Source organism: Oncorhynchus mykiss, chromosome 16, assembly GCF_057628025.1.
Source record: "Oncorhynchus mykiss isolate SJ-2025 chromosome 16, ASM5762802v1, whole genome shotgun sequence".
NCBI classification, from domain to species: domain Eukaryota; kingdom Metazoa; phylum Chordata; class Actinopteri; order Salmoniformes; family Salmonidae; genus Oncorhynchus; species Oncorhynchus mykiss.
In genome coordinates this window covers 30488262-30632440 of record NC_143037.1, presented here as the reverse complement: position 1 = coordinate 30632440, position 144179 = coordinate 30488262, and the positions used below count along the sequence as shown (strand labels likewise).

General features: G+C 41.9%; 3 protein-coding genes across 3 annotated transcripts; 1 reads left to right on the top strand and 2 right to left on the bottom strand.

Annotated features, from left to right (window-relative positions):
• Window positions 1–19636: 19636 nt before the first annotated feature.
• On the bottom strand, window positions 19637–22214 carry LOC110491800 (putative vesicular acetylcholine transporter-A). Its single transcript, XM_021565565.3, has one exon. It carries the CDS (start codon window positions 21773–21775, stop codon window positions 20213–20215), a length of 1563 nt encoding a protein of 520 aa, XP_021421240.1. The 5' UTR covers window positions 21776–22214; the 3' UTR covers window positions 19637–20212.
• Window positions 22215–69808: 47594 nt separating this feature from the next.
• LOC110491799 (leucine-rich repeat, immunoglobulin-like domain and transmembrane domain-containing protein 1) lies at window positions 69809–87662 on the bottom strand. The gene is made up of 4 exons (XM_021565564.3): window positions 87024–87662; window positions 86071–86531; window positions 84347–84652; window positions 69809–73176 (listed from the first exon to the last, which is right to left on the bottom strand). The coding sequence occupies exons 1-4, from the start codon at window positions 87143–87145 to the stop codon at window positions 72113–72115; spliced, it is 1953 nt and encodes a 650-aa protein (XP_021421239.3). The 5' UTR covers window positions 87146–87662; the 3' UTR covers window positions 69809–72112.
• Window positions 87663–99540: 11878 nt separating this feature from the next.
• LOC110491798 (RPE-retinal G protein-coupled receptor) lies at window positions 99541–126588 on the top strand. Its single transcript, XM_021565563.3, has 7 exons — window positions 99541–99892; window positions 100229–100385; window positions 101775–101896; window positions 110633–110786; window positions 116784–116901; window positions 124648–124761; window positions 126424–126588. The coding sequence occupies exons 1-7, from the start codon at window positions 99814–99816 to the stop codon at window positions 126565–126567; spliced, it is 888 nt and encodes a 295-aa protein (XP_021421238.1). The 5' UTR covers window positions 99541–99813; the 3' UTR covers window positions 126568–126588.
• Window positions 126589–144179: the final 17591 nt, after the last annotated feature.

Here is a 144179-nt window from a genome sequence, read left to right as displayed (position 1 = left end):
AATAAAATATGGGAAAAATAAGCAATAATTTCCTTTGTTTTTATGCATCAGACCCTCCTAATTTTCACTAGGTCTGGTGAACATTGTTTTTGTGTTTAATAGGCTATTACACATTCTGTTAACATTTGACCCCAAAGTGATCTGTCTTGCAATACGTCGTCTATTCGTCTATGACATTTTAGATTTACATATGATACTTTTATGAAGTAGTTTTCACGTGGTGAACTTTTTCAAAGTAACTTTTAGTTAAGTAAACTATATATTTTTAAGGGTAGCTTTAGTGTAGTTTAACTTCTTCCAGTGTGAAGTAATTGGTAGCTTGGTAAACTATATTTTCAGAGTAGCTTCCCTAACGTTGTTGACAATGTTCTTGTGGTCAGAGATATGTGTTTAACTACATCCTGCATAGACACAGTAGACAGAGAGGAGAAAGAGAGTCCTGGAACCACACATACTGTACTTATGGAGTTTCTCAGCAGACTGTGCAAGGAGTCCGTGAATGTCCGAAGAGCATTTCCAGCACAGTCTGCATGGGGCAGTGAGTGAGCTAACTGCCCCATGCAGACTGCTCTGGAAATGCTAGTCGGGGCATGGACTCTAGAAGGTGTCAAAAGCATTCCACAGGGATGCTGGCCCATATTGACTCCATTGCTTCCCACAGTGGAATCAAGTTGGTTGGATGTCCTTTGGGTGGTTGACTGCTCTTGATACACACGGGAAACTGTTGGGAGTGAAAAATGCAGCAGTGTTGCAGTTCTTGAAACAAAACTGTGTGCCTGGGACCTACTACCATACCCCATTCAAAGACACTTCAATATTTTGTGTTTCCCATTTACCCTCTGAATGGCACAAAATCCATGTCTCAATTGTCTCAAGGCTTATAAATCCACCTTTAACCTGCCTTCACCCCTTCATCTACACTGAGTGAAGTGGATTAAACAAGTGACATCAATAAGGGATCATAGCTTTCACCTGGATTCACATGGTCATTCTATGTCGTGGAAAGATTAGGTGTTCCTAATGTTTTCTACACTCAGTGTAGTTTGATAAGTATGAAAGTAAAACCTTGGTTGTCTTTCTGATACATGTTCCCTAATACACGAATACCTGAAAACGGATGAAAATGATTCAATTCATGCATTGAGTTAAATTGCAATAAATCAGTTATAAATTATTATACTCCTATTAAATAATATAAAAAACTGATAAATTGGCATAGAGTGGGAAAAACACATGGCGCCAACTCCAGCCAAATGGGGCCAATAATGGCAGCCGATCCAAATGGTGGGATTATTTCAGGCAAAGTGAGGGCTGCCCTTAGGGCCACCTGACTTGGGGCCAATGTGGAGCTGATGATGAAATGCGCATCGGTCCAATGTGGGCAGTCTACTTGGGGCCATTATTTTTAGCTCACGGGACAGTATCCGATAACACTTTACATTAGATGGCCCATATGCTATTAATTGTTACGTGGAACATTTAAGGCAGTAACCATTAATAAATCAATAGATGATTTTAAGGTTTCTGAATAATGAAAGGCTGTCAAAACCTATATTCCAGCATTACTATTGACAGGTAGATGACGCTAAACCTTCTTGGAAGGATTTTCATTAAATTATTCAAAATTCTCAACAAAGTTTAATTGGAGTCATTTGGATTACAATAGGAATTGACAGGGCTCATGGCATTCCCAAAAGTCCTCATTGGCCTCTTTTCTCAGTCCTTGACCTTGCCTTGATCAATGATCTCTAACATGATTGGGTAGGGGAAAGCAAAGGTTCCACTATGTCCAGTCATGTTAGATCAGTGATATATTAAAGAAAGGAAGTTTGGCATTTAATGCAAAATATGACTAGAGACATTTGCATTGTCAGAAAAATAAGATCACTTGTCCTTCACCTCTACCTGCATGGGTTTGTTCTACCAGCATTTGCCCCCGCAGCATTAGCAGGGCATGGTTCGTGTCGATGAGCTCTGCTCCACTGGAGTTGTTCGACACACCAGACACAAGCACCACTCGGTCATGTCGAGAGAGTCCCTATTGGTTGAATCAAAAACCCAAACGGCACCACTGTCATACCTTCTGGTTTTCTGTTTGGGCGAGTATGTTTTGCGTAGCTCGTTGACCCAGGGAGGGTGGAGATTTCTCTCTGCCCACACGGTGCACCCGGTGAACTCGCCAATTGTTTATGCCCTGCTTCATAAAGGCTTCTTCTGGGCCACCCTATGTCTCCCCCTTGAGCCCTTGTAGGCAGTAAGAACCTATACAGATGTATGATCTTAATTTGAGCCAGTTTGATACAGCAGGGAAATAATCCTGCAGCAATAGGAAATGTGAATTATTATGAGGATTATAATTAATAGACATTTTTGTGAGAGAAAATAAAGTCAGACATTTTTAGGTGTAAATTACAAACTTCAGAATCCTTTTTAAAACCTCAAATACACTACAAGTTTAAAATGTCCTGGTATGGTTCTGATATGTCCTGATATGGTTCTCAATCAGAGGCAGGTGTTAGTCATTGTCTCTGATTGGGAACCATATTTAGGTAGCCTGTTTTGTGTTGGGTTTTGTGGGTGATTGTTCCTGTCTTTGTGTTTGTAGCACCAGATAAGACTGTTTCGTTTTTTTCACGTTTCTTGTTTTGTCGATTGTTGTATTTTCAAAAAGATGGACAGAACTAACCACGCTGCATTTTGGTCCGCCTCGCTTTCACCAGAAGAAAACCGTAACACAAACTAAGTACAGAATCAATCATTAGGATGTTTTTAACATATAGCTTCAATAAAGTTCCAACCGGAGTATTCCTTCTAGTCTTTGTGAGCTATGGAACGCAAGTGGGTACCATGAGGAAAAAGCGCAATCACAAAATGTCTGCTTGATGGACAGCTGATATATTCTGCTCTCATTCACTCCCACAACAACATAGAAGCCTCATTATAATTTATATTGATGGTTGACATCTAGTGGAACCCATAGGCAGTGCAACATTATTCATATCTCAAGGGGATTTCATTGGGGACTCTGGTGAATACATACAAAGCCCAGATATCTCACTTCCTGTTTTGATTTGTCCTCAGGATTTTGCTTGTCATATGAGTTCTGTTGTACTCACAGACATCATTCAAAAAGTTTTAGAAACTTTAGAGTGTTTTCTATACAACACTAATAATAATATACATATATTAGCAACTGAGACTGAGGAGTAGGCCGTTTACATTGGGAACCTTATTCATCCAAGCTACTCAATACTGCCCCCCAGCCATAAAAAGTGAAACAAATCAAAATATATTTGAGATTTGAGATTCTTCAAAGTAGGCACCCTTTGCCTTGGTGACAGCTTTGCACACTCTTGGCATTTTCTCAACCAACTTCATGAGAAATGCTTTTCCAACAGTCTTGAAGGAGTTCCCACATATGCTGAGCACTTGCTGGATGCTTTTCCTTCACTCTTCGGTCCAACTCATCCAAACCCTCTCAATTGGGATGAGGTCGGATGATTGTGGAGGCCAGGTCATCTGATGCAGCACTCCATCACTCTCCTTCTTGGTCAGATAGCCCTTACACAGCCTGGAGGTGTGTTGGGTAATTGTCCTGTTGAAAAACAAATGATAGCCCCACTAAGCGCAAACCTGATGGGATGTCGTATCACTGCATAATGCTGTGGTAGCCATGTTGGTTAATTGTGCCTTGAATTCCAAATAAATCACAGACAGGGCCACCACCCCCACACCATCACACCTCCTCTTCCATGCTTCACGGTGGGAACCACACATGCGGTGATCATCCGTTCACCTACTCTGCGTCTCACAAAGACGTCGGTTGGAACGAGAAATGTATCATTTGGACTCATCTGACCAAAGAACAGATGTCCACCAGTCTAATATCCATTGCTCATGTTTCTTGGCCCAACAAGTCTCTTCTTATTATTGGTGTCCTTTAGTTGTGGTTTCTTTGCAGCAATTCGACCATGAAGGCCTGATTCACACAGTCTCATCTGAACAGTTGATGTTGAGATGTTACTTGAACTCTGTGAAGCAAGTATTTGGGCTGCAATTTATGAGGCTGGTAACTCTAATGAACTTATCCTCTACAGCAGAGGTAACTCTGGGTCTTCCTTTCCTGTGGCGGTTCTCATGAAAGCCAGTTTCATCATAACTCTTGTTTTTTGCGACTGCATTTGAAGAAACTTTCTTAAAGTAATGATGGACTGTCGTTTGTCTTTACTTATTTGAACTGTTATTGCCATAATATGGCCTTGGTCTTTTACCAAATAGGGCTATCTTCTGTATACCACCCCTACCTTGTCACAACACAACTGATTGGCTCAAACACATTATGAAGAAAATATATTGGACAATTTCACTTTTGACAAGGCACAGCTATTAATTTAAATAAATTCCAGGTGACTACCTCATGAAGCTGGTTGAGAGAATGCCAAGAGTGTGCAAAGCTGTCATTCAAGGCAACGGTCGGCTACTTTGAAGAATCTCAAATACAAAATATGTTTTGATTTGTTTAACACTTTTTTGGTTAGTAACTGATTCCTTGTGTTATTTCATAGTTTTGATGTCTTCACTATTACTCTACAATGGAGAACACTTAAAAAAATTAAGAACATTTCTTACTCACATCGACCACAGAGAACGAGAGCTCACAGTCCACGTAAGCGGTGGTGGCCAGCGTTGGCGGCACAGTGTTTTCCTCGAAAGCAGCAAAGAAGGTGTTTAGCTTGTCTGGGAGCTAGGCATCTGTGTCCGTGACTTGACTTGTTTTCCCTTTCTAATACATAATTGTCTGTACTCCCTGCCGCATACATCTCATGTCTGATCCATTGAATTGTAACTCCACTTTGTCTCTGTACTAATGTTTTGCCTGTTTGAGTACCTTATGGCCATAGCTGGACTGTTTGTAATCATCCGTGTTCCCAGTCACCTTCCCATGGTTAAATGCATTGGTTCTGATAGATTAGTCAGACCAACCTTGAACTGTCCTTACCACGGGCACTTCCTGTTTAAGTGTCTGCTTATAGGAAGAGAGGAGCAGCATGGAGGTGAGATCTGATTTGCCGAAGGGAGGGCGGGGGAAGGCCTTGTCGCTGTCCCTGAAGGGGGAGTAGCAATGGTGAAAAATTATTGATGAATGAGTAGCGCAGGCGATGTGTTGGTAAAACTTTGGTAGTGTTTTCCTCATATTTGCTTTATTAAAGTCCCCAGCTACACTAAATGAGGCTTCAGGACATGCGGTTTTAAGTTTGCAAGTGAAGTGGTTCTCCAAATGAGAATGTTTTGGTGGGGTTCGCAAGTATGAAACTGAATGAGAAAAATACATATTTTTCATACATATTTTAATGGGCTACATATACATTAGCCTACCATTTGTATTTTATACATATACAGTGCTTTCAGAAAGTATTCATACTCCTTGATTTAGTACACATTTTGTGTTACAACCTGAATTCAAAATGAATTAAATATATTGTTTTTCTCACACACACAATACCCCATAATGACAAATTGAAAACATGTTTTTGGAAATGTTTGCTAATATATTGAAAATTAAAAACAGAAATATACAATTTACATACACTACCGTTCAAAAGTGTGGGGTCACATGGAAATGTCCTTGTTTTTTAAAGAAAAGCACATTTTTTGTACATTAAAACAATATCAAATTGATCCGAAATACAGTGTAGACACTGTTAATAATTTTTTATGGAATATCTACATAGGTGTACAGAGGTCCATCATCAGCAACCATCACTCCTGTGTTCCAATTGTTGTGTTAGCTAATCCAAGTTTATAATTTTAAAAGGCAGAGTTCCTCTGTCCAGTGTCTGTGTTCTTTTGCCCATCTTATAATCTTTTCTTTCTATTGGCCATTCGGAGATATGGCTTTTTCTTTGCAACTCTGCCTAGAAGGCCAGTATCCCGGAGTTGACTCTTCACTGTTGACGTTGAGAATGTTGTTTTGCGGGTACTATTAAATGAAGCTGCCTGTTGAGGACTTGTGAGGCGTCTGTTTTTCAAACTAGACACGCCAATGTACTTGTCCTCTTGCTCAGTTGTGCACCGGGGCCTCCCACTCCTATTTCTATTCTGGTTAGTGCCAGTTTGTGCTCTTCTGTGAAGGGAGTAGTACACAGCGTTGAACGAGATCTTCAGTTTCTTGGCAATTTCTCACATGGAATAGCCTTAATTTCTCAGAACAAAAATAGACTGACGAGTTTCAGAAGAGTTCTTTGTTTCTGGCCATTTTGAGCCTGTAATCGAACCCACAAATGCTGACGCTCCAGATACTCAACTAGCCTAAAGAGGGACAGTTTTATTGCTTCTTTAATTAATCAAGACAACAGTTTTCAGCTGTGCTAACAAAATTGCTAATGATCAATTAGCCTTTTACATTGATAATCTTGGATTAGCTAACACAACATGCCATTGGAACACAAGAGTGATGGTGCTGATAATGGGCCTCTGTACGCCTATTTAGATGTTCCATAAAAAATCTGCCGTTTCCAGCTACAATAGTCATTTACAACATTAACAATGTCTACACTGTATTTCTGATCAATTTGATGTTATTTTAAATTTCTTTCAAAAACAAGGACATTTCTAAATGACCTCAAACTTTTGAACTGTAGTGTATATTGCACTAAAAAATGTGCATTTATCATTGTTATTATTACACTCTTTTCATTTTGTCTCAACAGATGTCCCAGACGGTTTCATTCCCAACCCCGTCAGTAGCGGTTTAGCTGATGTGAAGAGGAGCCGGCTGCATGCCTCTGTGTCACAAATCGTGAACAGATTTGTCATATTTGGTGACATCATTGACATTGCAACTGGCATCAGAAGTACCTCCAGGGACCAACCTGGCTTGGCTTCTTCCTGTCCAACATGCAGGATGCACATGAAGAAGGGAGATGGGGAAAGGCTGTTGAGGTAATATACTGTAGCTCTGTTGTTCTACAAGGCCTATGGTCATAGCCAATATGCTTACAATACCCTTCTACTGACTTTGCAAGTCAATGCAACTCTTTCCCCACGGTTGGCATACAGTCTTACCTGGAACAGGTTCTGGAATGGGAAGGGAAATAATATCCCCTTTTACTTCCACCTAGTACACCTCAACAATTTCTTGAAGACCTTTCTGGGTCGAAACATGACTGAGTAAGCAGCTGACAGGATTAGCAAGTCCATTGGTGTCTTCAAAGACTTGATGGACACCACAGACGCTGAGTTAGAGGCATGAAGGTTGAGTGGGATTCATCATGCTGCTCACCAGACCGAGGACATTCTAGCCCAGGGGTACTCAAATACTAGTTGAGATGGTCCGAAATTTTCTATGTGGCAAATTTCTGGATGGATGGATGTAATTTATCGGCATAATAGCAAACCCCCACCTCGCAACCCATGTGACCCCAAACTGTTCAAATCAAATCAATCAAATCAAATTTTATTTGTCACATACACATGGTTAGCAGATGTTAATGCGAGCGTAGCGAAATGCTTGTGCTTCTAGTTCCGACAATGCAATAATAACCAACAAGTAATCTAACTAACAATTCCAAAACTACTGTCTTGTACACAGTGTAAGGGGATAAAGAATATGTACATAAGGATATATGAATGAGTGATGGTACAGAGCAGCATAGGCAAGATACAGTAGATGGTATCGAGTACAGTATGTACAAATGAGATGAGTATGTAAACAAAGTGGCATAGTTTAAAGTGGCTAGTGATACATGTATTACATAAGGATACAGTCGATGATATAGAGTACAGTATATACGTATGCATATGAGATGAATAATGTAGGGTAAGTAACATTATATAAGGTAGCATTGTTTAAAGTGGCTAGTGATATATTTACATCATTTCCCATCAATTCCCATTATTAAAGTGGCTGGAGTTGAGTCAGTGTCAGTGTGTTGGCAGCAGCCACTCAATGTTAGTGGTGGCTGTTTAACAGTCTGGTGGCCTTGAGATAGAAGCTGTTTTTCAGTCTCTCGGTCCCAGCTTTGATGCACCTGTACTGACCTCGCCTTCTGGATGATAGCGGGGTGAACAGGCAGTGGCTCGGGTGGTTGATGTCCTTGATGATCTTTATGGCCTTCCTGTGACATCGGTGGTGTAGGTGTCCTGGAGGGCAGGTAGTTTGCCCCCGGTGATGCGTTGTACAGACCTCACCACCCTCTGGAGAGCCTTACGGTTGAGGGCGGAGCAGTTGCCGTACCAGGCGGTGATACAGCCCGCCAGGATGCTCTCGATTGTGCATCTGTAGAAGTTTGTGAGTGCTTTTGGTGACAAGCCAAATTTCTTCAGCCTCCTGAGGTTGAAGAGGCACTGCTGCGCCTTCTTCACAATGCTGTCTGTGTGAGTGGACCAATTCAGTTTGTCTGTGATGTGTATGCCGAGGAACTTAAAACTTGCTACCCTCTCCACTACTGTTCCATCGATGTGGATAGGGGGGTGTTCCCTCTGCTGTTTCCTGAAGTCCACAATCATCTCCTTAGTTTTGTTGACGTTGAGTGTGAGGTTATTTTCCTGACACCACACTCCGAGGGCCCTCACCTCCTCCCTGTAGGCCGTCTCGTCGTTGTTGGTAATCAAGCCTACCACTGTTGTGTCGTCCGCAAACTTGATGATTGAGTTGGAGGCGTGCGTGGCCACGCAGTCGTGGGTGAACAGGGAGTACAGGAGAGGGCTCAGAACGCACCCTTGTGGGGCCCCAGTGTTGAGGATCAGCGGGGAGGAGATGTTGTTGCCTACCCTCACCACCTGGGGGCGGCCCGTCAGGAAGTCCAGTACCCAGTTGCACAGGGCGGGGTCGAGACCCAGGGTCTCGAGCTTGATGACGAGCTTGGAGGGTACTATGGTGTTGAATGCCGAGCTGTAGTCAATGAACAGCATTCTCACATAGGTATTCCTCTTGTCCAGATGGGTTAGGGCGGTGTGCAGTGTGGTTGAGATTGCATCGTCTGTGGACCTATTTGGGCGGTAAGCAAATTGGAGTGGGTCTAGGGTGTCAGGTAGGGTGGAGGTGATATGGTCCTTGACTAGTCTCTCAAAGCACTTCATGATGACGGAAGTGAGTGCTACGGGGCGGTAGTCGTTTAGCTCAGTTACCTTAGCTTTCTTGGGAACAGGAACAATGGTGGCCCTCTTGAAGCATGTGGGAACAGCAGACTGGTATAGGGATTGATTGAATATGTCCGTAAACACACCGGCCAGCTGGTCTGCGCATGCTCTGAGGGCGCGGCTGGGGATGCCGTCTGGGCCTGCAGCCTTGCGAGGGTTAACACGTTTAAATGTCTTACTCACCTCGGCTGCAGTGAAGGAGAGACCGCATGTTTTCTTTGCCGGCCGTGTCAGTGGCACTGTATTGTCCTCAAAGCGGGCAAAAAAGTTGTTTAGTCTGCCTGGGAGCAGGACATCCTGGTCCGTGACTGGGCTGGATTTCTTCCTGTAGTCCGTTATTGACTGTAGACCCTGCCACATGCCTCTTGTGTCTGAGCCGTTGAATTGAGATTCTACTTTGTCTCTGTACTGACGCTTAGCTTGTTTGATAGCCTTGCGGAGGGAATAGCTGCACTGTTTGTATTCGGTCATTTTACCAGACACCTTCCCCTGATTAAAAGCAGTGGTTCGCGCTTTCAGTTTCACGCGAATGCTGCCATCAATCCACGGTTTCTGGTTAGGGAATGTTTTAATCGTTGCTATGGGAACGACATCTTCAACGCACGTTCTAATGAACTCACACACCGAATCAGCGTATTCGTCAATGTTGTTGTCTGACGCAATACGAAACATGTCCCAGTCCACGTGGTGGAAGCAGTCTTGGAGTGTGGAGTCAGCTTGGTCGGACCAGCGTTGGACAGACCTCAGCGTGGGAGCCTCTTGTTTTAGTTTCTGTCTGTAGGCAGGGATCAACAAAATGGAGTCGTGGTCAGCTTTTCCGAAAGGGGGGCGGGGCAGGGCCTTATATGCGTCGCGGAAGTTAGAGTAACAATGATCCAAGGTCTTTCCACCCCTGGTTGCGCAATCGATATGCTGATAAAATTTAGGGAGTCTTGTTTTCAGATTAGCCTTGTTAAAATCCCCAGCTACAATGAATGCAGCCTCCGGATGAATGGTTTCCAGTTTGCAAAGAGTTAAATAAAGTTCGTTCAGAGCCATCGATGTGTCTGCTTGGGGGGGGATGTATACGGCTGTGATTATAATCGAAGAGAATTCTCTTGGTAGATAATGCGGTCTACATTTGATTGTGAGGAATTCTAAATCAGGTGAACAGAAGGATTTGAGTTCCTGTATGTTTCTTTCATCACACCATGTCACGTTAGTCATAAGGCATACGCCCCCGCCCCTCTTCTTACCAGAAAGTTGTTTGTTTCTGTCTGCGCGATGTGTGGAGAAACCCGTTGGCTGCACCGCTTCGGATAGAGTCTCTCCAGTGAGCCACGTTTCCGTGAAGCAAAGAACGTTACAGTCTCTGATGTCCCTCTGGAATGCTACCCTTGCTCGGATTTCATCAACCTTGTTGTCAAGAGACTGGACATTGGCAAGAAGAATGCTAGGGAGTGGTGCACGATGTGCCCGTCTCCGGAGTCTGACCAGAAGACCGCCTCGTTTCCCTCTTTTTCGGAGTTGTTTTTATTTTGGGTCGCTGCATGGAATCCACTCAGTTGTCCTGTTTGTAAGGCAGAACACAGGATCCGCGTCGCGAAAAACATATTCTTGGTAGTACTGATGGTGAGTTGATGCTGATCTTATATTCAGTAGTTCTTCTCGACTGTATGTAATGAAACCTAAGATGAGCTGGGGTACTAATGTAAGAAATAACACGTAAAAAAACAAAAAACTGCATAGTTTCCTAGGAACGCGAAGCGAGGCGGCCATCTCTGTCGACACCTCTCTTGTTGGCGGAGAGGAAATGTTGCAGTTTTAAATCTGATTTCCCGCAATTCTACACATTTTGCATGGGGCAGAGATTTTTTTTGCTGTTTTAAACCAAATTTCCTACAATTCTATGCATTCTTCCATTTCTTATGTTACCAGGGGTCGAAGCCCAGACAGTGTAAAAAAAAAAAAAAAAAAAACCTTGCTATTGACCCCGTTCTGGGTCCGCCAGTTGAGTATAGAGGTTCTATCCCCTGTGGAGGTCATCGGGGAGGCAGAGCTGTTCAAACCCAACCAGGCAAAGTTCACAGCATTCCCTGGTTTTAAAAGAAACCAAAAGTGAAGTACAGTGAGATGTGGGGATGGATGAGCTCCAAATTGATTTGAAACAACTTGTGTGTCAGGCTAGCTGGGGTTGTGTTTGGCTTAGTCTGACCATCAAACCCTGTCTGAGGTAGACAGTGATTGGGAGTTAAGGAGCAGGAGTAGACTAAATCTACTAATGTCACTGTAAATATTTTGTATTGATTTGTATTTGTATTTATTATGTTTTCTATTGAATTGTATTTATCAGTACAACTTGTATCTGTATAAATGTCCATGTACCATTGCTCTGTCTACTGTAACAAATCAAATCAAATCAAATTTTATTTGTCACATACACATGGTTAGCAGATGTTAATGCGAGTGTAGCGAAATGCTTGTGCTTCTAGTTCCGACAATGCAGTAATAACCAACAAGTAATCTAGCTAACAATTTCAAGACTACTACCTTATAGACACAAGTGTAAGGGGAGAAAGAATATGTATATAAAGATATATGAATGAGTGATGGTACAGAGCGGCATAGGCAAGATGCAGTAGATGGTATTGAGTGCAGTATATACATATGAGATGAGTATGTAAACAAAGTGGCATAGTTAAAGTGGCTAGTGATACATGTATTACATAAAGATGCAGTAGATGATATAGAGTACAGTATATACATATACATATGAGATGAATAATGTAGGGTATGTAAACATTATATTAGGTAGCATTGTTTAAAGTGGCTAGTGATATATTTTACATCATTTCCCATCAATTCCCATTATTAAAGTGGCTGGAGTTGAGTCAGTGTGTTGGCAGCAGCCACTCAATGTTAGTAGTGGCTGTTTAACAGTCTGATGGCCTTGAGATAGAAGCTGTTTTTCAGTCTCTCTGTCCCAGCTTTGATGCACCTGTACTGACCTCGCCTTCTGGATGATAACGGGGTGAACAGGCAGTGGCTCGGGTGGTTGTTGTCCTTGATGATCTTTATGGCCTTCCTGTGACATCGGGTGGTGTAGGTGTCCTGGAGGGCAGGTAGTTTGCCCCCGGTGATGTGTTGTGCAGACCTCACTACCCTCTGGAGAGCCTTACGGTTGTGGGCGGAGCAGTTGCCGTACCAGGCGGTGATACAGCCCGCCAGGATGCTCTCGATTGTGCATCTGTAGAAGTTTGTGAGTGCTTTTGGTGACAAGCCGAATTTCTTCAGCCTCCTGAGGTTGAAGAGGCGCTGCTGCGCCTTCTTCACGATGCTGTCTGTGTGGGTGGACCAATTCAGCTTGTCTGTGATGTGTACGCCGAGGAACTTAAAACTTACTACCCTCTCCACTACTGTTCCATCGATGTGGATAGGGGGGTGTTCCCTCTGCTCTTTCCTGAAGTCCACAATCATCTCCTTAGTTTTGTTGACGTTGAGTGTGAGGTTATTTTCCTGACACCACACTGAGGGCCCTGACCTCCTCCCTGTAGGCCGTCTCGTCGTTGTTGGTAATCAAGCCTACCACTGTTGTGTCGTCCGCAAACTTGATGATTGAGTTGGAGGCGTGCGTGGCCACGCAGTCGTGGGTGAACAGGGAGTACAGGAGAGGGCTGAGAATGCAGTATCAGCGGGGTGGAAATGTTGTTGCCTACCCTCACCACCTGGGGGCGGCCCGTCAGGAAGTCCAGTACCCAGTTGCACAGGGCGGGCTTGGAGGGCACTATGGTGTTAAATGTCGAGCTGTAGTCGATGAACAGCATTCTCACATAGGTATTCCTCTTGTCCAGATGGGTTAGGGCAGTGTGCAGTGTGGTTGAGATTGCATCGTCTGTGGACCTATTTGGGCGGTAAGCAAATTGGAGTGGGTCTAGGGTGTCAGGTAGGGTGGAGGTGATATGGTCCTTGACTAGTCTCTCAAAGCACTTCATGATGACGGAAGTGAGTGCTACGGGGCGGTAGTCATTTAGCTCAGTTACCTTAGCTTTCTTGGGAACAGGAACAATGGTGGCCCTCTTGAAGCATGTGAGAACAACAGACTGGGATAGGGATTGATTGAATATGTCCGTAAACACACCAGCCAGCTGGTCTGCGCATGCTCTGAGGACGCGGCTGGGGATGCCGTCTGGGCCTGCAGCCCTGTGAGGGTTAACACGTTAAAATGTTTTACTCACGTCGGCTGCAGTGAAGGAGAGTCCTCAGGTTTTGGTTGCGGGTCGTGTCAGTGGCACTGTATTGTCCTCAAAGCGGGAAACAAGTTATTTAGTCTGCCTGGGAGCTAGACATCCTGTTCCGTGACGGGGCTGGTTTTCTTTTTGTAATCCGTGATTGACTGTAGACCCTGCCACATACCTCTTGTGTCTGAGCCGTTGAATTGTGACTCTACTTTGTCTCTATACTGACGCTTAGCTTGTTTGATTGCCTTGCGGAGGGAATAGCTACACTGTTTGTATTCGGTCATGTTTCCGGTCAACTTGCCCTGGTTAAAAGCACTGGTTCGTGCTTTCAGTTTCACGCGAATGCTGCCATCAATCCACGGTACCTGGTTCAGCAGTGTATGAGCAAAGTTTCAGACGGATATCTTGAAGTATGAGCAAACTACATGACATTTAGTGTGAAGTCACCCAGGTACATTTGGGCAAATCGTGAAGGAGACATTTACATTCACCTTACATTTTTCTGAAATAATATCGTCAAATCTGTATACTTGGACTTTGATTTAGCTTTTTCAGTATTAGTAGCCATATTACAAGTTCAACATTTGCAAAACACCCAGCTTTCATAACTTCATAACTCTCCATATTCTTATAATTTCTGTCCAAAAGGAAAAGGCTTGACATCGCACAAGGTTAGCAGCAACATTTTGCGACAGATACTGGGTTGCCGCATACTCCCATAAAGCCTAGTTCATTGGCTATCTAGCTAGCTTTTTTTGACCCCGATTGGTACTTATTTGACAACGTCAAATCAAGTGAAAGCCGCCTGCGTCATCGGCGTGCCATGAAATACAAAATCGATCGTGCATGTTACATGGACCTTTTTAGGATATGAAAAATGATTTTATCTAACAAAACGACACTTCATGTTATCTCTGGGGCCCTTTGGATGATAAATCAGAGAAAGATTTCATAATGTAAGAATGTAAGTACACATTTCGCAAGAGGACAAGCACATTAGAGTGTCTAGTTTGAGAAATAGGTGCCTCATAAGTTCTCAACTGGCAGCTTCATTAAATAGTACTCACAAAACATCAGTCTTAACTTCAACAGGTAAGAGGCAACTCCGGGATGCTGGCCTTCTAGGCACAGTTCCTCTGTCCAGTGTCTGTGTTCTTTTGCCCATCTTTATATTTTATTTTTATTGACCAGTCTGAGACATGGCTTTTTCTTTGCAACTCTGCCCAGAAGGCCAGCATCCCGGACTTGCCTCTTCACTGTTGACGGTGAGACTGGTGTTTTGGTACTATTTAATAAAGCTGCCAGTTGAGGAATTGTGAGGGGTCTGTTTCTCAAACTAGACACTAATGTACTTGTCCTCTTGCTCAGTTGTGCACTGGGGCCTCCCACTCCTCTTTCTATTCTGGTTTGAACCAGTTTGTGCTGTTCTGTGAAGGGAGTAGTACACAGCATTGTACGAGATCTTCAGTTTCTTGGCAATTCCTAGCATGGAATAGCCTTCATTTCTCAGAACAAGAATAGACTGATGAGTTTCAGAAGAAAATTATTTGTTTCTGGCCATGTTGAGCCTGTAATCAAACCCACAAATGCTGATGCTGCAGTTACTCAACTTGTCTAAAGAATGACAGTTTTATTGCTTCTTTAATCAGAACAACAGTTTTCAGCTGTGCTAACATAATTACAAAAGGGTTTTCTAATGATCAATTAGCCTTTTAAAATGCTAAACTTGGATTAGCTAACACAATGTGTCATTGAAACACAGGAGTGATAGTTGCTGATAATGGCCTATGTAAATATTTCATGAAAAACTGCCGTTTCCAGCTACAATAGTCATTTATAACATTAACGATGTCTACACTGTATTTCTGATCAATTTTATGTTATTTTAATGGACCAAAAAAATGGCCTTTCTTTAATTAATATTTTGATACATTTGCCTAGATTTTAACTTTTGAGATATGTCCCTAATAGGCTACAGACCATGATTGATTGAGGTTCATGGAACATTTACGAATGTCTAAGTGTGAAAACTTTGTTCCATCATTATCTTCCTTTATGTTTTGACACCACTGCCATATTGTACTAGATCCTGCTCAAAATAGAAGCCATCTGATATTTCAGATGCCAAAAATGCTTTTTTACACATTGACATGGAGTTTTGAAGGGGATTACACTCATATTTTAAAAGAGTTGCATATATTTACATTGCTGTCCAAGAGGTCCTTCGATGGGTCTCGTTCCAGAACTGGCATTCTGGAACTTTGGAAGTCCAGTCAAGCATGTAAAATTGGACATGGCTCTCTGCATGTGTGAATGAAATTGACAAGACAATGTCAGACTATGGCTCCCTTATTTGTTGATTCCTTTTAACAATATCAAAATAAACTGACAATCAAATGAGATGGTAAAAGTATATTGTTTTTTTTTTGGGGGGGGGGGGGTGTAGCTCAGCTTTAATATTGCAGATAGATTGTGCCTTCCATCAATATAATTGTCTGCATCATTTCCAATCACCCATGTTTTTGGGAAAATAAATTCCCCTAACATCTCTCCCCTCACTGGAGTAAACTAATAGACAACAACACTTATGCTTCTACTTCCAGCTTATACATAGTACAGTGCCTTGCGAAAGTATTCGGCCCCCTTGAACTTTGCGACCTTTTGCCACATTTCAGGCTTCAAACATAAAGATATAAAACTGTATTTTTTTGCGAAGAATCAACAACAAGTGGGACACAATCATGAAGTGGAACAACATTTATTGGATATTTCTAACTTTTTTAACAAATCAAAAACTGAAAAATTGGGCGTGCAAAATTATTCAGCCCCCTTAAGTTAATACTTTGTAGCGCCACCTTTTGCTGCGATTACAGCTGTAAGTCGCTTGGGGTATGTCTCTATCAGTTTTGCACATCGAGAGACTGAAATGTTTTCCCATTCCTCCTTGCAAAACAGCTCGAGCTCAGTGAGGTTGGATGGAGAGCATTTGTGAACATCAGTTTTCAGTTCTTTCCACAGATTCTCGATTGGATTCAGGTCTGGACTTTGACTTGGCCATTCTAACACCTGGATATGTTTATTTTTGAACCATTCCATTGTAGATTTTGCTTTATGTTTTGGATCATTGTCTTGTTGGAAGACAAATCTCCGTCCCAGTCTCTGGTCTTTTGCAGACTCCATCAGGTTTTCTTCCAGAATGGTCCTGTATTTGGCTCCATCCATCTTCCCATCAATTTTAACCATCTTCCCTGTCCCTGCTGAAAAAAAGCAGGCCCAAACCATGATGCTGCCACCACCATGTTTGACAGTGGGGATGGTGTGTTCAGCTGTGTTGCTTTTATGCCAAACATAACGTTTTGCATTGTTGCCAAAAAGTTCAATTTTGGTTTCATCTGACCAGAGCACCTTCTTCCACATGTTTGGTGTGTCTCCCAGGTGGCTTGTGACAACACTTTTTATGGATATCTTTAAGAAATGGCTTTCTTCTTGCCACTCTTCCATAAAGGCCAGATTTGTGCAATATACGACTGATTGTTGTCCTATGGACAGAGTCTCCCACCTCAGCTGTAGATCTCTGCAGTTCATCCAGAGTGATCATGGGCCTCTTGGCTGCATCTCTGATCAGTCTTCTCCTTGTATGAGCTGAAAGTTTAGAGGGACGGCCAGGTCTTGGTAGATTTGCAGTGGTCTGATACTCCTTCCATTTCAATATTATCGCTTGCACAGTGCTCCTTGGGATGTTTAAAGCTTGGGAAATCTTTTTGTATCCAAATCCGGCTTTAAACTTCTTCACAACAGTATATCGGACCTGCCTGGTGTGTTCCTTGTTCTTCATGATGCTCTCTGCGCTTTTAACGGACCTCTGAGACTATCACAGTGCAGGTGCATTTATACGGAGACTTGATTACACACAGGTGGATTGTATTTATCATCATTAGTCATTTAGGTCAACATTGGATCATTCAGATATCCTCACTGAACTTCTGGAGAGAGTTTGCTGCACTGAAAGTAAAGGGGCTGAATAACTTTGCACGGCCAATTTTTCAGTTTTTGATTTGTTAAAAAAGTTTGAAATATCCAATAAATGTCGTTCCACTTCATGATTGTGTCCCACTTGTTGATTCTTCACAAAAAAATACAGTTTTATATCTTTATGTTTGAAGCCTGAAATGTGGCAAAAGGTCGCAAAGTTCAAGGGGGCCGAATACTTTCGCAAGGCACTGTATATACAATTTACAGACACAGTATATTTTACAATCAATATCTTTTGTTTGTTTTTAGTCCCATCCTTCAGCTCCACTCAACCCCTCTGAACACCATCCTGTTTGGATTTCTATTTGCCATATATTTTTCAACTGTGCTGTGATGTTTCACAAAAGTTCTGAACTTTTCTATTCTCAGATTCAACATATTGCAAAATAAAGATAATAGTTTTTGCTAAGAGTATTATTATATTATTGTCGGGTTGACTATGACTTAAATTAAATTACCCAGCAGTGCTATTTACAGAGTTAGCAACAGTTCATGTTGCAATGATTCAGTCATTCCTGAACCTGCGACCAAAATCAGGCTACATATGGACAGTACCAAAACAAATTATCTAATGATTCTGTCTCTTATCAGCAAAATCTGAAAGCATGTTGTTGATATTGCTGAAATATTTATATTATTTTCACATCGCAAATTCATTAAAACTTTAGCAAAACAATGTATCATATAGAAATGTGATCATTCAAGCAGGATTATTGAGTAGGATTATTTCTTATTCACTTATAAAACGAGATGCCTTTTGGGCTTAGTAAGGTTATATTACTCCATTTGTTGTTTAAGTTGTCATTGAGTCTTTGGAAACAAACAATGTCCTTGCTTCCTCAAGTCTATTAAGTCTTCCAAAACAAAGTAGCAGTATCAGCCTATTTATTTGTAAAAAAAGTAATATATATATACTATATTTTATTAGGGAGTCCCATTGTTGAAATAACAGATTGTGCCTTTAATAAGTTTAACTCAAGAAGTATAATATTTAAAATGGAATTCAGGGCAGCCGTTTTTCATTGGCACGATACTATTAGAAATACTAAGGTTTTTCTCTTACCTCGGCAGCTTCAAAAAGTTCAGGTGTGATCTAGCCTATTATCAATGGCTCCGGTAGATAGACAGTCTAACCTTAATGTGTCTCCTCAAAACCAATCCGTTATCGTCCAGTCTCAGTTTCAGCATCCCTGTATTCCGTCCACAGCACCTCCGTTAGCTTAGGAGGGACGCTGAAGGTACCTAGTCCTGTTGGCAACAAGGCTCCTCCCTTTGCGAGCCATTCGCGGATACGTTTATTTGGCAGTTTGCGTGTTAAACCCACCTGTTTAGGAAAGGGTTAGACACCGTGTCCAGTATGCTATACGCATAGTCCAGTATGCAGGTAGACCTATTGTTAGCTCACGCCGAGGTGTATGGAAGCGTTTTATTCCTTCTTTGGCTTTCTGATTTTTCTCCGACAGTGTGCCATAATGTCTCTCTTTTGTTGTTGTTCTTTAAAATGTAGCCGACATTAGGCCCACAAGCTTACATTTATGCACGTGTAGCCAAGATTGCAGTGTGTTTGGACTGATCATGGTTTTATATGATAAAGCAGCCTATGTTTGGGATTGTTTGTATATTGCAATAGCCCATTGTTCTACTAGGCTACATAAATCATTTTCCAATCCTGTCACATTAAATATTAAATATGGAATAAAAGAAACAACTGCTCTGAATTTGAGGGTCAGGAAAATTAAAGAATGGGATAAACAAATACCAAAAAGTTTAACCAAAGCGTCTGATTCAATTCGTTTTGGCATTTTTAGTTTTTAACTTAAATGGTGATTAACGTGATTTGAAAACTAACTTTCTCCATTTCAAACGTTCTCTAGTTCAGTTGATTAAAACTTGTAGAATCGCTTATATTTTTCATAAGCTCTCAAATCAGACATTAATTGTTGATATTTAATTGTGCATAAAATATTTCGATGTAAAAAGAAAACGAATTAAACCTTCCGTATGTTTATAGCCTATTGGTCTTGACTGAGATTTATGTTCATATTACATTTTAATTTTATGCGAATAATGTGTTGTGATTTTAGTGACTTTGACTTGTGAATTTCTTACAACCATTTCAACTATAACGTTATGTAAATATTTTATTTTCATTATAGGAGAGCGACACAGACTGGTAGCTAAAGGGAGTTAGCCAATCATTGCATGCATATTGTACTTTTGACAATAACACACATGAAGCACTTGTACATTCACATACTCTTGATTTAATATGTACATTAATATACACATATAAACAATTGTTGAAATGTCCTATCATACATTTAGGATATGCATTCCAGATAGTTTATACATCATCCACATTAAGTTAAATACAGAATACACAATGTAAGACGGGGGATTCAAACCCACCTATTCCCCCCTAAAAGTGTATTGTGAAATATTGCATATTTATTTTAGCAGCACAACTCTTGCAAAATACATATAAGGTATATTATTTTGAATGACGAATACATTTAATTTGTTCTTTTTTATGATAAAAGTTATGTTCCGTTTACACAGGTCCATGAATATGATATGGAATCAATGTTTTGTCACAATGCGCACACTTTCAGCTTTAACAAATATCACCCTAGCGCAATCTACTGTGAATGCTTCTTCAGATGACATTGTCCGATTGAATTGGAAGACAGGATATTCTTCTGGAGTTATCTTCTTTCCTAATTAAATTATGTAAATGGTTGCGTCAAATTAGTATGACACATAGTATAGCTTCATCGCTTTATGGGCACTTACATTTTTTTTTTTTTTTTTTTTTTTACAGTTTACGCATACTCAAATGACTCCTCTTCAGAATACTTGGCTATGCCATTCTCATCAACAACATTACTTAACCCCTTCCTCTTCCTCTCGCGTTCCTGAGTTTTTATTGTGTCGTAGAGACCCGTGGGGCCTTCCTCCAGTAGCATGCCTCTCTCCGAGTTTGAAGGTTTCATTTGGCACACGTTCTTTAGTAAGAGGAGCGCTGGTGCGTAAAGCACATTGGCGAGACCCATGCCCAGGTTGAGCTGAATGAAGCCCAGGTCGTGGACTATCTGTCCGGCCACCACAGGGCCCAGGGCGTATGCCACGCAGTAGGAGATGTCCGCGATGGCGTACACACTGCCGTACACCGACACATGCCGCACGTCCACCAGGAAAGCGAGTGTAGGCAGTAGCGCCGTGTCCACCAGGGCGATGCCAAAGCAGATGCCACACAGTGGACCCATCAGCTGGCCAAAGGTCTTACAGGCTGGCACGGTGCACGAACTGGCGCCGATTATCACCATGCCCAGTGCCCCGTAGAACCACTGCAGGTGTGGGTACTTAGCCGCGAGTTTGACGGTGATGTACACACCCAGGACATGCGGGAAGAACGCGGGAAGCCAGGCAAGGCCGATCTCCCATTGGGAAGAGTGCATGGTTTCTTCCATCCAGTTTGCGATGGTGGGCTCCAGGAAGGCCAGCGGGATGTTACAGGTGGTCAGGGCACCCGCCACCACAGCTATGTAGGGGTCGATCATCAGTTTGTAGATGGGGGTGCCCACGGGCATGTTCTCTCTCTCCCCTCTGGAGAAGGGCTTTAACACGGTCAGGCACAGCATGCCGTCCGTGAAACAGATGCAGGCCAGCACAATGAAGGGCACCCGTTTCCCACAGAATTCGTACAGGATGCCCCCGAAGGGAGGCGCCACTAAGCTGCCGAAAGAGATGAATGCCAGGGCGATACCCAGGGCTCTGCTCCTCTCCGCCTCCTCCGTGTACTTATCCGCTATCATGGCGATGCCTGATGTATCTGCGAACGCTGAGCCTAAGCCCTGCAAGCTCCTCGCCGCGAACAGAGACACGTAATTATCGGCGAAGGCGAATAGACATGTGGAAAAAAACATGATGATGAGTCCGATGAACAGAGGAAGGTCATAACCGACCCGGTCAATGAACGTCCCGGTCAACGGGTTGACCAAAAGCTGCAATATGGCTTTGGACGCAAAAAGTACACCAATCTGCAGGTCGAAGTTGCCTTTGGTGGCTTTAAAGATAGTATGATTCGAGGAATTCCCGGCGTTTTTTACTCGTGCATTAAACGAAGCGTGATCTGCCTCACTTTGTAATTCTGCCAAATAGTCTGGTATGATCGGCACAATTACCATGTAAAGCATGTTATCTAATAGAAGTGCTACACAGACAATCACTAGAATAATCCGTCTCTGTCGCTCAGGGTCTTTGAATTTAGTACCTAGTTGTTTAGTTCTTTCGCCTATCTCAGACAGTTTCATAGCAGCAGATTGCGCTAGATCCCCGGCTCCGTGGGCGGCTCCGTGGTCCTCTGTGATTCCCTTTGTATCCATGATTCTTTACGTTTTCTGCTGGCTTCTCTCTTCCAAAACGAAAAATAAACTCTTTCCACCGACTGAAATGTGCGCGTCTCAGTTCAGGAGCTCTTTGTTCATGTGTTTTGGTCTTGTCAGGTTCACTCATTCAATTTACTTATTCAGCAGCAGTCTGAACATATGTCCAGCTTTCCGGTCTTTACCTTTCCCTGGTGGCACAGTCCGTAATTGCGCTCGTATTTCCTCTCTCGTGACTTGGACGAGTTTTATCCTGTCTTCCATTGTGGTTTCATTGTCTCATACCCCGTCATTCAGGTGACGCGCTGGCGACAGACAAACTCTCACAGGTTAGAGATTCACCTGCAGCTCACTCGCAAACTGTTACTAGTGTTACTAGTAACACTACTTCGTGAGAACCATCTGCTCTCACATCTGCAGCCACCTGTATGTCATCATCTCACATCACCTAGACCCCTTCAGTGTCCCCCTACCCCGTCATTTCCAAAATATATGCAATCCTTGTTTGCCTTTCAGTGTTTCCACAGATGGGACATTATTTTATGATAATTTAACACATGGCAAGCCCGTGCCCAATAACACTCTGCAACCAGTTACTTCACGGAAAAATAATATTGGTTTGATATAGGCCCACCCTTCAATCAAAGGACAGTGTGTGCTTGTATAATTTGAATTGTATGGACGGTTTCAAAAAGTCAGGAGAGCTAATCAATGGACAACATTTGAACAATGTGTTTGGAAACATTTGAACAAGGAGTTATCTTTTTAGATGTGGGCTATATTCGTTTCCAAGTGACCTTTGATGTACTGTATGTATTTTATGCAATGTATGTTCAATACAATATCCACTGTTAGGTTAACATTTCGAACTTTCATATGACAAAAAATAATCGATTAATTGAAAAGTACCCTAATGTTTTAAAAGTGAAACGTTTGCCATTTTAAGCACATGACGTCTTTACCCAATAATTGGAATTCCAATAAGGAAGTGAACGTTATTTATAATATGGGTTACATAGAGAAAATCGGACCTCTCTGAAATGAAAATGGACGGCCCTCCCTTCAGAAAAAAATATATTTTACCGGAACGCTTGAAAAAAGTAACCCTCCCCTATACCCAAAATAATAATTAAAACAAAGTGGATAGAAGAGAACATGTTTATCAAATACCCTCACTTCTTGGACAGACAAGAGCCTTTGATATGCAGTTTTAGAAACGGGTCTTTGTCCTGTAAGCATTACATGGCAACGCAAAAATACTAATAGTGCACAGGGCTGCGGGCTTTCGCAGGACACAGGACACCGTGGAAGGGAGTAGAGGTGGAAAGATATCCTTCATAGTAAAAGTATTGCATGCATTTATCACTTATACAGGTCCGAGAAAAAAATACTTGAATTTTTAAAAAAATCAATTTTAAGTAATTTTACATATTAGCAGAATATTTTGTAAATAGCACACAAATTACCGAAATGACAGGCTCTTCGTAGCCTATAGGCTATGAATCGTTTGATCGAGACCACACTAGATAGCCCATAAGCGCACTTGATATTGCGCTCCCAGTGGAGAATCAGAGATGAGGCTATTTAGGCTATAGGCTATTTGGTGTAGTCTCAATCAAATTATCCATAGCCTATAGGCATGCTCGGAGAAGCACAGAGCAAAGTTATACTTCTAAGATAGCTGCTGGAATGGTGTAAACAAAACTAGGCTGCACTACACACCACAATGAATATTCCAACGCTGAGCCCCAGGCTGCTCTGCTCATCAAAAACGTTTTTTTTTTTTTTTTTGCTGCCTAACCTAATTAACCTGATTAAACTATCGTAATTAATATAGTATTTTATTTACAATGCAATAATAAAACGAACCGTTTCTTTTCTTGTTTTTGGTAAAAAGTAAACATCCAGAGAGCCTCTGTATTGCCCTCCCTCCAATTACATATTTACATGAAATGTTTTGGACCTGCCCCCAAACCAGGCGCAGTGAATTGCGAGTGAGGAGTGCCGTGAAGCATCATGTTGTAGCTTCCTAAAGAACAATCTGGCTTCCAAAAATGAAAAGATAGACAGGAGAGAGAAAAGATAGAGCGACAATATGTCACCCATTTTTTTTTTACAAAGGAAGGTGAGTGTAGTCCGTGAGTGGTGGAAATTAACCTGTTAGCTTAGTCCATAGTGAAATAGGCTACTTTTGCTCCCCTAACAGGCTGACTACACCACTTGCGTCGCTTGCCCCACGCAAGTGGTGCCCGACGCTTGCCCGACGCATTTTCTCCATTGGTTTCTAAATAAATGTAGAAAACTATATTATTAAGTTATTGCACCGACACTGCTTGCGCGGCCAATGAGCGTCTGCATTGCCAAGGGCTAAAATAGAAGTCAGTTCTATTTGTGACACAGATCGCGCTGCAAGTCCTGTCTCTCCCATCTACTCATTGGATTATAGAGGCAGGTACCCACGTGTCATCTCCTCATTGGTTATACCCATGTGGGTGACTGAAAGACAGAACGAGGTCATTGGCAGTAATGCACCTAATTTATGAAAGTTGCCAATCGCAATATAAAGTCAAGAGAAGAAAAAGCCTAGAAGAAGGAGAGATGACTAGAAACGATTTGGTTGACCCTTATATGTGTGGATTAATTGTCGAAGTAGAGGATCTTGTGCATTTCAGGTTAAATAACAACTCAATGTTTATATCCCAGGACAAATTAGCTAGCAACAGCAAGCTAGCTAAATAGGACAAATTAGCTAGCAAGTGCAAGGTAGCTAGCTAATTGCTATAAATCTTTCATGCTTTTCGACCTGTCCCCAAATTAATGTAATTGGTTCAGAGTTTGTTTTGATATTTTAACTTGCGTGTCATGATCACATTTGGTGTGGGGGACAAAATACATTTATGCACGATAGCGCACGCGTGCAGCTGTTTTGGGTTCCGTGTTTAACATTAGTTACTTAATATCTTCACAGAAGATTCTGAGTATTTACATTTCACTCCTTTTTTAGCTGACATTTATTAATCAATGCAGGCAAACTTTTTGCAAGCTATTCATACTAAATCAGTTGTCCCTTCCCCTGCCTGCTGCCAGGCCCAACAGATGCAACTTCAGGCTCAGCAGCCCTGTCTCCCCATCCCCATACCCCTGAAACCAGCCCTACTCCCAACTGAAGAAGGAGGTGAGTAGTATTGTGTTGAATGACATGCCAATTGGCATAATTGCAGGTACTGCAATGCATTGAGGACAGGAATGTGATTCTCCAGTCAGGAAAAATCTCACTTGACACAGAGGCAGCCAATATCAGAGCCTTAAAGGAAAAGATGCAAGCTCTTAGAGATGGATGGGAGACTCTCCTGTCTGGGGCAACACTGATTGCGACACAAATGGATGTTGCACCTCAATTTAGCAAGGATCACAGCCACCAGAGGAAAAGGAAGAGAATCCATGATGAGACCTCACAAGAAAAGACAGCTCAGGACAGTGCAGCAACGGTGTTTCAGAACAGTGTTTTTTACTGCTTTGGACAACATCTTAAGTGACTTAGACACTAGGTTCCACACCACTGCAAAAATTGTAAAAGGCAGATTAGTGAGGATAAAGTCCCTTCTGTGTGCCAACCACTGGTAATGAACTATTCCAGAGATCTTACACCTGAGTTTCAAAGTGAAGTAAGACACCAGAACACTGTATATGCTTCCACTTTCCCCCCTAACTTGTTCCCTCTTGGTCTCCTGAATGCAATTTGTAAGATGCAGCTGAAAAGCATTTTTGGAGAAGTGTGCATTGTTTTACGTATATTTTGCACACTGCCTGTGACTGTTGCTGGTGGTCGAGAGAGCTTTCAGTAAGCTACAACCGATAAAAAACTATTTGAGGTCCACTATGTCCCAGGACAGGCTTTGCAGTATTGCCCTGCTGTCCATTGAAAGTCAGTGTGCTAGAAAGCTTGACTTCAAAGACTTGATTGTTAGCTTTGCTAGCAAGAACGCTTGGCACTGGGCTCTTGGTTAGTAAGGCTGAGCAAGGGCCAGTGATAACTGTTAAATGGCATGGCTATGGATATTGGATCACTACACACATTATGCCCACAGGTTGAGAACAAGACTGAGAACAGACTGTGAACAAGATATATCTCAAAGTAATGGCTGGATTGCCATAAAATGTGTTGTCCACAATCAAGACCCCAAGTGGAAGAAACCTATTGATTTGGTGGCCACTTTACCGGAAGTTTACATACACTTAGGTTGGAGTCATTAAAACAAATTTTTCAACCACTCCACAAATTTCTTGTTAACAAACTATAGTTTTGGCAAGTCAGTTAGGACATCTACTTTGTGCATGACACAAGTAATTTTTCTAACAATTATTTACAGGCAGATTATGTCACATATAATTCACTGTGTCACAATTCCAATGGGTCAGAAGTTTACATACACTAAGTTGACTATGCCTTTAAACAGCTTGGAAAATTCCAGAAAATTATGCCATGGCTGTAGAAGATTCTGAAAAGCTAATTGACATCATTTGAGTCAATTGGAGGTGTACCTGTGCATGTATGTCAAGACCTACATTCAAACCCAGTGCCTCTTTGCTTGACATCATGGGAAAATCAAAAGATATCAGCCAAGACCTCAGAGAAAAACAATTGTAGACCTCCACAAGTCTGGTTCATCCTTGGGAACAATTTCCAAACACCTGAAGGTACCATTCTCATCTGTACAAACAATAGTATGCAATAATAAACACCATGGGACCACGCAGCCATCATACCGCTCAGGAAGGAGGCGTGTTCTGTCTCCTAGAGATAAACCTACTTTGGTGTGAAAAGTGAAAATTCATCCCAGAACAACAGCAAAGGACCTTGTGAAGATGCTGGAGGAAACAGGTACAAAAGTATCTACTGTATATCCACAGTAAAACGAGTCCTACATGTATATCGACATGACCTGAAAGGCCGCACAGTAAGGAAGAAGTCACTGCTCCAAAACCGCCATAAAAAAAGCCAGACTACGGTTTGCAACTGCACATGGGGACAAAGATCGTACTTTTTGGAGAAATGTCCTCTGGTCTGATGAAATTGTTTGGCCATAATGACCATCGTTACATTTGGAGGAAAAAGAGGGAGGTATGCAAGCCGAAGAACACCATCCCAACCGTGAAGCACGGGGGTGGCAGCATCATGTTGTGGGGGTGCTTTACTGCAGGAAGTACTGGTGCACTTCACAAAATAGATGGCATCATGAGCGAGGAAAATTATGTGGATATATTGAAGCAACATCTCAAGACATCAGTCACAAAGTTAAGGCTTGGTCTCAAATGGGTCTTCCAAATGGACAATGACCCCGAGCATACTTCCAAAGTTGTGTCAAAATGGCTTAACTGCAACAAAGTCAAGGTATTGAAATGGCCATCACCATTCCCTGACCTCAGTCCTATAGAAAATGTGTCGGCAGAACTGAATAGACGTGTGTGAGCAAGGAGGCCTACAAACCTGACTCAGTTTCACCAGCTGTCAGGAGGAATGGGACAAAATTCCCCCAACTTATTGTGGTAAGCTTATGGAAGGCTTCCCAAAATGCTTGACCCAAGTTAAACAATTTAAAGGCAATGCTACCAAATACTAATTGCATGTGTGTAAACTTCTGACCCACTGGGAATGTGATGAAAGAAATAAAAGCTGAAATAAATCATTCCCTCTACTATTATTCTGACATTTCACATTCTTAAAATAAATTGGTGATCCTAACCGACCTAAGACAGGGAATTTTTACTAGGATTAAATGTTAGGAATTGTGAAAACTGAGTTCAAAAGTATTTGGCTAAGGTGTATTTAAACTTCCGACTTCAACTGTATGTATACTTAGTTCAAACATCTTGTCAGCGATTGGGTGCAGAGTGAAAGCGGAGTCAGGCGCAGGACACAGGTATGGAGTAATCCAACTGAGTTTACTCAAAGAATAAAGCAAAATTCCAAAAATGGAACATACAACAAAACTCTAACACAACACAACCACTAACGACATAAACAATCACGGACAGAACAGAAATGTATGTCAGATGGCTAAATAGGGAATGTAATGAGGGAAAGTAAAACAGGTGTGTGTGTGTAATGAGACAAAACAAAACGAAACAGAAAAATGGATCGGTAGTGACTAGAAAGCCGGTGACGTCGACCGCCGAACACCACCTGAACAAGGAGAAGGGCCGACTTCGGCGGAAGTCGTGACACATCTGCTGCTGATTTTATTATTTTGTTTGTTATATAATTCTGTAGATGATAATGTTTATTTATTTTAATTGAAAAGGTTAATGTATGTTTAAGAGAATTTTCCATTCAAGAATTGTACCATTAAAATTACATTTAGACATTAAAAGATGGCATTTAGCACATTTCTTAAAGAGTGCATCAGTCTTGCATCAAATAGTGAATTCCACTGTTTGCAGAATGTTGCATGCATATCTGCACAGTGTTATATTTTCACAACTCACTGTCAGTAAATATCGTACAGTAAATATTGGACTACAAGATAGTTGTAAGCCTCCAAAGATAGAGTTATTTAAAGCTTTGAATAGGTCAATTGGGTTCTGGAGGTGTGTGGTTACAGCAATTATGCAGGTTTGGTGGGGCCCAATGTGATATCTTTTCATGGGTCCCAAAATCCCTGGGCTGGGTTAATTTAGGCTTAATGTGACATCACATATAGCCACTAATTTTAACCTTTTCACATGTGAGTTGCGAATATCTCTTAACAATCCCCCCAGCATGAGTGTTTTTATGTGAGTGATGTCCGAATACACTCACTAAGCGTTCTTATGCAAGTGAAGTACATTTCCGATACAAAATGTCACAACAGGCCTTATGGAAACGGAACATTTGTGGGTAAACTTTCCAAATGTAGACAAAACAAAAAACATTAGACAAGCTGGGATCTTTTTGTTTCTGTAAAATGAATTCTGCGAGAAATGTCGGTGGAAAAGCATATTGATATAATAACCATCATATCGAAGTAAACTCGGAGTCACACGATGACATGTTGCGTGGTCCTCCCACTACGATTCGCCAGGAAAGCGTGCAGTTTATTAGGCTACAGCTGAAATAAGTTATGAACTTCACAAGGTGGTGAAAGTGCAAGGTGATGAGCTTGATGCATCTTTCCAATAAATATTGAGGGTCTTATTCTAGTGACACAATCATCGATGCTTGGCTGAAGTTTGACAAATAAAAATAATCTGGCTCTTTTGTCCATAATAATCTCATCATGTAGGGTATACCCACACTGTATCTGCAAGCTGTTGGCTAGAGCACGTGGCAATACCAGAGAGGGCGCACTTGCTTTATAAAGCAACATTTTGTAGAGTTTTTTGTTATATACACTTCATGCTCGTAAATAAATGGTAAGCCAGTCATCTAACCTCAGCTAACGTTAGCTAGCTAACAGAAAGCTTTAACTTGGGGTCTTTTGTTTAGACATGTACCGTTAACGTTTGCTAGCTAGCTAAAAAATTTAATATAATCCCAATCCATAAAGTAACGTTACTTGCAATAAACACTGAGTGTCATAGCCAGCTAAAGTTAACCAAATAGGTTCAATTTTAGCAAGCCAGCCATCAAAATTCTGCTGGCTAGCTAACTGCAAGCTTTAACTACAATATTCATCCCCCTTGGCGTTTTTCCTATTTTGTTGCATTACAACCTGTAATTTAAATTGATATTATTTGGATTTCATATAATGGACATACACAAAATAGTCCAAATTGGTGAAGTGAAATGAAAAAAAATGATAAATGGAAAAGCGGTGCGTGCATTCACCCCCTTTGTTATGAAGCCCCTAAATAAGATCTGGTGCAACCAATTACCTTCAGAAGTCACATAATTAGTTAAATAAAGTCAACCTGTATGCAATCTAAGTGTCACATGATCTGTCACATGATCTCAGTATACAGTGGGGCAAAAAAGTATTTAGTCAGCCACCAATTGTGCAAGTTCTCCCACTTAAAAAGATGAGAGAGGCCTGTAATTTTCATCATAGGTACACTTCAACTATGACAGACAAAAGGTATCGAATTTGGCACCACAACAAAGCTGCCAAGAAAGGGCCGCCCACCAAAACTCACGGACCAGGCAAGGAGGGCATTATTTAGAGAGGCAACAAAGAGACCAAAGATAACCCTGAAGGAGCTGCAAAGCACAGCGGAGATTGGAGTATCTGTCCATAGAACCACTTTAAGCCATACATTCCACAGAGCTGGTCCTTACGGAAGACTGTCCAGAAAAAAAGGCATTGCTTAAAGAAAAAAATAAGCAAACGTGTTTGGTGTTCGCCAAAAGGATTTTGGGAGACTCCCCAAACATATGGAAGCAGGTACTCTGGTCAGATGAGATTAAAATTGAGCTTTTTGGCCATCAAGGAAAATGCTATGTCTGGCGCAAACCCACCACCTCTCATCACTCCGAGAAGACCATCACACAGGGAAGCATGGTGTTGGCAGCATCATGCTGTGGGGATGTCTTTCCATCGGCAGGTACTGGGAAACTGGTCAGAATTGAAGGAATGGATGGTGCTAAATAGAGGTAAATTATTGAGGGAAACCTGTTTCAGTCTTCCAGAGATTTGAGACGGTGACGGAGGTTCACCTTCCAGCAGGACAATGACCCTAAGCATACTGCTGAAGTAACACTCACGTGGTTTAAGGGGATACATTTACATGTCTTGGAATGGCCTAGTCAAAGCATAGACCTCAATCCAATTGACAATCTGTGACTTAAAGATTGCTGTACACCAGCGGAACCCATCCAACTTGAAGGAGCTGGAGCAGTTTTGCCTTGAAGAATGGGCAAAAATCCCAGTGATTAGATGTGCCAAGTGTAGAGAGACATACCCCAAGAGACTTGCAGCTGCAATTGCTGCAAAAGGTGGCTCTACAGAGTATTGATTTATTTATTTATTTTTTTTTTTTTGGGGGGGGGGGGGGGGGGGATTATTTGTGCACGCTCAAGTTCAGTTTTTTGTCTTTTTGTCTTGTTTGTTTCACACAAAAAATATTTTGTTTCTTCAAAGTGGTGGGCATGTTGTGTAAACCAAATTATACAAACCCCCCAAACATCTATTTTAATTTCAGGTTGTAAGGCAACAAAATAGGAAAAATACACATGGGGGGTAAATACTTTTGCAAGCCACTGTAGCAATACAAACTGATTGTCATAGCAAGCTCAAGTTTACCAAGTATGTTCATTGTTAGCAAGCCAGCCATAGACCTTCGGCAGGCTAGCTAACAGCAATCATGGCTAGCGGGAAGGTCCCTGACTTTTTCTTTGGCTAAACCAACTAGGCTCGTAATTTAACAACTTTATTCGTATTTACAGATAGCATAAAAGTTTTATTAAGGCACATGAAAGTTCACAGGCATTTCAGCAAAAAAAACACACTTTGTTAAAAATAATATATTTTACATTCAAACGGCTCTACTGTGAAGTCGTGACTGGCGACATACACCTAGTTTCCTGAATCGGGTAACATATCATTCATAATTGTGATTTTGTCAATGAAACTTATATTTATAGCAGTGGTATCTTACTTCGTTGTAATATTGTTTTATTGCTACTGTATATCCTGGTATTGTTATTACTAACAATTACTCTTCATTCTGTACTTTCAGAAACCACACACACAAACAGTATTGAACATTATTTGCCAAAATCATAACTGGAACTGGACATCATACTTGTCAAAGATTGAAGCCAGCATACTCTTTGAACATTCTCTCCTTTACAGTTTTACTGTTTGAAAAATCATCAAGAAAAGACTATGGTTATGGTTCTCTATTCTATTGAAGTATTGGTAGTGCTTGAACTACAAAAACAAGTTTTACTACAATAAAAAAATAGCAAGAAAGACTGACAACTTATTAATATGCATAATCCATATTTCAATATTCATGTGTGAATATTGTGATTGAAAACACAACTGTATTCCCAACCCCCACCCCTAAAGGCATACACTCTTAGAAAAACAGGTGCTTTCTAAAACCAATAAGGGATCTTCGGCTGTCCCCATCGGAGAACCGTTTGAAGAACCCTTTTTGGTTCCAGGTATAACCCATTTAGGTTCCAGGTAGAACCCTTTTCACAGAGGGTTCTACCTGGAACCAAAAAGGGTTCTCCTATGGGGACAGCTGTTCAAAACTCGAATGCATTTGTCATGTTGACATGTCTATCAACACTGCTGCAAACTGCAAAAGAAGAAACATGTGAAATGGGAGATGTATATCAATTTCTTGATAGTCATGGTTAATTAACATGGTCTGAAAAAAGTTTGTCCATTTAAAATAACATCAAAATGATTAGAAATACAGTATAGACATTGTTATTGTTGTAAGTGACTATTGGAGATGGAAACGGCTGATTTTTTAAAGGAATATCTACATAGGCCCATTATCAGCAACCATCACTCCTGTGTCCCAATGGCACGTTGTGTTAGCTAATCCAAGTGTAGCATTTTAAAAGGCTAATTGATCATTAGAAAACCCTTTTGCAAGTATCGCAATAAAACTGTCCTTCTTTAGACTAGTTGAGTATCTGGAGCATCAGCATTTGTGGGTTCGATTACAGGCTCAAAATGGCCAGAAACAAAGAACTAAAACCTGTTTTCTCTTTGGCATTATGGGGTGTTGTGGGTAGATTGATGAGGGGAAAAAATATTTAATACATTTTAGAATAAGACTGTATCGTAACAAAATGTGTAAAAAGTCAAGGGGTCTGAATACTTTCCGAATGCACAGTACACAGCACCAAATTTAGTGGAAGGGTGATGCTGCCATCCTTTGGCGAAGTTGTGTAGGCTGCTATGTCCACTGCTGTTTGTGGTACACTCAGAGGAAGAGTGTTGGAGACATCTAGTAGCAAAATGATTAACTGCATAATGATGCTGAGTCACCTCATACATGGGTATTGTGTGAATATTTGTTTTGTTTTTAACAAATGGCAGATTTTTAAATCTTTGAGATACATTATAACAGACTTAAATGCATAATAATCATCTCATAATCTTGACTAAATACCAGCCATTATTAGTGTGTTGATGTTTATACACATAACATTTTATTAATGCAAATGCTGTTTTCTATGCTTGATTTCGCTTAATACTTTGGGATATTGGTGTACTTGTAATCAGAAAGGCCCTTTTTTTGTTTAGGCAACAGTACAAATTTTCTTCATAACTTATTTCATATTTCGTGGAGCCTAAATTACACAATTTTTCATAATGCATTTATTACATATTAAACAGGTGAATGTAAAATAATGAATTATGTAGGCTTACACCTATGGCGCTTCCAAGGCCTTTCCATGGCGAATATTACGGTCATGTCAATCATGTTATATACTTAGGCTACTGTAACGCGTTCAACCAGTTAGCAAGTCAGAAATGTCCGTTTCCTAGTACCGATTAGCAATTGAATGCTGTATTATGCTGGCTTCACATTTTCTTGGGAAATGGGAAGTTGTAACTCCGACATGATTGTGTTCAAGTGCTTTTGAAGTCGCAACAATTCTTAAACCAATAAGATTGTCAACATAATTTTCTAGTTTCCCACTTGAATGACACTCCAAATAGGATTTACAAGTGAAACTTCCCAGTCGGGAACTAGGAATTTCTGAGAACTCTGATAGCACCTGAACGAGGCATTAGTATGTGTAATAGACAACAGTAGGGTCTGGGTCGTGGCGTGTCCAGCCCACATACCCATTCACGACCACCACGGAGTGAGTGTCAGAAGCCTACTGTGTGTCTGTGCAGTCAACTAGTCTAATTATTGTTTGTGAAGTAAGTATGGTGATTATTATTAAGGTTCTGGTCATCTGAGATACCAACAAATGTTTGGTTTAATAATAATATTATGGGCAGAACGACAGATTTGTACCTTGTCAGCTCGGGGATTTGAACTTCCAACCTTCCGGTTATTAGTCCAACACTCTAACCACTAGGCTACCCTGCCTACATACATAGCCTACATCTGTCTTCAGATTTATTTTATGGGTGATTTTTCCATAAAATACATTTCTTTCAATCTACCAATACACTCTTATAGTATGAATGTCCTCATTTAACCAATGCTCTTTAAAACATATATTTGCTGCAGACAAGAGGATATTCAACAGGTAGGCATTTTGAAGCCGTTCAGAGATTACTCCAAGTAATGGCACTCTTTAGGTTCTTTGCCAGGGAACATTTAAACACATTATCAATGGCAAATACTTTTTTCTATGCTTGATTTAACTTAATATGTTTGGGTGTTGTTGCGCTCATTGCAGTCAGAAAACATATGTTGGCTGATCAAAACCCTTGCGGGTGATGTTGCTTTCTCTCCCAAGTCCTATGAGAAAATAACGGAAAACAGACCCAAGATCATTACTGTACAAAGGCAACTTCAACCCAATGTAATGCAGAGCGTGTTCCAGCTCGTCAACACAATCCGTAACGTGCAGCGCGCATAAAGCAACTATTTCTGTTTTACAATCTCTCTCCACCAGGTGTAGCACTTCTCTCATCGTTTAAAAACAAGAAATGGACAGTGACGGGGGTAAGGGGGGATACCTAGTCATTTTTTGCATCATCACTGCATGCGATCATGACTCTGAAAGCCGCTGTTTACTTCTGAAGATCACTTTAGCACCGCCCTAAAAACCTGATTCAAATTTGACACAAACCTTCAAATAGGTATGTAAATGACACATTATATAAACTCTTTATAATGTTTTATTTACATTTTAGAGGTGATAAATTGGACAGATCGAGTGAAAAAAAGCAGTTCCCACACGACATCTGTCCTTCTCACTATCACGCATTAGTTTCGCTTGACGGGGCTCATTGCCTTCTTGAATTATGCAGAAAAGGACAGCGTGGAGCTCAAGTCATTGATTTTGTTGGAAAGGGAAGAAATTGTGCTTTACAATGGTATTGACATTACAGTTGATCTGGAAGTATTACGTTTTTGGGGCGCTTAAAATAAGGTCAATTGTACAGACCAAGGCGATGTACAAAAGTGAGTGAGTTTAGGTTAGGTATAAGTTGAAATGAAAAACCAAAAACCCGCAGACACTCGGCCATCTGTGCAATGAGTTAGATACCCCTGCCTAATAGAGCTAGTTCAACTTGTCTTTGCAAAGCCTTTCTAAAGACAGTTTTATATCTTGTGGAGCAAACAAATAATGGATGGATTGGGTCAACAAGACAGCAATGCTCCCATCCACAGTGAATGTGTATCTATCCAACGGTCATCTTATTATCCATCATTCACATTCTTTACATTTTTGTACATAACCTGTAGTTGTTGTGATGTAATCCACTTATAAATTAAGTACATCTTAATGCTCAGTTAATTTATATCCTACATATACAGCGGTGAAATACTATTCTAAACTTGTTCTGTTTAATTTACAGCTCCAAATAAAGACCCTTCACACCTACCACACTTCTATTCAGGCCACTCAGACCTACGGCTGACACCTTTAGTCTCTCTCTCTTTCTATCTATCCTCTTGATACAGATCTCTTGATCTACCCTCTGGCTGCATTTTAAGTAAGTGGAGAATTTTCTCTTTTAATTCAGCTTTCTTCCCATTTCTTGTGTTTTCAAAAAACCAAGCCAGGTTGTAGTTTAAAAATGCAAACCATCTGGAGGAGATTACTCAAACATTGTATCTTAATAAAATAAGTAACCAAATCCCACAAATCCCCATGTACTGTTTCATCTGTCAACTAACGACACTCATTGCACTATGCACCTGAGGCTATGGCAGGTAATTTTGCACGCCTAATTTTTTTTTTGTGTCCCACTTGTTGTTGATTCTTCACAAAAAAATATAGTTTTATATCTTTATGTTTGAAGCCTGAAATGTGGCAAAAGGTCGCAAAGTTCAAGGGGGCCGAATAATTTCGCAAGGCACTGTATCTAGGTTACAATAGTAGTCAACAGTTAGTATGACACATTTTTACATTACAGTGTGGCATGTGGGGTAATGTCAAAGCATCAGGATTAGTTTTAGTCAAGGTGAGTTCCATTATCAGATCTGACCCAGATCTGACCCATATGATTGAGTCATTGAAACACACACTTATCACTTCTTTAATGGGATTGAGAAGGGTCCGGGCTTGACGTATATGGTGAACTCAACGTCAGCTCCTTAATTGGCCAAACTCTCTTTATTAATTGCTATTGTTAGTATAGTTTTTATCTCACAATCTCTAGTTCTCCTTGTCAATTCAAGCCCTATGCCATAGCGGACCTACCTGGTGTATTCCATCAGTCAAAGTTACTGTATGTGTATAGGGCTATTCTTTCTGACACTTTCGTATCCACCTTCATGCACAAGTTGTAAAACATCAATAGGAGTAGTATCAAAGAAGTGCAAGTTCTGTAGTGCAAAAATACAGCTGAAGGTGTATTTGAAAGTTAGAGGCCCATAAAATTAAGGCAACAGTTGAATGGGCAAATAAGACAATGAAACATGGAAGATATGCAACCTTGATTAATGCAGCAAACAAGCTGGTAAGCTTTATCATGTTTTCCTCTAAAAATATTTCTAGCTTAGGGAAATTATAGGCTCTATGCACTTATTTGCTGTTGTCTCATTGTGTCATTTAAGACTGAAAATCAAAATGTCATTATTTGACTGATATTTGTTGTGTTTCTGGAAGTTATTTTGTCATTAGTGATTCCAGGTACAGTGGCTTGCGAAAGTATTCAACTCCTTGGCATTTTTCCTATTTTGTTGCCTTACAACCTGGAATTAAAATGGATTTTTGGGGGGTTTGTATCATTTGATTTACGCAACATGCCTACCACTTTAAAGATGCTAAATATCTCCACCGTGGAGCTTTGCAGCTCCTTCCGGATTATCTTTGGTCTCTTTGTTGCATCTCTGATTAATACCCTCCTTGCCTGGTCCGTGAGTTCCGTGATTTAATGCCCTCTCTTGGTAGGTTTGTTGTGGTGCCATATTCTTTACATTTTTTAGTAATGGATTCAATGGTGCTCTGTGGGATGTTCAAGGTTTCTGATATTTTTTTAGAACCCAACACTGATCTGTACTTCTCCACAACTGTGTCCCTGACCTGTTTGGAGAGCTCCTTGGTCTTCATGGTGCCGCTTGCTTGTTGGTGCACCTTGCTTAATGGTGTTGCAGACACTGGGGCCTTTCGGAACAGGTGTATATATACTGAGATCATGTGACACTTAGATTGCACACATGCATAATGAGAATAACTCATTATGTGAATTCTGAAGGTAATTAGTTGCACCAGATCCTATTTAATGGTTTCATTGCAAAGGGGGTGTTTTTTATTTTTTGGAATATTTTTGAAAGAAGTTCCTCTTTTTCATTTCACTTCACCAATATGGCATTTCTTTGTGTATGTCCATTACATTAAATCCAAATAAAAATCAATTTAAATTACAGGTTGTAATGCAACAAGAAAGGAAAAATGCCAAGGGGATGAATCATTTTAGGAGTGTACCCCCTTCTACTCCTCAGCAAGAGGAAGAAGGATAACATTTTGTCCTCAGTGGTATGATGAATCAGACCTCACAATGGCAGCAATCAAAAGGTTGTATGAGGCAATTGTGAAAGGTCTTTGGACAGAAATATGTATGTTTGTCTACCTTAATACCCTATCCCTCAACCACCACATCTGTCAGACTGTATTTATTTTTTAATCCACTTACGCTAATTCGCTAAAGTCAGCCCCTCCCTCTCCTGTCCTGCCGGGCCGAAACTCTCATCCATGCTTTCATCTTCTCTCGAATAGTCTATTGCAACTCACTACTCCCCGGCACTAACAGAAACTCCCTCGATGCTCAAAATGGTTCTAAACTCAGCAGCCCATCTTCTAACCCACACTAAATACTGGCAGCATATCACCCCCATCCTCTGTGAACTCCACTGGCTCCCTGTCTCCCACCGCATTAATTACAAGATCCTCCTGACCTAAAAAGCTCTCCCCCATCTTGCTATACCCACCTCTCTGACTTTCCTCTCTCTTATGTACCTTTTCACCCCCAGGTCCAAGGTCCAGAGTTTCAGTGACAGAGCCTTCTCCAGGGTTGCTCCTAGGCTCTAGAACTCCCTCCCTCCAGCCCATCATCATCCTTCAGTCCCGCCTAAAAACCCACCTCTTCACCATGGCCAACCCTTACCTCCCGCTCCACTATTCTCACACACACCTCTTCAAAAAGGCCAACCCAGACAGAAAGATCACATCAGTGACTCAATCCACTCAAGTGACGCACCCCTCCTAGGGACGGCATGAAAAAGCACCAGTAAGCCAGTGATTCAGCCCCTGTAATAGGGTTAGAGGCAGAGAATCCCAGTGGAAAGAGGGGAACCGGCCAGGCAGAGACAGCAAGGGCGGTTCGTTGCTCCAGAGCCTTTCCGTTCACCTTCACACTCCTGGGCAAGACTACACTCAATCATATGATCCACTGAAGAGATGAGTCTTCAGTAAAGACTTGAAGTTTGAGACAGAGTCTGCGTCTCTCACATGGGTAGGCAGACCATTCCATAAAAAATGGAGCTCTATAGGAGAAAGCACTGCCTCCAGCTGTTTGCTTAGAAATTATAGGGACAATTAGGCCTGCGTCTTGTGACCGTAGCGTACTTGTAGGTATGTACGGCAGGACCAAATCAGAGAGATAGGTAGGAGCAAGCCCATGTAATGCTTTGTAGGTTAGCAGTAAAACCTTGAAATCAGCCCTTGCCTTAACAGGAAGCCAGTGTAGGGAGGCTAGCACTGGAGTAATATGATAATTTTTGGGGGTTCTAGTCAGGAATCTAGCAGCCGTATTTAGCACTAACTGAAGTTTATTTAGTGCTTTATACGGGTAGCCGGAAAGTAGAGCATTGCAGTAGTCTAACCTAGAAGTAACAAAAGCATGGATTAATTTTTCTGCATCATTTTTGGACAGAAAGTTTCTGATTATTGCAATGTTACGTAGATGGAAAAAAGCTGTCCTTGAAACAGTCTTGATATGTTCGTCAAAAGAGAGATCAGGGTCCAGAGTAATGCCGAGGTCCTTCACAGTTTTATTTGAGACGACTGTACAACCATTAAGATACATTGTCAGATTCAACAGAAGATCTCTTTGTTTCTTGGGACCTTTAACAAGCATCTCTGTTTTGTCCGAAAAAGTAGAAAGTTTGCAGCCATCCACTTCCTTATGTCTGAAACACAGACTTCTAGCGATGGCAATTTTGGGGCTTCACCATGTTTCATTGAAATGTACAGCTGTGTGTCATCCGCATAGCAGTGAAAGTTAACATTATGTTTTCGAATGACATCCCCAAGAGGTAAAATATATAGTGAAAACAATGTGAGGACAAACCATTCACAGAGACAAACTGATATCTTTCCGACAGATAAGTTCTAAACCAGGCCAGAACTTGTCCGTGTAGACCAATTTGGGTTTCCAATCTCTCCAAAAGAATGTGGTGATCGATGGTATCAAAAGCAGCGCTAAGATTTAGGAGCACGAGGACAGATGCAGAGCCTTGGTCTGATACCATTAAAAGGTAATTTACCACCTTCACAAGTGCAGTCTCAGTGCTATGATGGGGTCTAAAACCAGACTGAAGCATTTTCTATACATTGTTGGTCTTCAGGAAGGCAGTGAGTTGCTGTGCAACAGCCTTTTCTAAACATTTTTGAAAGGAATGGAAGATTCGATATAGGCCGATAGTTTTTTATATTTTCTCGGTCAAGGTTTGGCTTTTTCAAGAAAGGCTTTATTACTGCCACTTTTAGTGTGTTTGGTACACATCCGGATGGATAGAGATCCGTTTATTATGTTCAACATAGGAGGGCCAAGCACAGGAAGCAGCTCTTTCAGTAGTTTAGTTGGAATAGGGTCCAGTATGCAGCTTGAAGGTTTAGAGGCCATGCTTATTTTCAACATTGTGTCAAGAGATATAGTACTAAAACACTTGAGTGTCTCTCTTGATCCTAGGTGCTGGCATAGTTGTCCAGACTCAGAACAACTGAGTTTGAAGTTTAAAGAGGAGTCCGTAATTTGCTTTCTAATAATCATGATCTTTTCCTCAAAGAAGTTCATGAATTTATTACTGCTGAAGTGAAAGCCATCCTCACTTGGGGACTGCTGCTTTTTAGTTAGCTTTGCGACAGTATCAAAAAGATTTCGGGTTGTTCTTATTTTCCTCAATTAAGATGGAAAAATAGGATGATCGAGCAGCAGTGAGGGCTCTTCGATACTGCACGGTACTGTCTTTCCAAGCTAGTCGGAAGACTTCCAGTTTGGTGTGGCGCCATTTCCGTTCCAATTTTCTGGAAGCTTGCTTCAGAGCTCTGGTATTTTCTGTATACCAGGGAGCTAGTTTCTTATGAGAAATGTTTTTAGTTTTTAGGGGTGCAACTGCATCTAGGGTATTGCAAGTTTAAATTGAGTTCCTCAGTTAGGTGGTTATGTAACGGTTGTCTTCGGTGGAAGGAGAGGAGGACCAAAGCGCAGAGTGGTATGTGTTCATGATATATTTTAATGAAATATCACTGGACACAGAAAACAAAAGGAACAAGAGAAAAAAATGAAAACCGACACAGTCCTGTGTGGAACAATCACTGACACGGAAAAATAATCACCCACAAAACACAGGTGGGAAAAGGCTACCTAAGTATGATGCTCAATCAGAGACAACAAACGACACCTGCCTCTGATTGAGAACCATACCAGGCCAAACACATAAACACAACATAGAAAAAAGAACATAGACCACCCACCCCAACTCATGCCCTGACCAAACAAAAATAAAGACATAACAAAGGAACTAAGATCAGAACGTGACAGGTTAACTGATTTTTTTCCTCTGGTGTCCTTGGGTGGGCAGAGGGAGTCTGGAAGGGCATCAAGGAATCTTTGTGTTGTCTGTGAATTTGTAGCACGGCTTTTGATGTTCCTTGGTTGGGGTCTGAGCAGATTATTTGTTGCAATTGCAAACGTAATAAAATGGTGGTCCGATAGTCCAGGATTATGAAAAACATTAAAACCACTTGGATCTACCCATCCCGGATCCGGGAGAATTGTCATCAACTACACTAATTAGCATAGCGCAACGGTCAAAAAATATTACTAGAAAATATTAATATTCATGAAATCACAAGTGAAATATAGCGAAACACAGATTAGCCTTTTGTTAATCACCTTGTCTTCTCAGATTATGAAATGATGCTTTACAGCCAAGACAAGCGTTTGTGTAAGTTTATCGATAGCCTAGCAAAGCATTATGTCCAGCTAGCAGCAGGAAGCTTGGTCACGAAAATCAGAAAAGCAATCAAATTAACCATTTACCTTTGATGATCTTTGGATGTTTTCACTGACGACACTCCCAGTTAGACAGCAAATGTTCCTTTTGTTCCATAAAGATTATTTTTATACCCAAAATACCTCAGTTTGTTGGTCATGTTATGTGGAGAAATCCACATACGCCGAAAAAAACGCAGACAACGCTGAAAAAAAAAAAAAAATTATATCCATAATATCAACAGAAACTTGGCAAACGTTTTTTATAATCAATCCTCAAGGTGTTTTTCAAATATCTATTCGATACTATATTAACCGGGACAATTGAGGGTTTCGCCTGCAATATCAGTTCTGTTATACTCACAGAGAATATTTTGACAGTTTTGGAAACTTTAGAGTGTTTTCTATCCTAAGTTGTCAATTATATGCATATTCTAGCATCTGGTCCTGAGAAATAGGCAGTTTACTTTGGGAACGTTATTTTTCCAAAAATAGAAATAGTGCCCCTAGTTTCCAGAGGTTAAGATCCACAACATTTATTCTGTGACAGTGAGTAGGAGACATGTTGGACAAAACCCACTGAGTCGATGATGGCTCCGAAAGCCTTTTGGAGTGGGTCTGTGGACTTTTCCATGTGAATATTAAAGTCAACAAAAATTTGAATATTATCTGCTATGACTACAAGGTCCGATAGAAATTCAGGGAACTCAATAAGGAACGCTGCATATGGCCCAGGAGCCTGAAAACATTAGCTATAAAAAGTGATTGAGTAGGCTGCATGGATTTCATGACTCGAAGCTCAAAAGACGAAAACTTCATTTTTTTTTTGTAAATTGAAATTTGCTATCGTAAATGTTAGCAACACCTCCGCCTTTGCGGGATGCACGGGGGATATGGTCACTAGTGTAACCAGGAGGTGAGGCCTCATTTAACACAGTAAATTCATCAGGCTTAATCTCATGAAACATGGGACCAACACTTTGCATGTTGCATTAGTTATTTAAAAACATGTAATACCCCTTTTTCGTGATATCCAATTGGTAGCTACAGTCTTGTCCCATCGCTGCAACTCCCGTGCGGACTCAGGAGAGGCGAAGGTCGAGAGCCATGCGTCCTCCGAAACAGGACCCCGCCAAACCGTATTGCTTCTTGACACACTGCCCGCTTAACCCGGAAGCCAGCAGCACAAATGTGTCGGAGGCAACACCGTACAGCTGGTGACCGATGCCAGCGTGCATGCGCCTGGCCTCCACAAGTAGTCGCTACAGCGCGATGGGACAAAGACATCCCAGCCGGCCAAACCCTCCCCTAACCCGGACACCGCTGGGCCAATTGTGCGCCGCCTCAATGATCAGATGGTCATGTACAGGTAGAGATACTGGTGTGCAAAAGAGCAGAAAAGTAAATAAATATAAACAGTATGGGGATGAGGTAGGTACAATTGAGTGGGCTATTTACCGATAGACTATGTACAGCTGCAGCGATCGGTTAGCTGCTCAGATAGCAGATGTTTGAAGTTGGTGAGGGAGATAAAAGTCTCCAACTTCAGCGATTTTTGCAATTCGTTTCAGTCACAGGCAGCAGAGAACTGGAAGGAAAGGCGGCCAAATGGGGTGTTGGCTTTAGGGATGATCAGTGAAATACACCTGCTGGAGCGCGTGCTACGGGTGGGTGTTGCCATCATGACCAGTGAACTGAGATAAGGCGGAGCTTAACCTAGCATGGACGTGTAGATGACCTGGAGCCAGTGGGTCTGGCGACGAATATGTAGCGAGGGCCAGCCGACTAGAGCATACAGGTTGCAGTGGTGGGTGGTATAAGGTGTTTTAGTAACAAAAATGATGGCACTGTGATAAACTGCATCCAGTTTGCTGAGTAGAGTATTGGAAGCTATTTTGTAGATGACATCGCCGAAGTCGAGGATCGGTAGGATAGTCAATTTTACTAGGGTAAGTTTGGCGGCGTGAGTGAAGGAGGCTTTGTTGCGGTATAGAAAGCCGACTCTAGATTTGATTTTAGATTGGAGATGTTTGATATGAGTCTGGAAGGAGAGTTTACAGTCTAGCCAGACACCTAGGTACTTATAGATGTCCACATATTCTAGGTCAGAACCATCCAGGGTGGTGATGCTAGTCGGGCGTGCGGGTGCAGGCAGCGAACGGTTGAAAAGCATGCATTTGGTTTCACTAGCGTTTAAGAGCAGTTGGAGGCCACGGAAGGAGTGTTGTATGGCATTGAAGCTCGTTTGGAGGTTAGATAGCACAGTGTCCAAGGAAGGGCCAGAAGTATACAGAATGGTGTCGTCTGCGTAGAGGTGGATCAGGGAATCGCCCGCAGCAAGAGCAACATCATTGATATATACAGAGAAAAGAGTCTGCCCGAGGATTGAACCCTGTGGCACCGCCAGAGACTGCCAGAGGAACGATTTGACACACTGAACTCTGTCTGCAAAGTAGTTGGTGAACCAGGCAAGGCAGTCATTAGAAAAACCGAGGCTACTGAGTCTGCCGGTAAGAATATGGTGATTGACAGAGTCGAAAGCCTTGGCCAGGTCGATGAAGACGGCTGCACAGTACTGTCTTTTATCGATGGCGGTTATGATATCGTTTAGTACCTTGAGCGTGGCTGAGGTGCACCCGTGACCGGCTCTGAAACCAGATTGCACAGTGGAGAAGGTCCGGTGGGATTCGAGATGGTCAGTGATCTGTTTGTTGACTTGGCTTTCGAAGACCTTAGATAGGCAGGGCAGGATGGATATAGGTCTGTAACAGTTTGGGTCCAGGGTGTCTCCCCCTTTGAAGAGGGGGATGACAGTGGCAGCTTTCCAATCCTTGGGGATCTCAGATGATATGAAAGAGAGGTTGAACAGGCTGGTAATGGGGGCGGATAACGGAGGCGGATAGTTTCAGAAATAGAGGGTCCAGATTGTCAAGACCAGCTGATTTGTACGGGTCCAGGTTTTGCAGCTCTGTCAGAACATCTGCTATCTGGATTTGGGTAATGGAGAAGCTGGGGAGGCTTGGGCGAGTAGCTGCGGGGGGGGGGGGGGGGGGGGGGGCTGTTGGCCGAGGTTGGAGTAGCCAGGAGGAAGGCATGGCCAGCCGTTGAGATATGCTTGGTTGAAGTTTTCGATAATCATGGATTTATCGGTGGTGACCCTGTTACCTAGCCTCAGTGCAGTGGGTAGCTGGGAGGAGGTGCTCTTGTTCTCCATGGACTTTACAGTGTTCCAGAACGTTTTGGAGTTAGAGCTACCTGGATTTCTGCTTGAAGAAGCTGGCCTTTGCATTTGGTTCCTGACTTCGCTGAACAGTTGTATATCGCGGGGACTATTCGACGCTATTGCAGTCCGCCACAGGATGTTTTTGTGCTGGTCGAGAGCAGTCAGGTCTGGAGTGAACAGAGGGCTATATCTGTTCTTAGTTCTGCATGTTTTGAACGGAGCATGCTTATCTAAAATGGTGAGGAAGTTACTTTTAAAGAATGACCAGGCATCCTTAAATGACGGGATGAGGTCAATATCCTTCCAGGATACCTGGGCCAGGTCGATTAGAAAGGCCTGCTCGCAGAAGTGTTTTAGGGAGCGTTTGAACGTGATGAGGGATGGTCGTTTGACTGCGGACCCGTAGAGGATACAGGCAATGAGGCAGTGATCGCTGAGATCCTGTTAGAAGACAGCGAAGGTGTATTTGGAGGACCAGTTGGTCAGGATAACATCTATGAGGGTGCCCTTGTTTACAGATTTAGGGTTGTACCTGGTGGATTCCTTGATGATTTGTGTGAGATTGAGGGCATCTAGCTTAGATTGTAGGACTGCCGGGGTGTTAAGCATATCCAAGTTTAGGTCACCTAACAGAACAAACTCTGAAGCTGGATGGGGGGCAATCAATTCACAAATGGTGTCCAGGGCACAGCTGGGAGCTGAGGGGGGTCGGTAGCAGGCGGCAACAGTGAGGGACTTATTTCTGGAGAGGGTGATTTTTAAAATTAGTAGTTCGAACTGTTTGGGTTTGGACCTGGAAAGTATGACATTACTTTGCAGGCTATCTCTGCAGTAGACTGCAACTCCTCCCCCTTTGGCAGTTCTATCTTGACGGAAAATGTTATAGTTGGGTATGGAAATCTCAGAAATGTTGGTGGCCAGGATTCAGACACGGCAAGGACATCAGGGTTAGCAGAGTGTGCTAAAGCAGTGAGTAAAACAAACTTAGGAAGGAGGCTTCTGATGTTGACATGCATGAAACCAAGGCTTTTTTGATCACAGAAGTCAACAAATGAGGGTGCCTGGGGACATGCAGGGCCTGGGTTTACCTCCATATCACCCGTGGAACAGAGGAGGAGTAGTATGAGGGTGCCGCTAAAGCCTATCAAAACTTTTCGCCTAGAGCGTTGGGGACAAAGAATAAAAGGAGCAGAATTCTGGGTATGGTAGAATATATTCAGGGCATAATGCGCAGACAGGGGTATGGTGGGGTGCGGGTACAGCGGAGGTAAGCCCAGACACTGGGTGATGATAAGAGAGGATGTATCTCTGGACATACTGGTTGTAATGGGTGAGGTCACCGCATGTGTGGGAGGTGGGACAAAGGAGGTATCAGAGGTATGAAGAGTGGAACTAGGGACTCCATTGTAAACTAAAACAATGATAACTAACCTGAACAACAGTATACAAGGTATTTTGACATTTGAGAGAGACATACAGCAAGGCATACAGTAATCGCAGGTGTTGATTGGGAGAGCTAGCTAAAACAACAGGTAAGACAACAACAGCTAATCAGCTAGCACAACAACAGCAGGTAAAATGGCGTTGACTAGGCAGAAGAGAGGGTCGGATTAACTACACACAGAGCCTGAGTTCGCGGCTGGGGCCGACAGATAAAAACATAAACAAACAGAATGGAGTACCGTGATTAATGGACAGTCCAGCAGACATCAGCTATGTAGCCAAGTGATCACAGTGTCCAGCAGGCATCAGCTATGTAGCCAAGAGATCACAGTGTCCAGGGGGCAGCAGTAGATGGGACAGGGAAGTAGCCCGGGGGTGGTAGGTGGGGTCTGCTCAGGGTTGGCAGGGAGATGTGCCTGGTCCAGAGTTTACAGCAAGGATCTGGTGGAGTATTGGGCTCTAGCCGTGTATGAGTGGGGTTCGGGTGAACAGCTGAGTAGGCTGGGAGGGACGCCTCAGGGATAGCTTCAGTACTGGGTGCAAGCTAGCTGTGAAGATCAGAAGTAGTGGTCCAGGGATTACGGCAGGAATCCGGCGTTGTTGTGGAGAGACAGTTCGATACTGGTAGACTGGCGAGTATTATCCAGGCTAAAAAAACAGGGCTGGCTGTGCAGAAGGTAAAAGCCGCTAGCAGTGGCTAACAATGACTAAATAGCTTGTAGCTGGTTAGCTTCTGGAGGTTCTTGAATGTGTTCTAAAATTAAAAATAGCAGCGATTCCGTATCACATTGGGTGAGGCAGGTTACCAGAAGGTATAATCGAATTAAAAATCGAAAAGAGATTGAAAATAAATATGGGTCCAGTGACTGGTTAGGCTGGCTGGGGACACGGGGATTCAAACAGTTAGCAGGCCTGTGCTAACAAGCTAACAGTTAGTAGGCCGGGGCTAGACAAGGTAGCAGTTAGCAGACCGGGGCTAAACAATCTAGCAGTTAGTAGACCGGGGCAGGCTAGCAGTTAGCAGGCCGGGTTAGCAAGCAAGCAGATAACAAGGGCTAGAAAGTTAGCCTTTGGGGGACGTCACGATGGCGTTAAGTCTGTTTATGCTTCTTCATGTGGTGACGTCGATAGACCGGTCGTGGAATTAGTAGGGTTCCAAGTAGCTCTAGGTAGCTAAGCAGGCCTAGCTGGTTAGCATAATGGGCCTTCAGCGGGCGTCGCGCCTGAGTCCTCGGGCAGATTATGTCGGTATTCCAGTCTTAGGGGATCCCATCTTCAAAATGATTTTTCACCACGCACACAACCTTTTCAAACTGTTTGCTAACGTTGGCAAACGTTCACGGCCAACAGCAAACTTAGAGTTTTTTGTTGAACGCACCTCAGTTATTCTTAATGTTTGTACACTCAGTGTAAGTTGTGTTGTTTAAAACCACATGTTTTCTAAGAGTGTTGTAGTAGTACTTTATTCAGTGTGACAATTTTTCTACAAATATTAATTCACATTAAAACATAGCCCATATTCTATAGTAATTGAAAGGCCATCCAGGCATTAATTGTAATGGGTGCGTGTTGAAGTCAGGCGCAGGAGAACGAACTTGGTATAAATGGAGTCGTTTAATAAAAGTTAAACAAAACTCCAAAAACCAAAATAATTAAAGTGGGTACAAAACTGTATGCGCACCAACACATAACTTTCACAAACATACAATCACCGACAAGGACAAGAGGGAAAGCAGAGGGTTAAATACACAACATTGATGGGAGTGGAACCAGGTGTGATGGAAGATGAGACAAAACCAATGGAAAATGAAAAATGAATCAGTGATGGCTAGAAGATCGTTGACATCGACCGCCGAACATCGCTCGAACAAGGAGAGGGGCCGACTTCGGCGGAAGTCGAGACATTAATTCTGCTGTTTTGGATGTGAGGTTTGGGCTGCACTGGCAAGGGAATACTTTGGCAAGTGTACAAGATTACATGGTGATATTGCATCTCCGGAGCTTGGTTCAAATCAGGTCATAGCCGAGTCGCAAGGAAAACAGCAACTGTTGATCCTCTGATGCAGCCAATCCAGTTATAGAGACAGGACTGAGCTCCACCCTTCCTTATACAGCCAGGGCAGAGAATTACAGAGGGGATCCAGGGATTATAATGAAGCCTTGGCTGACTTGGCTATTCCTCACAGACTACTGAATTGTACTCACTATTTTGTCACATATTTTATGTCTTGTGGGATTTTAAATTTTTTGTAAAGAAATTGGAATGTCAGCCAACAAGTAAAGCTGTTGCGTAATTATTACACCATGAGGCGTTTTTTGGATGTCAATGACTACAGTTCCCGGTATTACACAAATGTGTGAAGATATGGATAATATTTGATGCACATAATGTACAAAGTCATGGTTATATTTAGAATCATTTTAGAATATTTTTATTTATTTGGGTACTATGCATGGACAATATATCTCAAGATTAAATGCCCTACATAGTGATGGTATCATTGATTATAATCCGTATTGGATTGTTCAACACTACATTATGAACACATGACACTGAATTAGAAAAAAGTAAAGCTATAATTGGCCAATAAATCCTCTTGGTGAGGATGTCATAAAAGTCACAAGTATTTTCCACAACTATAACTCAGTATTTTGAATATTCACATTATGTTTATTAATAAATAAAAAAAGAACACTAAACAAACAACCGTGAAGCTAAATGGCTAGTGCAGAACATGCAACTAAACATAGAATAACAACCCACAAACTATCCAAAGAATATGGCTACCTAAATATGGTCCCCAGTCAGAGACAACGATAAACAGCTGCCTCTGATTGAGAACCAATCTAGGCAACCATAGACATAGAAACACCTAGACCTAGAAAAACCCCATGACATACAAAACCCCCTAGCCAGTACAAAAACTAAACAGACCACCCTTGTCACACCCTGACCTAACCAACATAATAAAGAAAACAAAGATAGGGCATGACAGGACCGTTCGACATAACATTTTAAAGCTATACATTTTTTGTTTACACAGACAAAACCATAGTAATACAACCTAAGATCTGTGGTTAAGATAGGGCAAGAACCTTAAACTCATAATATTTTTTTATCAACATCAAAAGACAATGACTATATTTTAAAACTAAATTACTATTGAACAGCAGGAATTCCTACATATTGTGTTGTAGAGGTTTGCTTCATGAAGGTTATTATTCATAAAAAAATGTGTATGTCTATGGGGACTCCTAGTTGCCATATTGTGGGAAATATTGAACCCAAAAGCAGGGGGCTGTATTGTAGCAAACTCCTCAGAGTCAGAGTGATGATTTAGGATTAGTTTAGCCTTTTCGATCACATTAAATAAGTTTACACAGGCAGATGGGACCTGATACTAGATCAGCACGGCCCCAGATTAGGGAAATTGTAACATTTAGGGATAATTTTCAGTCAATAGATGTGGAAAGTAGCAACTAACAAACTGTCTTCACTGGTTTCACTATAAGGCCAACCTCAAGGGAGGGAGTGCTTAGTGTGAAAACAGAAGGCACAGTGAAATCTTCCAGGAGCGTCCAGAGATATGAAGCCTATAAATTCCCTTAACCATAAGTAGGGAAAATGCTAAACTGACACAAGATCAGCGTCAAGAGGCAACTTCACCCTGCACCAGTGTTTGCCCTCCTTCCTGTATAGGAGGGACAAGTAGTACAGTAGGTCAATGCAGCTTCTATACATAAATACATTGGAGGTCTCTATGGAGGTATGCTTTTTCAGCCAAACCTCAGATTCAATTTGTGCATATATGTACATAACGTATTTCAGCAGATTTTGTGAATTTTTGTGTGGTTTAATTCATGAGAAAATACACTAATTTATGTTTTACTTAATTTGTGCAAAAATATACAATTTTAACCATTAGGCTACACACAAGCCTTTGCTACTACCACAGACATGATAGCCCATATTTATTTTAACGTTGGGAATATATAGACATTTTTGTCTTTAATCCTTATTAAACAGGCAGAGTGGTCAGGCAGGCGGATACTGTGTCACAGGACAAGAAAGGGTCAAAACCAGGAGGGCTAGGAAAAAACAGAGACTAGTAAAAATAGGAGCTGGGCGGAATGCTGGTTGCCTTGGCAAAAAAGTATTTAGTCAGCCACCAATTGTGCAAGTTCTCCCACTTAAAAAGATGAGGGAGGCCTGTAATGTTCATCATAGGTACACTTCAACTATGACAGACTAAATGAAAAAAAAATCCAGAAAATCACATTGTAGGATTTTTTATGAATTTATTTGCAAATTATGGTGGAAAATAAGTATTTGGTCACCATCAAACAAGCAAGAATTCTGGCTCTCACAGATCTGTAACTTCTTCTTTAAGAGGCTCCTCTGTCCTCCACTCATTACCTGTATTAATGGCACCTGTTTGAACTTGTTATCAGTATAAAAGACACCTGTCCACAACCTAAAACAGTCACACTCCAAACTTCACTATGGCCAAGACCAAAGAGCTGTCAAAGGACACCAGAAACAAAATTGTAGACCTGCACCAGGCTGGGAAGACTGAATCTGCAATAGGTAAGCAGCTTTGTTTGAAGAAATCAACTGTGGGAGCAATTATTAGGAAATGGAAGACATACAAGACCACTGATAATCCCCCTCGATCTGGGGCAACACGCAAGATCTCACCCCATGGTGGCAAAATTATCACAAGAACGGTGAGCAAAAATCCCAGAACCACACGGGGGGACCTAGTGAATGACCTGCAGAGAGCTGGGACCAAAGTAACAAAGCCTACCATCAGTAACACACTACGCCGCCAGGGACTCATATCCTGCAGTGCCAGACGTGTGCCCCTGCTTAAGCCAGTACATGTCCAGGCCCGTCTGAGTTTGCTAGAGAGCATTTGGATGTTCCAGAAGAAGATTGAGAGAATGTCATATGGTCAGATGAAACCAAAATATAACTTTTTGGTAAAAACTCAACTTGTCGTGTTTGGAGGACAAAGAATGCTGAGTTGCATCCAAAGAACCCCATACCTACTGTGAAGCATGGGGGTGAAACATCATGCTTTGGGCTGTTTTTCTGCAATGGGACCAGGACGACTGATCCGTATAAAGGAAAGAATGAATGGGGCCATGTATCGTGAGATTTTGAGTGAAAACCTCCTTCCATCAGCAAGGGCATTGAAGATGAAACGTGGCTGGGTCTTTCAGCATGACAATGATCCCAAACACACCGCCCGGGCAACGTAAGAAGCATTTCGAGGTCCTGGAGTGACCTAGCCAGTCTCCAGATCTCAACCCCATAGAAAATCTTTGGAGGGAGTTGAAAGTCCGTGTTGCCCCGCAACAGCCCCAAAACATCACTGCTCTAGAGGAGATCTGCATGTAGGAATGGGCCAAAATACCAGCAACAGTGTGTGAAACCTTGTTAAGACTTACAGAAAACGTTTGACCTCTGTCATTGCCAACAGAGGGTATATAACAAAGTATTGAGATAAACTTTTGTTATTGACCAAATACTTATTTTCGACCATAATTTGCAAATAAATTCATTAAAAATCCTACAATGTGATTTTCTGGATATTTTTTTCTCATTTTGTCTGTCATAGTTGAAGTGTACCTATGATGAAAATTACAGGCCTCTCTCATCTTTTTAAGTTGGAGAACTTGCACAATTGGTGGCTGACTAAATACTTTTTTGCCCCACTGTATTACTTACTGGGTTAAAGTTGTCACAAGTTTAGTATTTGGTCCCATATTCCTTGCACACAATGACTACATCAAGATATTCTATTCTTACTTACAATAAAAGTGACTACAAAATGACGTAAATTATTCACCATTAATTTCCTATTGGGCACAATATAATCTGAAACACAACCAAAACCAGCTGTAAATGCATCCAACAAGTTTGTAGATTCACAAGCTTGATGTAGTCATTGTGTTTTTGGAATATGGGCCCAAATACTAAACTTTTAACAACTTTAATACGTACATGAAATGTGTCTAAATACAGTGCCTTGCGAAAGTATTCGGCCCCCTTGAACTTTGCGACCTTTTGCCACATTTCAGGCTTCAAACATAAAGATATAAAACTGTATTTTTTTGTGAAGAATCAACAACAAGTGGGACACAATCATGAAGTGGAACGACATTTATTGGATATTTCAAACTTTTTTAACAAATCAAAAACTGAAAAATTGGGCGTGTAAAATTATTCAGCCCCTTTACATTCAGTGCAGCAAACTCTCTCCAGAAGTTCAGTGAGGATCTCTGAATGATCCAATGTTGACATAAATGACTAATGATGATAAATACAATCCACCTGTGTGTAATCAAGTCTCCGTATAAATGCACCTGCACTGTGATAGTCTCAGAGGTCCGTTAAAAGCGCAGAGAGCATCATGAAGAACAAGGAACACACCAGGCAGGTCCAAGATACTGTTGTAAAGAAGTTTAAAGCCGGATTTGGATACAAAAAGATTTCCCAAGCTTTAAACATCCCAAGGAGCACTGTGCAAGCGATAATATTGAAATGGAAGGAGTATCAGACCACTGCAAATCTACCAAGATCTGGCCGTCCCTCTAAACTTTCAGCTCATACAAGGAGAAGACTGATCAGAGATGCAGCCAAGAGGCCCATGATCACTCTGGATGAACTGCAGAGATCTACAGCTGAGGTGGGAGACTCTGTCCATAGGACAACAATCAGTCGTATATTGCACAAATCTGGCCTTTATGGAAGAGTGACAAGAAGAAAGCCATTTCTTAAAGATATCCATAAAAAGTGTCGTTTAAACAAAACAAACTAATCAGACGACCGTGACCGCTACAGAAACTCTGTGCTAACATGCAACATAACATAGACAATAATCCACAAACCCAAACTGGAAAATGGCAACCTAAATAGGATCCCCAATCAGAGACAACGATAAACAGCTGCCTCTGATTGGGAACCAATCCAGGCCACCATAGACCTACAATATACCTAGACTAGACACACAGCTAGACATACAAAAAACCCTAGATGAGACAAAAACACACATACCACCCTCGTCACACCCTGACCAAACCAAAATATATAAAGAAAACAAAGAATACTCAGGTCAGGGCATGACAGTACCCCCCCCCCCCCCCATTTTTCATGGCGGCGGCTCAGGTGGACGTGGACACTCGCAGCGGGCCCCGGACTGAAGATCATCGTAGAGGGCGCCACTGGACGGAAAGGCGCCTCTGGACTGAGGAGTGGCTCTGGCAGCTCTGGACAGGAGGGAGATTCCAGCATCGCCGGCGGCTCAGGACAGACGGGAGACTAGCAGCAGAGGACAGACGGGAGACTCTAGCAGCTCAGGGCAGACGGGAGACTCTGGCGGCTCAGGACAGATGGGAGACTCTGGCGGCCCAGGACAGACGGGAGACACTGGCGGTGCTGCGCAGGAGGAAGGCTCTGACTCCGCAGGACAGGCGGGAGCACCTGTAGGGATGAGACGGAGAGACAGCCTGGTGCGGGGGGCTGCCACCGGAGGGCTGGTGCGTGGAGATGGTACCGGATAGACCGGACCGTGAAAGCGCACTGGAGATCTTGAGAGCAGGGCTGGCACCATCCGTCCTGGCTGGATCCTCACCCTAGCCCGGCAGATGCGAGGAGCTGGAATGTACCGCCCCGGGCTATGCACATGCACTGGGGACACCGTGCGCTCCACCGCATAACACGGTGTCTGCCCGGTCCCTCCCGCTCTCTGGTAAGCACGGGGAGTTGGCGCAGGTCTCCTACCTGCCTTATCCACACTCCCCGTGTGACTCCCCCAATACATTTTTGGGGCTGCCTCTCAGGCTTCCTTGCCAGCCGTGTTCCCTCGTATCGCTGTCTCCTCTCTTTAGCTGCTGCCTCCGCTCTCCTTTGGGGCAGCGATATTCCCCTGGCTGTGTCCAGGGTCCTTTGCCGTCCAGAATCTCCTCCCAAGTCCATGAGTCCTGCGATTGCTGCTGCTGCAACATAACATAGACAATAACCCATGAACCCAAACTGGAAAATTGCAACCTAAATAGGTATTGAAGGATTTGTATTCCTTTGTTTTAATTCCCAATTAAAATTAAACACTCATTAAACACTCAATTCATAAGAATTTGTAAGACCCTTATTTTATAGGAATGGACAGAGCCCGGTCTTAAAGACAAATAGCAGCCTTTATTCAAGAGAGTACTGAGTACGTACACATTTTACCACAGGTTATAAACTGAGAATGACGTCAGCGTTTTCTAAATGTTCCGTCTCTTCTTGACACTGGTAGAAAGGCTCTATAGCTCTCAAGCCTTCCCTCCTCGCCTAGAGCCAAGGTCAGCCAGTGTAGATAAGCATTCTAGTCAGTCTGGAGATATAGTTCATTCATTTGTACCAAGGAACAGACCGTCATTGTTCTAAACTCTTGACCACATTCACACACACATTATTTTCAGTACTGGGATCAAGAAAGAAAACTCATACATATACAGAATAGTATTCTGATTAGTACATATACAGTAACATAATAGTATTCGGATTAGTACATATACAGTAACACACTAGTATTCTGATTAGTCAGTCCTGATTGAAATGTATACATAATTAGTCATCATTGATAAAAATTCCCTTAACAATAGGATCCCCAATCAGAGACAACGATAAACAGCTGCCTCTAAATGGGAACCAATCCAGGCCACCATAGACCTACAATATGCCTAGACTAGACAAACACACACCTAGACATACAGAAAACCCAAGATGAGACAAAAACACATACCACCCTCATCACACCCTGACCTAACCAAAATATATAAAGAAAACAAAGAATACTCAGGTCAAGGCGTGACAATTTCACTGTAAGGTGTTCGGCATATATGACAAATACATTTTGATTTGAGTTACTGGCAACAGCTCTAAAAGGTCATTTAACAACAAAAATGTTTTGTGGCAAACGTTTTGGGGTTTTTAGGGGTGCGACTGCATCTAAGGTTAAATTTAGAGGCTCAGTTAGGTGGTTAACCGGTTTCTGTGTCCTCGGGTAGGTGGAATGAGTCTGGAAGGGCATCTAGGAGTCTTTGGGTTGTCAGAGAATTTATAGCACGGCTTTTGATGATCCTTGGTTGGGGTCTAAGCAGATTATTTGTTGCGATTGCAAACGTAATAAGATGGTGGTCCGATAGTCTAGCATTATGAGGAAAAAAATTCAGATCCACAATATTTTTTCCAACGTTTATTTCCACGGGACAAAACTAGATTCAGGGTAGGACTGTGGAATGGCAATGAGTAGGTCCAGAGACTTATTGGACAAGACTCACTGAGTGGCCCTGAAAGCCTTTTGGAGTGGGAGTGGGTCTTTCGACTTTTCCATGTGAATATTGAAGTCACCAAAATGTCCGATAGGAATTCAGGTAACTCAGTGGGTAACGCTGTATACCGCCCAGGAGGCATGTCAACATTAGCTATAACAAGTGATTGAGAAGGCTGCATGGATTTCACGAGATGAAAACGCAGTCATTATTTTAATTGTATTTAAATGTCGGGAAAGGTATTTAAATGTTATTAACACATCTGACTTTGCAGGATGTGTGGAGGATAATGGTCACTAGTGTAACCAGGAGGAGAGGCCTCATTTAACACTGTAAATTCATCAGGCTTAACCTCTAGTGACAGGGTGATTAACAAAAGGCTAAGCTGTGTCTCAATATATTTCACTTGTGATTTTCATGAATAGGAATATTTTCTAGGAATATTTATGTCCGTTGCGTTATGCTAATTAGTGTCAGTCGATGATTACGCTCCCAGATCCGGGATGGGGTGTCACTAGAGGTTAATCACGGTACTCCATTTTGTTAATTTTGTTTATCTGTCAGGCCCTGTGTGTAGTTAACTGACCCTCTCTGCCCATTCATCGCCCTTTTACCTGTTGTTGTTGTCTAATATCTGCTGCTGTTGTCTCACCCGTTGTTGTCTTAGCTAGCTCTCCCAATCAACACCTGTGATTGCTTTATGTCTCTCTTTAATGTCAATATGCCTTGTATAATGTTGTTTCGGGTAGTTATCATTATTTTATTTTACTGCGGAGCCCTTAGTCTCAATAACATGCCTCAGAGAGCTCTTTATTGCCACCTCCCACACATGCGGTGACCTCACCTAGCATAACTAGTGCATCCAGAGATGAAACCTCTCTTATCGTCACTCAATGCCTAGGTTTATATCCACCCTACCATACCTGTCTGTACATTATGCCCTGAATCTATCCTACCATGCCCAGAAATCTGCTACTTTTATTCTCTGTCCCCAACCCACTAGATGACCAGTTTTGATAGCCTTTAGCCGTATCCTCATCCTACTCCTCCTCTGTTTCTCAGGTGATGTAGAGGTTAACCCAGGATCTGTGTCCCCAGGCACTCTCATTTGTTGACTTCTGTAACAGTAAAAGCCTTGGTTTCATGCATGTTAACATCAGAAGCCTCAAATCAAGTCCTCAACTGGCAGCTTCATTAAATAGTAAGCGCAAAACACCAGTCTCGAATGAAATGAGTGAAAATGCGACCCTTAGATGCTGGCCTTCTAGGCAGAGTTCCTCTGTCCAGTGTCTTTTGCCCATCTTAATATTTTCTTTTTATTAGCCAGTCAGAGATATGGCTTTTCCTTTGCAAATCTGCCCAGAATGCCAGCATCCCGGAGTTGTCTCTTCACTGTTGATGGTGAGACTGGTGCTTTGCAGGTACTATTTAATTAATCTGCCAGTTGAGGACTTGTGAGGCATCTGTTTCTCAAACTAGACACTAATGTACTTGTCCTCTTGCTCAGTTGTGCACCGGGGCCTCCTACTCCTCCTTCTATTCTGGTTAGGGCCAGTTTATGCAGTTCTGTGAAAGGAGTAGTACACAGCGTTGTATGAGATCATCAGTTTCTTGGAAATTTCTTGCATGGAATAGCCTTCATTTCTCAGAACAAGAATAGTTTCAGAAGAAAGTTCTTTGTTTCTGGCCATTTTGAGCCTGTAATCAAACCCACAAATGCTGATGCTCGAGATACTCAACAGTTGTACTGCTTCTTTAATCAGGACAACGGTTTTCAGCGGTGCTAACATAATTGCAAAAGGTTTTAAGGATCAATTAGCCTTTTAAAATGATACACTTTGATTAGCTAACACATCGTGCCATTGGAACACAGGAGTGATGGTTGCTGATAATGGACCTCTGTACGCCTATGTAGATATTCCATAAAAAATCTGCCGTTTCCAGCTAGTCATTTACAACATTAACAATGTCTACACTGTATTTCGGATCAATTTGATGCTATTAAAATGGACAAAAAATGTGCTTTTCTTTCAAAAACAGGACATTTCTAAGTGACCCCAACTTTTGAAAGGTAGTGTACTTGTTCCTTTTTATTTTTCATTTGTAAAATGTTTCCAGTTGGAAGGGTGTAAAACAGACCCTGTATAATATACACCTTACCGCTCTGGCGTGGGACGTGGGCCCCACTGGACTGAGGGACAGCTCGGGACTGAGGGGTAGCCCGAGACTGATGGGTAGCCCGAGACTGATGGGTAGCCCGAGACTGATGGGTAGCCCGAGACTGATGGGTAGCCCGAGAATGATGGGTAGCCCGAGAATGATGGGTAGCCCGAGACTGATAGGCTCTGGACAGACGGGAGACTCTGGCGGCTCTGGACAGACGGGAGACTCTGGACAGACGGGAGACTCTGGACAGACGGGAGACTCTGGACAGACGGGAGACTCTGGACAGACGGGAGACTCTGGACAGACGGGAGACTCTGGACAGACGGGAGACTCTGGACAGACGGGAGACTCTGGCGGCTCTGGACAGACGGGAGACTCTGGCGGCTCTGGACAGACGGGAGACTCTGGCGGCTCTGGACAGACGGGAGACTCTGGCGGCTCTGGACAGACGGGAGACTCTGGCGGCTCTGGACAGACGGGAGACTCTACTAGCGCTGGAGAGGCGAAGCGCAATGTAGGCCTGGTGCGTGGTGCTGGCACTGGAGGGCTAATGCGTGGAGGTGGTACTGGATAGACCGGACCGTGCAGGCGCACTGCAGCTCTTGAGCACCGAGCCTGCCCAACCTTACCTGGTTGAATGCTCCCGGTCGCCCTGCCAGTGCGGCGAGGTGAAATAGCCCACACTGGGCTGTGCAGGCGAACCGGGGACACCATGCGTAAGGCTGGTGCCATGTACTCCGGCCAAAGGAGACACGCTGGAGACCAGATACTTAGAGCCGGCTTCATGGCACTTGGCTCGATGCCCACTCTAGCCCGGCCGATACGAGGAGCTGGTATGTACCGCACCGGGCTATGCACCCGCACTGGGGACACCGTGTGCTCCACAGCAATTACACGGTGCCTGCCCGGTGTCTCTCGCCCCCCGGTAAGCACAGGAAGTTGGCGCAGGTCTCCTACCTGGCTTCGTCATACTCCCTGTGTGCCACCCCCCAATACATTTTTGGGGCTGACTCTCGGGCTTCCATCCACGCCGCCGTGCTGCCTCCTCATACCAGCACCTCTCCGCCTTCGCTGCCTCCAGCTCTTCTTTGGGGCGGCGATATTCTCCTGGCTGTGCCCAGGGTCCTTTACCGTCCAATTCGTCCTCCCATGTCCATTCCTCTTTGCGCTGCTCCTGCTGCCACTTCTCCTGCTGCACCTTGGGGCAGCTACACTCCCCTGGCTTTGCCTAGGGTCCTCTCCCGTCGAGGATTTCCTCCCATGTCCATGAGTCTTGATTCTTCGGCCGCTGTTGCTGCTGCCCGTTACCACGCTGCTTGGTCCTAAGTTGGTGGGTGGTTCTGTAACGGTTTTCTTCCTGGGAAGGAGAGGAGGACCAAAATGCAGCGTGGTTATTTATAAACATCTTTAATGAAAGATGAAAACGTGAACACTATACAAAATATGAAACCGTGGAAAAACTGAAACAGTCCTAACTGGTGCAAAACACAGAGACATTAACAACCACCCACCAAATACCCAAAGAATATGGCTGCCTAAATATGGTCCCCAATCAGAGACAACGATAAACACCTGCCTCTGATTGAGAACCACTCTAGGCAACCATAGACTTACCTAGACAACTACACTGAACACAACCCCATAATAAATCTAATAAACCCCTAGACAAGACAAAACACAATAAATCACCCCTGGCCTAACAAAAATAATTAAGAAAACTCAGATAACTAAGGCCAGGGCGTGACATACGTGGGCAAATTAGGGTAAAACGTGGGTAGACCATTATTATTGGTCACAGTTCAAAAGGCTGCCATCCTCCCAATGAAATGGCTATGGATTCATCATTGAAAAGCTTCCAATGTAAATTATTTACATTGCAAGCTGCAACATTGGATGTGGCTTCGATGTGAACCTAGTTTGAAGAAATGCAATTTACTAATGACATTTTCTTGTAGGCTACGATTAATGGCTTAATAGGCTAGTATTGGTTTCATGGCCATAGACAATTTCACCCTTAATGGCAATTACACTTTTCTTCAAGTGGCTGAAGCGGTTTAGGGAGTGACATCTTTTAAGAAAAAAAATCAATTTATTGCTAGAAAAGAACAGTTTGTATTGCCTCAAATATTGTAGCCTATATCAAATAAATTACAAATATTTTTGGGCATAATCAATATATCATTAATCTACCTAAACTGTAATTTATGAAGTATATAACTTTTTTTGTGTCATCCTCTATGATTTTAAATGCATTATGTCCACGTATTGTGTTTTTAAATTGAAAAGAAATATCATCAAATTAAAATCACAACAAATGTAAGGTATTTATAAAAACAAAAACAGCTTGCACCCTCTGGCTGGCCATGATTAGCTGAAAGGTGGCAGGCCGAACTTGAGATGAGAGAAATTACTTGCTATTGTTTTTCAAATGAACTCAAGGCTAGATTACTTGCTGAGAGTTTATAGCAGTTCTCTGAGTTGAGGCAACTTGCCAGAGATGCAAAAGCGGCATGCAGAGGTCTTTTTAATTGGGGCTACCTGCCAGAGTTGCAAATGATTGGCGGTAGGAATTTAGAGTCTAGGGTAAAACGTAGGGAAAGTGCAAAATAGAAAGCAGGAGGACATTTTGGGCGTACTAGGTATTTACTGCTGCTATCTACAGTATATCAGTCAACAACTGATAACTAGGTTTCCGCTCTCTTCCTCAAACCACAGGATTTGAAATAGAAGTGACTGGCGAGATAGTTGTTGTATAGATTGTCCTTTTAGATAATATCACCTGTGGATTGATTGGCTTGCTAGTAAGCTTGTGCCCTCCTGAGCCTTTGTCTCCACCAGTCTACAAAAAGGAAAAAGCTGCTGGACCAAGCACAATACAGGCCTGTCTCAGCCAAAGAGGATGATTTCATATTCCAAGCAAATTTTAAGCATGTTTTGAAACGGTTTAAAAAACAAGTTTAAGATAAGGTTTTGCTGATGAGTTTTTCTCTAATTTAGGCTTTGGCCACAACTACAAGTAAAGGACCAGTCAGCAACATTATCTGGGTATGAGTTAACGGAATATTACCATTTTAAAATAGGATTTTCAATGGACAGTTACTTTAAACCACTCACACTGATTTCAAACTGTGCTTTTAATATACAATTACAGTACTTGTCAAAAGTTCGGACACACCTACTCATTCCAGGGTTTTTCTTTATTTTTACTATTTTCTACATTGTAGAATAATAGTGAAGACATCCCAACTATGAAATAACACATATGGAATCATGTAGTAACCAAAAAAGTGTCAAACAAATCAAAATACATTTTATATTTGAGATACTTCAAAGTATTGCCTTGATGACAGCTTTGCACACGCTTGGCATTCTCTCAACCAGTTTCATGAGGCAATCACCTAGAATGCATTTCAATTAACAGGTGTGTCTTGTTAAAAATTAATTTGTTGAATTTCTTTCCTTCATAAGGCGTTTGAGCCAATCAGTTGTGTTGTGACAAGGTAGGGGTGGTAAACAGAAGGTAGCCCTATTTGGTAAAAGACCAAGTCCATATTATGACAAGAACAGCTCAAATAAGCAAAGAGAAATGACAGTCCATCATTACTTTAATACTTGAAGGTCGGTCAATGCGGAACATTTCAAGTACTTTGAAAGTATCTTCAAGTGCAGTCGCAAAAACCATCAAGCGGTATGATGAAACTGGTTCTCGTGACGGCCGCCACAGGAAAGGAAGACCCAGAGTTATCTCTGCTGCAGAGGATAAGTTCATTAGAGTTACCAGCCTCAGAAAATGCAGCCAAAATAAATATTTCACAGAGATTAAGAAACAGACTCAACTCAACATCAACTGCTCAGAGACTGCGTGAATCAGGCCTTCGTGATCGATTTGCTGCAAAGAAACCACTACCAATAAGAAGAAGAGACATGTTTGGGCCAAGAAACACAAGCAATGGAAATTAGACCATTGGAAATCAATGCTTTGGTCTAATGGGTTGAAATTTTAGATTTTTGGTTCCAACCGCTGTGTCATTGTTAAATGCAGAATAGGGGAACAGATAATCTCTGCATGTGTGGTTCCCACCGTGAAGCATCGAGGAGGAGGTGTGATGTTGTGGGGGTGTGAAATTGTTGGTGATTTATTTAGAATTCAAATCACACTTAACCAGTATGACTACCACAGCATTCTGAAGTGATACTCCATCCCATCTGGTTTGCGGTAATTGGGACTATCATTCGTTTTTCAACAGGACAATGACCCAACACACCTCCAGGCTGTGTAAGGGCTATTTGACCAAGAATGGTGAGTGATAGAGTGCTGCATCAGATGACCTGGCCTCGACAATCACCCGACCTCAACCCAATTGAGATTGTTTGGGATGAGTTGGACTGCAGAGTGAAGGAAAAGCAGCCAACAAGTGCTCAGTATATGTGGGAACTCCTTCAAGACTGTTGGAACAGCACTCCAGGTGAAGCTGGTTGAGAGAATGCCAAGAGAGTGAAAAGTTGTCATCAAGGCAAAGGGTGGCTGCATTGAAGAATCTAAAATCTAAAATACATTTTGATTTGTTTAACCTCTCTGCGCACGGAACCTGCTAGTGGGCTGAAATTCCACAACCATACGGTTATCGCTACATAAATAGTCATATTAAACATTCATGAAAATACAAGTGTCTCACATGTATCGAAAGCCTAGAATCTTGCTAATCCAACTGCGTTGTCAGATTTAAAAAAGGATTTACTGCGAAAGAATACGATGCGATTATCTGAGCATAGAGCCCCATTAATAAAATAAAAAAATAACCAGCACAGGCGTAACATAATCACAAACTGCATTAAAATAAATCGTTTACCTTTGACGATCTTTGTCTGTTTGGAATTCCAATGCTCATTGTTACACAATTAATTATCTTTTGTTTGATCAAATCCGTTTTTATAACCTAACACGAAACATTTTGTGAACCGCGTGTGTCGTGAATTCCATCTCATTCTATTTTTGATGACACATTGCAGGTAAATAACCCACACAGAACGTGAATTTTCCAGTCATGTTTGGTTTCACTGCAATCAACTGTGTTTGTAACACAACCAAACCTGATGGGCCATTTCGCAGGACGTATTGACTGAAAGAAACTGATTTGAAGACAACAAGGAATGACATCATTGTGCACCAATGATTTGCCCGCTGTTTCGTTGACTGACTGTCTTTTAACCCAATGACCACTGATCGTCTTGAAATCTAGCTGGGTAGATAGCCAATGAGCTGAGCTAAACGGCAATACGGCCATGTTTATGTGTTGTAGTAAGCTCCAGCGTAAAGTGAGTCATTCGCTATTGAAGTTTCATACTGGAAGGAGATTCAGCTGTTTATACACTGCTCAAAATATAAAGGGAACACTTAAACAACACAATGTAACTCATAGTCAGTCACACTTCTGTGAAATCAAACTGTCCACTTAGGAAGCAACACTGATTGACAATACATTTCACATGCTGTTGTGCAAATGGAATAGACAACAGGTGGAAATTATAGGCAATTAGCAACACACCCCCAATTAAGGAGTGGTTCTGCAGGTGGTGACCACAGACCACTTCTCAGTTCCTATGCTTCCTGGCTGATGTTTTGGTCACTTTTGAATGCTGGTGGTGCTTTCACTCTAGTGGTAGCATGAGACGGAGTCTACAACCCACACAAGTGGCTCAGGTAGTGCAGCTCATCCAGGATGGGACATCAATGCGAGCTGTGGCAAGAAGGTTTGCTATGTCTGTCAGCGTAGTGTCCAGAGCATGGAGGCGCTACCCGGAGACAGGCCAGTACATCAGGAGACGTGGAGGAGGATGAAGGAGGGCAACAACCCAGCAGCAGGACCGCTACCTCCGCCTTTGTGCAAGGAGGAGCAGGAGGAGCACTGCCAGAGCCCTGTAAAATGACCTCCAGCAGGCCACAAATGTGCATTGTGTCTGCTCAAACGGTCAGAAAAAGACTCCATGAGGGTGGTATGAGGGCCCGACGTCCACAGGTGGGGGTTGTGCTTACAGCCCAACACCGTGCAGGACGTTTGGCATTTGCCAGAGAACACCAAGATTGGCAAATTCGCCTCTGGTGCCCTGTGCTCTTCACAGATGAAAGCAGGTTCACACTGAGCACATGTGACAGACGTGACAGAGTCTGGAGACGCCGTGGAGCAACATCCTGCAACATCCAACATCCTGCCTGCAACATCCTCCAGCATTACCGGTTTGGCGGTGGGTCAGTCATGGTGTGGGGTGGCATTTCTATGGGGGGCCGCACAGCCCTCCATGTGCTCGCCAGAGATAGTCTGACTACCATTAGGTACCGAGATGAGATTCTCAGACCCCTTGTGAGACCATATGCTGGTGGCCCGTTCCCCAGACTTGAATCCAATTGAGCACATCTGGGATATCATGTCTCGCTCCATCCACCACAGACTGTCCAGGAGTTGGCGGATGCTTTAGTCTAGGTCTGGGAGGAGATCCCTCAGGAGACCATCCACCACCTCATCAGGAGCATGCCCAGGCGTTGTAGGGAGGTCATACAGGCACATGGAGGCCACACACACTATTGAGCCTCATTTTGATTTGTTTTAAGGACATTACATCAAAGTTGGATCAGCCTGTAATGTGGTTTTCCACTTAAATTTTGAGTGTGACTCCAAATCCAGACCTCCATGGGTTGATACATTTGATTTCCATTGATCATTTTTGTGTGATTTTGTTGTCAGCACATTCAACTATGTAAAGAAAAAAGTATTTAATAAGAATATTTCATTCATTCAGATCTAGGATGTGTTATTTTAGTGTTCCCTTTATTTTTTGGAGTTGTGTATATCAATCATTATGGTGACTAAGTCAGGGAAAGCTAAATCTAAGTCTAGATATACAGATGTACACACAACTTTAAAATAAATTGATTGAGAAGGTGAGACAGAGATTGTTGTAGGACGATTCATTTAGCGATTGTGGAGGAATATTTTTTGAAAGGGAGAGGACATCGTTTTGGACTAGTAAGTTCTTATCATGCTAATGCCCTTGTTTGAAATGAATCATATTTTATATTATTTGTGATTTCTTTTTAATTTTAGAAGCAATATATAAACATGTAATGTCATGAAATGTGAGATGCGTGTGTCTGCGGCCCCACCCCAACCCACATCAAATAGACTATTTGAGGCTGTTGAGGAGAGGGCAGGACCACATCAATGGCGAAAGTGAAATGGAGACAGTAGATACAGCTGGTCTGTTGTAATATAATAAAGACATTAGATCAAGCTGAAATGTCATAATATAAAAGAGACAGTAGATCGAGCAGGTGATAATAATATATCCAACCTTATGTTCCCTGTACTCTCTATATACAGTATATCTGTTTATTATACCTGTTGATACAGGGCTCATATGTGAAACTATTCTAACTGAACATTTTCTTTCAAGGTGACACTGACTCCGAAAGGGAGTCTTATCCGGTGTCCTGTGTGAATTTAAGTATGCTCTCTCTAATTCTCTCTTTCTCTCTCTCGGAGGACCTGAGCCCTAGGACCATGCGTCAGGACTACCAGGCATGATGACTCCTTGTTGTCCCCAGTCCACCTGGCCTTGCCGCTGTTCCAGTTTCAACTGTTCTGCCTGCGGCTATGGAACCCTAAACTGTTCATTTTTACTCTTGAGGTGCTGTCCTGTTGCACCCTCTACAACCACTGTGATCTCCACCCGGCACAGTCAGAAGAGGACTGGCCACCCCTCATAGCCTGGTTCCGCTCTAGGTTTCTTCCTAGGTTTTTGCCTTTCTAGGGAGTTTTTCCTAGCCACGTGCTTCTACACCTGCATTGCTTGCTGTTTGGGGTTTTAGGCTGGGGCTATATAAATAGATTTGATTTGATAGAGGACTGAGGGTCTTTCAAATATTGAAAGTGTGTAAATAGTTACCCATGTTATTTTGTAAATGTATATATTCATTTTTTTCATAGTTTTTTTAATCAATAATTATCTTTTTCCATTATTATTTTTTTTCCATTTATTTATTTATTTATTTTTTTTTTGGGGGGGGGGGGGGGGTGTGTTAGAATACCATTTTGGTATTTTGTATATAGTTATTTGTTTCAAAATGTATACCTTCACCAATTTGGCCACTTGGGTACATTTGGCCTACTTGTGTGGGACACCTGGGTGACTTCATGATACATGTCATGTAGCACACTCATTTTGGAAGTTATCGTTCTGAAACTTTGCACAAGTACTGTTGCCCTCTTATATTTTTTCACTGAAATTGTCCCCATCATCCTATCTGAATGTTTGTTTTATCTTGTTCATTTTAAAGATGATGATACAAAAATAAAAATGTATGTTTTTTTCATTGTTTTACCTAAACCAGATCTATTGTGTTATATTCTCCTACATTCAATTCACATGTACACAAACTTCAGAGTGTTTTCTTTCAAATGGTACCAAGAATATGCATATCCTTGGTTCTGTGCCTGAGCTACAGGCTGTTAGATTTGGGTATGTCTTCAGGCAGAAATTGCACAAAGTAGGGGGGAGGTTAACACTTTTTTTGTTACTACATGATTCCATATGGGTTATTTCATAGTTTCAACGTCTTCACTATCATTCTACAATGTAGAAAATAGCAAAAAAAAAAAAGAAAAACCCTTGAATGAGTAGGTGTGTCCAAACATTTGACTGGTAATGCACTGTCAGCATGCAGTCAAAAGCTACTAACCACGTTCAGTGCTAACTAGAGCTCTCTAATCATATTCTGATATTGACAGCAGATTCGTTTTAGTTTAGGCCTCCAACGGTTCAAATTGAATTAATTCCCCTTTAATTGTAGGACTCGGACATTTCACATTTTAATCATTCCTCTTTAATTGTAATTTCACATTATTAAATTGGAAGTTAGGGCCACTGATTGAGATAGAAAATGTTTGCGGAAAATATGTGGGGTATAAAAACACAACAGATGCTGAATAAATAAATATAAAAGTGTATTTTAATATATTTAAATTAAATTTGGAATACATACAATGGATAATTATGCATTGAAATGTAGGTGACAAAACAGGTAAAGTAGAAATACATCGTTTTGATAGTTCTATGTTTTTTTCAATCCTAAACAACTCTCATCATGCATAATTTTCACCTTATTTATTTACATATTTCAGTCTGTTGTGTTCTTCACTCCAGCTCCAGCCAGCATTCTTCCATTCCTCATTGTGATGAACCATGCCTTTGTTTATCTTCTTCAAGAACATACACTTGAAAAATACAGATGCATATGTTTATAAATGTAAGTTTAAATCGTACAGACAATGATTTACAAATCATACACATACATATCATATACAGTATACAAAGAAAAAAACAATGATGTCAATAAGTTCCCTTTTAAGCATGTCAGTTGGGAGACGGTTATCCTAAGGGGTTGTAGTTGGAGTTGAAATTGCCATTTACATTGGAAGTCAGAAGTTTACAAACACTTTGGAGTCATTAAAACAATTTTTTCAACCACTCAATTAATTTCTTGTTAACAAACTATAGTTTTGGCAAGTCGGTTAGGATATCTACTTTGTGCATGACACAATCCATTTTTCCAACAATTGTTTACAGACAGATCCTTTCACTGTATCACAATTCCAGTGGGTCAGAAGTTTACATACATTATGTTGACTGTGCCTTTAAACAGCTTGGAAAAATCCAGACAATTATGCCACGACTTTAGAAGCTTTTCAAAGAATAATTGACATCATTTGAGTCAATTGGAGGTGTACCTGTGGATGTATTTCAAGGCCTACCGTCAAACGCAGTGCCTCTTTGCTTAAAATCAAGGGAAAAATCAAAATAAATCAGCCAAAACCTCACAAAAAATTGTAGACCACCACAAGTCTGATTCATCCTTGGTAGCAATTTCCAAACGCCTGAAGGTACCACTTTCATCTGTATGAACAATAGTACGTAAGTATAAACACCATGGGACCACACAGCCGTCATACCGCTCAGGAAGGAGACTCATTCTGTCTCCTAGAGATGAACGTACTTTGGTGTGAAAAGTGAAAATCAATCCCAAAACAACAGCAATGGACCTTGTGAAGATGCTGGAGGAAACAGGTACAAAAGTATCTATATCCACAGTAAAGCGAGTCCTATATCGACATAAGCTGAAAGAAAGAAGCCACTGCTCCAGAACCGCCATAAAAAAAAGCCAGACTAAGGTTTGCAACTGCACATGGGGACAAAGATCGTACTTTTTGTAGAAATGTCCTCTGGTCTGATGAAACAAAAATATAACTGTTTGGCCATAATGACCATTGTTATGTTTGGAGGAAAAAGGGGGAGGTTTGCAAGCTGAAGAACACCATCCCAACCGTGAAGCACGGGGGTGGCAGCATCATGTTGTGGGGGTGCTTTGCTGCAGGAGGGACTGGTGAACTTCACAAAATAGATGGCTTCATGAGGGAGGAAAATGATGTGGATATATTGAAGCAACATCTCAAGACAGTCAGGAAGTTAAAGCTTGTCGCAAATGGGTTTTCCAAATGTACAATGATGGCAAGCATACTTCCAAAGGCAATCCCAACAAAGTGAATCCCATTTTTGGGCAGAACTGAAAAAGCGTGTGCGAGCAAGGAGGCCTACAACCTGACTCCGTTACACCAGCTCTGGTCAGGAGGAATGGGCCAAAATTCACTCAACTTATTGTGGAAAGCTTGTGGAAGGCTACCCAAAATATTTGACCCAAGTTAAAGAATTTAGAGGCAATCCTACCAAATACTAATTGAGTGTATGTAAACTTCTGACCCACTCGGAACGTGATGAAAGAAATAAAAGCTTTATCTCTACTATTATTCTGACATTTCACATTCTTAAAATAAAGTGGTGATCCTAACTGACCTAAGACAATGATTTTTTAAAAGGATTAAATGTCAGGAATTGTGAAAAACTGAGTTTAAATAACACATGGAATCATGTAGCAACAAAAAAAGTGTTAAGCAAATCTAACAAATCAAACAAATCAAAATACATTTTATATTTGAGATTCTTCAAAGTAGCCAACCTTTGCCTTGATGATGGCTTTGCACACTCTTTGCATTCTCTCAATCTGCTTTATGAGGAATGCTTTTCCAAAAGCTTTGAAGGAGTTCCCACATATGCTGAGAACTTGTTGGCTGCTTTTCCTTCACTTTGCGGTCCAACCCAAACCATCTCGATTGGGTTGAGGTCAGATGATTGTGGAGGCCAGGTCATCTAATGCAGCACTTCATCACTCTCCTTCTTGGTCAAATAGCCCTTATACAGCCTGGAGGTGTGTTGGGTCATTGTCCTGTTGAAAAACAAATTATAGTCCCACAAAGCGCAAACCAGATGGGATGACGTATCTAAATAAATCACTGGCAGTGTCACCAGCAAAGCACCCCCCACACCATCACACCTCCTCCTTCATGCTTCACGGTGTGAACGACACATGCAGAGATCATCCATTCACCTACGCTGCATCTCACAAAGACACAGCGGTTGGAACCAAAAATCTCAAATTTGGACTCTGGACTATCAGACCAAAGGACAGATTTCCACCAGTTGAATGTCCATTGCTCGTGTTTCTTGGCCCAAGCAAGTCTCTTCTTATTATTGGTGTCCTTTGGTAGTGGTTTCTTCGCAGCAATCGACCACAAAGGCCTGATTCACGCAGTCTCCTCTGAGCAGTTGATGTTGAGATGAGTCTGCTACTTGAACTCTGTGAAGCATTTATTTGGGCTGCAATCTGAGGTGCAGTTAACTCTAATGAACTTATCCCCTGCAGCAGAGGACACTCTGGGTCTTCCTTTCCTGTGGCTGTCATCATGAGAGCCAGTTTCATCACAGCGCTGGATGTTTTTTGCGACTGCACTTGAATAAACTTTTAAAGTTCTTAACATTTTCTGTATTGACTGACCTTCATGTCTTAAAGTAATGATGGACTGCCATTTCTCTTTGCTTATTTGAGCTGTTCTTGCCATAATATGGACTTGGTCTTTTACCAAATAGGGATACCTTCTATATACCATCCCTACCTTGTCACAACACAACTGACAGGCTAAAATGCATTAACAAGGAAAGAAATTCCACAAATTTACTTTTACAAGGCACAACTACTTTAATTACGTTTTCATTGGCATGATAAACAAACTTAGGGATGACATGCCAGCAACAAATGCTGACACTACACATCCAAGTATATCTGACCAAATTTTGAAAGACAAGAATTGTACTTTTGAATTCTGTAAAGTCAGTGTGGAAGAGGTGAAAAAATTGTTGTCTATCAACAATGACAACCCACTGGGGTCTGACAATCTGGATGGAAAATGACTGAGGATAATAGCAGACGATATTACCACATCTTCAATTTAAGCCTACTAGAAATTGTGTGCCCTCAGTTCTGGAGGGAAGCTAAAGTAATTCTGCTACCCAAGAATAGTAAAGCCACCTTTACTGGCTCAGCACACATATAGGGAACATTCAACAAGCATGGCACTTACACAAATGACAGATGATTGGCTGAGAGAAATTGATTATATATATTTTTTAAATTACGTTTTAAAATTGTACCTTTATTTAACTAGGCAAGTCAGTAAAGAAAAAATCTTATTTACAATGACGGCCTACTCTGGCCAAGCCTGGACAACGCTAGGCCAAGGAAGAACACCATTTATTATGGGGATCCATAATAAATACAAATACCTGTTAATTGAAATGCATTCCAGGTGAATGCATCAAGAAACTGGTTGAGAGAATGCCAAGATTGTGCAAAGCTGTCATCAAGGCAAAGGGTGGCTACTTTGAAGAATCTCAGATATAAAATGTTTTTTGATTTGTTTTAAAGAAAATTGGTTACTACATGATGCCATATGTGTTTTTTCATAGTGATGATATCTTCACTATTATTCTACAATGTGGAAAATAGTAAAAAATAAAAGAAAACCCCTGGAATGAGTAGGTGTGTCCAAACTTTTGACTGATACTGTATAGTTTTGGTATAATGTGTATATTTATGTTGTATACAGGGCACATTTGTAAAAGAGACCTAGGACTCAATATGTCTTCCATGTTAAAATAAAGGTTAAATAAAATAACAGGATTCCTATTAACTTTTCGGAGATGCTTTTTGGATTCGGGCCCAGGGCCAGGATTCATAAAGCCCTTCAGAGTAGGAGTTCTAATCTAGAATCAGGGGCTGTATCCACAAATCATGCATGAAGCCATTTTAGTCATAACCCACTGGGCAAAAACTGGTTGAATCAATGTTGTTTCCACATCATTTCAACAAAGAAATGAGATGAAGTGGTCAACGTAAGGGAATTTTGTATTTTTTTTCACCCAACTCTTTTTCACCTAACCTAAATCCAATGACATGGTGCCATTTTTTGTTAAATTCAAGTTAGGTGACAACTCAACCAAAATTAAATCAAAACTAGATGTTGAATTGACGCCTGTGCCCAGTGGGAAGAGTCCTACCTAGTCGACAGATATTTAGGAGATCATATGTGCGGTCCTAACTAGCTATACAGAAAATTGCTTTGGAGTTGATGAAAGAATGTTTTGATATTTTTATATAAGCAACCCATGAATTATCTAGAAGTACCTGCACCAGTATCTCTTGCATTTTTGAAAATAATTTCTAATTCATATTACTTGATGTACAGTGACATACACTGTGGGGGTCTGAAGTGTGCTATAGATTTCACAGACGGTGACACGTGATTGGTTATTCCCCCAATTCGCAATAATGTCAATGAGTGTCATGACTATATTTTCTTTGTGTAATTACCAGTTGAGATAAACTTTTCTGAGTTGATTTTCGTAGTTTAAACCTACTCTGAGCTGGGATTTTTTTAATTATTGTCTTAAAACGTGTTTTAACAGGATTCCTAGGCCCTTTTCTGGAACACTTTGTGGATATGGCCCCAGGTCCCCCTGTCCATGTTATCTCATTTATTATGATCCAAAAGGCTAAAGTGTTCCTAGAGCAGCACTCCTTTGAGACTAATGAATATTGGCCCAGATGTCCTTCTTTCAGACTTTTACTTGATAACTTAACTATGATAAATCTGTAGGGCTCATTTGAGGGCTCATTTACAACTGATAGTCCCCCAGAAGTGTAAAAACAAATTACATCATTAGCATTCTCTCTGTTGAAATAGTATACATTTCAGATGTGAAAAAATTAAGGATAAAAATGTCAAAACTCCTTTAAACGGATATTTCCATGATGGTGCATCGTCCAAGCGTCCTCTCATAGAACCCCCGATATGGTGGCACCCAACATGGTGGGAGAGGTGGGGGAGAGTCCTGTGCCCTGTGTGTGTGGGGGGGAACATGGTGAGAGAAAGGGAGACAACCAGATATGTGTGTTGGACTGTGATGAGCATTTCGACAAGGTGTGTGTGTGGGGCTGTGGTGAAACTTAGTGAGAGGGTGAGGTTTGTGTATGGGGCTGTGGTTGGGGTGAGATGTGTGTGTAGGACTGTGCTGAGAGTGAGGGAGAGTATAGGATATGTGTGGGTGGCTTTGGTGAGGCTGAGAGAAAGGATTAGGTGTGTGGGGACGAGGTTTGTGTGTGGGGCTATGGTGAGGGTGAGGAGTGTGTGTGGAGCTATGGTGAGGGAGAGGAGTGTGTGTGGAGCAATGGTGAGGATGAGATGTGTGTGTGGGGCTATGATGGGGATGATGTGTGTGTGTGGGGCTATGATGGGGATTATGTGTGTGTCTGGGGCTATGATGGGGATGATGTGTGTGTCTGGGGCTATGCTGTAGAGGAGTTGTGTGTGTGGAGATGTGTTGAGCCAGAGGGTGCGAGTGTGGGAGATGGCATGGGGAAGGAGCTGGAGCATGAAGTCAGCAGAAGTACTCGTTGGGCTGACCCTCTATCTTTGCCGTGGCCTCAGAGTCCAAACTGGATCGGGCCGACAGCAGCCGGTTGGACTCCTCAGGGTTGAGTCTGGTCAGGTACTCACCCTCCAACCCTTTAGCCTTGGTTCCGGGGGACAGCGTCTCAAAAGTCACATACGAGTCCTGGATGTCCTTGGACTTCTTGCCCCAAATCTTCTGGATGCGCCTCTTGAGCGCACCACAGCAGACAATTACGGTGAGTGGCACAGCAATGACACAAGCCACGGTAATCACGATGACGTTGATGAGCTTCTGGGTCCCAGCGGCACTGGCCGCCTCGTCGGTGGAGAAGATGACACACTGCTCCTTCTTGGGGATCAGGCCCCGGACACACACGCAGGCAATGTACTTAGTCTTGGGCACCAGGCCCTCGATGAAGACCCGATTCTGACCCGCTGCCACGTTGATCTTGCGCATGTCTCTTTCGCCGAAGACGGCATAGAGCACACTGAAGGCTGTGGTGTTCTTGGCCTTGGGCGCCCGCCAGTTCAGGGTGATGGTGTTCTCCGTATCGCCCAACACCTTGACCGAGCGAACTATCCGGTCAGGGTCATACTGGGCCTGGGCCAGGTTGCTCAGGTTGGTCTTCTCCAGCTCCAGGAGTCCGTCTGGACTGGGCAACTTGGCTGGTCCAGGGGTGGCTCTATCTGCCACACTTCCCACTACCACACCTTCAGGCTCAGGGCTGGAGTCCACAACAGCAGGTGGGGGTTGAGGGTTGGGGGTGGGAACCACTAACCTATCCACCAGTTTCTCCTGGTATGCTGCCTTCCCCATCCCGTTGGGTTTGTTGACTTTGTTTTTTTTTACAGTAGCAGCAACCACGCTGGTTTGGTTGTTGTTATTGTCGGGTTTTGGGGGAGCGTCAGAGACAACCAGGGAGATGATGGTCTCTGCATTTCCGGCGTAGTTAGTGGCCTTGCAGACATACTTCCCTGAGTCACGGTAGGACACGGCTGGGACACTGAGGATGGACCAGATAATGCCTTCCTTGGAGTTCTCCTGCTGGACTGTAGAGCAAGAGAAGAGACATGGACACATTATTAGTCAGAGTAAAAAAATCGAAATACTAAAAAGTAATACAAAGACAGGGGAGATTCCCATTTAAAGTGTTTTTTAATGCAGGGGCCATATCCACAAAGCGTCTCAGAAAAGGTCCTAGGAATCCTGTTAAAACCTTTTAAGACAAACTCTGAATAATATCAATTCGTTAAAGTTTATCTCAGCTGGTAATCATGACAGTTTAAGGTACTACAAAGGAAAGATAGCGATGATGCTCATTGACATTGTTGCAATTTTGTTATTGTTTTTATTTAACCTTTATTTAACTAGACAAGTCAGTTGAAAACAAATTCTTCTTTTATAATGACGGCCTACCCCAGTCAAACCCGCCCCTAACCCACCAACGCTAGGCAGATTGTGTGCCGCCCTATGGGACTCCCAATCATGATACAGTCTGGGATCAAATCAGGGTCTTTAGTGACAGCACTGAGATCTTGCGCTGAGATCAAATCAAATTGTATTGGTCACATACACATGGTTAGCAGATGTTATTGCAAGTGTAGCAAAATGCTTGTGCTTCTAGTTCCGACAGTGGAGCAATATCTAACAAGTAATATCTAACAATTCCACAACAAATACCTAATACACACACATCTAAGTAAAGGAATGGAATAAGAATATATAAATATATGGATGAGCAATGTCAGAGCGGCATAGGCTAAGATGCAATAGATAGTGAATAATACAGTATATATATATATATATATATATATATATATATATATATATATATATATATATATATATATTGTATTATTTACTATATGAGGTGAGTAATGCAAGATACGTAAACATTATTAAAGTGGCACTATTAAAGTGACTACTGTTCCATTTATTAAAGTGGCCAATTATTTCAAGTCTGTATGTAGGCAGCAGCCTCTCTGTGCAGTGCCTTAGATGCAGTGCCTTAGACCACTGTGCCACTCGGGAGCCCCAAATAAAGGGGAATAACTAATTGCGACGAGGCATTGTGTCACGCCCTGACCTTAGAAATCATTTTTATGTCTCTATTTTGTTTTGGTCAGGGCGTGAGTTGGGGTGGGCATTCTATGTTTTCTATTTCTTTGTGTTTGGCTGGGTATGGTTCTCAATCAGGGACAGCTGTCTATCGTTGTCTTTGATTGGTAACCATACTTAGGTAACCTTTTCCCACCTGTGTGTGTGTGGGAGGTTGACATTCTTTATGGCACTTAGCCTTAAGCTTCACGGTTTTGTTATGTAGTGTGTATTGTTTTGTTCGGCGGCTTTTCTTAATTAAAGAACATGTACGCTCACCACTCCGCACGGTGGTCCACTCCTTCCAACAGCTGTGACAGAACCTCCCACCACCAAAGGAACAAGCAGCGTGGTGAAAGGGACTCCTGGACAGATGAGCAGCGCTATCTGGAGTATGAGACAACCTAGGAGGAGATAGAGAGGTGGTCGATTGACCCAGGGAGAGTGCCGGAGCCCGCCTGGGATTCTCTAGAACAGTGCGAGTAGGGATACCGGAGAATGGTGTTGGCGACACGAAAATGGCCGGCAAGGAAGCCCGAGAGGCAGCCCCAAAAAAAATTTGGGGGGGGCACACTCTGTGTGGCAGAGTCAGGTATTAGACCTGAGCCAAGTCCCCGTGCTTACCGTGGCTATGGGGTGATGCTCACTGTGTCAAGGCGGAGCATTCACAGGCCGGTGTGCTCGGTGCCAGCGTCCCGCATTTGCCGGGTGGAAGCTGGCATCCAGCCAGAATGGTTGGGGCCAGCTCTGCGCTCGAGACCGCCAGTGCGCCTCCACGGCCCAGTGAATCCGGTGCCTTGGCCACCAAGCAAGAGGCCTCATGGATGTCTCCCCAGCCTGGTGAGTCCTGTGCCTGCTCCCAGAGCCAGAGTCGCCCTCCTGTCCGGAGCTGCCAGAGTCGCCCTCCTGTCCGGAGCTGCCAGAGTCGCCCTCCTATCCGGAGCTGCCAGAGTCGCCCTCCTGTCCGGAGCTGCCAGAGTCGCCCTCCTGTCCGGAGCTGCCAGAGTCGCCCTCCTGTCCGGAGCTGCCAGAGTCGCCCTCCTGTCCGGAGCTGCCAGAGTCGCCCTCCTGTCCGGAGCTGCCAGAGTCGCCCTCCTGTCCGGAGCTGCCAGAGTCGCCCTCCTGTCCGGAGCTGCCAGAGTCGCCCTCCTGTCCGGAGCTGCCAGAGTCGCCCTCCTGTCCGGAGCTGCCAGAGTCGCCCTCCTGTCCGGAGCTGCCAGAGTCGCCCTCCTGTCCGGTGCTGCCAGAGTCGCCCTCCTGTCCGGTGCTGCCAGAGTCGCCCTCCTGTCCGGTGCTGCCAGAGTCGCCCTCCTGTCCGGTGCTGCCAGAGTCGCCCTCCTGTCCGGTGCTGCCAGAGTCGCCCTCCTGTCCGGTGCTGCCAGAGTCGCCCTCCTGTCCGGTGCTGCCAGAGTCGCCCTCCTGTCCGGTGCTGCCAGAGTCGCCCTCCTGTCCGGAGCTGCCAGAGTCAACCTCCTGTCCGGGGCCCGCTGCAAGGGTCCCCAGTCCGGGTTCAGCGGCGAGGGTCCACGTCCCGTACCAGAGCCGCCACCGTGGATAGATGCCCATCCAGACCCTCCCCTATAGGTTCAGGTTTTGCGGCCGGAGTCCGCACCTTTGGTGTCACGAACTGACCCTGTCTACACTACCTGTGGTTGTATTTCAAGGCCTACCTTCAGACTCTTTGCTTGACATCATGGGAAAATCAAAAGAAATCAGCCAAGACCTCAGAAAAAATTGTACACCTCCACAAGAAGAAATGTCCTCTGGTCTGATTAAACAAAAATATAACTGTTTGGCCATAATGACCATCATTATGTTTGGAGGAAAAAGGGGAGGATTGCAAGCAGAAGAACACCATCCCAACCGTGAAGCACGGGGGTGGCAGCATCATGTTGTGGGGTGCTTTACTGTGGGAGGGACTGGTGCAATTCACAAAATAGATGGCATGATGAGGGAGGAAAATTATGTGGATATATTGAAGCAACATCTCAAGACATCAGTGAGGAAGTTAAAGCTTGGTCGCAAATGGATCTTTTAATGAAAAATGACCCCAAGCATACTTCCAAAGTTGTGGCAAAATGACTTAACTTCTTATGGTATAGGGGACGCTTGCGTCCCACTTGGCCAAAAAATAGGGAAAATGCAGCGCGGCAAATTCAAATAAATTGATATAAAAATCAAACTTTCATTAAATCACACATGTAAGATACTCAATTAAAGCTACACTCGTTGTGAATCCAGCCAGCATGTCAGATTTTTAAAAGGCTTTTTGGCGAAAGCATAAAAAGCTATTATCTGATGATAGCACAACAGTAAAAAAAGAGGGTAGCATATTTCAACCCTGCAGGTGCTACACAAAACGCAGAAATAAAATATAAAACATTCCTTACCTTTGACGAGCTTCTTTTGTTGGCACTCCAATATGTGCCATAAACATCACAATTGGTCCTTTTGTTCGATTAATTCCGTCCATATATATTCAAAATGTCAATTTATTTGACGCGTTTGATCCAGAAAAACACAGCTTCCAAAATGCGCAAAGTCACTACAAAATATTTCAAAAATTGCCTATAGACTTTGCCAAAATATTTCGAACTACTTTTGTAATACAACTTTAGGTATTTTTAAACGTTAATAATCGATCAAATTGAAGACGGGTCTATCTGTTTTCATTAGAGGACGAGAGGAAACGAACGCTAATTTTCAAGTCCCTTTTCCAGGATGGCCGTACTTCTTCATTGCACAAATGAAAAAACCTCAACCAAATTGCAAAGACTGGTGACATCCAGTGGAAGTGGTAGGAACTGAAAACAAGTTCCTAAGAAATATCGTTTGCCAATGAGAAATCAGTGAACAGACAGAGACCTCAAAAAAGAAAATTCTGTTAGTCCTCAGGGTTTTGCCTGCTACATAAGTTCTGTTATACTCACAGACATGATTTAAACAGTTTTAGAAACTTCAGAGTGTTTTATATCCAAAAATATGGCAGAGTCAGGTATTAGACCTGAGCCAAGTCCCCGTGCTTACCGTGGCTATGGGGTGATGCTCACGGTGTCAAGGCGGAGCATTCACAGGCCGGTGTGCTCGGTGCCAGCGTCCCGCATTTGCCGGGTGGAAGCTGGCATCCAGCCAGAATGGTTGGGGCCAGCTCTGCGCTCGAGACCGCCAGTGCGCCTCCACGGCCCAGTGAATCCGGTGCCTTGGCCAAGCAAGAGGCCTCATGGATGTCTCCCCAGCCTGGTGAGTCCTGTGCCTGCTCCCAGAGCCAGAGTCGCACTCCTGTCCGGAGCTGCCAGAGTCGCCCTCCTGTCCGGAGCTGCCAGAGTCGCCCTCCTGTCCGGAGCTGCCAGAGTCGCCCTCCTGTCCGGAGCTGCCAGAGTCGCCCTCCTGTCCGGAGCTGCCAGAGTCGCCCTCCTGTCCGGAGCTGCCAGAGTCGCCCTCCTGTCCGGAGCTGCCAGAGTCGCCCTCCTGTCCGGAGCTGCCAGAGTCGCCCTCCTGTCCGGAGCTGCCAGAGTCGCCCTCCTGTCCGGTGCTGCCAGAGTCGCCCTCCTGTCCGGTGCTGCCAGAGTCGCCCTCCTGTCCGGTGCTGCCAGAGTCGCCCTCCTGTCCGGTGCTGCCAGAGTCGCCCTCCTGTCCGGTGCTGCCAGAGTCGCCCTCCTGTCCGGTGCTGCCAGAGTCGCCCTCCTGTCCGGTGCTGCCAGAGTCGCCCTCCTGTCCGGTGCTGCCAGAGTCGCCCTCCTGTCCGGTGCTGCCAGAGTCGCCCTCCTGTCCGGAGCTGCCAGAGTCAACCTCCTGTCCGGGGCCCGCTGCAAGGGTCCCCAGTCCGGGGTCAGCGGCGAGGGTCCACGTCCCGTACCAGAGCCGCCACCGTGGATAGATGCCCATCCAGACCCTCCCCTATAGGTTCAGGTTTTGCGGCCGGAGTCCGCACCTTTGGTGTCACGAACTGACCCTGTCTACACTACCTGTGGTTGTATTTCAAGGCCTACCTTCAGACTCTTTGCTTGACATCATGGGAAAATCAAAAGAAATCAGCCAAGACCTCAGAAAAAATTGTACACCTCCACAAGAAGAAATGTCCTCTGGTCTGATTAAACAAAAATATAACTGTTTGGCCATAATGACCATCATTATGTTTGGAGGAAAAAGGGGAGGATTGCAAGCAGAAGAACACCATCCCAACCGTGAAGCACGGGGGTGGCAGCATCATGTTGTGGGGTGCTTTACTGTGGGAGGGACTGGTGCAATTCACAAAATAGATGGCATGATGAGGGAGGAAAATTATGTGGATATATTGAAGCAACATCTCAAGACATCAGTGAGGAAGTTAAAGCTTGGTCGCAAATGGATCTTTTAATGAAAAATGACCCCAAGCATACTTCCAAAGTTGTGGCAAAATGACTTAACTTCTTATGGTATAGGGGACGCTTGCGTCCCACTTGGCCAAAAAATAGGGAAAATGCAGCGCGGCAAATTCAAATAAATTGATATAAAAATCAAACTTTCATTAAATCACACATGTAAGATACTCAATTAAAGCTACACTCGTTGTGAATCCAGCCAGCATGTCAGATTTTTAAAAGGCTTTTTGGCGAAAGCATAAAAAGCTATTATCTGATGATAGCACAACAGTAAAAAAAGAGGGTAGCATATTTCAACCCTGCAGGTGCTACACAAAACGCAGAAATAAAATATAAAACATTCCTTACCTTTGACGAGCTTCTTTTGTTGGCACTCCAATATGTGCCATAAACATCACAATTGGTCCTTTTGTTCGATTAATTCCGTCCATATATATTCAAAATGTCAATTTATTTGACGCGTTTGATCCAGAAAAACACAGCTTCCAAAATGCGCAAAGTCACTACAAAATATTTCAAAAATTGCCTATAGACTTTGCCAAAATATTTCGAACTACTTTTGTAATACAACTTTAGGTATTTTTAAACGTTAATAATCGATCAAATTGAAGACGGGTCTATCTGTTTTCATTAGAGGACGAGAGGAAACGAACGCTAATTTTCAAGTCCCTTTTCCAGGATGGCCGTACTTCTTCATTGCACAAATGAAAAAACCTCAACCAAATTGCAAAGACTGGTGACATCCAGTGGAAGTGGTAGGAACTGAAAACAAGTTCCTAAGAAATATCGTTTGCCAATGAGAAATCAGTGAACAGACAGAGACCTCAAAAAAGAAAATTCTGTTAGTCCTCAGGGTTTTGCCTGCTACATAAGTTCTGTTATACTCACAGACATGATTTAAACAGTTTTAGAAACTTCAGAGTGTTTTATATCCAAAAATATGGCAGAGTCAGGTATTAGACCTGAGCCAAGTCCCCGTGCTTACCGTGGCTATGGGGTGATGCTCACGGTGTCAAGGCGGAGCATTCACAGGCCGGTGTGCTCGGTGCCAGCGTCCCGCATTTGCCGGGTGGAAGCTGGCATCCAGCCAGAATGGTTGGGGCCAGCTCTGCGCTCGAGACCGCCAGTGCGCCTCCACGGCCCAGTGAATCCGGTGCCTTGGCCAAGCAAGAGGCCTCATGGATGTCTCCCCAGCCTGGTGAGTCCTGTGCCTGCTCCCAGAGCCAGAGTCGCACTCCTGTCCGGAGCTGCCAGAGTCGCCCTCCTGTCCGGAGCTGCCAGAGTCGCCCTCCTGTCCGGAGCTGCCAGAGTCGCCCTCCTGTCCGGAGCTGCCAGAGTCGCCCTCCTGTCCGGAGCTGCCAGAGTCGCCCTCCTGTCCGGAGCTGCCAGAGTCGCCCTCCTGTCCGGAGCTGCCAGAGTCGCCCTCCTGTCCGGTGCTGCCAGAGTCGCCCTCCTGTCCGGTGCTGCCAGAGTCGCCCTCCTGTCCGGTGCTGCCAGAGTCGCCCTCCTGTCCGGTGCTGCCAGAGTCGCCCTCCTGTCCGGTGCTGCCAGAGTCGCCCTCCTGTCCGGTGCTGCCAGAGTCGCCCTCCTGTCCGGTGCTGCCAGAGTCGCCCTCCTGTCCGGAGCTGCCAGAGTCAACCTCCTGTCCGGGGCCCGCTGCAAGGGTCCCCAGTCCGGGGTCAGCGGCGAGGGTCCACGTCCCGTACCAGAGCCGCCACCGTGGATAGATGCCCATCCAGACCCTCCCCTATAGGTTCAGGTTTTGCGGCCGGAGTCCGCACCTTTGGTTTCACGAACTGACCCTGTCTACACTACCTGTGGTTGTATTTCAAGGCCTACCTTCAGACTCTTTGCTTGACATCATGGGAAAATCAAAAGAAATCAGCCAAGACCTCAGAAAAAATTGTACACCTCCACAAGAAGAAATGTCCTCTGGTCTGATTAAACAAAAATATAACTGTTTGGCCATAATGACCATCATTATGTTTGGAGGAAAAAGGGGAGGATTGCAAGCAGAAGAACACCATCCCAACCGTGAAGCACGGGGGTGGCAGCATCATGTTGTGGGGTGCTTTACTGTGGGAGGGACTGGTGCAATTCACAAAATAGATGGCATGATGAGGGAGGAAAATTATGTGGATATATTGAAGCAACATCTCAAGACATCAGTGAGGAAGTTAAAGCTTGGTCGCAAATGGATCTTTTAATGAAAAATGACCCCAAGCATACTTCCAAAGTTGTGGCAAAATTACTTAACTTCTTATGGTATAGGGGACGCTTGCGTCCCACTTGGCCAAAAAATAGGGAAAATGCAGCGCGGCAAATTCAAATAAATTGATATAAAAATCAAACTTTCATTAAATCACACATGTAAGATACTCAATTAAAGCTACACTCGTTGTGAATCCAGCCAGCATGTCAGATTTTTAAAAGGCTTTTTGGCGAAAGCATAAAAAGCTATTATCTGATGATAGCACAACAGTAAAAAAAGAGGGTAGCATATTTCAACCCTGCAGGTGCTACACAAAACGCAGAAATAAAATATAAAACATTCCTTACCTTTGACGAGCTTCTTTTGTTGGCACTCCAATATGTGCCATAAACATCACAATTGGTCCTTTTGTTCGATTAATTCCGTCCATATATATTCAAAATGTCAATTTATTTGACGCGTTTGATCCAGAAAAACACAGCTTCCAAAATGCGCAAAGTCACTACAAAATATTTCAAAAATTGCCTATAGACTTTGCCAAAATATTTCGAACTACTTTTGTAATACAACTTTAGGTATTTTTAAACGTTAATAATCGATCAAATTGAAGACGGGTCTATCTGTTTTCATTAGAGGACGAGAGGAAACTAACGCTAATTTTCAAGTCCCTTTTCCAGGATGGCCGTACTTCTTCATTGCACAAATGAAAAAACCTCAACCAAATTGCAAAGACTGGTGACATCCAGTGGAAGTGGTAGGAACTGAAAACAAGTTCCTAAGAAATATCGTTTGCCAATGAGAAATCAGTGAACAGACAGAGACCTCAAAAAAGAAAATTCTGTTAGTCCTCAGGGTTTTGCCTGCTACATAAGTTCTGTTATACTCACAGACATGATTTAAACAGTTTTAGAAACTTCAGAGTGTTTTATATCCAAAAATATACATATCTTATATTCTTGGCATGAGTAGCAGGAAGTTGAAATTGGGCACGCTATTTATCCAAAAGTGAAAATGCTGCCCCCTATACCTTAATAAGAAGTTAAGGACAACAAAGTCAAGGTATTGGAGTGGCCATTACAAAGCCCTGACCTCAATCCCAAAGAAAATGTGTGGGCAGAACTGAAAAAGCATGTGCGAGCAAGGAGGCCTAAAACCTGACTGCATGCGTTACACCAGCTCTGTCAGGAGGAATGGGCCAAAATTCACCCAACTTTTTGTGGGAAGCTTATGGAAGACTATACGAAACGTTTGACCCAAGTTAAACAATTTAATGGCAATGCTACCAAATACTAATTGAGTGTATGTAAACTTCTGACCCACTGGGAATGTGATGAAAGAAATAAAAGCTGAAATAAATCATTCTCTACTCTTATTCTTATTCTATACATTTCACATTCTTAAAACAAAGTGGTGATCCTAACTGACCTAAGACAGGGAATTTTTACTAGGATTAAAATGTCAGGAATTGTGAAAAACGGAGTTTAAATGTATTTGGCTAAGGTGTATTTAAACTTCCGACTTCAACTGTGCGTGTATCGCCAGCTGAATACATTACAAATGGTTAAGAAATCTACCACTCTATAGACCAAGCAGACTAAGAAGTGAACGGGATGTTGCAAAATGGTTTAAAACTACAACTCTACCAAAGGACAAGACTAGAGAACGTGAGGACCCTGGTCCCCACATTGAAATGGTTACCACTTTATAGACCAAACAGACTGAGGTATAAGCCGAATGTTGCAAAATGGTTATAAACTCTGAAACTATCGATCACTACAGAAGAAGCAAATCCTAGACATCGCGTTATCAGTCTGCAGATGAAAACGTACGTAGCCTAGGATGAGAACACCAACAACCTCTGAAGCATTCTAACGGGATGAACTCAAAAGAACTACTGTACAGGTTATGTCGAAGTATCTATTCTTACCACCACCATGAGCAGGAGCTCTACCTAAGGATACAGTGCATTGCGAAAGTATTCGGCCCCTTTGAACTTTGCGACCTTTTGCCACATTTCAGGCTTCAAACATAAAGATATAAAACTGTATTTTTTTGTGAAGAATCAACAACAAGTGGGACACAATCATGAAGTGGAATGACATTTATTGGATATTTCAAACTTTTTTAACAAATCAAAAACTGAAAAATTGGGCGTGCAAAATTATTAATAATAATTGTAATAATACATTAATACACTGTAATCGATAAGATATGAAAATATCTGAAGAGAGTTCAATTCGGGAAATAATAACTCTTTAAACAACATTTTCCCATGGTGCCCCGACTTCCTAGTTAATTAATGTGTACATGATTAAGTTAATCACATAATAATTACACATGGAGAATTGATTTGATAATATAACAGTCTTCACTTTAATGATAGTCACGTCACGACAATGATATATGATAAACAGAGTAGCAGCAGTGTATATGATGATTGTATGTGAGTCAGTATAAATGTATGTGAATATTATGTGTGTGTTAGATAATGATGGAGTGAGTGTTTGTCTGTGTGTTTTGTTGTGTCAGTTTGTGTGAGTGTGTAGGGCCCTATGAGTGTGTATAGAGACAGAGCAAAAAAATAAAATAAATACAAGGGTCAACTCAGATCGTCCGTGTAGCCAGTTGTTCGCTATTTAGTTAGCCATTTAGTAGTCTTATGGCTTGTGGATAGAAGCTCTTCAGGAGCCTTTTGGTGTCAGACTTGATGCACCGGTACCGGTTGCCATACGGAAGCAGACTTCCCTGGATGGCAGGGAGTTTAAGCCCAGTGATGTACTGGGCTGTCTGCACCACCCTCTGTAGCACCATGTGATCGAGGGCGGTGCTATTGCCATACCAAGCATGGGTGCAGCAGGAAAAAAATGCTCTAAATGGTACAGACGCAAAACTTTTTTAACCTCCTGAGGGGTAAAAGGTGCTGTCTTGCCTTCTTCACAACCGTGCACTTGTGTGTGGATCATTTTAAGTTGATATGCATAAAAATGACTTCATAATGAGATGATACATGAGTGCATTATCACTTAACTACCTACAACATATTTAGCTGGCTAGCAAAAAAAGCTTAAAAAAAGGCTTTTACTGCATTTTGCCTTTGTAGGGCAGTATGCATCACTGCTTATTTTAGTAAGATTTATGAAGTCAAGAAGCTAGGACTACTAGCTAGCTAGCTACATTGATTAGCTAGGTTCACAATGTAAACAAAAGCAACTTGTGTAATTAGAGGATAATTTAGTACAAACACTAGCAACAATTGAATGAGTATTTGAAAAACACTGGACAAAATATATTGTAGTTATGCATAATCGATGGATATGGTACAGTAGATAATATAATAAATCTGCTCTTCCCCTGTGCTCCTCTCCGCTCTCAAAACATCGTGCTCTGTGCAGCAGGTAGAACAGCACATTGATACGACGCTGATGGCAAAGAAATGCAACGTGTGTGTAGTGGAGCTAAAGCGTTATAGTGGAGCTGAAGTGTTACAGTCACACAGACAGAGAGAGAAAGGAAGAGAAGCAAACATACACAAATCCCTTGCTGACTCACCTGTCCCGTTCAGGGCTTTCCCTTCCGCCCTGCGCCAGGCCAGATCCGGGCTGGGAACGCCAATGGTCCCGCAGCGCAGCAGCACGTTGTTTCCTACCGCGCTGCGGACGTGTGCCACCGCTGTGTGGACGCGTGGCGCCTGGCACCTCCGCAGCTCGGCATCGCTGAACAGAACACCTGACAGGCTCTCGGGAGCTGCACAGCGGAGGCGTGTGTCGATTAATGCCACAGAGAACGTTGGCAACTTCTGGAACTGGACCAGGTCATACAGGCGGCAGTCACACAGCCAGGGGTTGTCATGGAGACCTGGATGGTTCAAGGTCAACTCATTAAATCACATGGCAAAATAAAATTGAACTCTGAATTCTGTGATTAATAAAATAAAAAAGGATACTAATGGGGATTGGTGGGGTCAGAGGAGAACGTAAGAGTTACAGTATGAAGTGGGGTACACGATATAAGAAGGGCCCAGAGTTTTCCCTGGTTAGGTCATGAAAAACTCCTTGGCCTGGTCTGTTTACAAACACATCGTGAATGAAAGGAATGACAGTGTCTCTCTGGTTACACATATGGCTACAGATGACTGCTGTGGATGTCTGTGTGAGGATTACTTACATTCTAGAATAAACTACAATGACGGGTGTGGTGATGACAACGATAATGACGACGGCGACAATGATGGTTAAAATTGGGATTTAGGCAGTTATTGAACAATATTCAGATCATGTTGGCTATTTCAGAAGATTTAGGAACTTAGCACACACATTTGTCTTTATATCTCTTTTTTTCTCAATTTCGAGGGATTTTTCAATCAACAACTCTGAGTGACTAAAATAGATGTAGTTTACTTAAGCCATTTTTTTTAACTCAAGTGTTTTTAGGATCGGTAAGTTGACTGAGAACACATTCTCATTTACAGCAACAACATGGGGAATAGTTACAGGGGAGATGAATGAGCCAAATGGAAGCTGGGGATGATTAGTTGGCCAGTTTGGAAATTTAGCCAGGACACCAGAGCTAACACCCCTACTCTTACAGTGAGTGCCATGGGATCTTTAGAGACAACAAAAAGTCAGGACACCAGTTTAATTAACATCCCATTCAAAAGAAGACACCCTACACAGGGAAATGCTCCCAATCACTGCCCTGGGGTATTAGACTTTTTTTTGACCAGTGGAAAGAGTACCTTCTACTGGCCCTCCAACACCACTTACCAGCAGCATCTGGTCTCCCATCCAGGGACCAACTAGGTCCAACCATGCTTAGCTTTAGAGGCAAGCCAGCAGTGGTATGCAGGTTAGTATGCTGCTGGCCAACGATGATGACAATGATGATGACGACGGCAATGATGATGGTTAAATTGAGATTTATGGAGTGATTTCACAATACTCAGATCATGTTGACTTTTTCAGAGGATTTGGAAACATATCACACATTCGTTTGTATACAGTATCTCCTTTTTTCTCCATTTCGAGGGATTTTTCAACCAACAACTCTGAGTGACTGAAAAAGATGTGGCTTACTTTACTTAAGCAATTATTTATGATGGAAAACATGCCTGATCTGAATGTATGATTGTCTTGTGGTTTTATATTAGGGATGACTTCTAGCCACATCTCCCTTGTAAATGAGAGTGCATCTCAACGGTACATGCGATCACCTGGTAAATTGTGAGGAAAAAAAGGAAAAGGGAAAAAAAATGTTAACAAATCTCTCTCCCTTACCAAGTATCATTTTGGAGTTCTCTGGGCCCTGCACAGGTTTAACTGTTAGCCAGGTGGCGAGCACCTCAGCCGGAACAGTCAGAAGGTTGTTGCTGGACAGATCCAGGTAGGTCAGGTTTTTTAAATAAATTGTGGCGTCTGCGGGAACTGAGGTCAACTGGTTGTTGTGCAAGTCGAGCAGCGTGAGGCTGGACATATCCATAAGAGACTCCCAGGGGAACGCGGTGAGGGCATTCCCATCCAGTCGCAGCTCCTCCAGATTTAACATCCCACGGAAACTGTCCGGCTTGAGAGAGGACAGCACATTGAAGGACATCCAGAGGAACTCCAGATTGGGGAGGTAACTGAAGGCTTCGCTCGGGATACGATGGATGGCTGTTTTCTCGATTCGCAGCTTGGACGTGTCCACGGGGAAACTGGCAGGCACAATGGAGATCTCGGGGTCATTGCAAATTACACTCCTGAGGAAACAAGAGGATGTGTTATACCTAGGCTTATGTTGTTTAAATAAAACATGTGGGAGGAAAGGAACACAAATATTATTATTATTTGAACTTTTTGTAAAAAGAAACAGACATTTTTGGTGTGAATTATTTATGTGAAATGTCAAATTGGGTTTTCATACAGGCTATGTGCCAATTATAGTAAATTAATTCAAAAGCCTACATGTAGGACCTAACACTCTCACTATAAACTCAACTCAGAGAAATTGTCAGAGATAGAGAGTTGGTCAACGTGCCTTTGCAAGATAATCCTGCATTAAATAAAATTGGACATCATGCACTCCCAATAATTTACTTTGTCCGCATGCTGATTTCGCAGTGAAGGTCCAACATCTGTAATCGTGCGAGAAAAGTCTCTTAAATTAAACGGAATGCGTCTGCACAAACAAATAAAAACATGCACATTAAGCGATACATTGGTTGATTTTGTCATTAGTTTCTTCTACTCACCTGGCCATAGATCCATCACTTAGGTTGTGAAAAAAACAGCTACACTGTGACGGGCACGCGCTCACCGAGGGGGGTATCGCACCTGTCGCCAGGTAGAGTCCCAAGACGAATGCGAGGAACATTTTGGCCCACTTTTATGCGTGCACTGAACAGTTAGCCTGCATGCACCCAGTCAGCACCCACTGAAGCCAAACAGACCTGCGTTTGTCATTTACTGAAATATCATTTGCACGGTTTTGTCCCACGGCTTCGCTGTCCCATAGCGATCAGACTGCTATGAGTCCCGAGATAAGAAGGATAGACAAGGATTAGCGAAAGGACTGCAGTCTTTTCATCTGGATGCATATTTCATCCTGGAATCCGATAGGCTGCGCAGAGACGTCCCTATTTATTATCACACAAAATACATCCGAAATTGTCATAATCCACTGTGATATTGTTTGTCTTTTTTCTGCGCTGCGCTGGTTTTGCCAAGGTGTGGCACCGTGGTAAAATTGGTTTGAGATTCGATGTTGGCCAGACATTCGGACGTTTAAACTTCAACAGCTCGCAAACGACTTGACCTACATAACTCAGGTTAGGCTCTTTATGAAAGAAAAAAGGTGTACAGCATTGCACAGGTTTTATTTGACCGATTCCGTTGGATTATGAAACTGGGTTCGGATTTGACGTGAAAGCTAATATTTAGGGACCATCAACAAAGTGCATGATCACAATATACAAATTGCAATATCTCCTCAACCGCGTCATTTAGCAACCTCATTTCAACTGTCAATTATTCCTCACATAGAGCAGCATGTTGCACACTCTTTGTTTTTCTCATAAAATGATTAAATTAAATATATATATATATATATATATATATATATATATATATATATATATATATATATATATATATTTATAAAAAACACTTACAATTAAATATCCGGTTGATCACATGACCTAGACACCTCAAAACAATGTTGTATTGTTCAAAGAGACACACAAAGTATGTCCTTTGGTCTCATTAAGTGCTTACACGGTTTTATGAAACTTTAGAAGTCCAATGGCTCACGTGACTTAGCAACCTAATTTTAACTGCCCATTATTCCTTGAATAGCGAGACATTTTGCACTCTCTTTAGTTCTCATAAAATTATACATTTTATTTATATATACATACAGTTGAAGTCGGAAGTTTACAAACACTTAGGTTGGAGTCATTAAAACTTGTTTTGCAACTACCCCACAAATTTCTTGATAACAAACTAGTTTTGGCAAGTCGATTAGGACATCTACTAATTGTTGTAATTTTTACAACAATTGTTTACAGACAGATAATTTCAGATATAATTAATTGCATCACAATTCCAGTGGGTCAGAAGTTTACATACACTAAGTTGACAGTGCCTTTAAACAGCTTGAAATTTTTTTGAAAATGATGTCATGGCTTTAGAGGCTTCTGATAGGCTAATTGACATCATTTGAGTTAATTGGAGGTGTACCTGTGGATGTATTTCAAAGCCTACTTTCAAACTCAGTGCCTCTTTGCTTGACATCAAAGGCAAATCAAAAGAAATCAGCCAAAAAATTGTAGACCTCCACAAGTCTGGTTCATCCTTGGGAGCACTTTCCAAACACCTGAAGGTATTATGTTCATCTGTACAAACAATAGTACGCAAGTATAAACACCATGGGATCATGCAGTCGTCATACCGTTCAGGAAGTAGACACGTCCTGTCTCCTAGAGATGAAGGTACTTGGTGCGAAAAGTGCAAATCAATCCTAGAACAACAGAAACGGGTCTTATGAAGATGCTGGAGGAAACAGGTACAAAGGTATCTATATCCACAGTAAAACGAGTCCTATATCGACATAACCTGAAAGGCCGCTCAGCAAGGAAGAAGCCACTGCTCCAAAACCGCCATAAAAAGCCAGACTAAGGTTTGCAACTGTACATGGGGACAAAGATTGTACTTTTAGGATAAATGACCTCTGGTCTGATGAAACAAAAATAGAACTGTTTGGCCATAACGACCATCGTTATGTTTGGAGGAAAAAGGGGGAGGCTTGCAAGCCGAAGAACACCATCCCAACCTTGAAGTTCCGGGGTTGGCAGCCATTTGTTGTGGGGGTGCTTTGCTGCAGGAGAGGCTGGTGCACTTCACAAAATAGATGGCATCATGAGGGAGGAAAATTATGTGGATATATTAAAGCAACATCTCAAGACATCAGTTAAAGCTTGGTTGCAAATACTGTAGATCTTCCAAATTAACAATGACCCCAAGCATACTTCCAAAGTTGTGACAAAATGGCTTAAGGACAATAAAGTCAAGGTATTGGAGTGGCCACCACAAAGCCGTGACCTCAATCCCATAGAAAATTTGTGGGCAGAACTGAAAAAGTGTGTGCGATCAAGGAGGCCTACAAATCTGATTCAGTTACATCTGCTCTGTCACGAGGAATGGCCCAAAATTCACCCAAATTAATATGGGAAGCTTGTGGAAGGCTAACCGAATCGTTTTACCCAAGTTGAACAATTTAGAGGCAATGCCACCAAATACTAATTGAGTGTATGTGATGAAAGAAATAAAGATGAAATAAATCACTCTACTATTATTCTGACCTTTCACAGGGAATTTTTACTAGGATTACATGTCAGGAATTGTGAAAAACTTAATTTAAATGTATTTGGCTAAGGTGTATGTAAACTTCCAACTTCAACTGTTCTCATTCCATGGTTTTTCTTTATTTGTACTATTTTCTAGTAGTGAAGACATAGAAATGACACATATGGAAACAAGTAGTAACCAAAACAAAGTAGCCACCTTTTGCCTCGATGACAGCTTTGCACACTCTAGGCATTCTCTCAACCAGCTTCATTAGGACGTCAATGACCCAACACATGTCCAGGCTGTTTAAGGGCTATTTCATCAAGAAGGAGAGTGATGGAGTGCTGCATCAGATGACCTGGCCTCCACAATCACCCGACCTCAACCTAATTGAGATGGTTTGTGATTAGTTGGACTGCAGAGGGAAAGAAAAGTAGCCAACAGGTGGTCAGCATATGTGGGAACTCCCTCAAGACTGTTGGAAAAGCATTCCAGGTGAAGCTGGTTGAAGAATGCCAAGAGTGTGCAAAGCTGTCATCATGGCAAAGGGTGGCTACTTTGAAGAATCCAAAATAACATATTTTGACAAGTTTAACACTTTTTTGGTCACTAAATGTTATTTCATAGTTTTGATGTCTTCACTATTGTTCTATCATGTAGGAAATAGTAAAAATAAAGAAAAATTCTTGAATGAGTAGGTGTGTCCAAATTTTTGACTTGTACTGTACAGTGCATTCAGAAACTATTCAGACCCCTTGACTTTTTCCACATTTTGTTACATTATAGCCTTATTCTAAAATGGATTAAATTAATTTTTTCTAATTAATCTACACATAATACCCCATACTGACAAAGCAAAAATATCACATTTACATAGTGGTAAGAAAAAGTGTGAACCATTTGGAATTACCTACATTTCTGCATAAATTGGTCACACAATTTGGTCTGATCTTCATCTAAGTCATAACAATAGACAAACACAGTGTGCTTAAACTAATAACACACAAATTGTTGTATTTTTCTTGTCTATATTGAATACATAATTTAAACATTCACAGTGTAGGTTGGAAAAAGTATCTGTGAACATCTCGGCTAATGACTTCTCCAAAAGCTAACCTGGACAGAATGGTTTCAACAGAAGACAGAAGAAAATGTGCCTTCTGGAGTGGCCCAGTCAGAGTCCTAACCACAACCCAATTGAGATGCTGTGGCATGACCTCAAGAGAGCGGTTCACACCAGACATCCCAAGAATATTGCTGAACTGAAAAAGTTTTGGAAACAGGAATGGTCCAAAATTCTTCCTGACCTTTGTGCAGGTCTGATTCGCAACTACAGAAAACGTTTGGTTGAGGTTATTGCTGCAAAAGGAGGATCAACCTGTTATTAAATCCAGGAGTTCACATACTTTTTCTACCCTGCACTGTGAATGCTTACACGGTGTGTTCAATAAAAACATGACAACAGATAATTGTTTGTGTGTTATTAGTTTAACCTCTTATGGCTGCATCACTTGTTCTCAATTTCTGCCTGAAGACATACCTTAATCTAACTGCCTGTAGCTCAGCCCCAGAGGCAAGGATATGCATATTCTTGGTATCATTTGAATGGAAACATTCTGAAGTTTGTGGAAATGTTAATATCATGACATTTCAGCTTGATCTACTGTCTCTATTATATTATGACAGACCAGCTAGATCTACTGTCTTTATTATATTACAACAGACCAGCTGTATCTTCTGTCTCCACTTCACTTTGGCCATTGTTGTGGGCCTGCCCTCCCCTCAACAGCCTCAAATAGGCTATTTGATGTGGGTTGGGGTTGGGCGGCAGACACACGCATCTCACATTTTATGACATTACATGTTTATATATTGCTTCTAAAATAAAATAAAAAACACAAATAATATTTTATATTATTAATTTCAAACAAGGGCATTAGCATGATAAGAACTTACCAGTCCAAAACGATGTCCTCTCCCGTTCAAAAAATATTCCTCCACAATCGCTAAATGATTCGTCCTACAACAATCTCGGTCTCACTTTTCCAATCAATTTATTCTAAAATTGTGTGTACATCTGTATATCTAGACTTAGATTTAGCTTTCCCTGACTTAGTCGCCATAATGATTGATATATAAACAGCTGAATCTGCGCAATTACCAAACAATGCAGTGCGCAATATGTGTTTCTCCTTCCGGTATGAAACTTCACTAGCGAATGACTCTCGTTAAGCTGGAGCTTACTACATGGGTTGGTCTTGCAACACATAAATATTACCTATATTCGTTTAGCTCAGCTCATTGGCTATCTACCCAGCTAGATTTCAAGACGATCAGTGGTCATTGGGTTAAAAGACAGTCAATCAACGAAACAGCGGGCAAATCATTGGTGCACAATGATGTCATGACTTGTTGTCATCAAATCGGTTTCTTTCAGTCAATATGTCCCTCAAAATGGCCCATCAGGTTTGATTGCGTTACAAACAAACCAGTTGATTGCAGTGAAACCAAACACGACTGGAAAAGTCACGTTCTTTGTGGGTTATTTACCTGGAATGTGTCGTCAAAAATGGAATGAGACGGAATTCACGCCACAAGCAGTTCACAAAATGTTTCGTGTTAGGCTATAAAAACGGATTTTATCAAACAAAAGATCATTCATTGTGTAACAATGAGCATTGGAATTGCAAACAGACGAAGATTGTCAAAGGTAAACAATTTATTTTAATGCAGTTTGTGATTATGTTACGCCTGTGCTGGTTAAATTTTTTTTTTTTTTATGGGGCTCTATGCTCAGATAATCGCATCGTATTCTTTCGCAGTAAATCCTTTTTTAAATCTGACAACGCAGTTGGATTAGCAATATTCTAGGCTTTCGATACATGTGAGACACTTGTATTTTCATGAATGTTTAATATGACTATTTATGTAGCGATAACCGTATGCTGTGGAGTTTCAGCCTGCTAGCAGGTTCCGTACGCAGAGAGATTAACACTATTTTTGGTTACTACATGATTCCATATGTGTTATTTCATAGTTTTGATGTCATCACTATTATTCTACATGTAGAATATAGTAGAATATAGTAAAAAATTATGAAAAACCCTTGAATGAGTTTTTAAACTTTTAACCGGTAGTGTAAATCAAATAAATACTAATCATAATGAATAATCAGATGCATGTTGCAACTTTGTCATTTTTCCTTATTTAATTTTATAGTAAGATTTTATTTGATATTTTTAGACAATACAAAACATACACATACAAATGAAAACTATATCACACATTGTCATGTTCTGACCTTTATTTCCTTTGTTTTGTCGTTATTTAGTATGGTCAGGGCGTGAGTTGGGGTGGGCAGTCTATGCTTGTTTTTCTATGATTTTGGGATTTCTATGTTTCGGCCTAGTATGGTTCTCAATCAGAGGCAAGTGTCGTTAGTTGTCTCTGATTGAGAATCATACTTAGGTAGCCTGGGTTTCACTGTTTGTTTGTGGGTGTTTGTTTCCGTGTCTGTGTTTTTCACCACACGGTACTGTTTTGGTTTTCGTTCGTTTCACGTTTATTGTTTTTGTATTCATAGTGTTCAGTTTATGTTTTTTTAAATAAACAACCATGGACACTTACCACGCTGCGCATTAGTCCTCCGATCCTTCTCGCTTCTCTTACAGAAACACCCACCAACCAAGGACCAAGGACCAAGGACCAAGGACCAAGGACCAAGGACCAAGGACCAAGGACCAAGGACCAAGGACCAAGGACCATGGACCAAGGACCAAGGACCAAGCAGCAGCAGCAGCAGCAGCTCCTTCTCGCCTCTCTTACAGAAACACCCACCAACCAAGGACCAAGCAGCAGCAGCAGCAGCAGCCAGCAGCCAGCAGCAGCAGCGCCAGCAGCCAGCATCACAAGACTCCTGGACATGGGAGGAGATTTTGAACGGAGAAGGACCCTGGGCACAGGCTGGGGAATATCGCCGCCCCAAAGCAGAGCTGGAGGCAGCGAAAGCTGAGCGGCGGCGATATGAGGAGGCAGCACGGAAGCGCAACAGGTACTTGGGGGGCACGCGAGGAGTGTGGCTAAGCCAGGTAGCAGACCTGAGCTCACTCTTCGTGCTTATTATAAGCAGCTTGTTACTGGTCAGGCACCGTGTTATGCGGTTAAGCGCACGGTGTCGCCAGTACGTGCCCATAGCCTGGTGCGCTATAGGGCAGCCCCCCGAAAGTGTCATGCGAGTGTGGGCATCCAGCCAGGGTGTATGGTGCCTGCTCAGCGTGTCTGGTCGCCGGTACGCCAGTCCAGGGTATCCTGCGCCGGCTCTGCGTGCTGTGTCTCCAGGGCGCTGGAAGGGTGCAGTGCGTCCTATGCCTGCGCCCCGCTCGTGCAGGGCAAATGTGGGAGTGGAGCCTAAGGGATAGGTGCGCGTAGCAGGCACTAGATCTCCAGTGCCTACCCACAGCCCGGTTCAACCTGTGCCTGCACTCTGGAGGGTCCGGGAGTAGTTAAAAAGCCTGGGGGAGTGGTGCCAAGGCTGCGCACCAGAGTTCCAGTGCTCCCCCACAGCCCGGTCCTTCAGGTGCCTCCTAACACCAAGCCTCCTGGAGGTCTCCCCAGCCTGGTGGGTCCTGTGGCAGCCCCACGCACCAGGCTGTCTCTCTGCTCCCGTCTGTCCGGAGCTGCTAGAGTCTCCCGTCTGTCCAGAGCTACAAGAGTCTCCCGTCTGTCCAGAGCTGTTAGAGTCTCCTGTCTGTCCAGAGCTGCTAGAGTCTCCCATATGTCCGGAGCTGCTAGAGTCTCCCGTCTGTCCTGAGCTGCTAGAGTCTCCCATCTGTCCTGAGCTGCTAAAGTCTCCCGTCTGTCCTGAGCTGTCAGAGCCGCCACTCTGTCCTGAGCTGTCAGTCAGCCAGGAGCTGCCAGAGCCGTCAGTCAGCCAGGAGCTGCCAGAGCCGTCAGTCAGCCAGGACCTGCCAGAGCCGTCAGTCAGCCAGGAGCTGCCAGAGCCGTCAGTCAGCCAGGACCTGCCAGAGCCGCCAGTCAGCCAGGAGCTGCCAGAGCTGCCTGTCACGCCGGCGATGCCAGAATCGCCCTTCACTCCGGAGCTGCCGGAGTCGTCCTTCACCCTGGCGCTGCCAGAGTCTCCTGCCTGTCCACGCTCCGCTCGTGCCGGGCAAATGTGGGAGGGGAGCCTAAGTGAGAGGTGCACGTAGCAGGCACTAGATCTCCAGTGCTTACCCACAGCCCGGGTTTCAACCTGTGTCTGGTACTGTTTCAGTTTTCGTTCGTTTCACGTTGATTGTTTTTATATTCATAGTGTTCAGTTTATGTTTTTTTAAATAAACAACCATGGACACTTACGACGCTGCACATTGGTCCTCCGATCCTTCTCGCTTCTCCTCCTCAGACGAAGAGGAGGAGGAAAACCCTTACCCACCTGCTCACACCCCCATTTCCAGCGCCTGCATCCCGCCACGTGGCCTCAAACTGCACCATTTTGTTTCTCTCTGTCATCCACACACACACATGCAACATTTGGATAATAAAGCATTTAAAGGCTGACTTTGGTGGATTTTCAGTTTTTCAGTATACTGTTTGTATTTTTAGGATGTTTGATGAGAAATGAAAACGTTCTGTTGTATTCCATTATTTATTTAACTCAGCAAGTCAGTTAAGAACACATTCTTATTTACAATGACGGTCTACACCGGCCAAACATGGGCCAATTGTGCGCCGCCCTATGGGACTCCCAATCACGGTCAGTTGTGATACAGCCTGGATTCAAACCAGGGTGTCTGTAGTGACGCCTCTAGCACTGAGATGCAGTGCCTTAGACCGCTGCGCCACCGGGAGCCCGGAAATGTTACCTGATAGATAACAATAATAGAAAGAATAACCTGGTGGCATGGCCAGAGAGTTGACATGGCGTGGCATGGCGGAGAACTGAGTGAAAGTGCACTGTACAATAAGTCTGCAACAATAGTGTGGGCCCGGTTTAAATGGTTTAGCAGCCTGATAGGCTTTCAGCAGGACATTAGACTATTGCCTTGTTGAAGGACTTTAAATGTAGTCATGGATGTTTGTGAGACATCTCTTTGCACAGCCCACCACATGCACTGTTTTGTAACCACATCTGGATAGATCCATATTGAATTACTATGGGAATAAATATATCTGAATGACAGAAACATTGGAATAAATTAGACTCAAGCAATTGAATGCAACAAAGTGTTGCTTACTGAAACACCCAAAGTCATCCAATTGTTATAATAGCATTGGAAGCATTAGCCTAACCATGTGTGATCAACTATTTCAGCACTGTTTCGCTCTGCTTTGAGACAAGCATGGGGACTGATCTTGAAAAATCAATCAGATTTTTATTTCCACTGAATCTTCATTTGGGAATTGGTTAGCTTACAATTAGTTTGTGGAAATGTTAGGATTATTTTGCCCTTCACTCGCAGTTGCTTAGTAGCCTAGGCCTACTCCCGACCGGTCATATTTTCCAGACGGAAACCCTAAGGCCTACATAGGCTACTGCAAAATGCATTTTCATTTTTCTTGGAATAGAAACACCATAATACTAATCAATTTCATTAAGCTACATTTCTAACAGTATAAACAGTACAACAAATACTATAAGTATTTACAAACAAATTATAATCAATCCTATATAATCTGTTCTAACAAAAAAAGGTTTTACAGTCTCTAGTACAGTCAATATTAAAACACTGAGAAATGCATTCCTGAATTCAATCACTTTAGCCGACATGTTGCGGTTTATTCATTATTGAATTATTCAAGGCTCCCTTTGTTATTTCATTTTATAACTAAAATGCTTGACTTTATTTAAAGACATGGATGACTTGTATGCTGTGTGATGATTGATAGATATACTGCATATTGAAGTAGGCCTTTCCAATCAAATCAAATGTTGTTGTTCACATACACATGTTTAGCAGATGCGATTGCGGGTGTAGCGAAATGCTTGTGTTTCTAGCTCCAACAGTGCAGTAATATCTAAAAAGTAATATCTAACAATTTCACAACAATACACACACATTTAAATTAAAGGGATGGAACATATAAATATAAATATTTGGACTAGCAATGGTGGAGCTGCATAGACTAAAATACAGTAGAATATAATAGAATACAGTATATGAGTAATGCAAAATATGTAAACATTATTAAAGTGACTAGTGTTCCGATTATTAAAGTGCCCAGTGATTTCAAGTCTTTATGCTAATAAGTAAGTTTCATTAAAACAGCTACAGTTAAATGGACTCTAGGGGCACACATGTCATTTCAATAACTTTGCTTCCAAAGATGCCCTCTAGTGGTCAAACTAGCATTAATGGCAACAATGGCTGACAGTAAAATATTATTACTTCATGCACTACTACTAAGGACATCTAGCCAACTTGACACAACTGTGGGCTCAGCATCCCTGTGGAATGCATTCAAGACCTTGTAAAGTCCATGGCCTGACAAATTGAGACTTTTCTATCAAGTGTGCCTTAAAATTGTACCTTATTCAAGCTCAATGAGGAAAATATGAAATCTAAATTAGCCAGATACAATTTGACATATTTTGGGCAGAGACATTTGGCATATTTTTTTTATATATATATACATGGAAAATATCAAAATGTTAAGTGCCAAACAAAATTGCATAGGTTAAAAATGATGGAAATACATTTTATTTGTGGGTCAGATATAATTAGAGGAAAATATTGTTGGAAAATATTGTTGTTTTTTCATGAAAAATTTGTTTTTCCGTGACAGCCAAAAACCCATGTGCAGATGGCAATTTCTCTGTACACCTAAAGCCAGCCATTCTGAGGTCAGCAATGGACAGATGGATTTGTGAGCTTGGCTTTAATATTAGAGACAACTAAGAGCTATGCTATAAACAGATCAGTTCATAATAACACAAATCTGTGTCAGACAAGTCATATTAGAGACTCATACATAGCCTAGTTTTTATCACAAATTCCATAGCCTCAGATCTGAACAAACATGCATTAAAACATGTAGTGTATTTATTTTGGTCACAGACCAAAACAGAAACCGAAAGCACACATCTAAATCAGTTTATTAAAATACACAATACGTGAAACATTACAGAATCCTAAATGACCTCATTTAGTAATGATGATTTGTGTGATCATATGCAGCCATTTTATCTCAATATCAAATCCATTCTGGGTAAAAATGAAGTATCTATTAAAATGGTAAAATTAAAAAAAAATCTCTTCTTAGCAAAAGAGCAATTTCTCAAGCAAGAATTTTGCTAGGATTGGTCTAACTGGGGATGGGAAAACTTAAAATTAGCTTTTATTGGCAGAAAGGTTTGAAACTCTCTTTCTAATTTATCGCCTGGCGGTGTCACCGGGCAGGCCAAAACTCCATACCAGCAAAACAGGCTTAAATTTCAGGCAGTCTTTTCAAACAGCTCTTACACTAAAAAGGGAATTATCATAATTTTCACAATTTCACAGTATTATTCCAACCTCATAGTGTGGAAATAAATATATATAAAATATATATAAAACACAGGAAAATAATGTTTTTGACTGCACTGGGCTTCAGGTTTTTAATGACATTTCCCAAGGTTTCCCAATCTGATAATCCAGTTTTGTAGGCAAACAATATGACCATTGTTCTCCCCTCTAACCCTATGGTATGAAAAGCTGCCAATTAGGATGTCGCAATTATAGCATGTTCCACTAAAGAATAGATGGTATAATTTATGTCAAGTTGTGGCTTTTGTATCTCTCACACCTTTGTCAGAAAGCATCTCGTCATCTCGCTCAACTAAGCCTCCTTTTGTATTACGGAACTATAGCAAAGTTTACAGAGTTGACTTTCCCATTAGATTTGTTTATTCATGAAGTTATGAACATAGATCTCATACCTTTAAAACATCCTGCAGTCATTATTTGATTCTCCTGCTTTGTTCCAGTCAAATCTAAGAATAGTTAATTGTCTCAGTTTCGCAGTGAGGTCAGTGTCTCACTGAGATGAGCGTCTGAAATGTGTATGTATATGTGTGTGTGTGTGTGTGTGTGTGTGTGTGTGTGTGTGTGTGTGTGTGTGTGTGTGTGTGCATGTCAGTTACCATTTTTAAATGTAAGGGAAACAATTAATTACTTAATGATGCACAAAATAATGCACAAAACCCCTTAAATAATTAATACAACTTGCCTATTGTGTGAACAAATCTTGCAGTCAGTTTTCCTAAACATGAATCCAATGATTTGAGAAGATTTTACACTATATGTAAATCATCACATCCTTTGTGGAGTGCTCCAGTCTTACTCACTCACTTCATCTCCTGAAGTTGATTTATTTTGAGTGATTCTCTCCTTTGGTTGTGCTATCAGACCCAAAGAAGGGGACACATATACTTAGCATAGTGCAGAACTTTAACATGACAAATAACTAAATCACTAACTAATTCTATATTTTTTAAACATGTGGCCTATTTTTGTCTGCTAGCTAGCCTTCTAGCTACGGCTAACACATTCACGGCCACATTTCCACTGCCATAATACATTTTACAGACGCAAAAATATCCCACCATATGGAACAAATAAATTATGATTTTTATACAGTATGACTTTACAAACATAACTGGATGGAAACTTGAGTGAGTCTGACCACCAGTCAGAGACCACTATGATGACACACCAAATGTGTTTGACGGATCCTTTTTGTCTTCTTCCAATGCCTCTTAAGGGGGATCCAATAGTAACTGAAAGTAATCCGATTATGTTTGGCTAATCCAAAAGTTACGTTATTTTGGACAGGTAACTAGTAACAGAACATCCTTTCAACAGAGTTGTATAGACTACATCAAACATGTGCATTTGACATTAAGGTCATCCTTCTCCAGACGGTGGTCTCACACAGACAGAAAGGCTTGTTGTGTAACTAATAGAGAGCTTTAGAGTAGCGGTGTGTAAATACGTATTAGGGGACAGTGGGTTGTGTTGTTATGTTCATTAATACATTCTTGTGCGGATTGGGGCAAGAGAGTGAGAGAGCTTTACATAATTGCATGCATGCCTTTTCACGTGAAATGCCCCTTTAAAAGTGGGATCAGTTAGGTTAGAGGCACATTGTAAAGCAAGCGGACAGTGAAGAGTAAGTAGATCTGTGATTTGCGCTTTACTGGTGTGAAAAATCGCACTGAAGATGGTGTCTTCCTACCCTTTACCGGATGGCTTCTCAGACTTTGATGTATTCTCTTTGGGATCTTGTCTGCTAGTGGAGGGTGAGTGATGGAATTCATCCATAAATGCGGTAGCTATGCTTCTATATGCAATGTTAGACCTGATGCTCCGTGTTCAGGGTTGGTGGCCTGTTTACGCACTCTTTAACAAGGAGTGGTAGCAGCGCAGTTATGTGACCTGATGCAATATGAATGAAATGCTGATTTTGTCCAGAAAATTGCATGATTACATTCAATAGTCTGGAATAACACATTAGTATTGTTTAAACAGCCTTTCAAAAGAAAACTTTTCATTTTTACTTCTCATCATGGAATATGCGCTCTGCTATGCACACTGCCACTGTGTTTATAACCTATTCTGTGTTGTGTCCCTTAAAGGTCTTCTGGGATTCTTCCTGAATGCTGTGACAGTCGCTGCTTTCCTCAAAATAAGAGAACTGAGAACCCCCAGCAATTTCCTAGTCTTGAGTTTGGCATTGGCCGATATGGGCATCTCTACGAACGCAACCATTGCTGCTTTCTCCAGTTTTCTGAGGTGAGTGACATAGCATACTAATCCTCTCCATCGCCTTATTCAGTTTTTACTCACACTGACTCATTGTTGCAACGTTTTGCCACTGCAAAATACCATGAATTGAATATGGAATATTATATACTGGGGGTTCTCAATACCATAGCGGACCAACTCAAAGGAGAATATGTTTCTCTCTCTGACATATTCCAATCAATTGGCTAATCAATATCTCTGCATAGTTTTAGAGTAGTACACCAACGAGGTAGAGTCATAACAGACCTTCCGGGGACTGTGCTGTGATGCATAAAGGCGGAGGATTTAGAACTCTTTAATCGGGGGGGATGAACGATGATGCTCTGGGTTGGCGTCTAGGTGGTTTAGGATTAAAACAGGCACCAGATTCACTTCAAATGTGTATTAATAGATGGCCATGGCCAATGCAAAATATCATAAACAGACACTGGCCTTCCCTGCAGTCTAGTTCTATGCACTGTAAAGTGTTTGCCATTAATTTGACAGTATCTTACACAATCTCGGTGGTGAGTAAAATTCTGTATTTCATATTGCTGTACACCTACTGTAATATAAATACAGTATCAAAGCAAGTACTGTGCAATGACACACAGTACACTACCACAAATTGACTGTACACTTGCTTATATTATACTATAAAAATACAACTGCTACCGTAATCGGAATGAATTAATTCATTAATTAATGGCCAAATGAAGGAAATTCATTAAGGGGAAGAGTTTGTATTTCACTGTAATAACAAGTGATTACAGTATATTATTTCATATTTTGCCTTTTAAATCACTTGCACTTCTAGAGGCTTTCTCAAAGACTTCCAAACCAACAGAGACTACAGGGTGGAACAGACCAAAAAGACATGACATAATGCTCAACACTTTAAGCTTTGAGACTTGCTGCCATTTCAATCTGATGACTACACATTTTAAATTGACAGAATACTATAACTACATATGAGTTAAATTGGTACAGCATTCTCACTCATGGGTACAACAAATATAGCTTCTTAGAAGGTACACCTCAAAATATGTTAATGGACCAGAAACAAACATACCATGCATCTCCTAATGGTCATAAAGATTTTTAGGGCTCAAACGAAACAATACGGTACTGCATTCTGTGGGGTGGAACTACAGTACCATTTGAAATATGCCAATTTTCCCACAATGCACCATCATTTACAGTATGCTGCAGTAAAATGTTTTAAAGTTTATTTTTACTGTTGATAACACTAAAAATGACCAATAAATTACAGTTTTCTGTTACATTGTGCTCTACCAGTCTATCAATTCATTGTTGAACACAATAAAAATAATACCATAATGTTAAGGCCTAATGTATTGTCTTTCCCCCTCTTTACTACTGTATGCCCTTCTCCAGGTACTGGCCCTATGGCTCTGATGGCTGCCAGACTCATGGCTTCCAGGGTTTCGTGACAGCTCTCGCCAGCATCCACTTTATTGCTGCCATTGCATGGGACAGATACCACCAGTACTGCACAAGTAAGTGACATGAGTCTCATAGGTTTCTTAGGTCTCATACATCTCCATAGACACACACACACACACACACACACACACACACATACACACACACACACACACACCTATCCCCAACAACAAATGCACAAACATACTAAACAGGACTAATCTTTGTGTGCAGCTGTTCTTGGGGCCTCACAGCATCCTAAAAGGCCATCTGGCCTAAGAGTCTATTGGTCTGTTATGAGGTCACTCATCTATATGGTTTTAATGACCTCTCACAAAGACATAATCTGCAGGCTATACCCACACTGACACACTTTCTATTGTGTTATGACCTTGTCAAACTATACATTGAGTGTACAAAACATTAAGGACATCTGCTCTTTCCATGACTGACCAGGTGAATCCAGGTGAAAGCTATGATCCCTTATTAATGTCACTTGTTAAATCCACTTCAATTAGTGTAGATGAAGGGAATGAGACGGGATAAAGAATGATTTTTAAGCCTTAAGAATATTGAAACATGGATTGTGTGTGTGTGCCATTCAGAGGGTGAATGGGCAAGACAAAATATTTAAGTGGATTCGAACGGGGTATGGTAATAGGTGCCAGGTGCACCAGTTTGTATCAAGAACTGCACTGCTGCTGGGTTTTTCACGCTCAACAGATTCCTGTGTGTATCAAGAATGATCCACCACCCAAAGGACATCAGCCAACTTGACACAACTGTAGGAAGCATTGGAGTCAACATGGGCCAGCATCCCTGTGGAACGTTTTTGATATATACAGTTGAAGTCGGAAGTTTACATAAACTTAGGTTGGAGTCATTAAAACTCGTTTTTCAACCACTCCACAAACTTCTTGTCAACAAACTATAGTTTTGACAAGTTGGTAAGGACATCTACTTTGTGCATAATTTGTACAACAATTGTTTACAGACAGATTATTTCACTGTGTCACAATTCCAGTGGGTCAGAAGTTTACACACACTAAATTGACTGTGCCTTTAAACAGCTTGGAAAATTCCAGAAAATGATGTCATGGCTTTAGAAGCTTTGGCTTTTTTTCAAGGCCTACCTTTAAACTCAGTGCCTCTTTTCTTGACATCATGGGAAAATCAAAAGACATCAGCCAAGACCTCATAAAAAAAAATTGTAGACCTCCACAAGTCTGGTTCATTCTTGGGAGAAATTTCCAAACGCCTGAAGGTACCACGTTTCTCTGTACAAATAATAGTACGCAAGTATAAACACCATGGGACAACGCAGCCGTCAAACCGCTCAGGAAGGAGACGCATTCTGTCTCCTAGAGATGAAGGTACTTTGGTGCGAAATGTGCAAATCAATCCCAGAACAACAGCAGGACCTTGTGAAGATGCTGGAGGAAACAGGTACAAATGTATCTATATCCACAGTAAAACAAGTCCTGTATTGACACAACCTGAAAGGCCGCTCAGCAAGGAAGAAGCCACTGCTCCAAAACCGCCATTAAAAAGCCAGACTGGTTTTTGGAGGAATGTCCTCTGGTCTGATGAAACAAAAATAGAACTGTTTGGCCATTTTGACCATTGTTATGTTTGGAGGAAAAAGGGGGAGGCTTGCAAGCCGAAGAACACGATCACAACCGTGAAGCACGGCGGTGCAGCATCATGTTTTGGGGTTGCTTTGCTGCAGGCGGGACTGGTGCACTTCACAAAATAGATGGCATCATGAGGGAGGAGAATTCTGTTGATATATTGAAGCAAGATATCAGTCAGGAAGTGAAAGCTTGGTCGCAAATGGGTCTTCCAAATGTACAAATACCCCAAGCATACTTCCAAAGTTGTGGCAAAATGGCTTAATAAGGACAACAAAGTCAAGGTAGTGGAGTGGCTTTCAAAAAGCCCTGACCTCAATCCCACAGAAAATGTGTGGGCAGAACTGGAAAAGCGTGTGCGAGCAAGGAGGCATACACACCTGACCCAGTTACACCAGCACTGTCAAGAGGAATGGGCCAAAATTCACCCAACTTATTGTGGGAAGCTTGTGGAAGGCTAACCGAAATGTTTGACCAAAATTAAACAATTTAAAGGCAATGCTACCAAATACTAATAGAGTGTATGTAAATTTCTGACCCGCTTGCAATGTGATGAAAGACATAAAAGCAGAAATAAATCCCTCTACTATTATTCTGACATTTCACATTCTTAAAATAAAGTGGTGATCCTAACTGACCTAAGACAGGGAATTTTTACTTGGATTAAATGTCAAGAATTGTAAAAAAGAAAAAGAAAAAAAGGAGCTAATTTTGGCTAATTTGTTAAGTTTATTAGAGTTCATTCGAGTTCATTAGAGTTAGCAGTCTCAGAAATTGCAGCCCAAATCAATTATTTACAGAGTTCAAGTAACAGACATGTCTCAACATCAATTGTTCAGAGGAAACTGTGTGAATCAGGTGTTCATGATTGAATTGCTGCAAAGAAACCACTACCAAAGGACACCAATAGGAAGAAGAGACTTGCTTGGGCCAAGAAACATGAGCAATGGACATTAGACCAGTGGAAATTTGTCCTTTGGTCTGGAGTCCAAATTTTTGTTTCCAACCGCCCTGTCTTTGTGAGACGCGGTGTGGGTGAACGGATGTATTTCCCACCGTAGAGCATGGAGGAGGAGGTATTACGGTGTGGGGGTGCTTTGCTGGTGACACTGTCAGTGATTTATTTAGAATTCACCCTTAACCAGCATGGGAACCACAGCACTCTGCAGCAATACGCCATCCCATCTGGTTTGGGCTTAGTGGGACTATCATTTGATTTTCAACAGGACAATGACCTAACACACCTCCAGGCTGTGTAAGGGCTATTTTAGTTTGGGATGAGGCGGACCGCAGAGTGAAGCAAAAACAGCCAACAAGTGCTCAGCATATTATGGGAACTCCTTCAAGACCATTGGAAATGCATTCCAGGTGAAGTTGGTTGAGAGAATGCCAAAGTTGTCATTAAGGCAAAGCGTGGCAATTTGAAGAATCTCACATGTAGAATATATTTAGATTTGTTTTACACTTTTTTGGTTACTACATGATTCCATATGTGTTATTTCATAGTTTTGAATGCACTATATATACATACACACACACTACCGTTGAAAGGTTTGGGGTCACTTAGACATTTCCTTGTTTCTGAAAGAAAAGCAAATTTCATGTCCATTAGAATAAGATCAAATTGATCAGAAATGCAGTGTAGACATTGTTAATGTTGTAAATGACTATTGTAGCTGGAAACGGCAGATTTTTTTATGGAATATCAACATAGGTGTACAGAGGCCCATTATCAGCAACCATCACTCCTGTGTTCCAATGGCACGTTTTGTTAGCTAATCCAAAAGGGTAATTGATCATTAGAAATCCCTTTTCAAATGTTTTTGCACAGCTGAAAACTGTTGTTCTGATTAAAGAAGCAATAAACTGGCCTTCTTTAGACTAGTTACTGTAAGTATCTGGAGCGTCAGCATTTGTGGGTTTGATTACAGGTTCAAAATGGCCAGAAACAAAGAACGTTCTTCTGAAACTCGTCAGTCTAGTCTTGTTCTTAGAAATGGCTAATCCATGCGAGGAATTGCCAAGAAACTGAAGATCTCGTACAATGCTGTGTACTACTCCCTTCACAGAACAACGCAAACTGGCCCTAACCAGAATAGAAAAAGGAGTGTGAGGCCCTGGTGCACAACTGAGTAAGAGGACAAGTACATTAAAGTGTCTAGTTTGAGAAACAGATGCCTCACAAGTCCTCAACTGGCAGCGTCATTAAATAGTACCTGCAAAACACCAGTCTCAAAGTCAACATTGAAGAGGCAACTCCGGGATGCTGGCCAGTGTCTGTGTTCTTTTGCCCATCGTAATCTTTTCTTTTCATTGGCCTGTCTGAGATATGTTTTTTTCTTTGCAACTCTGCGTGGGGCCTCCCACTCCTCTTTCTATTCTGGGAAGTCAGGTGCAGGAGAGTCAAACGGAGTGTAATGGAGACTATTTAACCTCACTAGGGTAGGGGGCAGCATTCAGAATTTTGGATGAAAAGCATGCCCAAATTAAACGGCCTGCTACTCGGGCCCAGAAGATATGATATGCATATAACTGTTAGATTTGGATAGAAAACTGTTAAAATAGTGTCTGTGAGTATAACAGAACGGATTTAGCATGGGAAAACCTAAGAAAGATCCATTCAGGAAGTAGTTTTTTTATGCCATTACAGTATCCATTGACTTAGGACTCCCTTTGCAGTTCCTATGCCTTCCACTAGATGTCAACAGTCTTTATAAATCTTGTAGGCTTGTATTCTTATAAATGAGGGAGTAAGACCAGTCTAAACGAATGGAACCTAACGAGTTTTTCAGGCGCATGTGCATTTCTTGTTTATCTTTTATATTGACGACGTTATTGTCCAGTTGAAATATGATAGATCATTTAGGCTAAAAAAACAACCTGAGGATTGAATATAAACATCGTTTGACATGTTTCTATGAACTTTACGGATACAATTTGGATTTTTTGTCTGATTGTTTTGACTGAGTTTGAGCCTGTGGATTACGGAAGAAATGCGCTAACAAAACGGAGGTTTTTGGATATAAAGAGACTTCTTCGAACAAAAGGAACATTTATTGAGTAAATGAATTTCTTCTGATTGCCACCATATGAAGATCATCAAAGGAAAGGGATATATTTTATCTCTATTTCTGAGTTTTGTAACACTTCTGCTCGGCTGGTTACTGTTTGAAAACCGATCCACAACGACCGGGATCGTGGTGTTACCCTGTGAAGGTGGAAGATCAGTAAAAAAAATCCGCCGACAGGTGCGACCACGGCCGTTGTGGAACGGTAAAGGTTGTAGCTTACCTCTGGGCAGGTGTCTAGGAGCCTTGCACTGGGCGCACACCGAGCAGGAGGAAACATAAATCCTCAAGTCCTTAGCTAAAGTGGGCCTCCAGTACCTCCCATCAAGACAGCGCATCGTCCGACGTATCCCAGGATGACCAGAGGAGGGTGACATGTAGGCCCAATAGATCAATCGGTCGCGGACAGCAGACGGAACGTACAGACGCCCAGCTGGACACTGAGGGGGAGAGTGCTCTGCACGTGACGCCAGCTCAATGTCCGCGTCCAGCTCCCACACTACTGGCGCCACCAAACACGAAGCTGGGAATATGGGAGTGGGATCCATGGACCGCTCCTCTGTGTCATATAGCCGGGACAATGCGTCTGCCTTAACGTTCTGGGAGCCTGATCTGTAAGAAAGAGTAAACACAAAACGAGTGAAAAGCATGGCCCACCTTGCCTGACGAGGATTCAGTCTCCTCGCCTCCCGGATGTACTCCAGATTGCGATGGTCAGTCCAGATGAGAAAAGGGGGGTTTAGCCCCCTCAAGCCAATGTCTCCACACCTTCAAGGTTTTTACGACAGCTAACAGCTCCTGGTCCCCCACATCATAGTTTCGATCCGCCGGGCTGAGCTTCTTCTTCAAAAAAAGCACAGGGGCGGAGCTTCAGTAGCGTACCCAAATACTGAGAGAGCACTGCTCCTATACCAGCTTCAGATGCGTCCACCTTCACTATGATTGGCAAAGAGGGATCCGGATGAGCCAACACAGGAACCGAGGTAAACAGAGTCTTCAGGTGCCTAAAAGCCCTGTTCGCCTCAGCCGACCACTGCAAGCGCACCGACCCCCCTTTTAGCAGTGAGGTAATGGGAGCAGCAACCTGACCAAAACCCCAGATAAACCTCCGGTAGTAATTGGCAAACCCTAAAAAACGCTGCACCTCCTTTACCGTGGTTGGAGCAATGCGGTCGCTCTCCATCTCCACCCCTGATGTGGAAATCCTATGCCCTAGGAAGGAGATGGATTGTTGGAAGAACAAGCATTTCTCAGCCTTGACATTTGGATCATGCTCCAAGAGGCAACCAAACACTTGCGCACCAGGGACACATGCTCGGCGTGTGTAGCGGAGTATATCAGAATATCATCGATATACACCACTACACCCTGCCCGTGCAGGTCTCTGAAAATCTCATCTACAAATGATTGAAAGACTGATGGAGCATTCATCAACCCATATGGCATGACAAGGTACTCATAATGACCTAAGGTGGTGCTAAATGCCGTCTTCCGCTCAACATCCTTCCGAATACACACCAGATTGTACGCACTCCTGAGATCCAATTTAGTGAAGAAGCGTGCCCCGTGCATTGACTCAATAACTGTAGTAATAAGAGGTAACTATATTTCACCGCGATTTTACTGAGACTTCGATAATCAATCCATCTTTCTTCTTCACAAAAAGGAAACTCGAGGAGACTGGTGAAATGGAGGGCTGAATGTACCCCTGACGCAGGGATTCTGAGACTTATGTCTCCATAGCCACCGTCTCCGTCAGGGGATACACGTGACTTCTGGGATATGCAGCATCTACCAGGAGATCTATCGCACAATCCCCCCGTCGATGGGGTGGTAATTGAGTCGCCCTCTTTTTACAGAATATTCTGGGGGAATGCGCACAGTGGAGACCTGGTCTGGACTTTCCACCATAGCAGCACCAAAGGAAACTCCGAAACACCTACCTGAGGCATCTCGCGACCACCCCGTGAGAGCCCTCTGTGGCCAAGAAACAGTGAAGTAATGACAAGCTAATCAGGGTAGGCCTAGCACCACAGAATATGCAGGAGAATCAATAAGGAAAATACTGATCTTCTCCTTGTGACCCCCCTGCGTTATCATACTCAAAGGAGCGGTGGCCTCCCTGATAAACCCTGACCCTAATGGTCGACTATCTAAGGCATGAACAGGGAAAGGCATATCCACAGGAACAATAGGGATCCCTAAACTATGAGCTAAACTTTTATTAATGAAATTCCCAGCCGCGCCTGAATCTACTAGCGCCTTATACTGGGAATGCAGGGAAAACTCAGGAAAAGTGACAGACAAACATTAGTGCAACAGTGGGCTCTGGATGAGAATGGTGCCTATTCACCTGTGGTGATGCCAGAGTGCCCTGACTGCTGTCTTTATTCCCAGAGGAACCAACCCGGCACTGACCAGCAGTGTGCCTTCTGCGACCACACTTGGTGCTCCAGCGGGAACCTCCTCCGGTCTCCCTGCGCACCATCCCTCCCTAGGTTCGGGAGAGAGGGTGCGGGAGGATGGAACAGCCAGACCCGATCTAGCCGTCCATGAGTAGCCTTAATGTTGTCCAGCCTGATGGACATGTCCACCAGCTGGTCGAAGGTGAGGGTGGTGTCTCTTCAGGCCAGCTCACCGACGGAAGTCCTCGCGTAGACTACAGTGGTAATGGTCAATCAGGGCCCTGTCGCTCCATCCAGCGCCGGCAGCCAGGGTCCTAAATTCCAGAGCAAACTCCTGTGTACTCCTCGTCTCCTGCCTCAGATGATAGAGGCACTCACCTGCCGCTTTGCCTTTGGGTGGGTGGTCGAATACTGTCCTGAAATGGCGGGTGAATTCCTCAAAATGGTCCTACTCCGCATCCTCCTCTCCACCCACAGCGCTGGCCCACTACAGGGCATTCCTGGTGAAGCATGACACGAAGGCGCAAGTCTTCTCACAGTCTGATGGAGCTGGGTGGACCGTGGTCAGATACAAGTTTAGTTTAAGGAGAAAACCCTGGCAACTGGCAGTATCTCCGTTGTATCCCTTAGGTAGGGATAAATGGATCCTATTAAGTTCAGTAGGGGAAAAGGCGTTCAACGGAGACCCCGGTTGTGCTGGTGGAGGCGCTGGAAAAACTCTGTCTCTCCCAGCGGTCCATATTCTGGACAAAGCGATCCATGGCGGCGCTCAGATTGTCAATCATCTCCGCTTGTTCAATGACGGGTTCCTCCACCTCCATGAAAGAAGTACCTTCTCCTGTTGACTTCATGATGGTCAGAGATTCTGTCATAGTCGTGTGGATAGGTGGCAGGGAAGTCAGGCGCAGGAGAGTCAAATGGAGTCTTTTTAATAGTAGTCCACTAAACATACTCCAAAAACGAAATGTACTTAAATAACAAAAATGACTACGATGACCCATCGCACACCTATACAAATACATATACCACACTGACATAAAAACAATCTTTGACAAAGACATGAGGGGAAACAGAGGGTTAAATACACAACAGGTAATGAATTGGATTGAAACCAGGTGTGTAGGACGACAAGACAAAACAAATGGAAAATGAAAAATGGATCAATGATGGCTAGAAGAACTGTGACGTCGACGGCCGAACACCGCCCGAACAAGGAGAGGCACCGATTTTGGCAGATGTCGTGACAGGGCCTCTGTACGCCTATGTAGATATTCCATTTAAAAAAATCTGCCGTTTACAGCTACAATAGTCATTTACAATCTAATTAATTTTATGTTATTTTAATGGACAAAAAAATGTGCTTTTCTTTCAAAAACAAGGACATTTCTAAGTGACCCCAAACTGTTTAACGGTAGTGTATTTTTAATCCGTTTTAGAGTAAGGCTGTAAAGTATGCTTTCCGAATGCACTGTACATATGTCTAGTCCTGGAAAATCATATGCCTGATGGGATATTTCATTTTTCCATTGGAATGATGGAGAGTAACTGTGTGTGTTTCTAATAGCATAGCACACACTTTTACTCTCCCTCTCCATTTCAATTGGAAATAGAATCTAGTCTAATCGTTCCACTTCCATGGCTTCTATAGATTATTGTAATAGATTCTATCATAATTATTGTATTTCTATGGTTGTGCTTTTCATTAGGGACAAAGCTACAGTGGAGCAGTGCCATCACTCTGGCTATTTTCATCTGGCTGTTCACCGCCTTCTGGTCAGCCATGCCCCTCATCGGCTGGGGAGAGTATGACTACGAACCCCTCAGGACATGCTGTACCCTGGACTACAGCAAAGGAGACAGGTGACAAAGACACCCATGTTTCAAGTTTCAGGTGTCAAGTTTTTAATGTCACATGCACAAGTACAGTTAAATGCCTTTCTTGCAATCTCTAAACCCAACTTTGCAGTAATCAATAACAATATAATACTACAAATAACAAGGTAGAACAAAAACACACAATATAAAAATTATTACATAACACAATTATGTAAGTAAGCATATTATATACACGGTCAGTTCCAGAACCATATTTACAATGTGCAGGGATACTGGAGTGATAGAGGTAGATATGTATAGGGGTAAGGTGACTTGGCATCAGGATATATGTAGAGTAGTAGCAGTGTATATGATGATTGTATGTGAGTGGGTGTGTGTAGAGTCAGTACAAATGTATGTGCGTATGAGCAAATGATGTAGTGAGTGTTGAAGTATCAGTGTGCGAAGTGTATAGGGCCCTGTGAGTGTGCATAGAGACCGTGCAAAAATAAGAATAAAATACAAAGGTACACTCAGATAAATCAAATCAAATTGTATTTGTCACATACACATGGTTGGCAGATGTTAATACGAGAGTAGCGAAATGCTTGTGCTTCTAGTTCCGACAATGCAGTAATAACCAACAAGTAATCTAGCTAACAATTCCAAAACTACTACCTTATAGACACAAGTGTAAGGGGAGAAAGAATATGTATATAAAGATATATGAATGAGTGATGGTACAGAGTGGCATAGGCAAGATGCAGTAGATGGTATTGAGTGCAGTATATACATATGAGATGAGTATGTAAACAAAGTGGCATAGTTAAAGTGGCTAGTGATACATGTATTACATAAAGATGCAGTAGATGATATAGAGTACAGTATATACGTATACATATGAGATTAATAATGTAGGGTATGTAAACATTATATAAACATTAAATTAGGTAGCATTGTTTATAGTGGCTAGTGATATATATCTTTTAGTCTGTGTAGCCATTTTGTTAGCTACTTCGTTAGCTACTTAGCTGTCTTATGGCATGGGAATAGAAGCTCTTCGGGAGCCTGTTGGTGTTATCTGGATAACATGTGTGAAATGGTTGATAGTGTGTGTGAAATCAATAGAGTTATATTTTCTGGGTGATTTTCTGGCTACTCACTCCAGAGAAAGCTTCAAACTGTAACTAGTGCCTGCAACCTGGTTCAGGTTATCATTCAACCAACCAAGGTAGTTACAAACAACACAGGAATTAAATCATCAACATGTATTGATCACATCTTTACTAATGCTGCAGAAATTTGTTTGAAAGCAGTATTCAAATCCATCGGATGTATCTAGGAAAACCAAAGTTCCAAAGACTGGGCCTAATCTAGTGTATAAGAGATTGTATATTGTTGTCTATCAACACTGACCAGCCACCTGGGTCTGACATCCTGGATGGAAAATTACTGACAATAATAGCAGATGATATTGCCACTCCTATTTGCCATATCTTAAATTTAAGCCTACTAGAAAGTGTGTGCCCTCAGGCCTGGAGGAAAGAAAAAGTTATTCACCTACCTAAAGATAGTAAAGCCACATTTACTAGCTCAAATAGCCGACCAGTCAGCCTGTTACCAACCCTTCGTAAATTTTTTGAAAAAATGGTGTTTGACCAGATACAATGCCATTTTACAGTAACAGACTTTAAGCACGAAGGACATTCAACAAGCACAGCACTTACACAAATGACGGCTGAGAGAAATTGATGATAAAAAGATTGTCGGGCTGTTTTGTTCAGTGCGGCTTTTGACATTATCGATCATAGTCTACTACTGAAAAACCAAATGTGTTATGGCTGTACACCAACTGCTATATTGTGGATAAAGAGTTATCTGTCTAACAGAACAGAGTATAGGGTGTTATTTAATGGAAGCATCTCCAACAAAATCCAGGTAGATTCAGGAATTCCCAGGGTAGCTGTCTAGGCCCCTTACTTTTCTCAGTCTTTACTAATGACATGAGACTGGCTTGAGATGACATGAGACTGGCCAGAATGGGTGGCAAGGAATAAGTTTGTCCTAACTATTTCATAAACTAAAAGCATTATATTTGGGACAAATCATTCACAAAACCATATATCTCAACTAAATATTGTAATGAACAGTCCCTCCAGGATCTATGAACATTTTGGTATTTCTACATTTTGGGATTTCTGCGGCCAAAAATGCCTGATTTTGCGGCAGCTTTTCTGAAATTCTGCATACATTTTGCAATGTTTTTTGACATAAAGCAATAAAAGTCAAATGTGCTCAATTTTAGGTTGATTTTAAGCAGAATACATAATATAAAAAGTGCAAAAAGGCAAGTGTTTATGCTTCTGAATAACAATGAGCAACAGCTCATTAAAGTGATGCATAGGAAGGGGCTCTACACAGGGTTTGCCAGCACAGATAGTCTACGATGTTTTAAGTGTGAGGAATTTGGGCATAAGAGCTTTGCGTGCCATCATAAAGGCCGTAGACAAGGTGAGGCCACCTTGTGGGGGAAATCAACATGCAGGGGGTAATGAGATGCAGACAGCAGAGGCTGGGCCTAGTCATCCCAGGGATGGTGGTGTTAATGAGGCTGGGCCTAGTCATGCAAGAGATGGTGGTGTAAATGAGGCTGGGCCTAGTTAGGCTAGAGATGGTGGGGTAGCTGAGGCTGGGTGTAGTCATGCTATGGAGGGTGGTGTAGATTAGGCTGGGTCTAGTATGCTAGTTGATGAGGAGAGTATAGTGGGGAAGTGTAAGAGACTAGGGGGGAGGAGGAGGGTGTCAAGCAGAAAAGGAAAAAGGATGTGGTCAAAGGCACCATGGAACCTTTGCCTGGTGCTGGCGGGAAGGCCCTGACCAGAGAGGATGGGCAGGTGGTCAGGATGGGAGATGGAGATGAGGAGGAAAGTGAGTTTGAGGAAGAGGATACGGAGTTATTTTTTTCAAACTCCTCTTCAATGGGTCCACCAGTCAAGCAGAAGGATCAAAGTACATGTTGAGAGAACTGACAAGGTTCCTGAATAAGACCAAGGGGTACAATTTAATCTTTAGGCTTATTATCTTATCTGGGAAAGTTTGTAAGATCAGTACAAATGCTATAAAAAACGAGGGGCATGGTGTCCTCGCATCCAGGAAACGGTTTAGGCTGAGGAAATGGGTCACAACAGTGCGTAAGGGTCTACCTTCAGACACTGTTTAGATGTATAGTTTCTTTCTGACACTGGGGCTTTTTGAGCTTTGCTATTGGTCTCTTTCTTTGCTGGCTTTTCTCCCACCTCTTATGGAGACTCTTCGGGTAGGCTCGCTTAATATAAATGGTGCCAGGGATGCGGGAAAGAGTGTGTTGGGTGAATATGTAAAACCAAAAAAAGTACTGGTGTTGTTTCTGCGGGAGACGCATAGTGATGTGTTGAACAAGTCGATTGGGGGCTCTGGTGGAAAGGGGCAAATGTGTCTAGCCATGGGACACATTTTAATGCAGGGGTGGCAGTCCTGTTTGTACCAGTTCTGTCTGTAAAAATGTGCTCCTCAAAGGAGGTATGTAGGGGTAGGCTGCTTGTTGTAAAAGTAGAAATCAACAATACACATTTACACATTTATAAATGTGTATGCCTCTAACACAGGGAGAGAGAGGAGGGTTCTATTTGGGTGTCTTAGACAGGAACTCTCACAGGTAGCACCTGGTGATTGACGGGGACTGGAACTGTACAATGGATTTTTATGAAAGACAGAAATGGGGAAGTGCCTCATTCAGTGTCAGTGGGAGTGTTAAGGGACATCAGTCATCAGTTTGATCTAGTGGATGTTTGGAGAACTAAACATCCCAACACAAGACAGGATACATGGATGAAGGTTTTACATGTCCAGGAATCTGAGCAATAGGCTGTTGGGCGCAACCATTCTACTGGTTGGGTTTTCGGATCACCACATAACCATGGCTTGACTGTCTATTTCACCAGGGCCCCGGCATGCATCCTATTGGAAGTTTAATGTAAAGCTCTTACAGGATGCCACTTTTTGTTAAGGTTTCCAGACATTTTGGGAACGGTGGGGGCAGCGAAGAGAGGAGTATGAGTCTGTCAATGGTGGGATGTGGGAAAAGTCCAAATTCTGCTTTTCTGTCAACAGTACACAGCTCTCTCATTCTCAGAGGGTAGGATACTATTGGGGGAACTAGATCATTGTATTAGTGAGATGGAGGTAGAGATGGTGGGGGAAGGCAATGAAGGCCTCCAGACTAATTTTATCTGAACTACGTAGTGGCCTGGGTAGTTTTTTCCAGGTTAAAGCAAAGGGAGCACTTGTAAGAGCTAGGTTCTCCATGCTCAATGAGATGGATGCTTCCAGCTCCTTCTTCTTTCGTTTGGAAAGACAGAGAGGTGAAGCCAAGGGTATGCATTGTCTACGGCTGTCTAATGGACGGGTGACCTCTGTGGTGGGAGAGATGCGGGAGCGAACTGTGGAGTGTTATCCTCTAGTTACCCATCCCGCATGAGGGAGCGTAATCATCGACTGACACTAATTAGCATAACGCAACGGACATAAATATTCCAAGAAAATATTCCTATTCATGAAAATAATAAGTGAAATATATTGAGACACAGCTTAGCCTTTTGTTAATCACCCTGTCATCTCAGATTTTCAAAATATGCTTTACAGCCAAAGCTAGACAAGCATTTGTGTAAGTTTATCGATAGCCTAGCAGAGCATTTTGTCCAGCTAGCAGCAGGTAACTTGGTCACGGAAATCAGAAAAGCAATCAAATTAAATTGTTTACCTTTGAAGAAATGTGGATGTTTTCAATGAGGAGACTCTCAGTTAGATAGCAAATGTTCAGCTTTTCCAAAAATATTATTTGTGTAGGAGAAATCGCTCCATTTTGTTCATCAAGTTTGGCTAAGAAAAAAAACAGAAAATTCAGTCATTACAACGCCAAACTTTTTTCCAAATTAACTCCATAATATCGTCAGAAACATGGCAAACGTTGTTTAGAATCAATCCTCAAGGTGTTTTTCACATATCTATTTGATGATAAATCATTCGTGGCAGTTTGGTTTCTCCTCTGAACCAAATGGAAAAATTTACGCAGCTGGAGATTCGCAATAATTGCGACGGAGGACACCAAGCTGGTAGATGTAGTCTCTTATGGTCAATCTTCCAATGATATGCCTACAAATACGTCACAATACTGCAGACACCTTGGGGAAAACGTGGAAAAGGTAAGCTGACTCCTAGCTCCTCCACAGCCATATAAGGAGTCATTGCCATGAGGCGGTTTAAAAAAATGCGTCACTTCCTGATTGTATTTTTATCTGGTTTTTTTTCTGTAACATCAGTCTGTGGCACTCACAGACAATATCTTTGCAGTTTTGGAAACGTCAGAGTTTTTTCTTTCCAAAGCTGTCAATTATATGCATAGTCAAGCATCTTTTCGTGACAAAATATCTTGTCTAAAACGGGAACGTTTTTCATCCAAAAATTAAAATAGCGCCCCCTAGTTATAAAAGGTTAAGGGAAAACATTTAAATGTCTTGGAATGGCCTAGTCAAAGCCCAGATTGCCTTACACCAGCGGAACCCATCCAACTTGAAGGAGCTGGAGCAGTTTTGCCTTGAAGAATGAGAAAAAATCCCAGTGGTTAGATGTCAAGTTTATAGAGACATACCCCGACATACCCCAATAATTGCTGCAAAAGGTGGCTCTACAAAGTATTGACTCTGGGGGTAAATAGTTTCGCACTCAAGTTCAGTTTTTTGTCTTATTTCTTGTTTGTTTCACAATAGAAAATATTTTGCATCTTCAAAGTGTTAGGCAGGTTGTGTAAATCAAATGATACAAACCCCACCAAAATCTATTTAAGTTCCAGGTTGTAAACCACAAAATAGGAAAAATGCGAAGGGGGGTTCATACTTTTGCCAGCCACTGTAGAGTATTGTCTATTTCTGTATTGTAAAACATTTGTCTTTGCTCCCCAGGTGCACTTGTTTCATAACATCCCGTGTTCTTTCCTCTTCTAAACAGCAACTATACATCCTACCTGATCCCCATGGCCATTTTCAACATGGCCATCCAGACCATTGTTGTCATGTCCTCCTACCAGTCCATCGGCCAGAAATTCAAGAAGACTGGAAACCCCAGGGTAAGAAGCATGTCTGCAATTATTTTCATTCGTGGCTAAGCCCTATTCCAATACTTTATTTTTATTTGTATTTATTATGGATCCCCATGCCAAGGCAGCAGCTACTCTTTTTATTTGACCTTTATTTTACTAGGCAATTCAGTTAAGAACAAATTCTTATTTACAATGACGGCCTACCAAAAGGGGAGTTTTATACCCTAACCCTAAGAGGGTTTTATAAATAAGCACCAACCAGTGGGTCTTGCGACGGGTATACAGAGATGACCAGTTTACAGAGGAGTATAGGAGCATTGGTGGCACATTTGATGGCCGAATGGTAAAGCACATCTAGCCGCTCGAGAGCACCCTTACCTGTCGATCTATAAATTATGTCTCTGTAATCTAGCATGGGTAGAATGGTCATCTGAATCATGGTTAGTTTGGCAGGCGGGGTGGAAGAGGAGCGATTCCGATAGAGGAAACCAAGTCTAGATTTAACTTTAGCTTGCAGCTTTGATATGTGCTGAGAGAAGGACAGTGTTCCGTCTAGCCATACTCTCAATTACTTGTAGGAGGTGACTACCTCAAGCTCTAAACTCTCAGAGGTAATAATCACACCTGTGGGGAGAGAGGCATTCTTCTTTCCCAACCACATTACCTTTGTTTTGGAGGTGTTCAGAACAAAGTTAAGGGCAGAGAAACCTTGTTGGACAGTAAGAAAGCTTTGTTGTAGAGCCTTTAACACAAAATCTGGGGAGGGGCCAGCTGAGTATAAGACAATACATGGATGAGAGAGCTTCCTACTGCCTGAGCTATGTTGTTGATGTAAATTGAGAACAGAGTGGGGCCTAGGATCGAACCTTGGGGTACTCCCTTGGTGACAGGCAGTGGCTGAGGCAACAGATGTTCTGACTTTATACACTGTTTGAGAGAGGTAGTCAGCAAACCAGCCCCATGACCCCTCAGAGACACCAATACTCCTTAGCCGGCCAACAAGACTGGAATGGTTTACAGTATCAAAAACTTTGACCAAGTCAATATAAATATCAGCACAACATTCCTTATAATCAAGGGCAATTGTGACATCATTGAGGACCTTTTAAGGTTGCAGTGACAAATCCATGACCTGAGTGGAAACCAGATTGCATACCAGAGAGAATACTATAGACATCATGAAAGCCAGTCAGTTGATTATTGACAAGTTTTTCGAACACTTTTGATGAACAGGGTAAATTAGAGATAGGCCTTTAACAGTCATGATCAGCTTGATCTCCCTCTTTAAATAAAGGACGAACCGTGGCTGCCTTCCAAGCAATAGAAAGAGGAGTGGGAGGCCCAGGTGCACAACTGAGCAAGAGGACGAGTACATTAGTGTCTAGTTTGAGAAACAAGTCCTCAACTGGCAGCTTCATTAAATGATACCCGCAAAACACCAGTCTCAATGTCAACAGTGAAGAGGCGACACCGGGATGCTGGCCTTCTAGGCAGAGTTGCAAAGAAAAAGCCATATCTCAGATAGGCCAATAAAAAGAAAAGATTAAGATGGGCAAAAGACCCTGGACAGAGGAACTCTGCTTAGAAGGCCAGCATCTGGTTAGAGCCAGTTTGCGTTCTGTGAAGGGAGTTGTACGAGATCTTCAGTTTCTTGGCAATTTCTCGCATGGAATAGCCTTCATTTCCCAGAACAAGAATACTGACGAGTTTCAGAAGAAAGAACCCACAAATGCTGACGCAAATGCTGAAGCTCCAGATACTCAACTAGTCTAAAGAAGGCCAGTTTTAATTGCTTCTTTAATCGCTACACCAGTTTATCTGTGCTACCATAATTGCCAAAGGGTTTTCTAATGATCAATTAGCGTTTTAAAATGATCAACTTGGATTAGCTAACACAACATGCCATTGGAACACAGGAGTGATGGTTGATGATAATGGTTCTCTGTACGCCTATGTAGATATTCCATAAAAACTCTGCCGTATCCAGCTACAATAGTCATTTACAACATTAACAATGTCTACATTGTATTTCTGATAAATTTTATGTTATTTTAATGGACAAAAAAATAGCTTTTCTTTGAAAAGCAAGGCCATTTTTAAGTGATCCCAAACTTTTGAACGGTAGTGGACATCCAAGGGCAAGCCATGCTGCCCTGTTCTGAGCTGATTGCAATTTTCCTAAGTCCCTCTTTGTGCCACCTGACCACACGACAGAACAGTGGTTCAGGTGCAACAAAACTAGGGCCTGTAGGACCTGCCTTGTTGAAAGTGCTGTAAAGAGAAGCGTTTCATTATGGACAGACTTCTCCCCATCTTAGCTACTGTTATATCAATATGTTTTGACAATGACAGTTTACAATCCAGGGTTACTCCAAGCAGTTTACTCACCTCAACTTGCTCAATTTCCATGTTACAAGATTTAGTTGAGGTTTAGGGTTTAGTTAATGATTTTTCTCAAATGCAATGCTTTTAGTTTTTGATACATGTTACTCACCACCTGGATTTGGTCTTTTGGAGCAACGTTGGAATTTCCTTCTTTTTTTTTTACATTGGATAAAAGTAGAGACTCAGAGCTACAAAGTGAAATATCATACACTGCATCTGAGGGAAAAATGGGAAAGTAATTCTGATTTGAAAGTTGATCAACATGTAAACTAACTTTTGATAACTGTCTTTTAATGTTTTGGTACTGCTATTGGAGAGCCCTTTGTGTACACCCATTCAGCATTGTTCACACCCTCTTAAGCCTTAGCCCCACCCATCTCTTTAAGGGTTGATCTGAGCGTTCTGTACTAACTTGCCAGTTATTTCCAGACATTTAAGAGAGAGAGAGAGAACAGCACGCTGAACATTACTTGCCCTAGCAGAGCTGGTTAGGCTGTTATGTTATCCAGAGCTTTGGTGACTTCAACTGTGCAGTCAGATTGTCCGTTGGTGAATGCAGAGCATTTCGCATTCAAGGAGCACACTGTACACTCAGGCCAATAAGTAGGGTTGAGCCGAAAGCACCCAAGCTAACTGGCTAACATTAGCTAGCTACTTCCAGACACATAATGAGAGAACACCGCACTCTGACCATTTTACTCACCCTAGCAGAGCTGGTTAGGCTGTTTTCATGTTATTCAGAACATTGGTGACTCTAACAGTGCTGCTGGCAACAATTGAATTACGATTTGAATTACGTTTACTAACACCGGACATATTCAATGGGTGTTCAGCATTAAAAAATGTATCAGTTATTCTGCTCTCTGGCACACTAAGATGAGTTTTTTGTTAAGAAATGTGGGCTAGATACCTAGGTAGGTAAACAATGAATCCCAACGCATGACATAATGTTAGTTAGCAAGCCAACCAGCTAATGTTAGCTAACTAACAGTACACTGTAACTTGAAAAAAATATTTTGTCAAAATTAGAAACGAGTAAAATCTGAAAATGTAGCAAGCTACAATATCTTATCCATGGTCTGAAATTGGAGTAGATAGCCAGAGCGAATTTACCAGCTAGTACGTCTAACAACAGTTGCAGTGACATTGTACTGAAATGGAGACTTGCATAGTGGAGTCTTGACATGTAGCTAGCTAGCTAAACAATGGACCATAATCACAACTCATGACGTTACTACCCTGCATGAATTTGCAGGTAGCAAACTAACCAGTTCTATGGCTATAACTAGCCAAGCAAATGTGTCTGAGATACAAAGAATAAGATCATACACATAACAATATATAGCGACCCAGCCGGCTAATGTTAACTAGCTAACAGTACACTTGAAATTAAACCATACTGTCAAAATTAGAAATGTGTAATATCTGAATGTAGCTAGCTAGACTATCGCATTAGCTGTCATACTCGAATTCCATTGATTTCAAAACTCAGTCTTCCAGAAAGCGGAGAGCATACACATAACATTAGCTAGTGAGCATGCCAGCTAATGTTGGCTAGCGAACAATACACTTTAACTTGACATTAGGTTTATGCAGTTTTACTACGTAATACTTAAAAAAAAAAAACTTGTTCGACACGATTACCTAGAAATACTGACCAGCTCCAATAGACAAGTGCTTGCTACATGGCAGACCAATCCAATCTCATCTCTCAGCATGTCCAGCCCACTTATCTCAGCCAATCATGACTAGCGGGAAGGTTGCTGGCTTTTTCTGTGGCTAAACCAACTAGGCTCATAATATAACCAGGTTACTGAAAAAATAATTCCCCCCTTACACTCAATAACTTATTCCTTGCCACCCATTCTGAAACTAACTTCATCGCTTTAAGTGTAGCAGTCATTTCAATCACTGTAGTACCTCCCGAGTGGTGCAGCGTTCTAAGGCACTGCTTCTCAGTGCTAGAGGTGTCTTAACAGATCCTGGTTTGATTCCAGGCTGTATCACAACCGGCCGTGATTAGGAGTTCCATAGGGCGGCACACAATTGGGCCAACGTCATTACGGTTTGGCTGGTGTCGTGTCTTTGGCTATGCCGGAATAAGTGATATAACATGCTATTCTATAAAATAATTGATCTGTAATTAATATCACCAGATTGAGCTAATCATGTAAATGTAATTAACTAGAGTCGGGCACCACAAAATAATATTTATAGAGCTGTTATCTTCCGAATAAACTCTTAAAGACCTCGTAATATTTTACATCAATAGCCGTCCATATCAATCGTCACCTTAATTCAGTCTCATCTGAAAGTTGTAAATCCTTTTATCTGCAAAAACCCTGGCTAACAAGTTGAATCAGCAATACAAAATTGGGTTTCATTATTTATTTACTAAATACTTAACTAATTACACATACACAATTAATCATAACTTGATTACAAATTACGTCATAAAGGAAAACGTCCCTAGCGGGCGGAACAGATATGACAGCTTGTTACACAAAGGAAAAGGGACTGGGTTGAGTGAAAGGCGGGAGACTGAGGAACAAAGGGAAAAAGCTGTGCTATCGTAAATACAGTATCTTATGCATTCTAAATTACCGCCCTTTGGAAAATGGGCAATAAACATTTACTCTGAGCTGCGCTTCAGTAGGTTGGTGGTAGATGGAAGTCCGTGTTGTCAAACCGAGTCCTTTGTCCTTTGAAGAATGTCTCTGGTGGTTAATTGGATAAGTTGTAGTAACGTCATTGTGTGGTAGACGGTTTACAACCTCTGTCTCTTCACGTGGGCGGGCCACTGAGTGAGCAGCAATATCTCATGAAAACCCACACATGAAAACTCACATTTTAAAAGCTAAAATCACATTTCATCCCATCACAAATAATTTCATATTCAAACATTTAAATTGAACAACAAATCCATGTGAATCCAATAACTCTGATGTGTAGACTTTCCACTGTAGAGTTTATGTCATCTTATCATTGATGAGAATGTCTCAGATGACAACCGAACTGACATCATATTCATTAAGTACCACCGCATATGTTCAATTGTTCGGATTACCAGAATATAGTTCATTTCCCCTCACATTCTGACGTTCTCAGAATCTCTATGTTAACCAAGGGTAACCTCAGTAGGGTAGAGAGAGGAAAAAGGGGGGAAGAGGTATTTATGACTGTCATAAACCTACCCCCCAGGCCAACGTCAATACACCGGGGTAGGCCGTCATTGTAAATAATAATTTATTTAGTTAATTAAAAAAGTTGTATAGTGTTGAGTCGTCTGCATACATAGACACACTGGCTTTACTCAAAGGTAGTGGTATGTTGTTAGTAAAGACTTTAAAAAGTAAGTGGCCTAGACAGCTTCCCTGGGGAATTCCTGATTCTACCTGGATTATGTTGGAGAGGCTTCCATTAAAGAACACCCTCTGTCAACATGCACAATCCCTATAGTGCCAATGTTAATCTATTTAGTTTTTTGCCCATGTAAGGTGTAGAGCATCAAGGCCCCCGGGAGAAGGGATTAGGTGAGTTGGTTTGAAAAGCAACCACTGTGCCGTAAAGGAAGCCACTATACATACGTCCCGCGGGACTGGAGGGACTGAATCAGGTTGCCTCTATATGTTGCATAAGACATTTACTCATGGTGCTGTAGCTAGGTCTAAGACCGCGCTAGTCGGAGCACAAATGTGACTATTCTGCAGGAAAGCGTGAGCTCTTCTCACTAAGGCAGCACTGTTACTGTTATGTAACCTTCAAATAGCATCACTCACACACAGACATGCTCTCTCTGTGTCTCTCTCACACACACACAGACACACACACATCCAAGACCTGAAATCCACACATCACCTTATCACTATTTTGGAAAAACAAAGCCCCCTCTCCTCTCAGACTCCCCTGACAAACAGAGTGTTGGGTTTCTACTAGAAATGTCTACAAAACTGTAAACTATGTAATTAACATTCCTTTATGGATACAAAAGTTGTACACATGGCAATCCAATCTTTTTGTCATGTGTACTCAAAAAGAACACATACACAAACGAACCTGTTACCCCCAAGTATATTGCAGTATGAATATGAAACATGGGATTACTCAATGGTCAGTGAACAACGTTTCTCTGTGTACCTGTTTCGGTGCATGATGTCTTTGTTTACGAGCTGAACTCGGAATGTAGTTCATTATGAAATTATGGTAAGCTACATATTGTGTTTCTATCCCAGCCGTTATCCCATGCTTGTGACCAGACCGTCACATGCATGTAAGCCCCATGATCCGAGATGTTTTTCTTTCTTTTTTTGTTCTCTTCATGGCTGAACAGTAACATTTCCTTCTCTCTCTCCCTCTCTCTCTCCATCTCCCTGCTCTCTCTTTCTCCCTTTGCATGTTTTGGAATGTTTTTATTCTGTACATGTAACGGTTTTCTTGTGTCGAAGGAGAGGAGGACCAAAATGCAGCGTGGTTACTATTCATGTTTTTTTAATAAAGCAACTAAACATGAACATAATACAAAACAACAAACGTGGAAAACCGAAACAGCCTATTCTGGTGCAAACCTACAGAGACAGGAACAATCACCCACAAAACCCAACACCAAACAGGCTACCTAAATATGGTTCCCAATCAGAGACAATGACTAACACCTGCCTCTGATTGAGAACCATATCAGGCCAAACACAGAAACAGACAAACTAGACACACAACATAGAATGCCCACTCAGATCACACCCTGACCAAACAAAACATAGAAACATACAAAGCAAACTATGGTCAGGGTGTGACAGTACAGGCTTTCTTCTTTTCATTCTGTCTATTAGGTTAGTATTGTGGAGTAACTACAATGTTGTTTATCCAACCTGTATCTTTAATTAATAACTTCACCATGCTCAAAGGTATATTCAATGTCTGCTTTTTTTTAACCCAACCATTCTTTGCGAGACATTGGAAAACCTTGCAGGTTTTTGTAGTTGAATCTGTGTTTGAAATTCACTGCTCCACTGAGGGACCTTACAGATAAATCTGTGTGTGCTACAGAGATGAAGTAGTCATAAAACATTATTTTAACACTATTGCACACAGAGAGTCCATGCAATTTATTATGTGACTTGCACATTTTTACTCATGAACTTATTTAGGCTTGTTATAGCAAAGTGGTTGAATACGTATTGATTAAAGACATTTCAGCTTTTCATTTTAAATACATTTGTAAACATTTTCACTTTGAAATTATTGGGTATTGTGTGTAGGCCAGTGACAAAAAAAAACATATTTAATCCATTTTAAAACTCAGGCTGTAACACAACAACATTTTGCAAAAGTAAAGTGGTGTGAATACTTTCTGAAGGCATTGTAAGTAATATACTGTCAATCTCTCTACAGTTTAACACTTCCACTCCCCTGAAGACATTTTTGTTCTGCTGGGGACCCTATGGAGTCCTTGCCTTCTATGCTGCTGTTGAGAATGCCAACTTGGTCTCTCCCAAAATTAGGATGGTAAGGACAACACACACGCACACAGCGCATCTAATCTGACAGAAAACTTCATATAGACTTCTCAAGGTCATATGAGTTTGTGTATGCCAACGGTCTTTTACTCCATTTACCAAATGCAATACTCAGGGTTTCTGTGTAATATAGTAGTCATTAATCGCACTGCTTGATTATATACAGTGCATTCAGAAATGATTCAGACCCCTTGACTTTTTCCACATTTTGTCACGTTAGTCTTATTCTGAAATGTATTAACTTGTTTCCCCCCTCATCAATTTACACACAATACCCCATAATGACAAAGCAAAACAAGGTTTTTAGAAATGTTTGCAAATTTATAAAAAAAATAAATAAACTGAAATATTACATTAACATAAGTATTCAGACTCTTTACTCAGTACTTAGTTGAAGCACCTACAAGCTTGGCAAACCTTTATTTGGGGAGTTTCTCCCATTCTTCTCTGCAGGTCCTCTCAAGCTCTGTCAGGTTGGATGGGAGCGTCACTGCACAGCTATTTTCAAGTCTCTCCAGAGATGTTCGATCGGGTTCAAGTCAGGGCTCTGGCTGTGACGCTTAGGTATCAGGCCAAAGGGTTCAATCTTGGTTTCATCAGAATAGAGTATCTTGTTTCTCATTATCTGAGCATTTTTAGGTGCCTTTTGGCAAACTCCAAGTGGGCTGTCATGTGCCTTTTACTGAGGAATGGCTTCCATCCATAAAATGATGCAGAGATGGTTGTCCTTCTGGAAGGTTCTCCCATCTACACAGAATAACTCTGGATCTCTGTCAGTGACCATTGGGTTCTTGGTCACCTCCCTGACCAAGGCCCCTTTCCTCTGATTGCTCAGTTTGGCAGGGCTGCCAGCTCTAGGAAGAGTATTGGTGGTTCCAAACTTCTTCAATTTAAGAATGATGGAGGCCACTGTGTTCTTGGGGACCTTCCCTGCTGTAGAAATGTTTTGGTACCGTTCCTTAGATTTGTGCTTCGACACAATCCTGTCTTGGTGATCTACAGACAATTCCTTCGACGTTGCTCTGACATGCACTGTCAACTGTGGGACCTTATATAGAAAGGTGTGTGTCTTTCCAAATCATGTCCAATCAATTGAATTTACCACAGGTAGACTCCAATCGAGTTGTAGAAGGATAATCAGTGGAAACAGGATGCACCTGAGCTGAATTTCGAGTCTCATAGCAAAGGGTCTAAGTACTTATGTAAATAAGGTATTTCTGTTTTTGATTTGTAATAAATGTTCAAACATTTAAAAAAACTATTTTCGCATTGTGATTATGAGGTATTGTGTGTAAATTAAAGAAGATTTTTTATATGTTTCATTCATTTTAGAATAAAGCTGTAACGTAAACAAAATGTGGAAAAATTCAAGGGTTCTGAATACTTTCCAAATGCACTGTAACTCATGGTCCTTTGGTTCCAAAAGCAATGTGCATTTAACACATACTTGTATAGTGTATTGCCCATTCAGGAATCAAACTCACAACTCTGATGTGCCAAATGTCATTTTCCAACCAACAGAGTCATTCAACCCTTTATGTATCTGTATTTGAACAAACTTGTTGTACAGTTTGACACAAATTTACCATTTGTTTCTTCTTGAGCTTGTACTGAGACATTGACATTGCTCTGTTTGGTCTTCTGTTTGAAGTTGGCTCCTATTCTGGCAAAGACCTCTCCCACCTTCAACGTTTTCGTGTACGCCCTGGGCAATGAGAACTACAGAGGAGGCATCTGGCAGTTCCTCACTGGGGAAAAGACTGAAGTGCCTCAAATTGAGAACAAGTTCAAATAAACTAAGCATGTGAAAATCACACACAAACTGTCTTCTTGGTTTTCCAAAAGGTACGAATGTTGTTGTAGATTCATTAAAGTCACTGGACCTGGCCTTCAGTGTGTGTGTGTGTGTGTGTGTGTGTGTGTGTGTGTGTGTGTGTGTGTGTGTGTGTGTGTGTGTGTGTGTGTGTGTGTGTGTGTGTGTGTGTGTGTGTGTGTGTGTGTGTGTGTGTGTGTGTGTGTGTGTGTGTGTGTGTGTGTGTGTGTGTGTGTGTGTGAGGCATTTTAGTCTGGGGTTAACATGGAGTGTTGTGTTTGTTCTGGCATTGGGATATATTTATGTTCAGTCTCTAGTTTAGGATGAGCAGTAGACACACGCCATGCCAGACTGGTGAAAAACTATATTATTAGGTATTGATATTATAAATTATGACATATAATGATGAATTCCTGTCCAGCTCAAATAGCCAAGAACATAATTTCTCTAAATGGACTAAAATACATATATATTTTTAACACTTCTTTAGTCGACAGGTATAATGAATGCTTCATCACTTTATGATGTCTTGTTATCATCTACAGACAATTCCTTCGACCTCATGGCTTGCTTTTTGCTCTGACATGCATTGTCAACTGTGGGACCTTATATAGACAGGTGTGTGCCTTTCCAAATCATGTCCAATCAATTGAATTTACCACATGTGGACTCCAATCGAGTTGTAGAAGGATAATCAGTGGAAACAGGATGCACCTGAGCTCAATTTCGAGTCTCATAGCAAAGAGTCTAAATACTTATGTAAATAAGGTATTTCTGTTTTTGATTTGTAATAAATGTTCAAATATTTTTAAAAACCTGTTTTCGCATTGTGATTATGAGGTATTGTGTGTAGATTAATGATGTTTTATTCATTTTAGAATAAAGCTGTAACGTAACAAAATGTGGAAAAAATTCAAGGGGTCTGAATACTTTCCAAATGCACTGTAACTCATGGTCCTTTGGTTCCCAAAGCAATGTGCATTTAATATTATGAGATGCTAATATAATGGGTCATACATGTGTATACCAACTGTTGCTCTAACAATACATTATAACCACATCAAAATGCATCATACTTGCAGGCTTCGCTCATCAAACATGATACTACTTTGCATTCCTTTGAATCTGGATAAGTTCATGTAAAGAGTAGAGCTCCCCTGATAGAAATCCTTTAGAGCTCTAGTCCCAGTAGAAGCCATATGGTCATCCAGAGATTGGGCATTCCAATCTTGCTTTGTAGGTTATTACAGGCAAAGGTCCTGGTTCAGCTACAAAGCAGAATTAGTAGAGCAGCTACACTCTGCAATCCTACCAAAAAGGGTGCTTTTCATGAAAACACATCCCTCTGGCCACCCTGAGATTATAAGAAAGAAAGAAATGTATTTTGCATGCTCTTCTCTCCTCCAGGCTTAGTTTCAAAGGCAGTAATGTAAAATGTTGTCCTATTTCACATATAAGTATTTTTTTGTTAGCACATCATTCCTGTTAGAAAGTAAACTACTAAAATAGATGTTCATTGTTGACAGGTGATAAATGGTCAGAGAGGTTATAACTGGTCAGTAAAAGTAAACAATCGCCTTCATTATGATGCACCAAATGTGACATTAAACCTTGTATGTCATTGATTAAGGTGATGTTACTAAGGTAAAGTCCCTTGACATTAATTGATTCTAACGAAAGAGCACAAGGTAGTGTTTGAGACCCGTTCATTCCATCCAACTCTTCGAGTTTTATGTATGATTCAGTTTACGTGGAGAGAACAGTTTAGCAGCCAGCATCAGTTAACATCTGTTTCCTTTTCAACATTATTACCACAACACTTCGTACATACCTTGTCTGATGGTTGATGCTCAGAAAAGAAAGAATGGATACAATACTTTCATAGGAGAGTATGGGAGATAAGATAAATACAATAAAGACTAACAAGGTAGTAAGATATAAGGTGACCTCATTGATACAGTGGTAACACTTTACTTAAAGCCTGCTTTATAACATGTATGAGGCTTTCTAATGTCTTATAATATGTTATATCTCTACATCAACCTTTCAACTGAATAAAAATGGGTGTTATCTAGTCAAGATTATTATCATACATGTTTTATGAAAAGTCTTACAGTGTATTATAACTCCATTATGATGCACCATACCTCCAGGCTGATAGGGTAACACAGGTCTGACTGAGAGAGAGAGCCAGTTACCATAGCAGATGATAATCAATGACAATGATGATAATCAAACATAAAATCCTTTTGTTATTATAGGAGAAACTCAGAAGATCTGCTTTGCAATTGTAAAAACTCCTAATGCAGAGTGTAGGCCTAAAATTATGGTATCTATGAGTCTCATTCAGGTATCTAGGGTGAGAGATGTAAGCAATGTGTAAGCATCAATACATAGAAACCACATGAGCTGGTCAACTATCTAAAATGCAGAGTGAAAATGGTCCTTCTTTCCTGTCCCGTCCTTGATTGACATCTATACAATGTCACGTGTGTTATCAGTGACATCATCAGAATAGCACAGTAAATTTGGCAATTCACAAACTCTGACCTTTCCAAATCAACCATGTAATCTTAATACGATTTAAGTGCTGTTAAGTGCTGTTTTCTAATAAGATTGCAACTTCTTAGAATTCCAAAACATAAACAGCAACATTTATAGTAGCTGTATTTTTGTGTTTTGTGGGGAGGTAAAACTCCCTGTTACGTACAATTCAATCAAATATTTGCATCAGGATGTTTATAGCCTAGTGGTTAGAGCGTTGGGCCAGTAAACGAAAGATTGCTGGAAGGTAAAAATCTTTAAATCTACCCCTGAACAAGGCAGTTTTCCCACTGTTCCCCAGTAGGCCATCATTGTAAATATGAATTTGTTCTTAACTGACTTGCCTAGTTAAATAAAGGTTAAATATCAATATATAGAATCACATTTGTATAAAGAAAGAGTAATTTCCATCAAACATAGTCCATTTAAATTATTGAATTGAATCAACTGTAAAAATCATAGTTCTAAGAAATATTTTAGACATATTAGGTATTTGTGCATTGAAATTTTAAACCCCACAGTCTAATCAGTGAAAGGTGCAAGTGACTTGTGAACACCCGTGAGATTTGTGGCTGTCTCTGATCTATAGTTGTTCGTATTTTGAAACAGCTTCATATAAATTATTATTGATGTATTATTGATACTTTTCAGTGGACTTCCCCAAGTGCTTCCCCAAGTGCTTTTTGTGACAAATCACTATTCTGTCAAAACTGTAAAACATATTGTGCGAGTTCTATTAAAAAAAAATAGGTTACTATTTGCATCAGCTTTTTGAATAATATATACTTAACTTTTGTTGTTTCACAAACAATAATATACTAATTCCAGAATCAAAATATGGCTTATATCAAACTTGTTTTTTATCAATTACAAAACTGTTATTACTCATTAGATCAAATTACAGTTTTTGACCAGTTACTTATCATGAATTACTGAAATTACTTGCCATTTGAACCCACATTATAATGTGCAGGCTTAATTCATCACAGAAAGGGAAACAAATGGTATGATGCTAGTTTCTAGGCCTTGCCGAGGTCAAGGAGATGCCCCACTTGACCTTAGCTCGCATGGTCTGACTGCAGAGACCCTGCAAATAATATGCCCGGAATGAAGCCTGACAAGTAGAGATTTAATGATACTTTGGACATATTGCGGCCACTAGGTCACACAGAGACACGCCGTTTCGATGGGTTCATCGGGGGGAGGTTGGGGTGGATAAGCCACAAAGATATTCTAGCTGCGGTTCATGTAGTCTGACACATCCAAGTTTCTCCCTAAGGATAACATGGGTTTACAGGTTATGCTCTAACTCTGCTTTTGTGCAGGCAATTTTAAAAACATTTTTTAGCACATGTTCAGGGTCACCTGTACCTTTACAGATATCAACATGAAAAAATTTAATGGTCCAGGTCATATCCTAAAAGGGAAGTATTAACTTTACCATCAAATTGGGATGAGGTCCAGAAATGTGCAGGCTTAAATCATCACATATAGGGAAACAAATGGCATCAATCTAGTCTCAAGGCAGTGCCTAGTTCAATGAGATGCCCCACTGGACCGTAACTCGCTCTGTCTGACTGCAGCGACCAAGCTAATAGTAGGCCTGGAATGAAGCCTGACTAATAGTGGTTTCATGATGCTTTGGACATATTAAGGCCTCTAAGTCACACAGAGATACGCAATTGTCGATGGGCTCATCGGTGGAAGGATGGTGTAGATTAGCCACAGAGGTATTCTAGCTGTGTGCTCTTGTCAAGTTGTCTGACATATATGAGTTTCTCCATAAGGATAACATGGGTTTACAGGTTATGCTCGAACTCTGCTTCTGAGCAGGCAATTTTCCCATTCCTTATAGCAAACGTTCAGGGTGTTGGGGAATAATCAGAATTAGTTTGTCACATAGGTAAGATGTTTTATATTCATCATATGTTTGTAAGTTACTTCTCATCAGAATGTTATTTTTGTATAATACTGTCGCGGGCTTGCAGTATCTGTTCTATGTCAAGACTAAGTTGCTTGGGCCGGAGAGAGGGGAGAGGTCAAGCGTGTATCTTTTGGCTCCACAATGTCTGTGTGCCAGTCAGTGTGTCTCTGTGATCTTGTCAAGATAGGATGGATTTGATATATGGCTGTTGATATGGAGGATTTGTTTATGGTTCTGAGTTTGAGAAAATAACATAGTTTAGGAGACAAAGCTGAACGATAAATCATGCCTATGCTGTCTGGATATGTGTGTCTCTGCTATTAAAGGATCTCAGTTGCAATGTGTAAGGGGCTCTCAGAGAATTCATTGATAGACACTGAATTGATCTGAGAGTCACAGGGTTGTGATAGAGCGGATATAATTAAAGATGGACTTTGTGATAACTAACTCTGACTTGTGTGTGGTTTTCTCTCATGATTTGGTAAATAGAGGACATTTCCACGACATTGGTCACCTGTACCTCTACAGATATCAACATGAGAAGATTGAATTGTCCCCTTCATATCCTGAAGGGTAAGTATGAATTTTACCATCAAATTGGGCCGAAATCCAGAAATGTGCAGGTTTAAATCATCACAGAAAGGGAAACAAATGTCATCAACCTAGTCTCTAGGTTGTGTCGAGTTCAACGAGGTCTGACTGCTATGAGCGTGCAAATAATAGGCCCGGAATGAAGCCTGACTAGTAGTGATTTAGTGATGCTTTGGATATATTGCTGCCTCTGGGTCACAAATGCCGTTTTTGATGAGCTCATCAAGGGGAGGTTGTGGTGGATAAACCACAGAGTTATTCTAGCTGCACATGCTGGTTCAAGTAGTCTGACACATCCGAGTTTCTCCATAAGGATAAAATGGGTTTACAGGTTATGTTCGAACTCTGCTTCTGTGCATGCATTTTTCAAAATTCCTGTTAACACATTTTCAGGGTCACCTGTTCCTCTAAAGATATCAACATGAAAAGATTTAATGGTCCCCTTCATATCGAAAAAGGGGAAGTATGAATTCACCATCCGATAAGGCTTAATTCCAGAAATGTGCAGGCTTAAATCATCACAGAAAGGGAAACAAATGGCATCAAGCTAGTCTCTAGGCCGTGTCGAGATCAAGGAGATGCCCAATCTGACTGTTGCTTGCTCGGTCTGACTGCAGAGACTGTGCAAATAGTAGGCCCGGAATGAAGCCTGACTAGTATTGATTTAATGATGCAATGGCCATAGTGCGGCCTCTGGGTCACACAGAAACACACCAATTCCGATGGGCTCATCGGGGGGAGGTTGAGGTGGATAAGCCACAGAGGTATTCTTGCTGCGCATGCCAGTTCATGTAGTCTGACACATCTGAATGTCTCCCTAAGAGTAACACGGGTTCACAGGTTATGCAATAACTCTGCTTCTGTGCAGGCAATACTCAAAATTCCTTTAAGCACATGTTCAGGGTCACCTGTACCTCTACAAATATCAACAATAAAAGACTGAATGGTCCCATTCATATCCTAAAGGGGAAGTATGAACTTTGCCATCAAATATGGCTGAAATACAGAAATGTGCAGGCTTAAATCATCACAGGATGGGAAACATGGCATCATGCTAGTTTCCAGGCCGTACCGAGTTCAAGGAGATGAACCACTTGGCCATAGCTCACTCGATCTGACCGCAGCGACCGTCCAAATAGTAGGCCCGGAATGAAGCCTTATACTAGTAGTAATTTAATGATATGTTGGACATATTGCGGCCTCTGGGTCACACAGAGACACACCGTTTTCAATATGCTATTCAGGGGGAGGTTGGGGTGGATAAGCCACAGAGTTATTCTAGCTAAGCGCGCCGGTCAAGTTCTCTGACACATACGAGTTTCTCCCTAAGAATAAGATGGCTTTACAGGTCATGCTCTAACTATGCTTCTGTGCAGTGTCGTGTCTTTGGCTAGGCCGGATTAAGTGATATGACATGCTATTCTATAAAATAATTTCTCCGTAATTAATATCACCTGATTGAGCTAATCATGTAAAAGTAATTAACTAGAGAGTCGGGCACCACTAAATAATATTTATAGAGCTGTTATCTTCTGAATAAACTCGTAAAGACCTCGTAATATTTTACATCAATAGCAGTCAACATTAACATTAATTTTACTTCAGTCTCATAATCTGAAAGTTGTAAATTCTTGGTTATCTGCCCTGACTAACAATTTGAATCAGCAATACAAAATTGGGTTTGATTATTTATTTACTAAATACCTAACTAATCACACAGAATTCACATACACACAATTAATCATAAATTGATTACAAATGACGTCATAAAGAAAAACGCCCCAAGCGGGTGGAACAGATGTGCCAGCTTGTTACACAAAAGAAAAGGGGCTGGGTTTGAGTGAAGGAGCGGGAAGACTGAGGAACAAAGGGAAGAAGCTGGGCTATCGTAAATACAGTATCTTATGCATTCTAAATTACCCTCCATTTGGAAAAGGAAAATGCAATAAATATTTACTCTGAGCTGCTCTTCAGTAGGTTGGTGGTAGATGGAAAACCGTGTTGCCAAACCGAGTCGTCTGTCATTTGAAGAATGTCTCTGGTGGTCACTTGGATAAGTTGTAGTAACGTCATTGTGTGGTAGATGGGATACTATGTCTGTTCCTTCCTAACCTTGCGTTTGCAGCTGTGGTCACTAACTCAACAGCTAGGAGGTATCACTTCTGTTGTGAATAAGAGTTCAAAGTTCATACCATTCGCAACCAAAGCTCATGCTGATGTTGGCTTCGTTCTGTAGTTATTATCTGAACCATTCTGACATAGGACCGTCATCTTACCTCATCGGAACAGGAAGTTATGTTGTCGTCAAGGCTTTATATAGAAAGGGAGAAAAGGGGTGTGTGTCATAGTTTACAACCTCTGTGTCTTCAAGTGGGCAGGCCACTGAGTGAGCAGCAATATCTTATTAAAATCCACATCTCACATTTTAGAAGCTAAAATCACATTTCATCCCATCACAAATAATTTCATATTCAAACATTTAAATTGAACAACAATTCCATGTGAATCCGATAACTCTGATGTGTAGACTTTCCACTGTAGAGTTTATGTCATCTAATCATTGATGAGAATGTCTCAGATGACAACCCAACTGACATCATATTCATTAACTTCTTGAAACTAGGGGGCACTATTTTCATTTTTGGAAAAATAACGTTCCCAAAGTAAACGGGCTATTTTGTCAGGACAAGATGCTAGAATATGCATATAATTGACAGATTAGGATAGAAAACACTCTAAAGTTTCCAAACTGTAAAAATATTGTCTGTGAGTATGACAGAACTGATATTGCAGGCGAAAGCCTGAGAAAAATCCAATCAGGAAGGGACTCTTATTTAGAAAGCTCTGCGTTCCTATGCGTCCCAGAACTGGGCAGGCTTACATCATCACAGAAAAGAAATCAAATGTCATCAACCTATCAGCCATGCAGTGATCAAGGAGATGCCCCACTTGACAGTAGCTCGCTCGGTCTGACCTCAGCGACTGTGCAAATAGTATGATTGGAACGAAGCCTGACTAGTGGTGATTTAGTGATGCTTTGGACATATTGCGGCCATTGTGTCACACAGAGACACACCGTTTCGATGGGCTCATTGGGGGGTGGTTGTTGTGGATAAGCCACAGAGTTATCTTCTTATGGCTGATATCCCGCTACCGGGATCGATATGACAACAGCCAGTGAAAGTGCATCTCATAATTTAAAATCCTCAAAAATACAAGTATTGTACACCATTTTAAACATAAACTTGTTGTAAATCCCACCACAGTGTCCGATTTCAAAAAGGCTTTACAGCAAACGCACACCACACTATTATGTTAGGTCACCGCCTAGTCACAGAAAAACACAGCCATTTTTCCAGCCAAAGAGAGGAGTCACAAAAAGCAGAAATAGCGATAAAGTTAATCACTAACCTTTGATGATCTTCATCAGATGACCCTCATAGGACTTCACGTTACAAAATACACAATACATTGGCATGTCATTTCCAAAACATCCTGTGATTTTGCAGAGAGCCACATCAATTTACAGAAATACTCATAATGAACATGAATAAAAGATACAACTGTTATGCGTCAAATTATAGATATAATTCTCCTTAATGCAACCGCTGTGTCAGATTTCAAAAAAACTTTACGGAAAAAGCACACCATGCAATAATCTGAGTACAGCGCTCAGACAACAAAACAAGCCATACAGTTACCCGCCATGTTGTAGAGTCAACAAAAGTCAGAAATAGCATTATTAATATTCACCTACCTTTGCTGATCTTCATCAGAATGCACTCCCAGGAATACCAGTTCCACAAGAACATTTTTTTTGTTCGTTATTTTTTTGTCCATTATTTATGTCCAAATACCTCCGTTTTGTTTGTGCGTTTAGTTCATAATTCCAAATTCATGAGGCGCGAGCATTACGTCCAGACAAAAGTAAAAACGTTCTGTTACAGTTCATAGAAACTTGTCAAACTATGCATAGAATCAATCTTTAGGATGTTTTTAACACTAAATCTTCAATAAATGTTCCAACCTGTAGAATGCCTTTGTCTTTAGAAATGCAATGGAACGCAGCTAACTCTCACGGGAGCGAGCGTGATCAGCTCATGCCAGACACCTGATTGAAACAGCTCTCTTTCTCTCCCCCTTCATAGTAGAAACCTCAAACAAGGTTCTAAAGACTGTTTACATCTAGTGGAAGGCTTAGGAAGTGCAATATGACCCCATAGATCCTCTATATTCGATAGGCTATGAGTTCAAAACTACAAACCTCAGATTTCCCACTTCCTGGTTGGATTTTATCCCAGGTTTTTGCCTGCCATATGAGTTCTGTTATACCCACAGACATCATTCAAACAGTTTTAGAAACGTCAGAGTGTTTTCTATCCAAATATACTAATGATATGCATATCTTAGCTTCTGGGTAGCAGGCAGTTTACTCTGGGCACCTTATTCATCCAAGCTACTCAATACTTCCGCCCAGCCATAAGAAGATTTATACTAGCTGAGCGTGTCAGTTCACACATCCAAGTTTCTCCCTAAGGATAACATGGAATTACAGGTTATGCTTTATCCTCTCTGGTACAAGTATATATACTGAGAACATGGGACACTTAGATTGCACACAGGTGAACTTTATTTAACTCTGCTTCTGTCTAGGACATTTTCAAAATTCCTGTTGCCACATATTCAGGGTCACCTGTACCTCTACAGATATCATTATTAAAAGATTGAAGGGTCCCCTTCATACCCTAAAGGGGATGTATGAATTCACCATCAAATTGGGCTGAAACCCAGAAATGTGCAGGTTTAAATCATCACAGAAAGGGAAACAAATTCCATGAACCTAGTCACTAGGCCGTGCCGAGTTCAAGGAGATGCCACACTTGACCATAGCTAGCTCGGTCTGATGGCAGCGGCCGGTTCAAATAATAGTTATTTAATGATGCTTTGGACATAGTGTGGCCTCTGTGTAACACACAGACACTCCGTTTTCGATGGGCTCATCTGTGGAGGTTGGGGTTGTTGGGGTTCGTTCCTTGTTTCTTGTCAATCATTGGCTCATTGGTGAAATTAGCATTCAGATAATATCTTTGATGAAATCATTCAAAAACCTTTATTGGTGCAATTGCAGACAGAAGTTGACAACAGGAACATAGCAGTCATGTTTCCGAGAAAGTTCTGCAAAATTGAAAAAGTCCAGTCTTGGTGATGTCACTGCTTACCTTCTACTCATCAAACCAAGCCCATGCATACACAGCTCTACAAACTTGCAAGAGAGGATTGATTAACTTTTAGCTGATTCCTCGACAACCTATTTTATTTGCATGGATTTTAACAGAATTGTTACAAAATGGCATCTACCCCTTTCCAAAGTACGGTTAAACTGACTTTTTCCAGATTGGCAGCAACCACCTTCAGAGACTACGGTGAATGTTTAATCGCATGTAAGAGCTGAACCTACTTTTCACAGTTCAGGGATACTGAACTGTGAAAAGGCCAAATTTCCAATGTGGAAACTGTCAGATTATTGAGGAACATATGTCTGCGCTGGACATACTTACTCTGGACATCCAGAGTAAGCAAATTGAGACATTGCAGAGTATCCTGGATAGATCTCACTCTAAGAACTTTTCCTTTGCTATTCCTCACCCTGGTGGTCGTGCCACTGCCTCACCACCGTGTTGCCACTTTCTGACTGACTGGCCAGAGCTGCCCGACAGAGACCCCTACCTAGTGAAGTCACATTTCTCCTCCCATCTCACCTGCCCTCTCCATCCTGCCCCGACCTCCCGTCCCGTTCCCCCCGCTCCACCCCCCTTAGAGAATAGAGAAGCAAGGATGCTTTATGAGGAGCTGTAGGGTGCCACGGTTATCGATCCTGCATCCCAGTGGAGGCACGTCACACACTATAAGCCCAGCACAAGTCTTTGGTGAATGGGGCTGAAATGGCTTTGGGTATCCCATCCTGCTGACCAACAGTTTCGTCCACCTGCTCCTTCATCCTCTAACCTGTCTCCTCTCCAGCCCAGGGGGTCTCTACCACATATACTACAGCCGGGTCTGGTCAATCGGTCCCCACCGCCCTTCGGTCCTCAAGGAGTCTTTTAAACCACTTGTGGCGAAAGAACAGCCTCACCTCCCCAGCTGTTTCCCCAGGTGTCATCATCGGCAGCTCTATGGCGAGAAACATCTAGGATCACAGTGCTAAAACCCTGTGCTACACAGGAGCACAAGTACAGGACATTACAAGGCTGCTTCCGACCATTCTACACCCGACGGGAACTGCCGCTGTCGTAGTCTATGTGGGGTCAAACGACATCAGTGCTAGCTCAGAACTTCTGAAAATTGATTTTAAAGAACTGATTCTAGCATTGAAATATTCAAAAAATCAGCCAATAATTTCAGGTCTGGTACCATCGTTGGGCCGCAAGTGTGGAGGATTCAGCAGGCTAGTGGCATTACACATCTGGCTAAAATATTACTGTAGCTCTTTTCAAATCACTTTTATAGGTAACTTTGACACCTTCTGGAAACAGAATATACTCTACAGGAATGATGGAGTCCATGCAATTAATCTTGGCTCCTGGACTCCACGCATTTCAAGACTGCGTTAAAACCTCTTGAGACTAGGGGGCAGTATTTTGATGTTTGGATGAAAAATGTGCCCAAAGTAAACCCCCAGATTTGTGCGTGTGCGAGCGCCTGGAGCGAGACCTTTTCTCTCTCTCTCATATTGAAAAGGCTACCGTCCGTCCATATTATCGATTATGTATTGTAAAAACAATCTGAGGATTGATCATATTTGATTTGACATGTTTCTACGAACTTTACGGATACTATTTGTAATTTTTGTCTACCCGTCGTGACCTGTCATGGATTACTAAACAAAACGCGCAAACCAAAGGTTTTTAGATATAAAAAATAATCTTTATCGAACAAAACAAATATTTATTGTGTAACTGGGAGTCTCGTGAGTGCAAACATACGAAGATCATCAAAGGTAAGCGATTAATTTCATGGCTTTTCTGACTTTTGTGACCAATCTACTTTGCTGCTAGCTGTTTGTAATGTTTTGTCTGCTGAGAGTTGTCCTCACATAATCGCATGGTTTGCTTTCACCGTAAAGCTTTCTTAAATCTGAAACAGGTGGATTAACAACAAGCTAAGCTGTGTTTTGGTGATTTCATGAAAATTAAATATTTTTTGTAATTTAATTTTAATTTGGCACTCTTCAATTAACCGGATGTTGAAGAAAAAGATCCCGCTAAAGGGATCAGTGCTCCAAGAGGTTTTAAGACTTCTCAATTACCCAAGACCACCTCTGTTAAGTGATTTCCCTGCTGGTTATGTGTGGCTATTCCTTTTCCCTTGCAGTTTAACCTCTTGACACTAGGGGGAACTATTTTTTATTTTTGGAAAAATAACGTTCCCAAAGTAAACTGCCTATTTCTCAGGACCAGATGCTAGAATATGCAGCTTAGGATAGAAAACACTCTAAAGTTTCCAAAACTGTAAAAATATTGTCTGTCAGTATAACAGAACTCATAATACAGGTGAAATCCTGAGAAAAATCCAATCAGGAAGTGACTCTTATTTTGAAACCCCTGTCTTTCTATGCATCCCTATTGCCCATTGAAAGGGATATCAACCAGATTCCTTTTTCTGTGGCTTCCCGAAGGTGTCTACAGCCTTTAGACTTAGTTTCAGGCCTTTATTTTGAAGAATGAGTGTAAACGTCCACATTGCGTAGGTGGTCAGTTGTTGGCTCTCAGTGTGATTTTTGCGCTAAACAGAGAGGTAGCCATTTATCCTCCCGGTCCTAGTGAAAAGCCAACTGTCCCGGTTGATATATTATCCAATAGATATTTGAAAAACACCTTGAGGATTGATTATAAAAAACGTTTGCCATGTTTCTGTCGATATTATGAATATAATTTGGAATTTTTGTCTGCGTTGTCGTGACCGCTATTTCCGGTGGATTCTTAGGCATAACTAACGGAGGTTTTTGGATATAGAAAATATCTTCATGGAACAAAAGGAACATTTGCTGTCTAACTGAAGGTCTCGTGAGTGAAAACATCCGAAGCTCATCAAAGGTAAATGATTAATTTTATTGCTTTTCTGATTTTCGTGACCAAGTTACCTGCCGCTAGGTGTACATAATGTTTTGCTGGTATATCGATAAACTTACACAAACGCACGCTTATATTGTTTTCGCTGTAAAGCATAATTTCAAAATCTGAGACGACAGGGTGATTAACAAAGGCTAAGCTGTGTTTCGCTATATTTCACTTGTGATATCATGAATATGAATATTTTCGAGTAAGATTATTTGACCGTTGCACTATGCTATTTAGCGTAGTTGATGACAATTTTCCCGGATCCAGGATGGGTTGTTCCAAGAGGTTAAGGTCAGACCATTTTTTTTTTCAAATCAGCCACAGTTCTGTCTTGCTACCCCACCTCGCTCACTGCAGTGGTGACACACTCCCAAGCTACCTTTGTGGCTTTGTTTGTCAACCCACTACTTTGGCAACTGAATAATACGTGTTGCCAGTCTTCAATCTCCTCTACCATCAATCTCCTCTACCATTCAATCTCCTCTACCAGTGATCTTGTCATCCAAAAAGTTTATTTTCTCTTTTGGTCCATGGCTATTCCTGACTAAACCCTAATTTGTGATACATTCTATGAAGGGGAAATCACTTGATTTTAAGTTAATTTGAGATTTATAGATCACAGGTTCCTGTTTTTGCTTTGTCATAATGGGGTAGTGTGTAAATTGATTATGGCAACAAAAAAACTATTTAAGCAATTTTAGAATAAGGCTGTAATTAAACAACATGTGAAAAGTCAAGGGGTCTGAATACGTTGCGAATGCACTCTATTTATGTTGTATTATTCAAGGCGCATTTGAAAAAGAGACCTGTCTTCCCTGTTAAAATAGGTTAAATACAAAAAATATCAGACAAGGGCCATTTTGTGTGGTGAGCCTGGGCCTTTTTATTTCCCTATTGATAAATTGTCGGCTCTTTATTGACATAATCACTCCACATAAACCAATGGATGTGTCACGATCATGGTAAGAAGTGGACCAAAGCGCAGCGTGGTGTGAATACATAATTTTAATGGATGACGAAAACACGAAGTAAACTGAACAAAACAATAAATGAACAACGACCGTGACGCTATATACCAACTGTGCTGACACAAGCAACTAACATAGACAATCACCCACAACCCACAATGACAAAACAGGCTACCTAAATATGGTTCCCAATCAGAGACAACAACTAACACCCGCCTCTGATTGAGAACCATATCAGGCCAAACACAGAAACAGACAAACTAGACATACAACATAGAATGCCCACTCAGATCACACCCTGACCAAACAAAACCTATAAACATACAAAGCAAACTATGGTCAGGGCATGACAGGATGACAGAGAATAAGTGATTAGACACCAATGTTTCTTGACACATATTAGGGATCCCAATTTGCTGCTGCCAAGCTATTCTTCCTGGGGTCCGTAAAGGCACTCACATCACACATAAAATAAAAGATAAAACAGTACATCATATAACATTATTACTACACTACTAAATATCTACAATACAAAATGTATAATACCACCATACAAAAATATTACAATGTACGAGTGTGTGTGCGTATTAGTGATTGTACCTGTGTGTGTCTCTTCACAGTAAGGTGCTGTCTAACTGGGAGTCTCATGAGTGAAAACATCCGAAGCTCATTAAAGGTAAACAATTTAATTTGATTGCTTTTCTGATTTTCGTGACCAAGTTGCCTGCTGCTAGCTGAACATTATGCTATGTAAGGGAACACCCCCCTGAAAACGTATCACCCCCTTACAAAAGTGCTTTCTGGACCGTTTTTCGAAATTCTTTTGATTTTTTGTCAATTACACATGTGTAAGAACTTTATGAATATACTTTTGTCCAATTTTATTATCATATTTTTTATTTATTTTTTTACTTGTGCATGAGGCATATGCTTTGTCAATTTGCAATATGATTTCATAGGAAGTCAAAAGTCAAATGTCAAAAATAGCAAAAACTTTGGAAAAACTTATCACACCCCTAAAAAAGTGCTTTCTGGACCGTTTTTCGAAACACTTTCGAATGTTCTGTCAATTACACATGTATAAGAACTGTATCAACATACTTTAGTCCTATTTTAGTCACCCAAAAGCAAATGACATTTAGGGCCAGGCTTCATTTTGGGCCTAATTTTTTCACGGTCGCTGCACTCAGAGTGAGCTACGGTCAAGCGGGGCATCTCGTTGAACTCGGCACGGCCTTGAGAATATGGAAATGCCATTGCAGGCTCTGTGTGTCTTTAAGCACCGCACTTTGTCACTCCATCCTTGCTGTTTGTGTGTGTGTGTGTGTGAGCTTTTCTTTGACATCTGTTTGGAGAAATGACTGACTTACAATTCATGAGGGTTGCCTAATCACACATGATGACTCCTTGCTGTCCCAGTCCACCTGGCCGTGCTGCTGCTCCAGTTTCAACTGTTCTGCCTTATTATTATTGGACCATGCTGGTAATTTATGAACATTTGAACATCTTGTCCATGTTCTGTTATAATCTCCACCTGGCACAGCCAGAAGAGGACTGGCCACCCCACATAGCCTGGTTCCTCTCTAGGTTTCTTCCTAGGTTTTGGCCTTTCTAGGGAGTTTTTCCTAGCCTCCGTGTTTCTACACCTGCATTGCTTGCTGTTTGGGGTTTTAGACTGGGTTTCTGTACAGCACTTTGAGATATCAGTTGATGTACGAAGGGCTATATAAATACATTTGATTTGATTTGATTTGATGCCATTTTGAAAAGATCTGACCTTTTTAACCCTTCGAAACAGCACCTATGATACCATTTTAAGGCACTTCCGGTTTACACAGGAAGCTGAAAGTGAACACATATCCTCCTTGGGGTAGGCAATTATAGAATTTTGAGTTTTAAGTTGTTACGTTAAGAACTGACTTATTTACGGAGGGTTTAGTGAGTGTGTGTTATTTCAGAAAATCACAGAAATCGTATTCGTATGAAGATTCGTATGAACACGCTGCAATTGGATCTGTAACTGTTTTTAAAAAAAAACTATTTTTGAACATCACCAATTTGACATTGTACGATTTCTCTTAAATGACGATAGATAAATGGCTGGTTCTTTTTTTATTGACACCATAGGTTCCTTTACTTTGACGTGAAAAGGAAAAATGATTGCACTATTTTCATTTTGGACCTTTAATCCCAGAAAAATGGCCATAACTCAAAAACCGTTGAGGCCTAGACACCATCTTGTTCGGGACCAACTGCCCATTATGCCAAACCTATGCTCACCAAGTTTCGGCTTCAAAATATTTTCCATTTAGGAGATAAGGCCACGTCGTGATTCGTGATGTTTTTTACATTTGCAATATGATTCCATTCGCCCTCTTGTGGGATTTACCGGCACAGCGGAAAAATGACCAACATTTGATTAGTTTATAAAACGGAAACCGAATGTCGGAGGGAGTTCGTTTGATGACTTCCTGGAAGATCCGCCCCTGCCGCACGGCCTGACGCCATCCACCAATTTTATAAACGCTTTCGGACGTCTAGTAAGGGACAGTACATTTGCAATGTGGACTTTCTCACTAACCATATGGCAAATGTCAAAATGTTCCCTTAACCAGTTAGAGCTCTAGGGGCGCTATTTCATTTTTGGATAAAAAACGTTCCCGTTTTAAGCGCGATATTTTGTCACGAAAAGATGCTCGACTATGCATATTCTTGACAGTTTTGGAAAGAAAACACTCTGAAGTTTCAGAATCTGCAAAGATTTTGTCTGTAAATGCCCCAGAACTCATTCTACAGGCGAAACCAAGATGATGCATCACCCAGGAATTAGCAGAATTTCTGAAGCTCTGTTTTCCATTCTCTCCTTATATGGCTGTGATTGCGCAACGAATGAGCCTACACTTTCTGTCGTTCGCCCAAGGTCTTAGCAGCATTGTGACATATTTGTAGGCATATCATTGGAAGATTGGCCATAAGAGACTACATTTTCCAGAGGTCCGCCCGGTGTCCTTTGTCTAAATTTGTGCGTAATCTTCAGGTGCGGGCATTTTCTCCTGGGATTCAGGAGAGAAAGCACACTTCCACGAACGATATATCATCGAAGAGATATGTGAAAAACACCTTGAGGATTGATTCTAAACAACGTTTGCCATGTTTTCAGTCGATATAATGGAGTTAATTTGGAAAAAAGTTTGCGTTTTGAGGACTGAATTTATGGATTTTTTTTGGTAGCCAAATGTGATGTATAAAACGGAGCTATTTCTAATACACAAGGAATCTTTTTGGAAAAACTGAGCATCTGCTATCTAACTGAGAGTATCCTCATTGAAAACATCAGAAGTTCTTCAAAGGTAAATGATTTTATTTGAAGGCTTTTATGTTTTTGTTAATGTTGCGTGCTGGATGCTAACGCTAATGCTAACGCTAAATGCTAACGCGAAATGCTAACTC

Coding starts and splice junctions, on each gene's coding strand:
- LOC110491800 (XM_021565565.3), bottom strand. CDS start 21,775: ATGGATACAAAGGGAATCACAGAGGACCACGGAGCCGCCCACGGAGCC.
- LOC110491798 (XM_021565563.3), top strand. CDS start 99,814: ATGGTGTCTTCCTACCCTTTACCGGATGGCTTCTCAGACTTTGATGTA. Junction 100,386..101,774: donor GCTTTCTCCAGTTTTCTGAG/GTGAGTGACATA, acceptor GCCCTTCTCCAG/GTACTGGCCCTATGGCTCTG. Junction 101,897..110,632: donor ATACCACCAGTACTGCACAA/GTAAGTGACATG, acceptor GCTTTTCATTAG/GGACAAAGCTACAGTGGAGC.
- LOC110491799 (XM_021565564.3), bottom strand. CDS start 87,145: ATGTTCCTCGCATTCGTCTTGGGACTCTACCTGGCGACAGGTGCGATA. Junction 86,532..87,023: donor AGTGATGGATCTATGGCCAG/GTGAGTAGAAGA, acceptor TTGTTTCCTCAG/GAGTGTAATTTGCAATGACC. Junction 73,177..84,346: donor GAAAGCCCTGAACGGGACAG/GTGAGTCAGCAA, acceptor CTTGCTCTACAG/TCCAGCAGGAGAACTCCAAG.